Genomic DNA, 144,179 nt, shown 5'->3' on the forward strand with positions numbered 1-144,179 from the left:
GGGAACTAGAAATTTAAAGAGAGAATGAGAAAATTAATTCTGGCAGACAAAGAATCATGGGAACAATTTTGGGGTGGACACACTGTGGAAACCATTTTTTTAGTAACTGGAGAAAAATCCCAGAATTTGGTACAATATGTGTCTAATAGCACAAAGTATAGGGTTGAACATTTTATTCTTATACACAGGTGCATTACACACCAGTGAAACAGTAGATTCATTATATTCAACAGATGGTATGTAATTGTTCATGGGACATTTGAACAAGCATTCTGAAAGTGCTTTAAACTACATCAACCTTGGTCAGACATTTCTGAGGGCCTATAAAGAGCAGTTGGATGTTCACCAGATCTGGAATATCAGCTTGCTCTCTGGAAAATTCTACTGGAAAACAACCCTTTCTATTTAGACAAAAAATAAAAATAAACTTCTACAATGTGATATAGCTTGCACTCCAAAATGTACTAGTAGATTATGGAAATGCTGAATCACCAGTGCTTAAGGCCCAGTTTGAAGAATTTTTTTGGTGCATGGAAAGGTGGAGACCTGGCAAATAGATTCTGGAAGGACGTTCTAGCTTCAGGGGCAGAATGGAAGTAGGAAAAGTAGAGAGGGAAGGAGGAAATAGGAAAAAAGAAATAAAAAGACTGGGAGGAAAAATGCCAGATCTGAAGGTGGTACACGGACAAGAATAGAATAATATTCAGCAGGGATTGGTGACATTTGCAGTTCTTCCCAGAACATAGAAATGGTCCTCAACAATTAATGGTTCCAGACTCAAAGTTGCCTGCAGAAATGGAGAGGTCTGCTACTCAGAAAACATTCAGAAACAATAAAGCAACAATTTTGCCAAATTGTCTAGATCATCAGAAAGAGTCAACAATGATTGATTCTTTTTCAAGCCCAGTGTTCAAAACTCCCACAGGTAGAGTAATTACGCAAACTGAGCATTACAGGGACTATTTGGGCAGAATAATCTCCAGATAACTCTGGAGTAACTGATAGTCTATTCCTCAAGTCAGTTAATTTATTGTGATTTTGTAAATACTGCATTAAGTGAGTTGTATATTGAAAAGTATAGTTTAGAGGAAATAAAGTCTGGTCATTCATAAGTCAAACAACGGCAAAAATAACAAGTGGTAATGTTACAGGAAATGTTGGGGAACCTAAAATTCCTATGTGAGTTGTAGTGGGGAATGTTTTCAATCCACACACATGAGTGTTGGAAGATCGTGCTCTCTTGTAATGGGGCTAAATATGGGGTTAAGTATAGTAGAAAGAATTTCATTCAGATCTCCTACAGTACAGTACATAGAAATATTAGTTATAGCTTGAAATTCTTATTTTAAAAAATAACTTAAAAAAAGAACAGATTCTGACCTTTGCTCTCATTTAACGTAACCACTGCAGCTCTCTGCCAAACTATCCTCTGTCTTCTTTAATGGTGTTTCCTTCATGTACCATTGTCATGTAAACTGTCTTAATGTTGGAAGAAATGGCTTTTCTAGTATTTTTAAAAGAAACATACCATTTATTGTACATCTGGAAATAATGCATTATATAGCTTTCTTGCAGCATTTGTTTTCTACTATCTATTTTGGGAACCTAACAAATTTCAAAACCTTTTATTGAGATTAGTTAAGTATATATGCAAGTCTTGCTGACAAGTCATTTTTCAAAACCTTATCCTATGTCACTGGGTGGGTGGTCCCCTAGTCAGAAAGAGAATTTGGAGAGGGCTGGAGTTGAAGGGAAGAGGTACATAGAGTTGATAGATTTGTCCAATATCAGGTAGGTTACTACACAAATCCTATGGGGCTTTTTATTATGTTATTGTCATTTTGTGTGTGTGTGTGTGTGTGTGATATAAGTAATAATTCAGTTATAATTCATACTCTAGGAAATATTTAGCAGATCCCCTCACACACATGAATAACATCCAATAATTTTCACAAAAACTATAAAGGTCATTTTACATTATATAGGCTCTCCAACAACTTCTAATCTAAGTGAAATACTCTCTTGGGCTACTACTTCCACCAAGTATATACACACATAATACAGCAAAACTTCACTAATATGCACACTTTGCCATTTTTTGTGAAAATTCTAATCTCTCCCACTTCTCACTACATATTCCCCAGAGTGCTGCAGTGAGTTTTATTTAAGATTAGATTATTTTTACGTTATATTATATCATGTTTACTAATACATCATTAAATGTTCTCATAAGTAATTAAAACCAAGCTATAGGTTCTGATTCTGCAGACGTAAGCATGTGTGTAGCTATATGCACATGTGTAGTTCCAATGACTTCAGTGGGGCTAATCAAGAACCTGATTCAGTGCCTATCAAGGCAATCATATTCTTAGCATTGACTTCCAGGGGTGCGGTATCAAGCCTCATCTAAGCAAAGTATGCACAGGCTTAAATCTTTAGAGGATCAGGGCTCATTGCAGAATAAAATGAATAAAGTAACTTTTCTGATGCAGCATCCTTTCTTTTTTGTTTGTTCCTTGAGTAAGTCACAAAATTCAGTAATTCCCAGCGGAGCTCTCGTTTATTAGTGAGTGTGTAAGGTCCTACTTTAGGACATGTAGACAGCCGCATGCCTCTGACTTCTATTAAAAGTTGCTTGTAGGCTCAGCCTGCAATACATGATGTGGGCAAACAGCACACACACTCTCCCTCTGCTCCAGGAGACACTGTTGCCAATTGCCTAAACCACACTGAGGGCCTGACTAGCATAGCTGAAACCTGAAATATTCCTCAAATCTTACTTCACCTGGAAATAATGCAGTAAGCACTCCATGCTGTGGTGATAGATGTGGTGCAAGAACCTGAATAGAATCCAAATAACACCTTTGAAATAAATTATTAAACATGAAAAAACATGACATTGTATAGGAAAATTAACAACCCAGCATTAAAACATGAACTTCTCAAACAATCACACTAGACAATATTTTAACAGACCAAAAACTACATGCAACTTCATTTACAGCAGCAGAGAAATAAATAACAGCATGACTTTCAATTGTCACTGTTTAGAAAACAGGAGTAACACTTGTGGGAGAGATTCTTGGCTCCTGCAGAAAGACTGAGTAATGGAATTTGAGCTCAGGAACGAAGATGATTGTAGGGAAATGAAATTCTCCCCCGTCCAACCAGGAGTCAGGATATAGGGTAACAGTGCAGCTAGTCCACAAGTACCACTATAAGCTGCTGTAGAAGAAGCAGGCAGCTGTGCCTCTCCATCTATATGTAGAAATAATGGCTGGTAGATCTGTTCAGGTTGCTGACCCCAGTGGCCAGGCCCCCACCATTCTCCTCTAGGATCCACAAGTTCCCCTCCATCCTCCTTCAGAGTGGGCTGCCATGGAGCCTTGATTCAAGATGCACAAGAAGCTGAGTAGTCCTTCTAACTGGCCTCTGCTAAGTCTGGCCTCCAGTGCAGTTACAGAAGTTCTGCTGCATTTCGGACCTTTCACACCTCTTCTCCAGCAAGGTGGATTTCTCCCATGGTTCATAATTATGAAAATAAATCTGCTTCAATCTCTTTCTCAAAGGCAGCCTAAGTAAACTTTGTAGCCTCCACTTTCTTGGCTTCAGTAAGTTTCATAACATCCTCAGGAGAACTGATCACAAAAATATGTATGTCCCACAAAATTTACTTTCAACTTGGCCAGGTACCATACTGCTGTAGCGATGCCAAGGTACCAAAGCTCTTTTTGACATCATCAAAGGTGTCTTTGTCTGTATGTTGTCTGCAGATTTGAAAACCTTTAGAATACTGTTTCTTCAGGAAAGCGAGACACTGGGCCCAATGGGTTTTGTGAATGTATATATTCTAACAGTTTTGCACATACATGTGTTAGTCTGTTTAAAGTATGAGTGTTCAAGAGCATATACCAAAGATTCCCCCCAAAAGGGAAATTGACTTTGAATATTTACCCATAAGGTTTTTTACCCTCCTAACTGATATTGGTGACACATTTTCAGAAAGTCTTTATAGGCTTCGTAACTCTTACAGCCATTTTGCAAAACATTTAATATATAACTTGCTTGATTCCACTTCTTCTGGGGCCTCAACAATCTACCAATTTATTAATTCTCACTTTTAGTTTTCATTAACATGGTGTTCAGAGAATAGTATTTTAATCTAATCTAAGTATCCTGTACAGAAATTAGTATACATCTATTCTGTTATTAAAGGATCAAAACTATTCCTTACCCTCATTTTAGGCTGCTTTCTGAGTTGCAGCAGCCTCAGTAATTTGTTGTTATTACTTTTATAATTTTATATATAATATTTGTAACAGGGTTAGCACCCTCCTCTTGCGAGCGCCTACTCTGGTTGGGTGTATCTGCATTCTTTCAGTAAGTAGTCCCAGCCCTGGTATGGGGCCATATCCTCAGGGCTTTCTCCATGGAGACACTATATTCCTGCAGCCCTCCCCAGGCTCAGTCCCTACTCAGTCCCCACAGCCAGCCATGAGCTTCCTCAATGCTCTCCTGGTCCCTGCTACCAAACTGTCTTAGGCACAGTCCTAGCAGCAGCCTCTCACTCTCCCGGTCCCTGACAGCAGACTGTCTTTGGTACTACTGCTCTTCCAGCCAAGCACACAGTCCTTTCTTCTCCCGCTCCAAGCATCAACTAACTGCTGCACTATTCTGCAGCTCCTTTTATATAGTCCTCCTGGCCCCTGATTGGTCATTCCAGCAGTCCCTCTGATTGGTTGCTTCCTTGCAACCACTCTAGGCCACTTGGGGGACCTCTCCACTGCTCCTTTCCTGGGATGGGTGTGGCAGAACCCTGAGGCTTCTAGCCTTTGGGCCTAGTCCACCCCATCACAATATTGTTTATTTATATAGCACGAATGATGTCCTAAAATATCTTCAGGAGGAATGTGGCTGAACTGTTTCATGCCTTGAGCTGTATAAAGCTTTATAATGGAATTGTGCTCTGAAGATAGCTGAATTTTTGTACTATTGTAATTATTATTTTTTTACAGAAATCGTGGATTGGGGCTCCATTGTGGTAGGCACTGTACATACACGTCTTTAAAAGATAGTTCCTGCCCCAAAGAGTTTAAATCTAAATTACATCAGGACACAACAGGTGGACAAAGCAATGAGTGGGTGGGATGGAGGAGAGATAGAAGTGGAGAATGAGGTAACAGTTAAACAAGTGTATCTCAGCACAATGAGCATTAGTTCACCACCTGCCTAGCCATTGTTGACTCTCAATGTCTCGAAAACATATGATGGATGAGGTAATGCCTAGGTAGATTTTGTTGGAGAGTTTTTCCTATAGTTAAGAAGGCACATAGGTGAAAGAATGAAAGCATTTTGAAAAAGCTGAAATGCAGTGGAAGCTGAGAATGTTGGTGGAGTTTGGATAGTGATTGATGTCACAATGAGTTAATGGACAAGCTGGACAGCTTGGGGCTAAGTTATAAGATCACTTCATGTTGAATCACCAGCTGAAGTTTTGGTATGGTCTTCCTAGCCTGAAGGTGATCAAGCCTTGCAGTACTGTGACTTGGTCAGCATTTAAGATGAAAGAGTCATAGAGTTCAGCACCAGAAGGGACCACCAGATCATCTAGTCTGACTTCCTGTATCTCACAGGCCACCAATACCACCTAGCACCTGAACACTAAACCCAACAACTGAAAAGGCACAATCTCTTGGCTTTCCAAAAAGTGAAAGAAGACATCTCTCTGGCCTGTATCTTCAGACACAGACTTGGACAAATAAGACTTAACAAATGAAAAAAGTAAAAAATACAATAAAATACAATAAAATAAACCTATTAACAACAATAGCAAAAACACCTGTGTAACGTTACAGTGTGTATTAATGCTACATGCTATTTTCAGTCTCATCTTTCTGTAACCATATTCTTGTCCACTTGATTCAACAAGAAAAGTCACATGGCAAGATACACAGTGCCTGTAACACTTCAAGAATGGGTCCTCACCTGACACTCCTAAGACAATTTGCCCAGCACACGGAAGCAGTTATCGGCTGGCGGCTCCTTCATGGGGCTGTGAGCACAGGCGTGTACTTGGCGCGGTTTACCCGTCCGAGACACCTGCCCTTTCTGCGGTGTGAGGGAGACCTTGGCTCACATTTACTTGGAGTGCGCCAGGTTGCAGCCCCTATACCGGCTCCTCACCAATATTATGTTGCGTTTCTGGCTGCACTTTTCCCTTCACCTTCTTATTTACGCACTCCCTATCCGTGGCCCCACAAAGTCACTGGACCTCCTGGTCAACTTCCTCTTGGCCCTGGCTAAACTGGCCATTTATAAAACCAGGGAGAGGAGGTTGGCCGATGGAGGCTCCTGTGATTGTGGGGCCTGTTTCTGATTCTCTGTCCGTTCACGTATCCGGGCAGAGTTCCTCTGGGCAGCGTCCACTGGCTCCCTTGACACCTTTGAGGAGCAGTGGGCGCTGTCCGTGGTTCTCTGCTCGGTGTCCCCGTCAGGTTCCCTTCTTTTGACCCTTTGACCACACTCTTGTCCCTGTTATTACATTAGTTGTCCCCTGAACTTAGTTGTTTTTTTGGGTCTTGTAGATCCTCCCCTTAGGCTGGAGGAGGGTGGGCTTCCGTCCACTCACTTCCTGGATCTCAATAGGTACAAGGAAGCAGTTAAGTAGTGTTAATAGTCCAGGCTGTATGCTGAATTGTAAATGACTAGCAAATAAGCTATTAATTAAAATAGAAATTTAATCCATCTTATAGGATTCTCAAAAGGTCTTGTTGGAGTGCTCCTATAATATAGCTAGAGGCAGTATTTTAATTTTCAAATAATCCAACTCTATAATTAAAGTTACATTTTGCTGTTAATTTTAAAATATTAATAAAACTTGAATAAATCTGGCCAAAGTGTTGGTAGGCAAAAACAGAAGTATGCTAATGACCACCTTTTTCAAAGAGATATGTATGAAAGAGCCACATTCCAACTGACAAAGTTCACTGGTCTAGTTTAGTTGTGCTTTGTAATTCTAATTAAGTTTTCTTTATCAATCAGTTTTTAAAACAATTTTTTCCTTTCATGAGTCTGAATCAGACATTTAATTAAATTTATCTAGAAAATGTAATAACAAATCTTAGGCCATCTTTGTTTTAAATGCTTTGTTGTTTTTTGCCACCCAGGATGCAATATTAAGAAAAATTCATAGGTGATGTATAAAGTGGTGTACATTAATTGTTAATATGTGTGTGCTTGGAGAATTTCCAGAAGTCTAGCTAAAAACTGTCTTCAGGCTGAAACATGGGGTTTCACAAAGTTTCTAATTTTTAACTCATATTTTGTGTTCTATGGCTGATATCAAGTGTGCCTTTGATCTGCAGGCAATCACAGACCTTGAGAAAGCTGATGGGCATGCCAGCTATTTTGTAAAATATGGAGTAAAATAGCGGGAGAAAGTGGAAAACTTAGGCAAAGACACTAGGTCACATGCAAGGCCTGGCAGCTGTAAAGCCATGTGAGCTGAGGGGTTTCCGTGCGAATTGAATGCAGATGCAGGGGTTGGGGCATTGACTGGCTGGAAATGTGCATGAAGAGCTCTGTGTGACTTGAAAGCTTGTCTCTTTCACCAACAGAAGTTGGTCCAATAAAAGGTATTACCTCACCCACATTGTATGTGTCAGAGGCAGAAAACAACCAGAATGCCAACAAGAATGCCAGGAGAAAGTGAGCAGAAAGCCAGAGAAACAGTCGTCAGCATGGACCAGCCACAGGTTTTTAATTGCAATGTAGACATACTCTAAGAGGCTATTCTGAGAGAGAGAGTGAGATGTCATGTGCTTCACTGTGAGCGGTATGCTGAGAAACACCCAGCTGTATATCTCATTATCACAATGCCTAGAGAAAATCAGTTCCTGGAGCAGCTAGCATAAACTCCACCCAGGTAAGGTCTAAGTGATGCTTGTTGGTAGGATGGCCATATTTCCCTATGCTGAATACAGGACACCTGGTAAAATTACTCATATTCAAGTGAGTTCAATGGCAATCAATCGTACAAACGTTCAAATTAACATCAAGTTGACTGAGCCCCTGTTAAAAAGAAATACTGCGTAGTTGGATTCTTTTTATTTACCTTGTTATCTTATAGGCTCTAGGGTTCACATGGGGCGAGGTCACACACACACACACTCCGGTACACCTCTCTCACACAGAGGGGTGACCGATCGACTTGATCCTCCCTGCAGGTGCTCTCCGCCCTCCATGCCTGGCTGGGCCCCCCCATGGACCCGCCTGTCCTTGTACCTGGTGCTGCATCTTCGAAGGCAAAACATGGAGGGGCACACAGGGTCAATTGACCGCCCACCCCCGATTCCTGCCAGAGTTCATACCAGAATGTGGCCAGCAGCAGCCCTTCCTCATTGGGCAGGAGGGAAGAGACAGGAGCTGCTTCCTGTCGCAGGGGAGGAGGAGAGGGGAAGGGATGACCTGCCATGCACCTTTGCAGAGCTCATCTCTTCTCTCCCTCACACCACCTCCCCTGTGGCTGGAAGCTGCTTGTCCCTTCCTGCCCGCACAGTGTCGAAAGGCAGCTAACACCTCCAGACTACTGCTGGCCACCAACATAACCCAGCCACCTCCTGTACCCTGGCTATAGCATGGGCAGGAAGGGGTTAAGCCCTAAGGATGCATTGTGCAATAGGGCCCAGGGAACCTGACTGCAGGGCCTTCAGCTAACCTGGCCAGAGAGGTGGCTCACAGCAGGGGTGGGTGCCTAGGGGATGGAGCAGCCCTAACCCTGCACTCCCTGGGGGCAGGATCCAGGGCAGGGGAGGTGGGGAGGTGAAAAGGGTGCTAAGCCCCTGCCCAGGGGCATGAACAGGCTGAGGGGTGGAGAGGCTTCCCCGTGCCAATGCTGTGTGGGGCTTTGGCACATGCAGGGCTCGGCTCCTCATGGCCAGCGCCCCATGCAGGAGGCTCTTGGCCCAGCCAGAGGCAGTGGGGGAAGGAAGGAGCCTGCCGGCCAGGCTGTTAGTGACCTCAGCTCTCTGATCAGGAGCTGGATTTCTGCACAGCCCTGGGAGTGGAAAACGCCCTGCCGGGGGCAATATGGAGGAGCAGCCGGGCTGGGGGGGCAAAGGGGTAAAGCAGGGAGAGGACAGCGAGAAGGGGAGCATGTAAAGGGCCGATGGGTGGGCAGCAGAGGCAACATTCAACTGGCCGCCACCTGGCGCCTGTCCACACTCACCAACCAGCGAGCAGCCAGTGCTGGCCAGAAACTGGACGCAGGACAGGGCCCTGCTGGCTGAGAGCAGGCACTCAGTACATGGTGCGCTGACAGACCAGCAGGGGGAGTGGCCGGACCCAGTGTGCTGCAGCTATGCCCCGCCACCAGTCTTGCACACCCACACCCATTGTCAGCCACGGGACTCCCACACTCACTGCTGGTGGGCAGGCGGCTGGTGAGCAGGGATCAGGCCAGCAGCAGGATCCGCCAGTACTGATGGGAGGAGACAGAAAATACAGGGCAATTTGCCCGTTTTTAAGAAAAAGTCAGGACACCTGCAGGAAGGCTTAAATATGGGACTGTCCCTTTAAAGATGGGACATCTGGTCACCCTACTTGTTGGCAAAGGGAAATGGTTGGAAGAATTAGCCAGGCCTCTGCCCTCACTTGTCCTTAAACCATAGAGCCACCATTTCTCAAAGCTGTATGATGCCTCAGGGTCCAGTTTGACCCATCAATGAGCTTGGATAATCAGGTAGCATCAGCGACTTAAAATGTCATATGTCACCTCCAGCTCACTAAGAAACTTCACCTTTTCTTCCCAGATGAAGACCTGTCCACAGTGATCCATGCATGGGTTATCTCCAGACTGGAGTACTGTAATTCACTGCTCCTGAAACCAAATATGAAAACAATGCAAAGACTCCCAGCTGGTACAAGATGCAGTTTAGGTTTGTGTGAGCACATCAGTTCTGTGCTCCAGTCCTTCCACTGATTTCCTGTCTGCTGACAGTCTAATGCCTTGGTCCTAATTTTCAAAGCAATTACATTTTCAAAGCTGTAACATTTTCAAAGTTGCCTAAGTCCCATTTTCAAAAGGGCAGATTGCAAAGGTATTTTGGCACCTAAAGATAACTCCCATTGACTCCTAGGGGCCAAGACTGCCTAGGCACTTTTGTAAATCCTACTATATACCTAATTGCATCTTCAGACACCTAAATACCTTTGCAAATCTGGCCCTACAGAGCCTACATTCCATTAACTATCCTGGTGACATTTCAATCTATGAATCACCATTTCAATCATAATCACCACAGTTGTGTTCTGCTGGAGCAATGCAGATCACAAAGATCTGTAACCAAAGCATTCTCAGTTGAGGGGATCCAGCTGGCAAATGAACTTCCTGAGCGATTAGAGGAAGCCAGAGTCTGACCAATTTTAGCAAATACTTGGAATAGGAATTATCTTTTGGAGGATGGGAAAGAAGGATGGAAAGAGGAGACTTTCTTTACATTGACCATGCCCTCTTTCCTTCTTTCATCCCTCTTTCCCATCCCCCCCCAAAAGAGTCCCTACTCCACGCAGTTTGTCAAACCTAAACAGGGAGAAAAAACAGAGACTGCCTGAAGTCCTCAAGAGGTGTTGATACTATTTTACATGGGAGGTGCTCAGATACCACAATGATGAGTGGCTGTAGAATACAGACAGAAATAGATAAAATAAATGAAGATATTTTTACATCAACAGAAATCAGACCCCACTTTAGCTTATTTCTTTTGGTCTTTTAAGTAAAGTCACAAGCTTTTACTATTAACCATCCTCTCAATATGGGTATGTATATTTCCTAGATCCATTCTCTTTGCCTTTATCAATTTACATAAAAAGACAGCATGGGTCTTTCTTTTCATGTAAACTGATAAAGACAAAAATAATGGAGCAATTACATGTATATATACACACATATTGACAAGATAGGTCAAAACCACATTTGTCAAAGTTACAACATTTTTAGGCTGTCACAAATCATGGGCTGTCACAAACCAAAGGGTGTCGCTTAAACACAAAATGTAAGGAGTTTATTTGCTTGCTGATAAATTAACTTATTTTTATGCATTTTATTGAGAACAAAATCTGTCCTCCAATATCGTAACATAGCTTTCAACCTGCCAAGCTCCAAATATGTCTCAGTGACTTGTAAAATTTGTGACGAATACCCAAAATGAGGGGTGCAAGATGATGGTTGGTGTGTGTTTCACTTTACACTAAAAGGGGTGCATACTACTGAGGTAAAGAAGAGAGATATAGAGCCTCAGTGATTTACAGGAGTACCATGGCTACCTTTCCCTTTGAGAATTTTGAATTTGTCATGTGTGATAATATGCAGCCATAAACTACTACCAAACAAAAGTTCTCATTCATAGTTTCATAGATTTCAAGTCCAGAAGGGACCATGGCAATCATCTCATCTGAACTCTTGTATAACACAGGCCATAGAACTTCTCCAAAATAATTCCTAGAGCACATCTTTTAGAAAAAAAAAAAAACATCCAGTCTTGATGTAAAAATTGTCAGTGATGGGGAATCCACCAGAAATTGTTCCAGGGGTTAATCACTTCAAAAATGTATGCTTTATTTCCAGTCTAAATCTGACTATCTTCAGCTTCCAGCCATTTGATCTTATTATACCTTTCTCTGCTAGACTGAAAAGCCCCTTATCACATATTTGTTTCCAATGTAGGTACTTTCAAGTCATCCCTTAGCCTTCTCTTTGTTAAGCTAAATAGATGGAGCTCCTTGAGACTCTCACTATAAGACATGTTTTCTAATCCTTCAATCATTCACGTGGCTCTTCTTTGACCCCTCTCCAATTTACTAACATCCTTCTTGATTTGTGGACACTGGAGCTAGAGACAGTATTCCAGCAGCAGTTGCACCAGTGACTCTCTATTCCTACTTGAGATTCCCCTGTTTATGCATCAAAAGATTGCATTAGCTCTTTTGGCCACAACTTTGCACTGGGAGCTCGTGTTCAATTGATCTGCCCCTCAACCAAACCATTTTTTAGAGTCACTGCTTCCCAGGATAGAGTCCCCCATCCTGTAAATATGGTGTACGTTCTCTGTTCCTAGGTGTACACATTCCTGATGCTATTATATGATGGAAACACATATTTAGGCATGTACACAAGAAAAACGCCCATGTACAGAGAGAGGAACAGAAGCACACACAGCATGCAAACTGAGACAGAAGCATTACAAAAACCCAGATCTGGCATATGGATCCTGCCAGATCCAACCAATTTTTGGCCTCCACTGAAATTCCACAGCATCAACAGAGAATAAGTATAGCCACTCCCACTATACCCAAAAATTCCAGATTGTGATGAATTCTGGTGCATAACCCCTGCAATAACCTGACTCTAGCACCTGGATCCAGATGGATATTGGCAATTGTTTGCCTCAAACCCCAAACTGTACAATCTAAGTAGATAACAAGTTTAGCTGCTCCTGTTTCAGTGGAGAAATCTGTATGTACTCTGATGGATCCCAGATCAACAGCCCTGAAAAAAACTCACATAGCTGGTGGATCCTGCCAATTTTTAACCTCAATCCCTTAACTTGTGTTGTCTATATATAGTGTGTGTGTGTATATATATATATATATATAAAATTCCTAGGGCACCGAAAAACTCAGACCCTGCTGCAAACTGGGGCAGCAGTACCAATGGAAAAATGTATCCGGCACAAAGTCAGCTGGATCCTACCATTTTTTGGACCCAAGCACCTAATTCATCAAAATAGACAACACCTTACCATTCCCGATTTGGCTAGAAAAATCCAGGCTCTGACAAAGCTCTGTGTAAGAACAATGCAAAACCACCTATTTAACAGCTAAGTCTTGCTGCATTCAGCACCCTTTTGGGCGATAAACTTCTAAATTCTACTGCGGGGAGATCAAGTGCAGCCGCTCCTACTCTATCTGGTCCCTGATAACTGGATGGATCCAGCGGGTTCCATGTGTTGGATCTGAGTTTTTGCAGTGCTGCTGTGCCCTAGGCCGGTTTTTGTTGTTGGGTTTTGTTGTTGTTGCAGTTGGACCCGTCATCCCTTTAGCTGTTAGGTTAAACTGTAGGGACCGATGGGGCAACATTGGCTGGATCCAGGGGTTTGCCTTGGGTTTTTCCAGGACGCATGTGCTAGGATCTAGAATGTTTTGCTGCAGTTGGAGCCGCATTTGTCTTGACCTGATTTGGGGTTTTTAAGATTTGGAGCTTCACGGCCAAATCTTGGCTGGATGCAGCTGCAGATCTGGGGGTTTAACGCGCCCTTGCTGCGGCTCTGGATTTGCTTGGTCCAGTGAGGACCTTTGTTCTCTATTCTGATGGTACAATTTGGGGCTAAACAATCTGCAGGACGGAGGCAGGTAGCTGAAGCTCAGAGGGAGCCAGCTTGCCCCTCTGCAGGCAAGGTTTGAGCGGCGCTAACAGAGCCCCTTTCCGAGTCTCCTGGCGGTGCCGGGCGGGATGCTGGTGGGGCGGGGTGGCCAGGGCACGTCACTGGGGGCGCGCTCTAGGCCCGGGATAAATGGCTGGGAGCAAAGGGGAAGCAAGCGCTGAGCTCCTGGCACGGGCAGCTGAAGGGAGCAGGAGGGGGCCTTCGAGAGGCCGGAGCGAGCGCGGGAAGGGGACTCCCACGTCCAGAGCGGAGGGCAGGGAAAGTGTCTGCGCTGAGGGGCTGGGACTGGTGCACAAACTTCTCGCAGAGTTTGCAGGCGCAGCCTCCAGCGCGCCCCGGCTCCTGCTCAGCTGCCCGGGCAAATCCGGCGCGTCTCCCGGCTCTGCGAGGCTGGGAGGAGACGCGGGCGCGCGGCGGACCGAACTCGGCTGTGGCTGGGTGGCTGCAGCCTGGACCTTGGTGTCCGAAAGGCCGGGAGAGGTAAGGGCTTGGCTCCGCCTCGCTTGGGAACGGCTCCGCGCCGTTCAGCCCTGACTCCCGCAACAATCAGCGGCGCCCCAGCGGCGACCCTGCGCGCCCCCCCCCTCCGACCTGCGGCTCTTCCCACGCACGAGTCGGAGACTTCCCGGGGAGACCCAGCTCCCCGCCTGGCTTTTTGTCCAGTTCGCCTCGCCTTCCCAGCCGGGGCCGTGTAACAAAGGGCCTGAGGAGGGAGGGGCAGGGGGAGAGCTCCAGGTCTGACCTGCTGGAAGATTTAACTCTCCGCAGAGTTGTTGCTCCATCGCGCGCTCACAGGACGCGTGCTGCTGAGAAGCAACTTTGGGGCAGCAGCAGTTGATTTGTCCTTAGAAGCCGGGCGGGTGTGTGGTTGAAATGCAGCCCAGGGAAGGCAGATGGATGGAGATATATTCATAGGAACGGGAGCCAAAAAGCCAGCCTTTCTCATTTCAGCATCTTTATTTAATGTCTAACAGGTGTGGAAAGTGCAATTTGGCCCAGTAGTATAATACGATATATCTTCCATAGTGGAACATTGGGTATACTGTATCAGAGGGGTAGCCGTGTTAGTCTGAATCTGTAAACAGCAACAGAGGGTCCTGTGGCACCTTTGAGACTAACAGAAGTACTGGGAGCATAAGCTTTCGTGGGTCAGAACCTCACTTCTTCAGATGCAAGAGTATCTGGGTATACTGGGCACCTAGGCAGCTTCTCTGTTCATTTTCTTCAAGATGCCAAATGTTCCTTTCCCTGTCTACCCTCCACAGCTAGGTCCATAACTGGAGTGCTAGGGGATTGGTGTTACAGTGTTAATATATTTTGAATTGGGATGAGGGAGCTACTGTAGATAGAGAGCACTGCAGCTTTCCAAACGGTAAACCTTCAAGCAGTAGCAGGCATCAGAAGAACATTCTTGATGGGAGAACTGCATTTTAAAACCTTCTCTTAAAATAATTCATCATTTTTGTTCTGCAAGCATAATAAGTAAACCCTGTTTGACTAACAGGTTTTAATAATCTAAGTTTTGTTGTTAAGTTTGGAGACTCAAAATATTTTTAAATCCTAAAACAAAAGCTTCTGATCATCAGATTTGATAGTTCTGATTTTTTTTTAAAGCATACTTCACATTCTTTTTTGGGGTTGTTTTCATTTTGGGAGTCGCTGCAAGCCCCTTTAGCTTGAAAACCGCTATATTTATACATAGGGATATTATAAGAGGACCTAATTCATTTAATCATCTAATTTAGATTGCTTAAAGGCACTATCAGATGAAGGCAGTTTATGAAAAAATTCCTTTTATTTATGCAGACTCTTAAGTGTGCTTTACATAACTACCTGAATGATCTTCAATTCATGAGGTCAAAGCCACAGTGTAAAGGATGGGTGTCTATGTTCTCTGGCATCCCTAAAAACCACACTGGCACACTCCCCTCCCAACTACAGTTTGACTTTTGTTATTTAACAGATTAATTCAGGCCAACACTTTAACCTCAGAATCACTTTACTCTCTCTTATGCCTTTGCAGCCAACAGACCTGGAAGAAAGATTTTGTCCTGGAATTAACCCTGAGGAGTCTTGAGGTCATTCATCATGAAGTGTGTAGCACAGGAATGGCTCAGAGTAACTGCCTTGCTATTCATAGCTCAAACAGTTTCTGCAATGGTTCTTCCCAATGGTACACTATTAGAGGAACTTTTGGAAAAGTACATGGACGAGGATGGTGAGTGGTGGATCGCCAAGCAAAGAGGGAAAAGGGCTATCACAGACAGTGATATGCAAAGTATCTTGGATCTTCATAATAAATTACGGAGTCAGGTGTATCCACCAGCTTCCAATATGGAATATATGGTAAGGATAAATTGATAGTGGTGTCTAGAAAGAAATGTTAATGCAGTAGTTGCTGTCATTGTGTAAAATAGCATACTTTCAGTCATTGTTTCTTTGTGTCTGTTTTAAAACATTGTTATAAAAGGATGAAATGCAACACTATCTTCAGGAGTTAAAAGATAAGCAGGGTGCTAAACTAGAAACATTGCATTGCAAAATAACACAGGTTCTTCCTAGCTCCTAAACTGGTATATTTCTATGTTTAATATATTAGTATGTGATAATTTCCCTTAGTTTTTGGCCTATTTATTTATTTATTTAGCCTCAATGTATATTTGGTAGTTGTTGAACCTAAAGCTTTCACTTTTCTTAACTTGTGAGGTGTGTTTTTTTTTTTTTTTTTTTTTTTTTAATAGGATAATTTAGGTTTCATTATGACTAGGGCCCTACCAAATTCAGGGTCCATTTTGGTCAATTTCTAGCTCATAGGATTTTAAAAATAGTCAATTTCATGGTTTCAGATGTTTATATCTGAATTTCAGGGTGTTGTAATTGTGGGGGTCCTGACCCAAAGGGAGGCCATGGAGGGGTGGGGGTAGTCACAAGGCCATTGTAGGGGGGGTTGTAGGATTGCCACCCTTTATTTCTGCGCTGCTGCTGGTAGGGATGCTGCCATCAGAGCTGGGCAGCCGGAGAGCAGTGGCTGCTGGCCAGGTGCGCAGCTCTAAAGCGAGCATCACCGCCAGAAGCAGTGCAGAAGTGAGGGTCACAGGACATGGGGAGTTGGTTACCATATGTTCCAGTTTTCCTGGCAGCCTCCTGTCAGAGTCCAGGGCTGACAGCCACCCTCACTTCTGCGCTGCCTTTAGAGCTGGGCTCCCAGCCAGTAGCTGCGGAGCTTCCTGCAGCCTGGGGAGGTTCCCAGAGATGGGGCTTCATGAGTGGCCCCTGCATGGGAAGAGGAAGTCCCATCCTTAATCAGCTTGGGCCGGGATTAGCAGCTGGAGCCTGGTGCACGGTAGGAGTCCCCGGCTAGGGCACTCACAGCCCTGCCCCTGCCCGCCAATAGCCAGATTTTGTGGTCCATGACACATTTTTCACAGCCAGGAAATTGGTAGGGCCCTATTTATGATCCTACTAACTTATTGGAGCACATTGGGAATACTAAAATTCTATCCTTGGAACTCCTCAAAAGGCCAGTGGCCTGACAAGAATGGGGCAATTGTATTATTACTCTTACATCTGCAGAAAAATTAACTTTTGTCACAATGTTCATGTTTTATTTTTTTTGACTATACAAATATCAAGGAGATTGCATTATTATAGGCAGGGCTGATTGCACCCCTTTTACTAAGGTTGCCCAACAGTTCCCATCATAAGCTCCTGTTTCAGTTGCTTATAATTTAGCCAAACTTGAACTGCTCAGGCTGAAATTTTCCATGCCAGGTATCTGCCACAGGCTAGTGGGTTTTTTGTTAATTTCAGCCACAACAGTTCAGCCATATGCAAAAATGAGGCTAGGAAAAAATGTTTAGTTCTTGCTAGAAAATTCTGATGACCATTGAAAAGCATGCTTTCGAACAGGAAATTATGTTAAGGCAGTGCTTTTGTTATCCATGTGAAATCCACCCAAGTTTAAGACAAGTTAGAAGCCTTTGAAAAAATCTCAGTTTGCACATGCTCAGTAGAGACTTCTTAGAACTTTAGCAGCTAAAGTTTCTGACAATTCTATTTGTGCTGAACATTCTCCAGCGCGGGGCTGAGCAGGCCCTACTGTGGGCCAGGTTTGGGCATCTGAATTGAAAGCAGGAAGACAATTTCTTCTTTGCTGTCAATGACCCCAGTGCTGGGCTCAGGCCTGGAGGAAGAACCTTCCTTATTTGAATGCAGAGGGAACAATAGGCGGACCTGTGCAGGGTGGGGTGAGGTAGATGGGACAAGGAGCCGAGAGAGGGATTGAGACTGGGACTAGAGGCTAGTTGGTGGTGGGCAGGAGGAACTGGGACTTGACAGGAAGACTGACTCAGAGCTGAGGGGGGACTGACTCACCAGGCAAAGAAATTGGAAGGCGGGAAAGGAAACAGGTGAGGGAAGATACTGGATGAGGAACCTTGGCAGGAGACTGGAACTGGTTGGTCAAATAAACTGTGACAATGAAGTGGTGGGATAGATGTAGGTGGATGCTGTGGTTGGATCAAGAGCCCAAGGAAGGAGTTTGGAACAGGGAGGTATTTAAGATAGGGAATGTGGGTGGGAGGTAGCTGGAGGCCAGGGTGGGGGAAAGAAACAGATTGGATGAGGAGCCAGGAAATGGGGACCTGAAACTTACTCAGCAAGGAGACTTGGGACATGGTGCTAGGGGTGGGAGGGAACTAGGACTGGTTAGTCAAGAAGACTGAGACTAGGAAATTGGGGGACACTGGGACAGGGATAGAGAGTCAAGAGGGCTGAGACTAGGACTGGGTGGGCCAGGAGGCTGGGACTGGGATGGAAAAAAATTTGAAGAGTAGAGACTGGAACAAGGAGAATGGGACTGGGATGTGGTGCCAGGGATGGGGAAGATATAGGAATGGGTCAGCAGGGCTTTGGAGCTGTGCTCTGGCTCCACTCCAGCTCCAGGCAAAAACCTGCAGTTCCCCTGCTCTGGAGCTGCTCCGGGCTCTGCTCCAAAGCCCGGGTCAGGGACAGGTTGGGAAGGAAGTAATGGAAGAAGTTATGCTGGAGTGAAATGGACAGAGTCTGTTCCCACTAGAACACACTTCCCCCAAGAGCCTGGAATGGAACCCAGGTTTCCTGAGTCTCATCTATCCTTTCTCTGCTATCCACAAATATTTGTGAAACCCACTGGCAAAGCCTCTCATCCTCCTCTAGTGTTGGCCCACTTAGAGGGTAACAACTTACTACTGCTATCACTTACTCTGTTAGCTCAAGTGCCAGAGGTGCGTGTAGTGGATATAAAGGTTCCAATCCTGCTGATGACCCATGTGGGTGTCAATATAATGCTACATAGTGAGGTTTCTGATTTTTCAGTTTACTTTTTTTCATAACCTAGGAAATTACAAACAAAAAACAATGTTAAAAGAAAATAAGGTTGCAAAGTGAAGCAAACACTCAAAAGTTAGGAAATGCTATAATTAAGGTTAATTACCTTCTCCACTTGTAAAGTAACTCCCTTCTCTTCATGTGCCAATATATATTTATGCCTGTATCTGTTATTTTCACTCCATGCATCTGAAGTGGGGTTTTTACCTACGAAAGCTTATGCCCAAATAAATCTGTTAGTCTTTAAGGTGCCACCGGACTTCTCATTGTTTTTGTGGATACAGACTAACACAGCTACCCCTCTGATATAATTAAGGTTGCCTATGCAACCTTAATGCCACCCCTTGTGTGTATGTGTTACGATACAGTCTTTAATTATATGGTCAAATACTAATTTTTCTACAGGACCACTGCCTAATTCACTGGCCAGGATGGATTTGCTCTGGGGATTCATAGATCAGGCCAGAAGGGACCACTGTGATCATTTAGTTTGATCTCCTGTGTAATACTAATAGGTCTTCCCCAAATTAATTCCTATTTGAACTAGAGCATATTTTTCTAGAAAAAACATCTTAACCAGGGTTGTTTAGTGTGGGACATTGTTGTCTGTAGGCATCCCTGCTTTATGTGTTGTCCAAGTTGGAAAGCATATAATGAAAGAGACAGGAGATAGCAGGAAGAGAAAGGATAGTCTCGTGGTTAGGGCAGTTGAATACAGTATACCCAGGCGAACTGAATTCTGTCCCTGCCCTTTAGACAGGTTTCCTGTGTGATTCTGAGCAAGGCATTTAAACCAAACTCTTATAGCGGTCACTAATTGTGTTTTCCTCATTTTCTGGGTGCCTGACTTGACACCATGGGGTCTGATTCGTGGAAGTGTTGAGTACTCACAGTGCAATGGAAGTCCATGGGACCTGTGTTTTGAACAAACAATGTTATATAATGTTAAGTACTCTGAAAAATCAGAGCCTGTGTGTCTCAAATTGGGCACCCAAAATTAGTGAACACTAATGAAATTAATCTTTATATGCCTCAGTTCCCCATCTGTACAATAGAAAAAATACCACCTCTCAGCGGTGTTGTGACAATAAATGCTCAAAATGAGTTAGGCTCCTAACTTCTATTTAGGCTTCTCACTTCCACTGATTTCAGTAAAAGTTAGGCTCAAATTCCTTTTGAGCATTCAGCCCTTAGATAGTATAGTGATGAGCAGGACCGTCCCTAGGGTGGTGCGGGGCCCGGGATAACCCCCAATTCTGGCCCAGGCCCCACCCCCACTCCACCCCTTCTCCCAAGTCCCTGCCCCTGCCTCTTCCTGCTTTGCCCCTGCTCTGCCCCCACCCCTATCCTGCTTCTTTCCAGCCTCCGCCCCCTCCCCCGAGCGATGCCAGGAGCCAGCCAGTCGGAGCAGGCTGGGTTTGGGTTGTTTGTTGCTGCTGGCACCAGGCCCCCCCGCTAACCACCCAGGCTGCCCTGGACCTAGTGTCCCAAAGCATGGGGCCCCCCAAAGCGCAGGGCCCAGGGCAGTTGCCCTGGTCTGTCCTATGGACAGGATGGCTCTGGTGATGAGCAGCAGAGAAAAGCTTGTGAGGAAATTAATAATGCCATCTCCAGAGCAGAGTTGAATTAAGTGCATTACGTAAAGCACGGGACTACATACTGAAGAAAAATATGAATACAAAGACTTGGATAGCTGTTTATTATTTGAATTCCATCCATTCTGTGCACTGAATGACGCCAGGGCCCTGTGGAAAAAATCGTATGTGATCATGTAATGACTGTATTGTAAGGCATAAACATCTTGTGTTGCACAGGCAATCTTAATTCTGGTATTTCCTAACTTTCGAGTGCTTGACTTTGCAACTTTAACATTTTTGGGGGTGGGGGGGGAGTAGGTAATATGGTATATAAGAGAATTAAATGCTGAGACCATCAGTGCACATTTTCATGTTCCAAGACAACACACTTTAGTAATAGAAAAGAGCAATTTTTCTTAAAGAAATATTGCCTTTCAAAATAAGGAATAGCCACTTGCAGAATGTCTGGTTTTAGGAGTTGTATGGTCCTATGATTTCTGGATCTGGGTTTCAAAACTAAGATTAAAGTAGGCAAGATTTGTTGGCTGCTTTTAGATATTGTTAGCATTACAGTTGGGTGCTGGTTTATGACTGGGCTCCTAGATGTGCCTATAATACAAATAATAAATTGATGATGATAATAAAACTGAGCCTTGGCTGTTAATTTAAAAATAAAGGTGGGGGACCAAATTTTATACTCTGATTTGAAGCACAAGCAACAATAAAAAATGAATTGTAGAGACCCCATGCAGATTTTTATGCCCATTAAAAAAATTTCTGCTAGTATTTTACATTAGGAACATCAGGTCTTATTGAAAGTTGAGCTGCACCGTTCCTTAGTAGCCCTAAGCTGTGGAGGAAGAAAGGCTCTTTCTTTAACAGAGAAAGCTTTTATCCTAAAACTTTGTCAAATTTGACAGGAGTTGAGCAGGATTTAATAAAAACAAAAGGGTGAAAAAAAAATCAAAGTTTAAAAGGTTCTCCTATTCTCTTGTGTGCTCCTTGAGTGGAGTGGGGTAGGGAGAAGAGTCCTGTGCTTCCCTACCCCCCTTTGATATTCCCAAGGGGAGTGTATCCAGGTTGCTGGGACTACAAAGTATAGCTGGCTGTAGCAGGGTGGTAACCCCGGTCTCGTCCAGAGGGGGCTGTGGCTGGAGAAAGCAGCTTTTAGGCTGAGCTGATTGGGGGAAGTGGCTGCAGCTGGGGCCACGCCCCAAACAGACTCAGCTGGCCCTATAAAGGCCAGGGCAGCCAGAAGCTCAGCAGTCCTCACTCACTCACTCCCACACTCCCTTCCCCCCCCTCCCCTCCCCTCCCCAAGAGCCTGGCTGCAGGGAACTAGAGCAGAGTACCTGGGTGGAGCAGGGCTGGGGAAAGGCTGAGGAGCTGGGGAGCTCCAACCTGGAAAGCCCCAGATTGCGGCCTAGTGTTAGGCCAGGAGGTACTAGGGGTTGCAGAGGGCAGCCCGGAGATAGGCAAGGTTGGGTTTGGGCCTGCTACCTTGGCCTGTGATGACTAGGCTGATACTGCAGTCTGCCCCAGGGAGTGGGACTAGATAGTGACTGGCAGCAGCTGGATCCTGAGGTGAGGTAGGGTTAGTGGGTGGGGTTCCCCTGGGAGGGGAGACCTAGCAGTGTGGGTACTGCAAGGGCACAGCACCCTGGGCAAGGGGCACCGGGGTCCTGGGAGGGACACGGGGCCCACAAGTAGAGCAAGGCAGATCACCAGCCTGCAGGGGGCGCTCCAGAGGCTGGGTCAAGCTAATTCCCCGAGAGACCAGCAGGAGGTGCCACAGGAGGCGCTCGTGTTACACTGGCCCTTACTTGAGATGTGCATGGGAGAGACTTCTTACACCCTCTGTTCTTTGGCAGTAGCCAATATAAAGATTCAGGAGGCAGACAGAGTGAAAGAATATTAATAAAATAAATGAACAATCATGCATGATTTCCCAATGACATTACAATGACTGGATTTTGATTTTTGCCTCAGCCTGTGATGTTGATTTGCAATGACGCAATGTCAACTGTATATGATGATGTTACACTATAATACCCCTGTGAGAATTTTGTGCCACTGCGCAATACAGAATTCTGCAGTAATGTTGGGCTGGGCCTGCAGAATTTTCTCTTCCTCCCCTCCACACCCCCATTGGGCTGCAGAGATGTTGGCTGCCACTAGGAGTCACTGGACCCAGCAAAGCCCAGCTCGCAAATAGACAAGGCCAGTGAGGTGGGAGAGGGAGGAATCTTGAGGGTTCCCAGGACTCTCTGGAGGGTTCCCAGGACTCCCTGAAGGAAGGAGGCAGCAGTGTGCAGGAAACTCTGTGGAAACCTTGGGCTCTAAGAGGGTAGGGTCTATGAGTGTCTGGGCCAGGGGCCCTGCAGCTGGCCTCTGGGGATAGGGGATTTTAGTGTCTGGCCCCCTGGCTGGGCTCTGTTGGGGAAGGGGCAGAGAAGCAGGAACTGGGTTGTCATGGGGGTTTCTTTAACTTTCTACTCCAGGGGGAATTTGTGTGTGTCTATACTGTTGATGAAATTTGGAGGAGAAATAGTAATAGATGTACCCACCAAGATCTGCAACAAGATCTGGCAGACTAGTGAGTGGCCCTCCATCTGGACACAGTCACTAATCATCACTCTGCTAAAGAAAGGCAACCTGCAGTTGTCAAAATTACCAGACCATACGCTTAATTAGCCATCCCAGCAAAGTGATGTTGAAAGTCATATTGAACAGATTGACGCAGCAAGCGTAGAATATCATCACTGGAGAACACCGAAAGCCAGCCTGCTGGAAGAAGTACCACAGAACAGATTTTCAGCCTTTGTGTTCTATGTGAGAAGTACTTACAACACCAGCAGGACATCTACCACATCATTGTTGACTTTAAGAAGGCATTTGACAGAGTATGGCATGAAGCTCTCTGGGCAACCATGAAGAAGTACAATGTTGGTTGTGAGCTTATTCTTACCATTAAACAACTGTATGTTAAGGCCAGCAGTGCAGTTCTCGTCAATGGCACAACAGGAGTGGTTTTGCACCACTGTTGGAGTCCGGCAAGGCTGCCTTGTTTTGCGCACACTGTTCAACATCTACTTGGAGCACATAATGACTGATGCCCTAGAAGATCACACATGCACAGTCAGCACTGGGGGGGGGGGGGGGGTGAACAATCTCAAACCTTCGGTTCACTGATGACATTGATGGCCTAACAGGCAGCAAAGATGAACTTGGCAACCTTGTGAAACGATTGGATGAAACCTCCGCAAAATGGCATGCAAATCAGTGCAGAGAAAACCAAACTGATAACAAACATGATGGGATCAGCTCACATATCATGGTCAGTGGACAAGAGCTGGAGACAGTGGAACAGGATAAAGGATCCAAGGCAGAAATTCAGGCAAGAACTGCGCAAACAGCAGTACTGGCAAAGCTAAAGCCAATTTGGAGGAATAAGAACATCTCCCTAGAATCCAAACTGAAACTGCTGCATGCATTGGTCATCTCCATTTTTCTGTATGCATGCAGAACTTGAACAGAAAATACAGGTAGTAGAGATGAGATACTTTGGTTAAATCCTGGGCATCTCCTACTTCAACCATGTCACTAATGAAGAGGTCCACAACATCATCACCCAATGCGCTGGGTCATATGAAGACCTCCTGATGACCGTGAAGAAGCACAAGCTGAAGTGGTACGGCCATGTAACAAGATCATCTGGCCTATCCAAGATCATCCTCCAAGGGACAGTACAGGGAAAGAGGAGAAGAGGTAGACAGAAGAAGAGTGGACTTCGGGGAGACTTGAGCACTGACACACAATCATCAGGGGTGGAGACAATTGGTTGGTTGCTCATCAATGATGGTTCCCCAACGACCAATGCGGTTATGGGACTTGATGATATTGATACAGACATACTTGCTGATAGGTATTTTGAAATAAATTTCCAAAATAATTGAAACTGGCATGATTATATAGTGTTTTGACAAATAAAATTTGCAGAATTTTATAGACTTAAAATTTTTGGCACAGAATTCCCCCCAGGAGTAACTGTAATTATGATATGGCTCTTGGAGATTCCACTGCGTCTGTTGGTGTTTATGGCTGGCTACTAATTATTTAGACCCTGATATTTTATAAAATAAGCTTTCACTTTAAATCCTAGTTTTCTTTTTTGCTATGAACCTTACCTTTCCTGTCATGTACAGAAAAGTTTTAATCCAGAAATGTATCAAATCACAAGCTACCATAAGATCTGTATTAGCACTAGCTGTGTATAGTTACATTGCTTCTTTTTTTACAGGACACTCTCTTGAACAGTAAGGCAGTTTTTGAACCCACCCTCAAATAGTTATTCACATGAACCCCACCCACAATGTGACAGCAGTAGAATCAATACATCACTTTAGGTTATGAGAGAGTCATAACATGCATTATGAAAATGCTACATTCAAGGGAAATGTACATATGTTATGTAAATGTAGGCCCGTATTCTGCCTTCCATTGTACAAGTATGCTACTGCAAGAAGCATGAATAAGGAGCTTATCCTCTTCTTGTTCCCCACTGCCCCCTTGTGCACCTGTGCAGGAGGAGCAGGTCAGGTCTCACTAGCACTCAAGGGAGCACAACGAGGAAACAACTCTGCTTTCTGACTGTCTACACCCTCTGAGGAGCAGCATGTATTGTGTAATGTGCTCCATTCAGCCTCTAGCAGTTACTCTGGTGTGTAGCATATACTAATCTAAGGTGTTTGCTAATCTGTTTTAAATACATGCAGATTTTTAAAACTGTCATTTCCGATCCTGCACCCTTGATTATGGTGTTTGCATTCTAGACTCTGCATTACTTCAATGGACACCTGATTTACTCTATAGTGAATGTAGTTTTAAATATCTTGTTGAAGTTCATAGTGCAGGAGTACATGAGGCAATATGCTGTGTTTGTGGCTATATTCTTCATTTGGCATTTCACCAAAGCCCTTCGCACTGTACAGGAGTTGGCCGGGGCTTGACCCACTCCGGGGCAGCGGGGAGCCACACCGACTCACTACCTGCTGGGGCTTGAGTGCTTTGTCTGGCTGCGGGTCTTGCCCGGCAGCCCTTGCAGTCCTGAAAGATACAGGAAGCCTGACCCCGGCTCAGGGCGGGCACCAGCATTAGGTCAGGGCTTAGACCCTTAGTTAGGGTTGAGCAACAGTAAACAAAGTATTTAGCCCAGGCCCTAGGTCAGGGCAGGGCAACAAACGCTGAGGCAGAGTTCAGGCCCTCAGGCAGGGCTGAGCTACAGTAATAGGCGTGAGCCTCAACAGGCCTGAGAGAGGGGGAGACGCAGGCCCTCCCACTCCACTGCGTCCCAGCCCGGGGCCCTAGCAGCGGCAGAAGGTCCGCTGCTTCATCAGTGGGGATCCTGACCGCAACACACTGACATCGGCTCTGCCAGTGCTGCAGCTAGACTGGGGTCGGCTGCCCTCAGGCTACTTCCAGACTCCCCCTCTGGGCCTACCTGGGTGCTGGCGTCGGCCTCGGGGGGGGGAGGGGGGGATCCTGGACCATGGGTTCATTTGGCCAGGGATCATTTGGTAAGTCTGGGAGCGCCTCTGGATAGGAGGCACAGGGCAGGCCCGGCGGGTGCTCTGGGTAGTAGGCTCCGGTCAGGCCTGGTGGCTCCTTGGGGTAGCGGGCGCAGGGCAGGCCCAGTGGCTCCTGGCAGTCACTCCAGGTCACAGAGGTTTCCCAGCCCCAAGCTAGGCTAGAGATGTCTGGCCTCTCCAGCTGCTAGAGCCAGAGTGAGTTCTGGGGGCCCGGTTTTATACTTGCGGGTCGCCGCCTGACCCTCTGAGGGGCGGGCTCAAAACTCCCTAGCTCTGCCCACTCCAGCCTCTAGATGGGCTCTTCCCCTTCTGGGGCAGTGGGGAGCCATGCCAACTCACTACAGCACCAAGCCCAGAGCCCCCTCCCACACTCTGAACCCCTCAGCTCCATTCCAGAGCCCACTCCTGCTCCCCAAATCCCTCATCCCCAGCCTCATCCCAGAGCTTGCACCCCCAGCCAGAACTCTCTACCCTCCAGCTGCAGGCCAGTGAAAATGAGTGAGTGATGGTGGGGGAGAGCGAGCGAGGGTGAACGGTGGAGAGAGGTGGGGTGGGGCCTCAGAGAAGGAGCAGGGCAAGGGGTAGGGCAAGGCTGTTCGTTTTTCTGCTACCAGAAAGTTGCCAACCCTAATTCCTAAACAACTGTGTAAGACCACAAAAATGGTTTCCACAAATAAAACCTTCCAAAGGCATCTTTAACATGAGTTAGCCATGAATTCTGTTTTTAAACTTGCCTCCTCCCATGTATTCCTGCATTTGCCAGAAGTAGGTGTCTTTTCTGGAATAAAAAGAACTACGTGAATTAAGTATAGTTCACATAAGACCCTCATTCCAATATTGTACTGCTGCACAATTAAGTTCTCAACACTATTTAATTCTATTATAAGTAGTCCCTTTAATGCAATTTTGAATTTCTTGGCACTTTGCCATTTTTGAGAGTACTATGTTTTGTATTTACTGTAACAGTTGAAGGTAGGTTTTATTTATTTAGTCTTCCTGTGGCCTGATTCTCTATATAAATTACCATAAATCTATAACTTAAGAATTTTTAAAATATGTTTTATTTCACAAACCTGGGGAAGGAGATAAAACCAATGACACTTTTTTTTTTTACCTCAGACCCAGTTCTATTTTCAGATGTAGCCTGATGGTATTGGCAACTATACATGTGTATATGAATGCAGCATTTGATCCCGATTTTGTTTATTTGTCACAGAAAATGAAAAAATAAATAATTAACATCTACAGAACTATACTCTTTTCTGCCCACACAGGATATAAAAGAATTATGCACATTTATTATTAATTTGTATTGTAGTAGTGTCTATTTGGTCCTCTGTGGGTCACGTCATTCTGGTGGCTTTTCATAATGGTAAGTGATTACACTGACAATGCTGACACAATGCTGTCCCTTTCAAGACTGTGGCTGACCCATGGCTTTCACGGAGCCTCACGTTTCAGAGCCATGAAGCCTTACCACACCATCTCATAGTTACCACCTGAGGCCTGGCCCCTTAGAAGAAGAGAATTCAAAGATGGCCATTTGATATTTTGTGGTTCTTGAAAGTCCCACATTTGGGGCCAAATGCTTGCTCAAGTTTTCTGTTTTTACTTAATCCTTACTCAGGCAAATTCTCCTTGAAGTTAAGAATACAGCATAATACAAAACTTTGGGTGATGCTGACTCATTGCTACACAAAGCCGTTCTGTGAATGTGATGGTAAGCTGTTATTCAGCCCACCAACCTGTTGGCAGGCTGAGATCGTGGCTAAAGACCTTACTCGGACACCATAAGGTTCTTTTGGACCACGGGGTCTATATAAGTCTGGATCCAGTAGTCTCATCCTCCCTACCCATTCCTGTCAGCCCTATCTATGGTAAACTATTTATCAGCCCCATTTTACAGCACACTCCAGTTGCAGAGTCAGTATGGGTATGTCTATACTACCTGCCAGATTGGCGGGAGGTGATCAATCCAGCAGGGATCAATTTATTGTGTCTAGTCTAGATGCGATAAATCGATCCCCGAGCGTTCTCCTGTCGACTCCTGTACTCCAGCGCTGCAAGAGGCGCAGGCAGAGTCAATGGGGGAGCGGCAGCAGTTGACTCACCATGGTGAAGACATCACGGTAAGTCGATTTAAGTACGTCAACTTCAGCTACATTATTCACGTAGCTGAAGTTGCGTAACTTAGATTGATTTCTCCTCCCCTCCCTTCCCCCCCAGTGTAGAGCAGGGCTATGTGTGGTGGAGCCAGTCTCTGTCGGTGTATTGTGAAGAACTAAAAGGGGTCTTAGAAAGTGTACAAGGACTTTCACTGGCCTTCCACACTTTGGTGAATTTCTCCATTCTGTGTATCAATGCCCATATTTAAGTTCCTAGGCCTTTCTGAAACATCTCTGGCATGTCTGTTTTTTTTGTCATCTTGTCAGTTTTTCCAAAGCTTCACAGGGACACTTGAAAAAACACAATTCCCATTCCTTTAGTGCTGAGAACTATAGTCTGTGGAATCCTTTAAGTGGCTGGAGGGCACTTAAAAAAACAACCTAGCTCCCTTTTCAGAGCGAACTTGTCTGCTTCCTTTCCGGCTTTCCACTTTCCTGCTTCACTTCAAAGCCTGGTGGAAGTGCTTCAACTTCTTTGCCCAGTGCTAAGAGGCTACTGACGCTGCCTCAAAGAATACTGTGACGTTGACTTGTCCTCTTATTCTATCTGGCATTTTTCAGCAAAAGATTCTGCAGCTTGAAAGTGGCCCAGTGAACAAGTGGGTAAGTCCATGTTATGACTTTGATGTAATGCCAGTAGCAACTAAGTGGCTCCAGCAACAGAAGCTGGAAGTGGGAAAGCAGCAGATTGGTTTACTGTTTCAAAATTTAAAAGAGCTTTACCAAAATAAAAATTACAAAAGTAGGAGGGATGCAATTCATCTGTCATTTTTATTTTGCTGTCAGAGAAATTTCTTCACCACTGTTAGCAAAATCATTAATTTGCAGTAGCAGAACATAGAGCTTAAGCAGTAAAATCTATAGTGAAGACAGAAAGAATTGTTGATTTACACTGAGTAACTCTAACATGTCTTCTCCATATTATCCGACTGGGAATCTGATTTAATTTAAGATTTGTTTATTGAGAAACATTGACTGAAACTCTCCTGAATACTATGTAGATGACAGGCCAAATTCATCCAAAAAGAGGTGCCATCAACCCTTGATTTTACATGAAGCAAAGTAGCTTGTGAGGCCAAAAGTCACTCTTAAAAGAAAGCAGCTTTTGTTCGTAATGAGAACCCTTTTTTCATATTTTGTGAAAACAATACCATTTCGTAACATAAAATGAATTTACTTCAGTCATTATATCCAATGTTTGGGGTGCATTTACAAGAAAGACAAGTATTCGTTAAATAGCTCACCATATTTGCCCTGGGTCCCATGTTGGCCCTCAAAATCAAAATGGCAAGCAACTCTCACTTGAAGACAGTTGCTCAACTCTGTTTTTTATGGAAAATATTTAAGCAGATCTCTTACAGGGGTGCTAAATCATGTCTTATTACTCTGTCGTCCTTTCCAATATTCCATTTCTACTGCATTAAAATCAGATTCACAGGAGTCACCATTAAAAAGCTAATATTCATCAAACCATAGTATCTGAGACACTGCAATTACTTCCCGCAACACCTCTTGATATATTATATGGTAACAGTTGTTGAAAACTGGCTTGTAATGGTGGTAGGAGGTGATTAAAGGAATATTTAAGGCTCTGATCTTCACACAGGAGGATATATGTAAATATGAATAAGTTGTAATAGAAGTGGACTAAACAACTTTGTCGATAGAAGGTGTTGGGAAATTAAGATTATCACAGTTCTTTTGCTACTCCATAACACTATTGCTCTTAGAATATACAGTTAATAAGATGATTTTAAAATATTGTGGATTTTATCTAGTTTTAAAACAGCAACATTGACATTGCAGACAAGACACCTTAGAAATCTGAATATTTCAGCAAGATCTTAATATGTTTAGATTACACTAAAAATGAAATGTAATTCGTCATTTGTGCTGTTCTTATTTTTGTTTTTGACTCTTCTAAAACCAAAACTGCAAATGCATGAAACTGCAATAAAGGGTTACTTCAGAAATTGGTGTGGTTTACTCAGTGTTCAGGAACAATATTTTTGGCTTCAGACCACTCTGCTGTTTCCAGGGAAAAGCCACAGTTTTTCCTGCTTTCTCCTCTTTTCCAAAAGAGTAGCTGAAGCCTCTGGGTCTGTGTAGGGATCTTTTTAAAAAGTTTTATAAACATCAGTCTGTCACAACTGGAAGATGACAAAGTTCTTGCCACTTTCCTTCCAGTTAGTTTTCAGTGCTATAGTTGAAAATGGGTTCATACTTTCCTCAGTAAGGGAAAGTATAATAATGTCATCTATTCCCTCTTTTTTTACTATCCTAAATATGCTTGATTAATAATGGAACTGGTAGTCTTTAGGGTGGTATATTTGTTTTTGTATTTGGAAGAAGGGTTATGTAATGGTTGGAGCAGAAATGGAGCATTTGATCTCAACTTCTGTCACTATCTGTGTGGCCTTAAGTAAGACACTAAGTCCAAAGTTGTCATGGCTAAATTCAAGAGCTAGATCCATATTTAACTATTTAAATAAGTGACCTGATTTTCAGAGGTACTGAGCACCACCACTTTCCATTGATTTCTTTCAGGTGCCTAAATATAAATTTAGATGTCTAACTTCAGTCATCTGCATTGGAGAATTTGACCTTAACTACTCATTGTGTCAGTGTACTCCTCTGTATTAAACAATATAATAATTTTTACCTATATTGAAATGATATTGAGAGGATTAAGTGTCTGTAAAGTGCTTTGAGATCTTTGGATGGGATGTGCAATGAAATTCAACTTCTTATTATTACATGGAACATATAGTCATCATAAAGTGAGGCTCTGGGCACCTTGTCTTTCTTACTAGCATAATATGCTGGTGATTTTTATTTATTTTTGGCTTATTTGACCATGGTATTTTTCATCCAATATTTCATCCTTCCTTTTTTCCCTCTCTCAATGTAATTAGTCTTAAAGAATACAGTGGAAACTATTAAAACTTAAATACCATACTGTACCATGGTATTTTTGTTAAAACTCTACTCCCAATATTTAGAATGTATACTGCTGTGAGGTATTTATACCATGCCATGGTAAATGTTTACTTTCAGTGGTACTCACTGTACTTATTTCCATCTTTAGCAAGTTTAAATTTACTTCCATAGAATCACGGAAATGTAAGGCTGGAAGGACTTTGAGGTTATCATGTCCAGCCCCTGCGCTGAGGCAGGACTGAGTATTACATCTCTACCTCGATATAACGCTGTCCTCGGGAGCCAAAAAATCTTACTGTGTTATAGGTGAAACCGCATTATATCGAACTTGCTTTGATCCACCGTAGTGCGCAGCCCCGCCCCCCCGGAGCACTGCTTTACCGCGTTATATCCAAATTTGTGTTATATCGGGTCGTGTTATATGGGGGTAGAGGTGGATCTATACCATCCCTTATAGGTATTTGTCCAACCTGTTCTTAAAAACCTCCAGTGGCAGGGATTCAGCTCCTTTGGAAGCCTGCTCCAGTGCTTAACAATTCTTATACACGTCTACCCTGAGATAGATATAGATATAGAGAGAGATAGATATATCTATCTATATAAAACACTGTAAAGCAGCGCTCCGGTGGATCAAAACAAGTTCAATATAACGCGGTTTCACCTATAACGCGGTAAGATTTTTTTTTTTTTGGCTCCCAAGGAAAGCGTTATATCGGGGTAGAGGCGTAGTTAGAAAGCTTTTCCTAATATCTAATTTAAATCTCCCTTGCTGCAGATTTAAGTCCATTACTACTTGTTCTACCTTCAGTGGACGTGAAGAACAATTGATCACATTCCTCTTTTAACAGCCCTTAATACAGTTGAGCACTTCTCTTCTCAAGACTAAACATGCCCCCCCCCCCTTTTTTTTTTAACCTTTCCTCATAGGTCAGGTTTTCTAAACCTTTGATCATTTTTGTTGCTCTCCTCTGGTCACTCCCTAGTTTGTCCACATCTTTCTTAAAGTGTGGTGCCCAGAATTAGACACAGTAGTCCAGCTGAGGCCTCACGAGTGCTGAGTACAGTGGAAGAATTATCTCCTGTCTTTGACATATGATGCTCCTGTTAATGCATCCCAGAATGACATTAGCCTTTTTATTTCCTACTCTATCATGTTGTTGACTCAGATTCAATGTGTGATATGCTTTAGCCCCCAGATCCTTGTCAGTAGTACTGCCTACCTCATTATTCCCTATTTTGCAGTTGTGCATTTGATTGTTGATCCCTAAGTGTAGTACTTTGCATTTGTCTTTATTGAATTTCATCTGTAATTCCCTGGATCCCCTTTGTTTCCCTATTTAAAGATAGGTATTATGTTTGCCTTTCTCCAGTCCCCTGGGACTTTACCTGTCCTCCATGAGTTCTCAAAGACACTTGCTAATGGTTACTAGGTTGCTTCTGCTAGCTCCTCATTACCCTAGGGTGAATTTAATCAGGTCTTGCAGAGTTTAATACATCTAACTTACCTAAATATTCTTTAACCAATTTTTTCCTTATTTTGGCTTGTGTTCCTTTACCCTGGTTGTTAATATTAATAGAATTGAGTATCTGATCACCGTCTTTTTAGTGAAGACTGAAACAAAACAGGCATTAAACACCTCAGCCTTCAATATACTGCTTTATGCCTTTTTTCCCCTTACCCAGAGTATGTGAATTTCTATCTAGCTATGTAAAATGTTATTTCAGTATTCTATCTCCCGCTAGAAAGTGCTTTGGGATTCTGTTTGAAGGTGTTACAAGGTAGAGAGATGCTGCACAGTTCTAGTGCATGAAAGATTAACTCAGATCCCTGCTTGTCACATGGGTGATCAAGGATGAGGGCATAACTGCAGAGGGAAAGTAGCTGTGTAAATGGTTCCTTAGGAAGAAGGGTACGTTTTTCTTCTTCTTCTTCTCTCAGCTGACTAAAAAGCTGGAAGGGTCTCTGGCAATTAGGATCCATTGTTCTGAGTGTCTTTGTTTGTTTGTTTTTTGGAACTCCTTTTTTTATAAATCAATAAAAGCAAGCCTTAAGGAAAAGGATTGAAACTCTGCCACTGGTCAATATTATTCATCTTCTTTGGCTGGGGATTCTGCCCATTGGCCTACAAAAAGGATGCCCTCAGTGCTTAATGTGTAATGAAAGAGGTGCCGGAGCTCAAGCAATTAGATGCTGGGCCTCAAGCAATTTTTTACATTCATAACTGATGCAGCGAGCTCAGATGTGCTGGGGGTCTGAACTGCTGAACCTAGAGGTGCTGGGGTCAGCCCTGACAAGCCCTGACACAAATTAAGCACTGGCTGCCCTATACAGATATATGAGCACATGGTAGCAACAGGAAGAAATGAAAACAAGTGGCTGCACACACAGCTGCCAGACTTTAGAATAGTTGCTGTGAAGAGAGTCATTATTACAGTTCATTGTTGAATATTGAGCCAGGGCGATGTTAGGGGTGTTAGAGCTCGAATGCTTGGTCTCCTAGGCTTTAGACAGAAGGTAACAGATTGACTGGGATTGCTGAATGACTCTGTCCCAACTTCTGGAAATTAATTTTTAAAGTCCAATCCCCTTTTAACGCCTGTCCTCTCAGTTACATCAGTCGGGTTTAAAATTCATATCTTGGGTTCTGAATAGTAGTAATGAAAAGGTGCTCCTCTTTTCCACCTGATGCTATTGAAATCAATGGCAAAATTCCCATAGACTTCAACAGAATCTGGATTTGGCTTCATGTTAGCAAAGACAAAAGCAAAATTTGGCAAGTTATCCGTTTGCTATTAACAAGCTTTGAAGGTCCAGCTCAAGAGTCTGATTACATTGATATTCTTAATACCTTAATTTTGAATAGAGAAGTTGCTTCACACAATTGATTTCCATAGAAGCATGCCACTCTGAAGATGAGCTCTCATGCATTGCAGTCATATACATTTTTGAGATTTGTATTCTCTTTGCAGACCTATTACTAAAGTAGACTTTGCATCAATAGCCACCAGCAACTTTGCAAGCTATGTTTTTCTGATTAACCCCCAAACAAATATATATATTTATCCACTTAAAAAGAGCCTTGTCCAGACAGATGTAAGAACAAGATCCTGTGTGGTCTTTTCAGCGTGTGGATTTTTCACATCCCTGAGAGACATAGCTGTACCGATGTAATTCCTAGTGTAGACCTGGCCTGAGTCAGTATAATGATTGTCTTCTTCCTGAATGCCATGAGTTCTGACATGAACCAGAAAAAAAAAAAAACTGAAGGCTTGTCTACAGGGGGATACCCAAGAAAATTTAATCTGAATTAACTAAAAGTGTGAATTTGAAGTGGATTAGTTAAACTGCATTAAAGCCCTGTGTGGAAACCCTCATTCAAAAGTAAAGCGGCCTTAATTCAGTTTAGTTTAATTCAATTCCAGAGTGAATTAAGCTAAACCAAATTTAGACCACCTTAATTTTCAATAACATCTTCACAGGGACCTAATCTACTTCACATTCACACCTTTAGTTAATTTGGATTCATTTTCCTGGTTGTAACTCTTTATTCCACCACCTCCCTATATGCCAGAAATATGAGAGAAAGATTGACAATAGATACTGTTATTAAGAAGCTTAGTTCTGTTGTGTTTTCTGGATAATTTTATTTCACTGAATGTGTAATAATAAGTCCATGTAAAATATAATTTTATATGAAATTGTTGTATAGTGCCCAGAGCAAGAATAAATGAAATAAAAAACACCTTCCTATTAATCCTTTTTGTTTTGATGGTAGAGGTAATTTTTCACTGCACTGTAGATGGATAGCTCTACTTGATGTCAAGAACACAGTTTCAGCTAGGAAGGGGCCATGGTCTTAATGTATTGTCCACCCATTTCGCCACAATTTCCCCCCTCTCTCCTTTTCAAAAGAATCCATTAACCGAATGAAACCATCTGATAGACAAGAAAATCACCATACTTTTCTGTCAATATGCTATGGTAGCTAAGTGCACTGTCCTCTTCTACTGGTTGGTCCATACAGAGAATAAGATTCATAGATTCTAGGACTGGAAGGGATCTCAAGAGGTCATCGAGTCCAGTCCCCTGCCCTCATGGCAGGACCAAATACTGTCGAGACCATCCCTGAGAGACATTTATCTAACCTACTCTTAAATATCTCCAGAGATGGAGATTCCACAACCTCCCTAGGCAATTTATTCCAGTGTTTAACCACCCTGACAGGAACTTTTTCCTAATGTCCAACCTAAACCTCCCTTGCTGCAGTTTAAGCCCATTGCTTCTTGTTCTATCCTTAGAGGCTAAGGTGAACAAGTTTTCTCCCTCCTCCTTATGACACCCTTTTAGATACCTGAAAACTGCTATCATGTCCCCTCTCAGTCTTCTCTTTTCCAAACTAAACAAACCCAATTCTTTCAGCCTTCCTTCATAGGTCATGTTCTCAAGACTTTTAATCATTCTTGTTGCTCTTCTCTGGACGCTCTCCAATTTCTCCACATCTTTCTTGAAATGTGGTGCCCAGAACTGGACACAATACTCCAGTTGAGGCCTAACCAGCGCAGAGTAGAGCGGAAGAATGACTTCTCGTGTCTTGCTCACAACACAGCTGTTAATACATCCCGGAATCATGTTTGCTTTTTTTGCAACAGCATCACACTGTTGACTCATATTTAGCTTGTGGTCCACTATAACCCCTAGATCCCTTTCTGCCGTACTCCTTCCTAGACAGTCTCTTCCCATTCTGTATGTGTGTCAGTTTTCAACTCAGATGGTAGAATCAGATGCTTTTGGTACTTAGGTTCAGTCCCCACAGACCACTTATCATGTGGGGGATATATTATAATACTTATTTTAGATGGGAGCACAATGGAAGCAGATGGCTGAGGCCTTCTTCCATAAAAACCACAGAGGAGAATTACTTGAACTCCTGAATGCTCTGGAGTAACTTCATGAGTGGTGTGTGTGTTTGGAGGGGAAGAAGGTAAGGAATTTGGCATTATTTGCTGCAGAAGCAAAGTTTATATGCATAGTCTCTCTGCTTTCTGGTTGGCTCCAGATCTTTCCTCAGCTCAGTGCCACTTACATTTTCTTTATGACCAGGTTTCACTTCAAAAATGATTATCTGCCAAACAATTGCCTATTTTTTTTAATACACATTTTAGTCATGACTTTTCATCAGGACAGCTCATTTCCTCTTTTATTGTGTCAATGAATTAATTAAAATAATATTAAATTAATATCAAACATTGATATTGTATCATATGCCAGATATAGCAGTAAAATGGGCAACTTGATAGAATTTAATTTTATAATTAAAATGTGTATAAAAGGGAAATCAACTCTAAGTGATATAGCTTTGAACAAAATATTGTAAACTTTAATGACCTTACAGGCAAACCGGTGAAGAAAGAAAGAGATTGCATTTATATTGTGTTTTTTGTTTCGCTTTTTTAGTTTAAGAGATAAAGTGAAGAAGTAAGGCTAATGTTTGCAATCAAGCATGTTTTTGCTATTAAGTTAGTGAAATACACTTGTGCTGAAAGAGGGAATAAATAAAAGAACTGAAACTAAATAGTGTGTGTATAAAGACACTTGACCACAGAGTGTAATAATCAGAAATTTAACTGTTTTATTAATAATATATGGACTCAGCTCATCCATACATACTAAGATTCTACCATTGATGTTAAAACAAGGAGATCATAGGTGGAAGATTTATCCAGCTGTTCTGGCTTGCTGGAGAACAACAGTTCTTGAAGTGACTTTGCATTATATAATGGACTGTTAAAACAAGTTTAAAGAGCATCAAAGAAAGCATGGAGAAATTTGTATACATTATATGAATGTTAAGCTGGACAGTTCATCAGCTATCATAGTGTTGATGGAGAAACTGCAAGTTGAGCAAGAATAACTGCAAAATTGGACAAGGTATGTGCCACAAACAGGCCCACAGAAAGCAACTTGTGGAGGTAAATTGCTGACCCAAGCAAGCCAGCCGTTGTTCAAGGTATGTCCAAGATGGTTGTACCAACAGTTAGAGCCTAACTGATTATCTTACACAAGCTGGTGTGACAAGATGTTACTCAGAGAGACCGGAAAATTCCAGTTGCAGTTTCAAGAACTCAAAAGCTGATGTCCCATTTCGTAATTGGATGGTGAGAGAGGATGACTTTCATTTTCGCTGGACATTTCAAATCTTAGCAAGAAGTATGGGACACTATCTGATTGGTCCATGCCAGCATTTCCAAGAAGAGAAACCAAGTTGGGTAAGAACCAAGAAATAGGATAAAGTGGCTTGTCTCCTTTAGCACATTGCTTCCTGAAAGCAGAAGACACCTGTTAAGACAGAAGACTGAGGTCATGGGCTAGTCACTGGTGGAGTCCTCCTAATGAAATCAAGTACCTGTCTTGGATAAGCACCTTTAACTGTCTCTCTTTCTATTTTCCAGCAATTCATTTTGCCCCCTACCACATCACTAAAAGCTTATGATAGTCGTATCATCCTTCTTTGCACCTGTTTGCATTGTCGATGCCTGCTGTGAACAATAACTGAGCTTAAGGTTGGCAGCTGAATAAAGATCTGATGATAAGTAACGTAGACTTTCTCTTGGGTGGTGACCCAAATCAGTCAGTTGACCACTTCCTGAAATGGAGTACCTGATTAGTAAGGAAGTAAACATGCTTTTGCATGTGCTCTAAAGATAGTCAGAGATATTGGAACAGGTTCTAATTAAGATGGTTGTAAACTAGCTTTAAAACTGAACAAGTTACTGTTAAGTAAGATTGTAAAACTGTACATTTTGTGTACCATTGGTTATGGTTTTGTACTGCCTTTCAAGTTCTAGGTGTACACAGACATAAAATGAGACCAAATGAGCAAGCTTCTTGTCCTGTACTCATTCTGTATAGTCTGTTATAAATGTAGGAGTTTATTTGAGGTAGTTAAGAATTTTAGTCAGATCCTGGGGCTAATCTTACTCCTTAGGAAATAGGTTAAAAGGGTTGATTACTATAGATTGGGAAGAACAACTTGGTGAATTGGCATGTAAGTAATTGATCAAAATGTGTTGTGATCTAGCTTTGGATTGCTTTTCCTTTGTGTCAGCAACACTGGAGTTGATCATCAGTTGGCACAAGTGAGATCCTATTCTGAGTGACTCTTAATAAAAAATCTAAACAAAGTCACCTTCCCAAGATAGTAATTGAGTATTTGTTATTTTCTATTGTGATTGTGTAATTTGATTCTGAAACCTGACTGGTTATATCAACCAATTTTCTGGTTAGTGTTAGCCAAAGCATAGTCAAATACCATTTTTCCTTTTTATATCCTATGCTATTAGTTGCTATTGTTACAGATATTTAATAAACTCTATGAAATTAGTTTCAGCTATTGCGTCCTTTTTCTTTCGTTATGCAATTGAAATTAAAGGAACCCTAAGAAAGGTGGCCCAGGTAATCAGTTAAGCAGTTGATTAACAAAGGTTTGTTTTATACCCTATTTGTTTTATAAAACTTATTCAAAACTAAATGCGTGTAGTAATTTCTGGAATTTTCATTACACATTTTTCATAGATCTTTTCAATGTGGATATGGATGATCTGATTTTTGAGATAGTTGCTATGAGCTATTAGGAAACTCAAATGTTTTGCAAATGCATTGTAATGAAACCGACTGAACTTTAGGCATCAAATTCTTTCTACAAAGTTTTACAAGTAACCGAAGTTATCAGAGCTATTATAAAACATTATTTGATAATTGGATTATATAATTTATCAAACAGATTAAAGAGGTTTATTTTATTGTGCCAAATGCTGATGTCCTGACTCCAATTAACTTGCTTGAGAAAAGAATAAAGAATAAAAAATTAAATGTAATTTGTTTCCTCTTACTTAGAGCTGGTTGGATTTTTTTTTCCTGTAGAAGATTTTTACTTTTTATCAAAAGAACTGAAAGTTGAAATTTTTTAGCTAAAAACTGCTTAAAAACAATTTATTTCTAGCATTTGTTGTTACGAAAAATTGTATCTCTTTGAGAGAAGACGCTTTCCATTAAATTTTTCATTTAGATGAACATCCATGTTTTTGTCAAAAAAATTAGTGACCAACAATTTTTGACCAGCTCAACTCTGGTTGTCACCTTTCCTCAGCTGCTAGTATGTACTGTATCAGGGACTGAAGAATCTTTGAGCTTCTCTTGTGTGACAGTCCTTTTTTGTAAGTAGAGAAGGAATGGCCAAAGAGGGGTGATGATATCATTTCCTGGCATCCATCTTAAAGAGATAATCCTCCAGACTGGGCGATGCAGAGGGAAACCCAAGAGAGAAGCCATACTGTCGCAGCCCCTACACAACTGGGCCTTGCTCACCTTTACTGCTAATGCTGCCACACCCCTAAAGGAGAAACCCTGTGTAAAAATCCCACCTGGGTTGCAGACACTCACACAAAGCAACCTAAGCAGCAAAGACACTGGGCACCAAAGTGGAGTGATTCTTTGAGTTTTTTCTATTTGTAAATGGAGTATGGGGCCACACTAAACTCACTAACATTGGCTGTAGATTGTTCTAAGTGACTTCTTGTTTATCGGTTTCATTTGCTGAATATTTTTTTAACTTCCCGATCTAAGTTCCTCATCCTCTCCACCTGTATCTAATAAATGTGCTACTTTGTGGCATATACCATTTGATAACTTCAAAATCCCAATCTGACTACAGAATTGTGGTGTTCCCCTTATATTGTGCAGTTTGTTTTTTGTTTTCCTGGAGATTTCCAGTTGGAAGCACCATCTGCTAATATAAAAAACATAATCCAGGGATTACCCCAAGGCCACAGTTTTAACCTCTGCAACATTAAAACCTAGAGTAGTTATGTATCAATAGTCCTCGGAATGTGTCCCATTATGAAACTTTGAGGCCCCAATCCTATGACACACTTTGGCTGTTCTCAGCTGCTCTGCCACAACAGATCAGCCCTAACCCTGTAGACCCAGGCCCTAGAGGATCTCACATGCATAGAGGGATCTTCAGTTGGAATAGAGCTCCTACACTGGCTCATAAACCACTACTCTCCTGCTGCTGCAGTATGGGCTGTGGCTGGGAGGCATGCCTAAGGCATCCCTGAACCTCAGTAATCCACTGCTACTTGAATGTTTCCTTGAATCCATTGGCAGCTGGTGCAAGTTAGAGCAACCTAATCCAGGAGCCTGGAGCAGGAGAGAGCTGTTCTAAGATAGGGATTCTGCACAGGCCGCCTTTGCACCCGCTCTACTCAGCCATTCAGGGTGTTTCTCAACTGCAGCTGAAGATGTAGCCTAAGAGCAGGAAGAATTGTACATTCCTATTTTTGGTGGAATAGAGAGGATATTTTTTAATGTGGACAAAGAAGAGATGAGAACACTACACTATACCTTCTGGCCAGAAAGCATTTTGAAAAATGGAAACATTTCAGAAACTTTTTGAAGACTATACAGTCTCAACAGTGCCCTGGAGTACAGTTGTTCATCTGTCATCAGCAGTGACAATTAATAAAATGTTTTCATCAGAGACTGTTCTTGCAGCTCTCTTGATGGATACATTTCATCATTCTCTGCAGAAAATGTATTAAAAGTCACTTAAGCATCAGCTTTAGGTCTTCCTTGCCAGCAGACACAAATAGACTAACTAGATTAGCTCTAGCAGTAAATCAGAATTTGATTTTGGATTAACTGTATAAAGTATTTGAAACTTCTGAAAAGGAAGATGGTAAAATTCTTTTCTGTGTGACTAACTGCTTTTAAGGAAGAAGACATAATGAGGTCTTCGGAATAGAATGTTAATATAGTTTGGGTGGTTCTTTAAAGAATAAAATTAAGCTTAGTTTGCCTTGGAGACAGAATATTCTAGAGATTTGCAGGAAAGAAGATTACAGTTTGTTTTTGTATTAATGCAAAACACATCTCTCAGATCTACTTAATAAGACCATCCATATGGGTAATTGTTTAGAGTGCAGTTTGGATTTAAATTTGGACAGGGCACAGAGTTCAGAAAATATACGAAACATCTTGAACCAGCCATGTTCACGTTCACTGAACTAAATCTAAATATAGCAAAATCTGAGCAGACTTGAATGGAGTAGCATTGTCACAATGCACATAGCAAAAGCACAGTGTAGTGACTTTTAAGATGCAGCATTACCAAGTCATGGTGCCATCTCAGAATGCTACATAAACTGTACTGCCATTGATTTATAAGGCATGATTAAAAGAGCTAACTCTCTGTGGTCTTCTACTCTCACCTCAGCCAAGGCAAATGTGCCAGAGGAGCAGAAAAAATGCTACAGGGACCTCCTCAAGGCTAATATGAGGAAATGCAACACTGATATCAACTCGTGGGAACGTATAATCCAGGATTGACAATAATGGAGAAACTCAGTTCTTTGAGAATCAGAAGTGATTACATGTACCGGAAAAATGGAAGTGACAGAGCATGCTCTGGCCCAAACCAGTACCCCACGTTCACCCTCCCTGCTCAGAAACATATGTCTGCAATGTGGCAGAGTCTGCGACTCCAGAATAGGCCTTGTCAGTCATCAGCAGACCTATTGATAATTTGAAATCGACAATCCATGAAAGACAATCATACTCAACTTTGAAAGATTCCCGATGATGATGATGGTTAAAGATAAGATAGAAGCCACTGTGTTAGACTTCTTGAAAGAAGTTTTTGTACTCTGAGAGACAGTTTTCGGAGACTGGAAAGGGAAGATAAAAGTTAAAGTCTCTAAACTTCTTGGTAAAATGTTTGCATAAGCAAAGGCACACTGAACTTACAATAAGTGTCTGGTTACTAAGGTTGCAAACAACCAGATGTGCAACATTGTAGGAAGATATGATGACAATGAAACATTGATTGAAGATATATTATGACTCAAGAAATTTGGCTGAATTTCATGGGACATGTCATCTTCCTATGATGTTGCACATCTGGCTGTAACCATAGTAACCAGACTCTTCTATATTCTTCAGCTCTAGCTTAGAGTTTTCAAGTTTTAGCTCTGCTATAGATTTTAGATAGCAACTCCAGCTTTTGCATGGGAAGTGGGGTGGAAGCACTGAACATTTTTTTTTTGTAATAACACAAACTCATTTTTAAAAAACTGCTTAGGGTTACCATACGTCCGGATTTTCCCGGACATGTCCGGCTTTTTGGGACTCAAATCCCCGTCCAGGGGGAAATCCCAAAAAGCCGAACATGTCCAGGAAAATCCGGTGCCGCTGGGCTGGGGGCTGGCCCGGGGCCGGCAGTGCTGGGCGGCCAGGGGGTGTGCTGGGCCAGCGGTGCTGGGCCGCCGGGGGGTGCGCCGGGCAGCCGGGGGCCGGCGGTGCCGGGCGGCCGGAGGGTGCGGCGGTGCCGGGCGGCCGGGGGGTGTGCCGGGGGCCGGCGGTGCCGGGCGGCCGGGGGGTGCGCCGGGCCGCCGGGGACCGGCAGTGCTGGGTGGTGCGCCGGGCGGCCGGGGGCCGGCGGTGCTGGGCGGGCCGGGGACCGGGGGTGCTGGGCGGGCCGGGGGTGCTCGGCCGGGAGCCCGGGGGCCGGCACCCCAGGGCCCGAGCCGACCCAGGCTGGAGCCGCTGGGGGGGCCAGCCTGGGCCGCGCCTCCTCCCCCCACACCTCCCTTACCTGCTTCAGGCTTCCCGCGAATCAAATGTTCGCGGGAAGCAGGGGAGGGGGCGGAGACTTTGGGGAAGGGGCGGAGTTGGGGCGGGGCGGGGGCGGGGCCCCGTGGAGTGTCCTCCATTTGGAGGCACAAAATATGGTAACCCTAAAACTGCTAAACCGAACATACAAAGGAATAACTTTGTTTTCCATCAACAAACCTATTTACTTCCTAGAAATATTCCAATTTGCTGACCTGAGTAATTTCAGCTCCAGTGAATCCAAGATAACTTTTCAAATATTTGGAAGCAGTTTCTGTAACTACCAATTAAGAGATAGAAGTCAGGCAGCATTAATATGGTGCTTGAACTAAAAAAGGAGATACCTGCTCGGCTTTGACAAAAGCCTCTTCTAAAATTAATATTGCATGGTTAGTGCAGTACAGACAGCACAAACATAGGTAAGATGTGGTCTCTACTGGTGATGTGCATCAGAGAAAAGGTGTCAAGTATCAGGGGGTAGCCGTGTTAGTCTGTATCTACAAAAACAACAAGGAGTCTGGTGGCACCTTAAAGACTAACAGATAGTCTGTTAGTCTTTAAGGTGCCACCAGACTCCTTAGAGAAAAGGTGGGTTTTCACATATGGTTGGAAGGAGAGGGAAACTTCCAAGTTACTGTTTCCCTCTCAGCAATAAGCTTATTCCGACAATTGCTTCTAAAGGACATTGTGATAAACAGACCATAATTCATATATCAGTTTATTTTACTTTTCTAAAACATTTTGGAATGGACAGAAATATTTTTCACTTAGTGGCATAGTGAATTGCTTCACATGCTGAACATAACCTATTTTACCAGCTTAACCATACAGCCAAGACAGTCATTTTGTTTATATTCTGGAAGCTTGCACTATTCTTCAAGTAGATGTTTGCATTGTATGTTATTTCTACAAAAGCTGATTATGAAAAAGGAGGAGAAAACCCCTTCATTTCAGATAAACTATTGGATGCGGGGGGGAACCCCTTATGCTGAAAGTGTGAAGGATAATACTCTTTTGGCTAAGAATTGTGCCTTGTACTATACAAGAAATCTCACAAAACAGAAAATATAATTCAGCTCAGAAAGTTGAACTGAGCTTGTCACTTTCATAATTTCTCTTTCCTGCACTGAACAATGCTGCTGAAATTGTTTAAATTGGAGGGGGGGAGGGGGAAGACATTTTTTAATATTGTGAAAATATTTCTATTACATCCTGGTTTTATAAAGAAGTTTTTTCTTACATAACCCAAATGGGGGATAAGCTATATAAAGCTGCCTTTTTAATTGAAAAACAAGAAACTTAAAAGAAAAAGAAAAAGCAGTTTTGGTGAAATTTTTTTCAAATACATGAAATAGGCACGACCTGAGATATATTTTGTGGCTATCTTTTTTTTTCTCTTGAACTGTAGGTGTGGGATGTAGAGCTGGAGAGATCTGCAGAATCCTGGGCTGAAACTTGTCTGTGGGAACATGGACCTGCAAGCCTTCTTCCATCAATTGGGCAGAATTTGGGGGCACATTGGGGAAGGTAGTTTAAAATACCATTTTATCTCAAACAATTTTGAATCATAAGGAAATCTATTTCTTATTTAAAATCAGAGTGATGAAAGATACTTTTTTTTAGGGTTGTTCTATAGTGGTTATAATTTTATTAAACATTGTCATTTTTTTTGTAGATACAGACCTCCAACATTTCATGTCCAAGCATGGTATGATGAAGTGAGAGACTTTACCTACCCTTATCCTCAGGAATGCAATCCCTATTGTCCTTACAGATGTTCTGGTCCTGTTTGCACTCATTATACACAGGTATGTGTGTTTGGTTTACCACAAAGTTATTCCTGTTTTTCAAAGTTGTAATCCCATGAGGCCTCAGGAGGACAGCATTAGGGAAATACCTGAAAGAAAATGTGGAAGCACCATGTTCCTATGATTCTTGGGAGCCAAAGTCTATAGTCCTTACTACCTTTTCACTCAGTTTCTACTCTTATCCATTCACATTGGGAAAGGACCTTAGAATTTAACTTATTGTTAAGTTTAAGGTTAGCCAAATATGTTCCACTGAAGGATGTTTGGGTCTACTGAATTCATCGCTGGCTGTAAATCCACACAATAGGTGGTATGGAGTGGGGTTGTGCTGCATATCTATTGACTTCCTGCAGCTTGGGGACGTACGAGTGAGAGAGTGAGAATTCCACCTTCTCAACCTATGCGGGGATTCCTTACAAAGCCCAGTTCTCAAGGATAATGGGGGTGCGGTTGTGTGAATTTCATCCACTACTTGCAAAATCCTCTTCTCAAGTCCACTTTGCAGATTGCAGATTCTTCACTTAGCTAGTTGACAGCAAAGGAAGTTTCATGTGCAGATACGCAGTAGAGATTTATAGTGCAGAAAAGAAAGAAGAGATTTGTCCTATGAATAATCAGGAACAAACATCATATAGGAAATAAACCACCTTTTATATAATAATAAAGAATTATAGCAATGGACTTATGTTACTGCTATTGTAGCAATATTTTGAAGTGGCATAGGATCTTCTGTTTTCTGTATGGGTCCTGTCAGCACCTTGACTATCATGTGGGCTGGGTGGGGTGAACTCTTTCTGAGAAGTTCCCACCATATTGCCTTGGCATTGACAGACAACTTCAGGCACAAACCACTGCAGCCATGTATCAGTAAAAGTAGTATTTAACTTGAAGCCTAAGCATAGTGGTGTTAAAAATGGATAAATAAAAAGATTTGAAAAGTACCAGATTGCACAGAAATAACCAAACAGGATAACAAAAAATTGTTAAAATTATACTTAGTCACTACACTGTCCCAAATAACTCCTCCTATCTAGAACATGTTTTTCAGTTCGCAAAGTCTCCTTTGCCTGAATGTTTCTCCAATGCTGTGTATTGTATGCTTCTAAGTCGGGGGTGGGCAAACTTTTTGGCCTGAGGGCATCGGGTTTCATAAATTGTATGGAGGGCTGGTTAGGAGAGGGGGTTGTGGCCCGGACCCCACCTCCTATCTGCCCCCCTGGGACTCCTGCCCCATCCAACACCCCCATCCCCTGACTGCCCCCAGACTTCTGCCTCCCCATCCAACCCCTCCTCTCATTCCTGATGGCCCTCCTGGGACCCCTGCCCCATCCAACCACCCCTTCTCCCTGTTCCCTGACTGCCCCTGGAACCCCTGCCCCTCACTGCCCCCCACCCCTCCATCCAACCCCCCTCTCCTTCCTGACTGCCCCCCGAGACCTCTGCCCCCATTCAACCCCCTGTTCCCCCCGACCGCCCCACCCCCTATTCACACTCCTGCCCCCTGACCACCACCCCGAACTCCCCTGCCACCTATCCAACCCCCCTCCCCTGTTCTCTGCCCCCTTACCGTGTTGCATGGAGCACTGGTGGCTGGTGGCGTGGCCGGCTCGAGCCAGGCCACGCTGCCGCCGCCACTGCCACCATGCAGCACAGAGACCAGGCCAGGCCGGGCTCTGCAGCTGTGCTGCTCCAGGAGCTCACAGCACCGCTGCCCAGAGCATTGCGCCAGCAGTGGAGCAAGCGAGCTGAAGCTGTGGGGGGACAGCAGGGGAGGGGCCAGGGTGAGTCTCCTGGGAGCTCGGGGGCTGGGCAGGACGGTCCCACGGGCCACAGTTTTCCCCACCCTTGTTCTAAGTCCTGACCTAGGAATTTCTCTGTTATTTGGCAATGAAAACAAAAAAGTATTGCTAACTTCTACCAAAGTCTAATATGTCCAATTCTGATTTTTTCCCCTTAAGTACAATCAAATCATATTTCCAGCTAGAGCAAAATACATGATCCTCACATTGGACCAATGTGCACACACAATTTTAGACTGATTTCTAGAAGCCTTGAAAATTATTTCTTACCTGAAGTTATGCCCACACGGTAAAGGACATTTGTACAGAAGGCTTACTGTCAATTTTTTTGCTAGTAGTAATTTGCATAAGTCCATTTTACCTAATATTAAGACATGTTTCCTACTAAAGTTCTTTTAGAAACTTCCATAGATTACCCTTCTCCATTACAGGCAGGATCCCCACCACATGGGTATTCTTAGGCTGTATCTACACAGTGAGCCCCTGATGGTAGGGTGTAGAGTGTATGTGTAGCTACACACCACAATGAAAAATGGGCTGTGTCCACCCTAGTGTGTAGCTACACATGTCAGAGAGAGGCTCAGGTGTGGGAGGCATAGAGGAAAGATTCTGGCAGTTCCCTGCTGCTGAAACCTTTTATTGCAGCAAAGATAAGAGCCTATCCTGGCAGTGGGAAGCCTCCAGAGCTTTCCCTGCTGCTGGACTCTTTCTCTGCGTTGGGAAAAGGCTCTGGCACTTTCTGCAGTGGAGAAAGGCTCCAGGGAGCTGCTGGGGTCTTTCATAGAATCATAGAATAGGGTTGGAAGGGACCTCAGGAGGTCATCTAGTTCACCCCCCTGCTCAAAGCAGGACCAATCCCCAGACAGATTTTCACCCCAGATCCCTAAATGGCCCCCTCAAGGATTGAACAGTAAACCTTGGGTTTACTAGGCCAATGCTCAAACCACTGAGCTATCTGGTCTCCCCTCCCCTCCTCCCTTTTTTTTTTTTTTAATTAAACTGAAGAACTGCTGCAGTGAACCTAGGTGCTGTAATTATATGAAGATATACCTAGCTCATAGAACTGGAAGGGACCTTGAAGGTCATCGAGACCAGTCCCCTGCCTTCACAGCATGTCTAGGATCTTGCCAGGATCTGTCCCTGTGGTGGGGAAAGACTTCCACATCAGGGTGGCAGCGGGACACCATCCTGCTAAAAATAGCAATGTAGATGGGAGAGGTGCTGCTTGGGCATGTAGAAAGCCATGTAAGTTATACACTCACAGCATTCAGGCATGTCTTTAGTCACTTTAGCAATGCCTCACTGTCTACACTGCTATTTATACTTGTCTGTGTGTGTGTGTGTGTGTGTGGGGGGGGGGGAAATGTAGTGTATGTACTCTATACTCCAGTGAAAGGAGTGTGCAGTGTAGACATACCTTTAATGTGCTGGTGGTTCTGCACAGAATCAATCTGAGCCTTTAGGCTGGGATGGTGCAAGAGCCTAAGGGAATGAGATTTGCACTGCACCTAACTCCCTTCAGCACTTTTGAAAATCCCAGCCTTAGTCTTTCAGAATCTTTTAAAAATTCTGTAATGAGAGTTGTTTCAACAGCTGAATGAAGGAAATACAACTTTCCTTTCAACTGCAATGACATGAATTCCCTAATTGTTTAAAATCTGTGGTCTGTAGTAGACATGAGTATTTTCAGTGAATGAAGCCTTTTGTTAATAGTTTAATTACTTGTGTTAATTGCTAGCAATTATTGGGTATTGTCTGTCTACCTACCTAATTCTGAATTTCTTCTGTGTTCTTAAATTGTGTTCATAACTGTGATATGTAAGAGCCCAACTTCTCACAAGTATCAGAGGGGTAGCCGTGTTAGTCTGGATCTGTAAAAAGCAACAATCACAGTTTAGGGGTTTTTTTGTAAAACCTTTATGCATCAGCATAAAATTGTTCCTTATAACAAGGGATATAACTGAATGGCCATATCATCAGCTGGTGAAAATCAGCATTACTCAGTTGATGTCATTGGAACAACACAGATTCATACTAGCCAAAGTTCTGACCAGCAGCAACCAATATACATGACCCTTGGTATTGAATGTTCAAAAATTAAATAATAGTTGAATTCCATGCATGAGTGTTTTCCCTATCCAAAAGTATGTGTGTGAGAGTATGAGAGAGACCGAAACATTGCTGCTTTTTTGTGATTTGATTTTTATAATTCAGTGTTTCATAGATGTTTGTTTTGTGTTAATCACTCATTTAATTTTCACATGTATTCTTGTTTCCTGTCATCTAGGTGGTATGGGCCACAAGTAGCAGGATAGGTTGTGCTATTAACTTGTGTCATAATATGAACATCTGGGGACAGATCTGGCCAAAAGCAGTCTATTTAGTGTGCAATTATTCTCCCAAGTAAGTATATACAGTAGGCTAACACTTTCTGTAAAATTTATCTTGAAAGGGGAAAATACTTCATAATCCAGGAGATAATCCCACAGAAAATCAAGCTAAATTTTCTATTTCTGTACAGCCACAAAAAGATACTTTGTTTCTAATGAAGCCGTAACGGAATGAAGCAAAAACAGGCTGTTTGTTTTCTGGCCTTTCTTTTAGTGCTCTGGGGTTAGAGACCTTTATTTTCCAGACAAAATGATACATCAGACCACAATAAAGCTATCTCCCCATTGTTATTTTAGCAGATTTATAACATTAGCAAAATAAACAATAGATTCCTCATTTAGAGAGCCTACCATGCCTAGGGTAAAATTGTGCCTTCAGGTGACTGAAGTCCAGGACAGCAGGAGTCCCATTCAGTTCTTGTGGAGGAATTTAGCTTAGGTGGCATACTAGTAACAGGGTCTCACCTGATCCAACACTGGATCATGCTACTGCCTCAATTTCCCCTTCATGAGTGTCTCAGTGACTGAACCCAGACTCTTGTAAGTCAAACACCCCTTTTGGGGGCCTGGTTTATTATAACAACATCACAGTTCAAATGTCAACATAAATAGAAACCGGTTTTTCCTCATTTTGTTTGACCACATATTTAAATGATGTTAATATTAACGATGAATGCATTTATGCATATTTTTTTAATTAGCATTTTTATTTTTAAGGGGCAACTGGTGGGGTCATGCTCCTTACAAACATGGCCGCCCTTGTTCTGCATGTCCACCTAGTTTTGGAGGAGGCTGCAGAGAAAATCTTTGCTACAGGGGTATGTACCATTTCAACAAATGCAGCTGCAATTGGATTTTGTGGTTGGATACCGTAAATGTAACATTTTTGTTTACTCTCTTTATTATGCTCTAAGACAGTGGAGTATACTATAGTATAATTTTGCTCAGGCAACTATTAAAGGCCTGATGTTGTGACAGTCTGGACCCTTTTTATGAAGAGTTATGTGTGCTGAGTTCCCACTGACTTCAGTGGTGGTTGAAGGTGTAGAATGCAGCTGCATACTGTTTACATCACTTACTGATGAGTAAGGCTAAGATTTTTTTTCATGGTTATTTTTAGTAAAAGTCATGAACAGGTCATTACTTTACTACAAATTAGTTGCTATCTGGTCACCCTAAGAAAAACCAGGACAGGGAGTGGGGGGTAAGAGGCACCTATATAAGAAAAAGTCACCAAAACCGGGACTGTCCCTATAAAAACAGGACATCTGGTCACCCTACTACAAATAACCAGGGGCAGGGCTAGGAAGGCAGGGAGGAATGGAGTCCCATGGGGCGAGGAGGGGACGACTGACAGGCTGAGCCCCCCACCAGGGCAGGGGGCACAGCCCTGACTCCAGTGGCCGCAGCGGGGGTACAGCCAGGCACACAGCCCCTGCTCTACAACTGGCCCAGGTGCGGGACAGGGGTGCACAGCCCTCAGTGCAGTTCCTGCCAAGCCCTGTCTCTAGTGGGTGGGGGGGGGGCACAGGGAAGCTGCAAGAGGGGTGCACGGCCCCCAGCTGCAGGTCCTGGGAAGCCACGGGGCTGGGGCGCACAGCCCTGGCTGCAGTCCCGCCAAGCCCGGGACAGCACAGGCCTGGGGTGCACGGCCCCAGCTGCAGCCCCCCAGAGGAAGCAGCGCGGCTGGGGCTGCAGGGTCCTGGCTCCAGCCAGCCCCAGTTACAGGGCAGGGGCTCACAGTCCTGCTTCCTCCTCCTGAAGACCTAGAAGTCATGGAGGTCCAGAAAGTCACGGAATCTGTGACTGCTGTGACCTCAGTGATTAAATCGTAGCCTTACTGATGAGTCACTGAAAAGTCTATGTAATAATTTATTTAACTGGAAATTCCTGCTATCTCAGCAAAATACCAAAGGGGATTCTATAAAGGAAAAAAAACAGTGTCAGCAAAAAGAACATATTCATTCCAGTAAAATGCCAGCTTGCATCATTATTATCTTCTGTATTTTTCAAAATTGTATTAATTACATTTTGTAACATTAGAATGAAGCATATTTTGGGGCTTATATTTCTTTTTTTTTTTAAAAGTGACTTTGAAAATTACTTACATTAATACTTTTGAAAAGTAAGATTACTGAATACAGTTCTTCAGCTGTTCAACTGGGTCACAGTTGAGTGCCTAAATCTAGGTACCTAAATAAGGGACTTACGCTCAGATGTGAACACCTCTGAAAATTAGGATCCTTATTAACTTACCTAGAAAAGGGCCTAATTTCAGGTGGACATAGATTTAGAAGCCCAATTTCTTTAATTATAGCAAGCTGCACTTAAAAGGTTGGTTAGGTAGCATCATGTGAAGAAATACCACTATTGGTCTATGGATTCCCTCATGACAGAGGGAAGTTACCGCAATAGAAATATTGCCAGCACGTTCACACTTAAAACTATGCTGTCAGTGCTACAAAGTGAGCAAGACATCCATGTAAGACACCAGTAAAGTATATGGTGTATGTTACCAAACATCAGCTATTCATCTAGCTGATGAATCCCATGAGTCAATGGAAGGATCAAATTTTTCATTTTATTCATCTCTTTTTAAACCGTTCCATGAAAACAAAATATTAAAAGCATGAATATTCACAAAAAGTTGCCACATTTATGTCAGTGCCGTTTACAAAAACGGACTAAAAGCTGTTCTGAGAAATTATTTGTCTCATTCATTCACTAAAACAGAGGGTTCAGACAGGCATTACTCCCCTCATGAGCCAGAGGAGGAAACCAACGAGATTGAACGGCAGCAATCCAAAGCACAGGATAGAACATCACAGAGTCGATCCAGGACCCATTCACCTGCAGGCTCTACAAGGAGCGATGATAGTGAGAGAAATGAAGTAATAAGCACACAACAAATGTGTAAGGAGTTTGCATTTTTTTTCATATGCCAACTAATTTGAACCAAGTGGTACAAAAAGCATTCTAAAACATTTTAATGAAACTGGCTTTTTGTTATTTAGCTCAGATTGTTTCTTGTGAAGTAAGGCTAAGAGACCAGTGCAAAGGGACAACTTGCAATAGGTATGATACATTCTACAGTTTGCCTGTCTGAGATTATTCTAAACAGTTGTGTGTATGTTAACTAAAATATTTTCCCTGTTGCAATCATAGGATCTGAAACCAATTTGTATTTTAAATCTCTAGGTATGAATGTCCTGCTGGCTGCTTGGATAGTAAGGGCAAAGTGATTGGAAGTGTTCATTATGAAATGGTAAATATATATATATATTTTTTTTAAATGGAGTTTAGTATAGATATAATTAATGAAATTCTGTCTTTTTAATTTGGAATATTAGCTAAAATGTGTTATCAGCAAGAATGCATTCTGAAGAAGTCTATGCTCAGAAAAGTAAAAAGCCTACTGCAAATTAAGGTAGCCTCAGCCTGGTCTAGATTTGTTCCTGCCCTTCTGAACATGTAATTTTTGGGTATATAATACCTCACATTTTTCCACATAAGCAGGATTTGCGTGTGCAGATCATTTAGACAGCTATAAATCTGTACAAATGCTGTTTACGATTTTGTGGGTGTATATTTATAGGCTGCTTTTGGGAATATGGGTCTAGATGTATAAATTTAATCCTTCGTTTTAAATATCTGGTCCTTCAGCTTTATTCTGTTGCATATCATTGTGGGGCATTAAAACAAAAGGGAGGAAACAATAGACAGTATGAAAACATACGCTTTCATTCTGAGTTATAGGAAAATGACATTTTCTTCATGTGGGGTGGTGGCTGTCCCAACTACATTAAGCTCAATAGGAATGTCTGTGGAGGCTTCAGCCCCAGCCGGTAATGCTACCTATGCTAAGTTTGGTAAGGGCTGGATTCAGCACCATGCTCCTACCGCTTTGCCTCGCTTTGAGGGCACAAGCAGCCAAAAAGTGGTTTCACTGGCTACCTCTGTGTAGGGGAATCCCCAAGTGGTGAAGGCCTCATGTAGTGACTCACCACTCACCCTCCCAGTCCCCAGAGGGTGTGGGCAGGAAAAAAATGGTAGATTTGCTACTATATGTGACTGATCCCTGGCTTTTGGAATAGCTTGATGGGCATGAGGACTGCAAGGCATAAGATTGAGTAGCTTTAACAAATGCAAATATTGGATATTGGACACAGTTGTAATGAAGAACTGCCTTTTCACATTTAAAATATAATGGAAAATAATTGTTTCACCTGATGTGGAAATGATTTTCTTGCTCTATTTTTTAGCAATCCAGCATTTGTAGAGCTGCCATACATTATGGTATTCTAGACAACGATGGTGGTTGGGTTGATATCACTAGGCAAGGAAGGAAAAACTATTTCATCAAATCTTATAGAAATGGCATTCAGTCAATTGGGTAAGTCCAAGATTACTTTGAGTGCTTACAACTAAAATGTGTGATGTTTCCAATATATTGCATTTTTTTTTCACCTGAAATAAGTCACAATAATAGTTTTCCCATATACTTTTTTTCATCCTGAAGGATCTGAAAGCATCGTAAAAATGACACATTCTGGAATGCAGGTATCATTCTGAAAGTGTAGCCATTCTTAAGAGCATACTGCAAAATGACAAAACAGCTATGGGCTAGGAAGTGACAAAAATGCTATATCAAATAGAAGAGGCAAGGAAAATATATAATGGTTGCCCTTGGCAATTATGTCAGATAGTCAGACCTGAAGAAGAGCTCTGTGTAAACTAAAGCTTGTCTCTCTTACCAACAGAAGTTGGCCCAATAAAAGATATTAACTCACCCCCTCCCTCTTGTCTCTCAAATAGCTAAATTAATATTTATGATTAAATTACCTCAATATTTGCAGCATTCATCTATTTCTGATACAAATGTAAAGATGTACCTACAAAGGAACAGTGCATACTGAAACTGAGTTAAGGCAGGTCTATGCTACAGCTGGGATTGACGTTCTGAGATTGATCCATCGGCGGTCGATTTAGCAGGTCTAGTAAAGACCGACCAAATCGACTGCAGATCGCTCTCCAGTCAACCCCTGTACTCTACCCCTGAAGAGAAGAGTAAGGTAAATCAACGGGAGATGCAGACCCCGCAGTAACTTGACCTAGGTAGGTTGACTCCAGCTACGTTATTCACGTAGCTGGAGTTGCGTAGCATAGGTTGACTTATCGCAGTAGTGTAGACATAGCCTGAGTTAAAATGATCTGCTCATCCTGTGTAACACTGGTACTGTAATGCTTTTTTAAGGACTAACCATGGCAGTGCTGCCTAATTTTAGGAGATTAATAATATTGTTTATACAATATGGGTTACAGGCTCACCAAATAATCTGATCAGAAGATAATAAGGTTCTTGTCCCTGAATCAGGCTACACAGAGTTTGCAAGGACCCTCGGGATGTATGACAAGGACACTCATACTGAGAACAAAATACAGCCTTAAAGACTTTTATTGAGATAAAAGTAATCAAATAGAAATCAAATGGAAAAGCATCAGAATTACAAAGGCAATAATATTGTTTTAGAGGTACATGTGATATATACTGGAAAGGTTTCTAGATTAGCATACTCACACCTTTCCTTGATAACCTGGTGGAAAGAGACAAAGGACCAGCCTTGCCTCTTGCATGCTAAGAGAGTCCAATGGTTCAGGTTCCTCAGTTCTCAAATGGGTGGTGAATAACTTAGGAGAAGCTAGAGCTAAAAAGCTATAGAAAGACTATAGAAGCTAACTTAGAGTTTGACTCCACTGAGTAACTTGAGAACTAAGAATTAAGAACTAACAATTAGGAATTAAGAAACAACTACAAACTAATGAACTAACTGAACAATGATGAACTGCCCTTTAATATAGTGGGTTACCCTTCATATAGAACCTGAGCACTATGTGTCCTCCTTCCATGTCCAAACTGAATTTCCTCACCCACAAAGTATCAGGGTACATGTACTCTATAGGCTGGCATGTTTGAACATATTAATGACATATTCATACCTATTAATGACCATTCACTCATTCTCACATCTGTTATTTCTGGCTGAACCGGTTATTTCCATGTTCTTTGGGTTGTACCTGCAAAGTTTAAAGAGGGTATGAACTTAGGTAGCTCCTACCTATACCAACTTGATTGAGCAACTTCACTTATCTATGTTAAAGGTCACAAATATATATATCTCCTTTCTGCTTTAGCTCATCATCACCTATCTAGGCTAAAGGTCTCGAACATATGGATGCTAACTTGCCTTAACTCAACATACAGGATGTGGCCTGTAGTTTCTTTGAGTTATGGCCAAAAATACTCTAGTACAAATCTGTAAACCTATTATAATAAAACAAATAATCAAACCCATAAGAAAAGCTATATAAGCAAGCAAACAGGCTAGCCCTGTAGGGCTACAGTAGGCAGAATATTCTATAATAATTAGCTAAACTGGAATTTTCCCAGGATACTGGAGCACATCCCTCTCTGCTGTTCTGAAGAGTGCTATGGGATCTTTAATAACCATAAGAAATTGTATTTAGAAGTGAATCACTCCTACTACGTGCTCACATAAAACACGAAAGTACAGCTATTTAAGTAAATGTTTAACAGTTTCCTTACAAGGCTAAGTATCTGTATGTGAAACTTCAGACAAATTTATAATTCTGTACTTGGCACAACCTTTTACATTTGCTAGTGATGGGATAACTTAAAACACTCTGGAGGTCTGATTCAGAAATGTGTGGCAAAGTTTGGATCCTTATCTGGAGACTTGTTGGAGTGATTGTACAGGAAAGCAGGTCCAACTACTTCTCAACTTGTAAAAGAAAACAAAAAATGTGGTGGGTGGGAATGGAGGATATAGTCTGCCAGGGTTCAACTATGGCGCAGCATCAGTACTAACTCTTTAGAATACTAAGAGGTTAATGTTACTTCAGTGTTAATATTAACAAAGTAGGGTTCACCCTAGCATATTATGATGAATTGTCAGTTGCTGTTTTTGTTCATGTCTGTCTTATATAAACCGGGATGTGGAGTGGATGGAGCCTGGCTTCTGACCCCACAACAGGCCAGTGAGGTGCACACAGGCTGGTACAGCTGAACTAGCACAGAGGAGAAATCCCAGTTTACTTTCCACTTAATACAAGGAGAAGCAGGGGCAAGACTGGGTCTGAGTTCTCGTCCTGCTCTAATGTGCTGCTCCCTACTCAGGCTGGATTGCCACATGCAAATCTAGTTGTTTGTTTCTCTATGATGCAAACCTGAAAGAAGATGAAACAGCATGTGATTAGCCAGAAGACATTACTTGCAGTGTGAATATTTGTAATACTGACCTCGCTCCCAATACTGGTATTTTTAACCATAGAAGATATCGAAAAGAAAATCCTGCAAACCATGACTGACTTTATATAGCATGTGGGAATGTAATCTAATACTACTTTTACTACCTTGGTAAGGGAAAATGCAATAATGTCCAGCTATTCACATGCTTCTGTGTGTATAGAATAGTGTGCAGTATTGAAAAGTCCAGAGCAGGGTTACAGTGCTAAACTAGGGATTGGACAGAATGTCATGTGAGGAAAGGTTTCCTGAGGTAAGGCCCGTTTGTCTGGCTCACTCTGTAGTTTGCATCAGCCATGCAGCATAAAGAGGACAGAAACTGGCTTCGTCTTCACAGGTGGAGATTATCCCAGTATGGAGGAACCTCCAGCAAGCATACAGCCAACATAGCTGACTGTTACCCAATTTTCCTTCAGCCCTTGATGTGCAGGGTGGGAGCATGGTTAGAATGCACTTTGCCCAGTCAGTCTCCAACTGGCAGAAGTCCCCTTGCATGCCCTAGCCAGATGGTATAGATTAGAGCAGACTCCAGGTCTATCTAATCTATGTCGGGGCAGGGGCCATGGTAGAGACAGCCATAGGAGCTATGAACAGCCCCTTGTTGCTCTCTCTGCTGTGCCCAGTGGTGATCAAGCTAGCATGCCAAAAATAGAAGTGTAGCTGTGGCAGCAGGAGGGGCTAGCTGCCCCAAGTCTGTACTTAGGGTCTTGGACAGGACCATACTTAGGGCAGGCAGCCCCTTCTGCCACTTCCACCACTACAGCTACACTTCTATTTTTAGTGCTCTAACTCAATCAAAGCACCAGTATGTCTACTCAAGCTGAAAATTATACCTTCCAGCTTGAATGTCGACACATCCTGAGTGTGTTAGATGGTCAAGATGAAGCTAGACTTGAAATCAGACTAAATTTTTCCATTTTTTCCCTCTATTGGGGTTCACCTTGACGAGCTAGCACATGTTAAAATACAACTTGCCCTGTCTATGCCACCACCTTTATCCTAGTCTAGGTGTACCCTAAGGGAGCAAGGATCCAAACTATTTATATAATAGGTTAAAACCAACATCTTGTATTGCAACTGGAGGCAAATTGGAAGACGGTGGTGACTTTAGAGCACATGTGCAATTACCATCCAATAGGAATAAATAAATTAAATAAGCAGGCAAACCATTCCAAGTACAGGCTGTAGCCCAACAAAAACACATCACAGTAATCCATTCTGGAGATGACTAAGGATTCATCTCCTCCTTTAGTAATTAAACTTACCAAAGTCAAACAAGGTCATTTACTTCTTGGTTAAGGGTGTTGTAAAAAACCCAAAGATTTTAGGACTAGTAGCAGATCCCTTGAGATGAAGAAGTAATGAAGGAAAGTACTGACCAGTTATTAGATAAAAGTTCAGAGACAGGAAAAGGAATTTACATTTCTGATGACCATGTAATTATTAATAAAAAGAAAATTGGTATCCTTTTTGCTGCCCTGATGATACCAGTAACAAACTGAATGTAAAAGCAGAAATGAATCTGAAAAACCATGTTCCAGATTCTGACATTGGTTTTGACTGAACGGCATCCTGTGCCTGCATGATGCTAATGCTGTGGTTAGGTCCTTAATGAGGAAACAGTCAATGGATGCTTCTGCTGATTGGCACTTCTGACTAAAACAGAATCACGGAACCCGATTACATTAGCTGTTATTGTACTGTCAAATGAAGTCATTGACAATGTAGGAAATTCAGAGCTTAACACATCTTTGTGCTAATCATTGATTTCATACTGAATTTCACTGTGAATGTAAACTAAATGTAGTAATTGTAGTGAACATGCAGGGATTCCATACTTGGGGTCTAAACTAGTGGATTCCAATGAAGCATAATCATTGTTGGGCCTATGTCTGGAAATCAATTAAATACATTGTTTGATTGTTGACTTTTTCTTTTATTTCTTCTTTCTGTTAGCAAATATCAGTCTGCTAATTCCTTCACAGTCTCCAAAGTAACAGGTTAGCATTTATTTATATATTATCTTCATCATACATTGGACTGTATTTTGACTGCATATATCTATTAGTTTGTGTTTTATTTCTTCAGTTCAAGCGATCACCTGTGAAACAACAGTGGAACAGCTATGCCCATTTCAAAAACCAGCCTCACATTGCCCCAGGTAAAAGTCTTGAATCTTTCTGTCATATCAAAGCACAAAGAAATAGTCTTTTTTGTCAAAGGTGTTGAGCACCCACTATCGTTACCGATGTTAGTGGGAGCTATTGGTACTCAGCACCTTTGAAAATCTGGCCACAAATGTTTTGCTTGTCTTTCAGTCTCTGGTTTAAGAACATTGTCAGCTAGTAAATACATTCTGAGGAGAGGAGGATCTGTATACTTTTATTTATTTTAAATAAAGGGTCTTTTACACTTTCTATAGCACATGAGTCTTTTTGCACTTTTGAGAAGTGTGGCCTAGTGGTATTCCATTCTATATTACGGACTTGCAGTGTGCCTTGGGCAATGGACTTCTGAGCCTCAGTTTACTCCTCTGTAAATAGATATCATGAAAGGGTCTGACACAGCCCTGTGTCTTAGGTGTTGTTTGTTTGGTTGGGTTTTTTTGGAGAATAGTAGGTCAGGAAAATATTTATGTTTACAAAGAAATATTAATAGATTGGTAAAGTAGCCCATGGTGAGAATCCTTTTTATAAGACAATTTATAGCTTTCAGCAAAATGTGTGAGCTGTATATTTGAACTGTGTATTTGAAATCAACATTTTCACTCTTTGAAAGAAGACTGTGCCTCAGTAGTTTGAGAAAGGAAACCTGTAACAGTTCTTAAAACTGTAGATGAGTCAGAGGTAAATACAGTGTAGCATGATTTACCTGAGATTGGAGATAGCCACAAGAGTAGTTTTATAGCTGTCCTACAGTCAATAGAGGAAGCAAACACAAAGCCAGAACTGCTAAGAAAACATCCCCTAATGTAGCATTTGGGACCTTGGACTCATGTGGTGTTTGGCTATAGCTGCATAGTCTTGCTGGATAAGGTGTAGAAATAAGTAAATGAATGAAATGCAGGAATGGATGGCGCAAATCCCATCCTTATACCCATCTTTCTTCTCTCTTGTTACTACACAATATAATACATTCTGAAATGAAAAAATAGAAGCCATTTTTAGGAAAACATTTAAAAATAAAATCCTGAAGTCATAGAGTGACAAAGAGATCAGTTTTAAAAACTCCAAAGCAAAGTCCGATCCAACACTGTCTGGGTGCCCTGGACACACATCTAAAAAACACAACCCAGCAAGTTACAAGCAGCAATAAATTGTGGCAACAACACTTCTCCTCCACGGTCTCCCAACCACGCTTCCTATACTAATCACAGGTGACACAGGCATTAATCACAATGGCAAGGTCTGCCTTCAAGAGGAGAGGCTGTAGCAGAATGGCCAGGCACAGATTGGAGAAAGGTAGTCTTGGTCAGTGTTCCTAGTTGATCATCCAGAAGCAGCTGGGAGTCTATCCACAACCCCAAATCACAACCTTTGGTCACAGATGTTGGAGGAACTGATATAACTTCCAGCTTTTGTGCTTCCTTCCTCCAACCCCCACATCACCTCCATATTCTCATGACAAAGTTTCATCCAGCTCACTCTTACCCATGCCCCAGAGGTGCCTAGACACTGGGAAAGGCATTTGTTTGTTCTGTCTGGATTGGATGCAGTAGAGATGGCTGTCATCAGCACAGTGAAAATAATTTAGCCGGTGTTTTTTTTAACCCACTTTCCTAATGGTCTTGCACGCGCATTGAATAATAAGAGGGAACCAAGCAGATCCTTGTGGCACTCCAAATAGATATCATAAAGGGGTCTGACACAACTCTGTGTTGTTTCACTGGGGAGGTCTGGGGTTGGAGGATAGTAGGTCAGGGAAATATTTGTTTACAAAGAAATATTAATAGATTGGTAAAGTAGGGCATGGTGAGTATCTTGTTTATAAGTCAATTTATAGCTTTCAGCAAAATGTGTAAGCTGTTTCTTTGAAGCCAACATTTTCACTCATCAAAAGAAGCTTATGTCTCAATATTTTGAGGAAGGAAACCTGTAACGGTTCCTCAGGGCAGAGGCAGTAGTTGCCCAGCATTGCCCTTTGGGTGTTCTTTGTCAGAAAAGCCCAGAGCTACTGAAGTCCTCCACCACCCACTCTTGCCAGGGACCAGAAGTGCATCAATAACGCCTATTAGTCCATAGCATCAATGCTAGCTGATAGATCGAATATCATCAGTATGGATACCTTATCTTTATCCATCACTGAATTCATTGATTGTCAAATCTTGAAGCCCAGTTTAATGAAATAACATGTGGTATTGTAATATTGTAGTTACATTCTTAAAATGTATGTTTGTGTTCAATTTTCAGAGTGTATTGTCCTCGCAACTGTATGCAGGCAAACCCACACTATGCTCGTGTAATTGGAACTCAAATTTATTCTGATGTAAGTAGCATGATTTATTCAAGCATATTCATAAATGTGGATGATGAAACAATGGAATATACAATGAGAGGATATTGTATAGTGGACAGTTCAGGCCTGATCCTATGTACCTCATGCACTCAAAGACCGAAGTTTTCAAACTTGGATGCCTAATGTTAGGCATGTTTACTGGCCTGATTTGAGCACACACAGCTCCCACAGAATTCAGTGGTACTCAGCTCCTCTAAAAATCAGTGCCTTGCATGGTGTCAAGTATCAGGGGGTAGCCGTGTTAGTCTGTATTTACAAAAACAACAAGGGTCTGGTGGCACCTTAAAGACTAACAGATTTATTTGGGCATAAGCTTTCGTGAGTAAAAACCTCACTTCTTCGGATGCATCCAGGTGCCACCAGACTCCTTTAAGGTGCTTTAAGGTGCCACCAGACTCCTTGTTGTTTTTCTAAAAATCAGGACAGTTACTTGGTGCCTAAGTATAGATTTACATGCCTTACTATAGGCACCCAAACTTGAAAATTTTGGTCAAAATTGCCACTGACTTGTATGACATGAGCAATGAATGAAGGGTTAGACCCTTAATGACCCTTTCCAGATACAAACATATTTTCTAGACTCCAGTGAAACAAAATACCATGTTATTCTAAAAATAAATATACATAATCCAATTATTTTGGACATATCTCAGTTATGTACAGTCACATATTTGTAGCAGTCTTCAAAATTATAAATAAGACTTTCTGATGGAAAGCAAAAGAATACCATAAAGCTATTTTTGGAAATCTGAAACTGAAATCTATTTCTCTGTCATCTCTTTTTCTCCAGTGGGAGTACAGTACCCATTGGAGAATGGCCCCTGAATACTGAGATGCTGACAGTTATTCATGTTTAATTCTTTTTAAAGAATGTTTGAAGCATGTTTTCAAACATACAGCATGAAAGTCATCCCCTAGCTCCCCCCCACTCTCTCTCTCTCTCTCACATACATATATGCTTGGCGTGGGTGGAGTTCATCCATCAGAAGCAGAGCACAGCTCCATTTCCCCTTTTTGAATACTATTTAGCCCTTGTCACTATAGGGTTCCTGGTCACAAAATCTGTATATGGTGACTGCTCTTCCAATCCCCCCAAAAGCTCTCCTGATGGCAGAGCTGGAACTGGCACAGATCCCACTCCTCTCTGTTCACAATGTGCTTATATGGCTGTACCCCCTGCACTCGTATACGTTCCCCTTGGGGGTTCATATTGTTTCTCACTGGGCTCATGAGAGGGCTGAGGTGAGGATCTCTCCTACTTTGTGTGGAAAGGGGGATTGGATTTCTCTATGATACTTTTCCTCCTGGACCTAGTGATGGGATCTCTGAATGGGCTAAGGCCCACACAGTGAATGGACTAGGGGTTGAATCAGAGGATGGGGACACACATGATCCTCCCTCTGGTCCTGCAGAAAATAGTCAAAAAAGTTAGTTCAGACACGAGACTGTGTTTTCTCCTGATTCTTCGCAGTGTCACTTGGTGCCACCTTGGCACAGAGGGTTCTCTGGTAATGCAACTCTGTTTGAGCCATGATTATTCAATCTTTATATTATGGGAGAGCCCAAGGTCCCCAGGTAGAGCCCAAGGTCCCTAAGCAGGACCACATTGTGCTGGGTGCTGTACAAACATGGAAAAGAAACAGTTTTTGCCCTGAAGTGCTTACAGTCTAAGATACAGACAATGGATAGGGCCAGAGCATACAACATGCAAACAAATGGACCTGGTGAAGACTGGCCTGGCTTTATTATACACATGTATAGTATTTTTTTTAATTGAGATTAGAGGTACTGAAAAATGGTGTAGGGAAGGGAAGACCCATGATGACAAGCAGTCAGCAGAGCTGCAAGGAACCAGTATGGGTGCAGGCCCATCCACAAGATCAACTGTGTTTTGGAGTAGTATTACTATGGAGGCAAATACCACTGATTGGACAATGGAAGGGGATCTCCTCAAGGAAATCTTCATGGGAAATCTAAAAGTCCCCTTCCATGGATTTGAATACGAGGGAAAATCTGGGCCGAGGATATTGGATAGAGAACTTTTGTGGCATGAATGTCACTTAAAAAGAATTGCATGAATCTTCTCCAAAAAGCGGAAATGAGGTCAAATTACAAAGGATGAATATTAAAAAAAAAAATCTACAGAAGCATGTAGGGACAAAACTAGAAAGACCAGGGCACAAAATGATATTAAACTAGCTAGAGACAATCTATAAATACATTAGAAGCAAGAGGAAAACCAAGGATGGGTAGGCCCATTATTCAACTAAGAAGGAAAGACAATAACAGAAAATGTGGAAATGGAAGAGGTGCTAAATGACTTTTTTTCTTTCTTTTTTCACCAAAAAGGTTACTAGTGATCAGATGTCTAACATAGTGAATGCCAGTGAAAATGAGATAGGATCTGAGGCTAAAATAGGGAAAGAACAAGTTAAAAATTACTTAGACAACTTAGATATCTTCAAGTTGGCAGGGCCTAGAATACTCACAGAGCTGGCTGAAGAGTTATTTGAGCCATGGAAAACTCGTGGAAGGCTGGAGAGATTCCAGCAGACTGGAAGAGGGCAAATATAATGCCAATCTGTAAAAGGGGGAATAAGGACAACTCCGGGAATTACAGACCAGTCAGCTTAACTTCAGTACCCAGAAAGCTAATGGAGCAAATAATCAAGCAATCAATTTGCAAACACCTAGAAGATAACAAGGTAATAAGTAACAGTCAACGTGGATTTGTCAAGAACAAATCGTGTCAAACCAACCTAATAGCTTTCTTTGACAGGGTAAAAAGCCTCATGGATGGGGGGGAAGCAGTAGATGTGGTATATCTTGACTTTAGTAAGGCTTTTGATACTGTCTCACATGACCGTCTCATAAATAAACTAGGGAAATATAGCCTAGATGGAACCACTATAAGGTGGGTGCATAACTAGTTGGAAAACCATTCCAAGAGAAACAAGATAGACCAAGTTTTAGACCAATTGACTTTAACAAAGTTCCTCTTTATCTATCGAGTCCAATTTTGTGCAGTTAATCATTTGGATTCTACTCATTAGGCATTAAAATTGTGTACATTTTTACCAATTATGATACCTGGCAACACTTTCCTAGTTTTACCTTCAGTTTAATTGTTAATTGTTTAAAAATAGGTGGGAACTCTTGTTCACCATAGTCTATGATCCTTTAAACTGAACTGCTTTTTGACTTTCTAACAAACCAAATCCATTTCCAAAACATCCATTTTTCAGTAAGAAAACCAATGGATTTTCCTTTATCTATCTATTTTGAGGAGAAAGTTGTTGCAGCAGAGCAGAGGTGCTACTCGGAGTTGCGTTGTTTTGCTATATTATGCAGGGGACTTTAGATACAGACTGCACACTGTTTCTAACCTGTGTAGGATTTTTACATAGGAGGAGATATGCTTAGTCTTGGAGCAGGCAGCAGGGGGGAAGTAGGGAGCATACTGTGTTCCTCTGTCATCTGTCCAGAGAGCAGCAATGGGTTAGCTGCAGAGGAAGCAGTTCACCGTTTTCCCAGTAAGAGGCATTAGCCTGCATATTTAATCAGACCTCAGTAGTGTGATGACAAATAGCTGGCCAAGGTGATGATACTCAAACACTTTAAAGCACTTGGAAATCTATGGATGAAAAGCACTATATAAGTACTAATCATTATTATGAGAAAGAAGTAATACTTAGTAAATAACTTGGGCTCCCACCTTGCAAACACTGATGTACATGAGTAACTTTACATATGGGAGTAGTCCCTTCAGTTCAGTACATCTCACTGAGTTATTCATGTGCATGTTTGTTAGTATGTATGTCAACAGGGGAAATGGAAAAGTGTGTGCCTTTTGAGGAAGGAATTACTTTCAGCTCCTCAGTAGCAGTCTGAAATCAATGCCCTGGGGTCAAGATGAGTTACAGGAGATTATCCTGTTAGAGGATAAACACTAATTTCTACTTCCCTTGTTCAAGCAAGAAGTCCCATTGATCTCAAAAGGCCAAATCCTGTGCGCTTTGCTCAGAAGTAGTCCCAAATAACCTCTAATTAGTCTCCTAAGAGTTCTGCTTTTAAACAATTTGCTTTCTCAACATTCATCCATGTTGTACAGAAATATTTGCAGCCATGTTGCTGGGAAAAAATGCATCCATTGTGCAAAAGAAATAAAAGGTTTTGCAAACCTGTTTTTGCAGCATTCGTGAAGCTCTAATTAAGACTTTTTTTTTTTAATACTAGCTAGGGTAGAAGGTTGAAAATACTGCTACACAGCAGGCTGAGCAAAGTGTTTTATTCTTAAATTGATTTAGAAAATTTTGGTTCTGCTCCCATTCTCCCTGGATCTAAGCAGGGACGAATCTGAATCTTCCATGGTGCCCCACAAAATTTTTGCTATTTTCTTCTCTTACCATTTCCATCAAGCTCTGAGGTTACAGTGACTGCCCCTAATCTTGATGAGATTGCTAGTCATTGCATTACCCTCTGCTCTGCCAGCAGTACCAGTCTATTTGTCAGCTTTTCCCACAAATTAAAACAAAACCGTGTACTTGTGCACAGTTGTCAGTAACCACATGCGTGTTTCTGTCACTGTTACTCATCCTCCCTTCCCCTGTACCCTCCATTGGTTTGTGCAGCCTCTTGTTTTGTCTTATTTTAAAATAGATTATGAGTGCTTTGAGGCAGGGAGTGACTCTTACTCTGTGTACGTACAGTGCTAGGACAATGAGGTTCAATGCTAAATAGGGCCTCTGGGCACTATCATAATGTAGATAATAAATAACTATAGTATATGCCACTCTCACAACAGCTTCCTGCTTTCCACTCATGGGAGCAGGAAGTCCATGCTTTCAGCTTCCCCTATTCCAATTATCCAAGGCTCAAAGCCTTATTTCTGGCATTTTGATATTATGCCTTATGCCACAGAACTTTTTAACAGTATTTGCACTTCAACAAACAGTTCAATGTTAACTTTGGTGTTTGCAAAAGGTGTAAGATTTGCAGAAAACTGAGTCAGATGAGGACTGAGGTGAACTGTCAAAGCTTTCTGGAGATGCTTTTGAAGCACCTACTTGTACAGTGACTGGCTTTTGCCACTGCTGTTAGTCCCTGATTCCGAGCACCAAATACACCTACAGAATAAAGAGAGACTTTTGAAGTTGCCAAGTTATCACTTGTTTCACACTTAGAATTTGTTTTGATAAAAGATTTGATGGGCCCAGTTCATGCCTGGTATGACTCCATTGACAATGATGACTCAGTGTGTTCTTAGCTACATCCCACGTATCTTCTCTCAAAATAAACTCTTAGCAAATTCCTGTTTCATCATCTTATTTTCATTCCAGGCATCACTGCCCTGAGAACAATCTCTTGTGATAGAGAATCCTGTGGTAATATTTTTGAGTCAATCACAAATGTTAAAAAGTGGGTCAGATCCTCAGCTGATGTAAATCAGCCCAGCTCCATTGACTACAGAAATTAAAGGAGCTATGCCGATTTACACTAGCTCAGGGTCTGGCTCATATTTATAAATGCTTTTGCTTCAGTTAACTACATGGAAATACTTTTCCTAATATCTTCGAATAATTGTCCATAGCATTCTGCCGAGAGAAAAACAGAACTGTTAGCAATACTATCTGTTATAAATGACATTGGGAACAATTGCCATTTGTGAAAGGGAGGCTTGTGGGTAAAGTGCCTTTGCAGAGTAATGCTATGCTGTGGTATTTTGCTGAGTAGCAAAAGAGGGAAAATGATTAAACAGCTTGGTATTCAGATTCTATGACCTGTTAAATACTGACAAATATCAGAGAGTTCACTGCACACCGATGAAGTAAGGTCATGTAATGCTGTATGAAATGTTTGTTATCTTAAAAATGCATGATGTTGCCTTATATATGTTTTGGGCTGAGATAATATCTGAATTAAAGCAACAGCTCAAAGCTACTGATGGAGACTTCCAGGGAGAAGTATGCCTTTAAAGCTGCTAATAAAATGACTTGCTAAGTAATATTTAGAAACAGAAAATAAACCTGTGGGGGTGAAATCGTGGCCCCACTGAAATCAATGGGAATATTGCCATTGACTTCAATATGGCCAGGAATTCACCCAAAATGTTTACCCAAGAATGGCTGGACAAGATGTTAGATGGTCTGACCCTTCAAAATAGGAAACATCCCCCTATTTAAAATAAATTTATTTCAATACAAAAATTAGTTAAGAACTAAGACTGAAGGTCCAGTTAACACCCAGAATTAAATGACACCTCCTTTAGAAAACTTTATAAATTTGTCCCATATCCTCACCTCTTGCATCAGTCCACAGAGCAGGCCAGGACATCAGGGTAATCAAGCTCCTCATTCAAGCCCTCATCCCATGTCTTCACTACTGTAACCTCCTATTTTCTGGCCTTAACTACTGCATATTTGCATCGCTCAAGTCTATTCAGCTTTAGCTGCTGCTAAAACCATCTTCTTGACTCATTATTCTGACCACATAAACCCCACCTTTGAGTCTCCCACTGGCTTTCTCTTCCCACTCTATAAGCTTCTTGTCCATATTTTTAACACCCCAAATATCATATCCCCATTCCACCTTACTGATCTAGTAACCTATTGTGATGTCCGCTCTGCCATCCACCCTTCAGCTTCTCCCTTAAACACTTCCAAGCTTTCTCCCACACTCTCCCTTTTGCTTAGGGAAAAACACACTGATAAAATCCAAGGAGCCATTATCTTCCTTCAGATCCTTCTGGAGCAGTCACCTCTGCCATGATACCTACAAAATCCAGCCTGCTTGTCATGCTTAGACAGGTGACAAGCTGTGGCCTTTCCTCTTCTTCTACTTTCCTTTTCCTACTCCCTTCCTCACTTCCTCTAATGCCAATTAAAATCAAACAAGCAAATGAACCCCTTAAAATACATGTAACTACCTGGGCCAATTCTTCACCGTACTCATTTGCACCATACTCATTGTGGTACATTGCATTCACATCCCCTACCCTTCATTTGTATCTTTAGATTGTAAATCCTTCAGTACAAGGATTGTCTCTCTTCTGTTTTTGTATGACACCGAGCACAATGGGACCCCAATCCTAACTGGGGTCTTTGGGAACTACCATAATATTAATATTTAAGAGCAGCAATAGCCCTAAATAATTTAAATTAGTCTCTTGATTACTGGCTGCCAGGTTGGGAATACAGCAAAATTCTAAGGCTGTTAAGGAGGAAGGAAAGAAAGGTACTGAATAATATAAACTGTATCCCCTCTGGCTTGTTTAAGAGCTGCAGTCAATCATTCTGAGGAGGAAAGCTTAAAGGGGCCTTTGGATAAACTTTGTCAAAGTTATATTCTCAGAAATTTTGTGACATTAATGGACTGACTATATAACAGTGAAACTGGCAACTTCAATGGTTGGAATAGGAGTTGGAAAATAATTGCTATTTTCAATTCCTGTATTTTATATAGCATTTAGATTATAAAATAACTACAGTTACAGATATATGTTGTTCCAATTATAGCTGGAAGGTAATGCAAGCCTTGTTTAAACTGGTCTTTCAATGTTGATATTTATACTGGTTACGTTTTTAATGTTGATTCTGTGGAATCCTCTTACAGTGAAGACATTTTTTTTCTTCTTTACAAAACAGCTTGGTTATAAATGGAGATTCCCTGTACCTGGAGTTGCAAATTGCACAGTGCTGTGCATTGAAACAAATAAAGACTCATCTTCCACAGTATAAATGGAGTTTCACTAGATCTGCAGTTCGCTGAAAATAGCATTAAGTTATTAAAAGTTTTAAGTAATTAAAAAGAGAGATTACCAATTCTCTGAGTAATTGACTACTCTTTTTTAGCATTATCCTGTTTCATATCACTTTGGGACATTAAACGAAGTGAAGGACTGGTGAAGGGAAACCGATGTGGTGGTGGCTTCAGCTTCCTCCTGCAAAACACCACATTGGTTTCCCTTCATCAGTCCTTCACTAATCATATGCATCCGAAGAAGTGGGCTGTAGTCCACGAAAGCTTATGCTCTAATAAATTTGTTAGTCTCTAAGGTGCCACAAGTCCTCCTGTTCTTCTTTTTGCGGATACAGACTAACACGGCTGCTACTCTGAAACCTTTCACTAATCTATGTACATCCTGGTGTTGGCAAAGCACCAGGATGTATATGCAGATGGGTATAGATTATTCTATACCATTGATCTTGAAGTGCTGTTAACTCACCTGCCAATCTCATGGTAGTAGATGAAGCTGGTCTTCAGTGGCATTGTTCTTTTTCTCTCAGGGCGTTCTCTACAGGTAGTTGTAGGCAATTGCTCCTCTTCCCAAAGAGTTCTCAAATGCAGAGTACCATTCTGTCTCCCCTCCATTCCTGTAAAAATGGGGCTGGTAGGAACATTAGTGATGAGGCCTCTGGTTCAGAGTTTTCAATATGCGGATGGCACCTAACTCTGTCTCTATATCATCTGATTGAGATGAAGTAGTTCAGCTCCTCAATCAATGTCTAGTGGAGATTTGGGCATGCATGAGAGCACTCTGAAGCTCAACCCAGACAAGACTGAGGTGATAATGGCGGTTTGGGGAAAGAGCAAGAGGAGCTGGCAGAAGGAACATCATCCACTTTGATGGAAGGAGTATGTCTGTCATTAGTGTTTGCAATTTAGGAGTGATTTCAGATGCAGACCTTACCACTGTTATCCAGGCTTTTGTTACCTCTCAAGGTTTGACTATTGCAACATGCTCTACATAGGGCTACCCCTTAAAAACATTTGGAGACTGAAGCTGGAACTTATTGAATGGGGCATCTTTCTGGGAGACTTGCTGTCCATTGGTCTTTGGCTGGAGTTTATGGTATAGGTTATAAACTTTAAAGCCCTGGAACTGGCCTACCCAAGGGACCACCTCTCTTGCTGTTTTTTATGGCATAACCATTAATTCTTATTGAGGACAGACTATCTGAGTGCGATGTTGCCACAGCAGCAGTCAGCAGGGGCACTTGAGCTGGATCCCCTCATTATAAAAGTGAGGGGGGGGGGGCTGACAGGACATCCCTGTGAGGGCTACAGGACTCTGGAACTTTTTCTCCCCTCCTTTCACACCTTGGTCCTAAATATCCTGAATCTGGTGACTTTCCAGACATGTGGCAAAAAAGATACCTTGTTCTCTGGACAAAGCTAATGGGGCTTGCTTCCAGTTGATGGAGGGGACTGGTGGCCTGCTGGCCAGCCAGCTGAGTTCCTGTGGAATGTATTTCAGTGCTGCTGAGGATAAATTTAATTGCATTTATTATATGACTAATTATGATAAGGTATCTAGAGCCATGGATATGCTTATTTATTATTATTTGTAAATCTAAAAGTTAATGAAAAATATAATAGAACTAATGCAAACAAAAACTCTTCTGCTCTTTTCTCAGGTGTCTAGTATCTGCCGGGCAGCAGTACATGCTGGAGTAGTTCGCAACCAAGGAGGCTATGTTGATGTTATGCCAGTAGATAAAAGGAAGGTGTACATCGCCTCCTTTCAAAATGGAATATTTTCAGAAAGGTAAAAAGCTCAGTTTAAAAGACTGTTGTTTTCCCTTCTCCTAGTAATGCATGCCATCATTTTCAGATTCTTGCACTAAGTCTCTGTGTGTGGTGAGGTTAAGGGGTGTGTGTGTATGTGCTTGAAAGCTAAATAAATAGGCTAACATGGGTGATTTACAGGGTTGTGTAAGAGTCACAATGACTGGAGAAGCTGCGGTACCAGAACTGCCTGTCTCCTCTAAGCTCATAAATCATAACCCTAAAAAGCCGCTTATAAATCAAAACGACTCTCTTGTTTATTGATCCTGTGGCAAATAATGCAATGTTTGCTAAGAAAATTACCTTTGCCTCCTTTTTCGTTTTTTAGATAAGTGATTCATTCATTTTAGGTGAGTGGGATTTGGAATGGTCCAGTACTTGCTGTTTATATGGCACCCTCTTATTGAGGGTGGATTATATGAATGGCCATTAACTTTTTGCATATCTTTGTATCAATAAGCATAGTCTACAAATGATACAGACAACAGATTAACGTATAGCATGATTTCCTAAGACATACAGATGTGTATCTGAGTCTTTTAAAATCACTTACCATTATATAGTACCTTCTGTGATGACATGTGCCAGCATATTTCCAGTTAATTTGAAGCTCTGAAATATTTTTCCGGGTTCTATCAGAACAAAATTTTGACTTTACAGTATTCTTGGTACATCCCATTCACAATCATGAAGCTAATTGTGAACTGTGGAGTTGCAAACACTGTGCCAGATCATCCCTTATACAAGAATTACATGCATGTGGAAAAGAAGAAAAAGCGAGAATGACTGTATAGCCTAGTGGTAAGGGTGCTCAAGTGGGAGGCCCAAATTCATGTCCCTGCTTCAAGCACTATTTATTTATACATAGTGGAACAGCTCCGCAAGGTGAGATTAAGACAGCCTCCCCTGCAAGAAACTTCCATAGCCCAGGGACTACAGCTCTTAGCTATACCACTCACTTGGGATGTGGGAGACCCAAGTTCAAGTCCCTTCTTCACATGGGGAGGGTGTTTGAATTCAGGTCTCCCACAGCCCAGCTAAGTGCCCTAAACATTGGGTTATAAGGTGGGTACTGCCTCCCTTCTAATTTTATGACTGGCACCTAAGTCCCCCCCAAAAATAAATTTGCCCAAAACTATTCTGTGAATTTGTCAAATTAGTGACAATTTTTGGGTCAACCAAAACTTCATTTTATGGTAAATAAACAATATGTCTGAAAAATTTTGCCCCAGTCTAACTGTGATTCATATTTGCTTAATTGCCTGGATTTTATGTGTGCAGAAAAAAATGCTAATGGGCACTATTAACCCATTGCAGCCTTTTAACAGTTTATTAAAGTAAATAGATATCAGTTGTGTGGTCCATGTAAATGATGCGTCAGGTATTTAATAACACAGAAGAACCTGCATTGCTAATCCATATCCCCAGGCGAGAGGCATTTATAAAGTAAAAACTAATGTTTCAAAGCACGTATAGCAGTTGTGCAACCAGTTTCAAATGGAAAGAAGCCAAGATAATGGCTCCAGTGTGCCATCTGACTCGGGACTGTTGTCTTACAGAACCTGCAGTTTGTCCTACAGAACCATGACACTGTTCAGCTATGAGGTTGAAAGAACAGCAAAACTAAGCAGTTCTGCTATCACTAATGTTTACAAAACAGCATTAATTCCATAAATTGTACCCTCCAGTTCTGTAATAATTGACTAGAAATAATTGACACATTCAAAGCTTTCCCCTAAATATTAGTATTCACTTTATTTGTTTTGTTAATAAGCATTTCTTTTGAAATAAAGAGCATCAGTGGTAGAGCTGTTAGTATAGATTATTTTATTTCTGGCAGAAAGTTCTATCGTTCTGATAAATTAACCCAATCCTGCTCCCATTGGAATGAATAGCAGAGTTATATAGCAACTTTGCCATTGACTTCAAGAAGAACAGAAGTAGGCCCTTACTCAGAATTCTCTAAAACCTACTTGCAATATGTCATATAGCGAAATGTGGCCTGAATCAACATTCCTCCTGCACAAAATAATTTGCAGGATCAGAGCCTAAGAGCCCAGTCAATGAGAGTTCTGGACTCAGAGGGCTTGCATCAGTTCCTAAGAGTGAATTGGAGTGTTGTGGTCTTATAAATAACCTCTGGGATGGTTTTATTTTTCAGTTTACAGAATCCTCCAGGAGGCAAGGCTTTCAGAATATTTGCCGTTGTCTGAGTCCAGTTACTAAAGAGAAAAAGAAAACAAAATAAACTGCAACCAGAGCACTTGGAAGAGGATAATAAAGATCACTTAGTATACTTCCTAAAGTTTGTGTAAAGCTGTAACATTATTGTACAGAAGATATCAACTATTTTCCGCCAAAAGACTTTCAGCTGCATGTAAATCTTAATGGAGAAAAAATCTGTAAAATTAAACATGGGAGAAAATGCATTTGAAAAACTACAATGATATATAACAATTTTTTGAATCCTGTGTTAAATATTGCTATATTTTCTTAGCAGTTATCCTATACAGTTAATTCAAATCTCATAAATGTTCTACATTTTTTTATCTGAATACATTATTATATGGTGCTTTATGTATGCCACTAACAATAACTTAAAAACTACACCATGGATAGACCAGTGATTTTATATCCAATTTACATTAAAAAATAGCCATCCCAATAAATTGACACAATAAATCATGCCTGTAAGTCAGAAGTATAACACTTTTTATGATTTACTCTAGCAATAACCAACCTAAAAGAAGAGCTGGAGTGTTTTATAGTTTACACTAATTATTAGACAAATATCAAGATTTTTTTTAAAATTGGAAATGGATACGACCATTAAAATGTGTTCCTTTAAAGAAACATTTTTTGTTAAGAACGATCAATTTACATTTTTTTTATTTTCTAAATTAAATTTGATAATAAACACACTGCTATTGGATGTTGATAACTCAGTCAGTTCAAATAACCAGACACTGAAAGATCATTTTCACACTGAGAGGAAGAATAAACTGAAATGATTAAGTTCCCGACTCTGCAAACTCACACAAGCTTTACTTTAAGCCTGTGACTAGTTTCATTGAGTTCAGTGGCCTTCCTCACGGGAATAAAGTTAACCACATGCATAAGTAATTGAAATTTTCAGGCCTTAAACTGTACATGGTATCTGTGTACTACACATAGATTTGAGGGTGAACAGTCAACACAATCTCTACACTGTTAAGAAAATGGTAACAAGGCCAATCCCCCTTACTTCTCACAACCTGGCGGATACTCCTGCAGGCCAGGACGTATAGCGGTATGGAGCCTAATGAAGATTTACTCATTTATTGCCTCACCATTTCCTTTTAATTCATTTATGGTGAATAGCCTTGTGCATTAATTTTACCATATTATGGTATATGAAGAAAATATAATGGTGATACTATGTTTCTTTCTATGAAAAGTGTATTGTGCTTTAAGACTGAAAAGCTGTTGAACTTTATTTTTGGTGTTTTTGTTTCTGCTGATGGATTTATTATTTCTTTCTAACTTGTAAACTTATTGGTATTCTTCATATTTCAGAGTATTATTTTCTGTCCTTTGTTTTGCTACATGTACTACCTCATGTAGTTAGGCAAGCCTTGTTAGTTTTTTAATCAGTTTTGAATAAAATTAATTTACATAGTAACTGTAAAATTGGCAATCTTTATTTTTTTCCCCACAGAAAATGTATGTTTGTCCTAGCTCAAGAAAAAAAATACCAGCTAAATAAAGTTTACTTTTGTTGCTGACCAAAAAATTGCAAGTGGTTTGTATGACATGGCTATAGAAAGAAGTTGAGGTTTTAAAAGCTGGCTAGGCCATTTAGCTGCATAGCTCCCATCAATTATACTGGAAGTTGTAAGGATAAGTCCTCTAGTTGGTTTGGAAAGTCACAATCAGGATATATGGGATTAGGCTTCTTTATAGTACAGTCTGTATCAGGAAACTGACTTTGTAAAAAATGCCACCACTTTACTCAATCCATCTACTTCCTTTATATGTGGTTAAATGGAATTTCACTAGTGCAAAGAGGCCCAAACAAGAAAATTCCTGGTAATATCTGTTTATAGTTCTTACAAATTTAAGGTTTTAATACTTTTTTTTTAATTCTCATAAATCCTACAGAACCCATACAGCTATGGAAGAATGAAATGGAGTCTTTTCTGTCTTGCATTTCGTCAGCAAATTGTTCACTAAGTTCTGATTACACAACATTTACTGATGATAATCGCGATCTCTAGGCCACAAAGAACTCAGCTTGGCTTTCAGACTCAAGGTTCTGGTTTAAAGAGCTGACAGTTAGCAAAAGTCGTTATTTGTAATAATTTTGGTGGGATTTTTGTTAGAGCCCCTCTTTGGGATGGATTGTGAGGTGAATTCCTCCAACCCCCACAGTTGCTGTCACCCCTCCTTTTTTCTATCTGTTCTTTCTGTCGCTTTCCTTCTGGTCAACTTTTTGCTCTTCTGTGTGATTTTGCTGACTCTTCTCTCCCCTCTGTTTTCTCTAATCCCCCTCCCCATTCAGCAGAAGGCTACATGAGGCAGGGCACTACTGAGTGCACCCAAGCCTGAGCTGAATACCAAGGAAGCAGAGAAGAGAAGCTTGGGCTACAGGGGGAGGGTCTGCCACCCTGTATATGGGAGTGGCTCCTGTAACCAGCCTTAGGAGTAGCTCTATAACAGGGCAGTTGCCTCCCACCCCTTGCAGCCTCAGGTGGCTCCGCAGCACTCTTCCTCTTTTTCTCTTCTCTCCTGGGGGCTCCTCAATAATTCACCATCACAATCCAATGACCTTTAAAACACTCCCCTTCCGGGATCCAATTTATTTAGTCTTTACACACATTAATACTCCACACCAGCTTTGCCCAGCTGGCCACTGATTCCACAGTTCTCTCCTTGAAACTGAAGCCCCGAGCCCTCCTTCCTGGAGTTGGGTTCAGTTCAAACTTCTCCTGTTATTCCCTGTAGCACTCACCCACAGCTGCTTTATTCCAGCCAGCTGTAGATCTCCAGCCTTCTGTCATATTTAGCACTCCCTACTCTCTTAGCTGGCATGTTACCAGCTCCCATTCAAGCTCCCCCTCTCAGGGACTACTCCAGGAGTCTGTCCCATCCTCCCTTATATCCCCACACCTGGCCTGAATTAAGCCTATGATGATTTTATTACCTTGTTCATTATTACCCATCTGAAGAGGTGAGGTGATCTTGTCAACATTTCCTCTTAAAGGGCCAGCCACCCTGTGACTGGAAGGAGAGCAGGGAAGGAGGATGAGTGGGTGACTTATCTTTATGACACAACTCTCATTATAGCTGCCTGCACCTTTTCCAGTAGATGAGGCTGCATGTTTGCAGCACATACCCTGGTGGATCTGGGCTGCTTCAGCTTTCTCCAGCCATCGTCTGAGTCAGGTTGGTCAGCCCCTTCATGTTGCAAAATTCTGCTATAAATGAACTGTAAATTAAGCCGGAGAGGCTAACAAGGAAGGTGTTTCCAGGCAGTTACAAACCTTGGGCCAGTTCATCAATAGTTGAAGTCAACAGCACTACACCAATTTACACCAGCTAAGGCCCTGTGCTCAGAATTTGATGACAGGGTGTGGCGGGTATTACCCCAGACAATCATTAGTAATCAGGAAAAGCCCATTTTTGCTATTATAAAATGTGAAAATATACAAAAAGAAACCCCTCTGTTTGCTCCACTAGCTAGCACACACCACTATCCCACAGGGAATGCTGCCAAGGAAAACGGTAAGCCGGGGAGCCTGGTGGAGTTTCCAGTCCTTTAGGTGGGTACTTTCTGCAGAGGAGACAATTTGGCCTGTCAATTCTATGTACAGTATATGGGGTAGCTAAGCCAGGGAGGCGATCCATATATCCTCAGGTAAGAATAACTTTTGTGTAGAAGTTTGTCATTTCTTGAACTGGCAAAGTGCTAAATTTCAGGTTAGGTAAACATCATAGACATTTGGGTGGAGAACATCAGCTGATTTTGAAGCATGAAAAAACCTAGTTTGTTTGGCTGTATTGATACATATGCAGAAAAATTTGAATGCCGTGTAGCTTGAGATGTACTCATGTCCTTACACACAGTGTCTTCTGGGATGCTATCGCTTTTGAAGTATGCTTTGGATTTGGCGAAGATATAAGATAACCCAGATTCATGTGAACACACTAGAGGATATTTACTTCCTGCATTTTCTCTATTCATAAAAAGGAACAGATTTAGAAATATAAATATTTAGAAATTATAAAGATTATGCATATAGTACAATACTGCTTTTGCAAGATTATGTAATAGCTTAGATTGAAATATTGTGCTGTCATATTCCTATAGTTTCTAACTATCTTAGGGCTTTCTATAGCACTTAAAAAACCTATAGGGAACTATACAGAGAATGAAGAGCCTGAAGAGCTTTGTCTCATTGCCTGTGTACTGTGCAAGATGCACCTTGTACAATTTTTCTAAAATACTGTGATATTATATTCTATTAACTGGGAAAAAGCATGTGATTATGTAATTCAGGACCATCTTACAATGTATATATTATGCATATGAAGGTATTTAAAACCTTGACCAAAGTCAGGCCATGTGCTGGCATGATTATTTTAATTTTTCAAATGAATATAATGGGAATATAATATAAAGCCATACATTCAACCGTAGCATATTCCTGCTACTAGGCACCAGTGATGATAAACACCTTTAGATCATTGGTTTAAATCTGACCCAGGTTGATAGTGAAAGCATCTGAAAGTTGTCACCAACTATTCAATAGTCCATGTTAAATGATTTGGTTGGGTTAGTCTGGGTGCTAAAAGTCTGGTGTCTATGTCACAAAATACCACCATTGTTGATTGCACAAAAACTTTATATTTATTCATAGATTATAAGGCCAGAAGAACCACTCTGATCACCCAGTCTAATCTCTTGCATGACATTGACCACTGGACTTCCCTGAATTAATTCCTGTTTGAACTTCAGCATATCTTTTAGAAAAATATCTAATCTTGATCTAAATGTTTCCAGTGATGGAGAATCCATCATACCCAGTGGTAAGTTGTTCAGTGTTGAAAATGTGCACCCTATTTACAGTCTGAAGGTGTCCAGCTTCAGCTTCCAGCCATTTAGTATATATTATTTAATGTTTGTATTGTAGCAGTGCCCAAAGGCCCCAATAAGACATGGGACCCAGTTAGGCTAGACAGTGTACAAACCTATAGGAAGAGAGAGTATCAAGATATGATCAGACACAAAAAATATGACGGGTCGGGGTGGAAGGAAAAATAGGCCTTATTACTTCCAATATTTTTCTTTGATAATAAAATTAATGACTTATGTCACAGTCCCACTTTAGTTCCCAGATTCCATATCTAGCCAACACTTACTCTATTACTCTTGTTCATGACTTTACTCTTTATCAGCCAAGAGGCCAAATATTGAAGGATGTTTAGAAGTGTTGTGAATGGTCAGAGTTGAGGTGCACTGGCAAAAGCAACATGGGGAAATTTGCATTGCTGTCGTACTTGTTTAAAGGATGTACAAAGGACTTCAGTTTTCTCAATAACTCCACAGAGGTCTTTTCAAACCCATTATATTCAATTGAAAAATTAAAATAATCATGCCAGCACACGGCCTGACTTTGGTCAGGGTTTTAAGTACCCCTGACATATAAGTTTTATTGTTGTTATGACTAGAAATACCAGAAATGCTTTGATAAGAGATAATGAATAGTTTGCTGCAAGGAGCTGACACATGAACTTCCATGGAAGGCCCCGGAAGGCTGGTTGTTGATTACTCGAACCCAATTCAGACTTTGGGTAAATATAAATGTTTGGAATGCTCTAAACCTACTGCTACAGCATACATGTGTGTATCCTTAAGACCTAATAAAAATAATTTTAGGTAAAAGCACTCTGGTTTGTATCAATAATTTATCAGACAGAGGGGCTGTGTCCCCTTTGATTTATTCTTGAGAGTGATTGGAGAGAAACAGTTAAATTACCACTGCTTTAGGTTCAGAAAACCCTGGATTTTCTCCAAGCCAGCCAGGAGTGGTGAAAAGGAGTGGACAATTGGTATAAAACAGTTTGTCTGTTTGTTTGCTGGCCAATAGAGGGGGATGGTGGGAAGGGTAGAAACATGTAATTTTATGTGACGTAGGCCCTTGGGTCAATTTATGGATACATTCTGTTACTGGGACTCAAGGCTCAGGCTTGTAGTTGGTCAAGTGAGGAAACAGAACACCTGGAAAGAAAGAAAGAAAGAAAGAGTTGGAAATGGTTTTGGGAAACAGCCTGACCAATTTTGTACAGGAGCATTGTAATGGTCTTTGGAAGCCTGGAGCCTTCACTGGCCCCAGAGCATTCCTGCAGCTCTGTAATCAAATAGTAGTAGATAAACAGATAGATCAGTTAAAGGCAAAAGTGGAGGACTCAGAGAAGGATGGGGTCAAGAAAGAAAAGGAAATAAAGGAGTTAAAGAAAGATAAAATTGAGAAAGACCAAGAGACATCCAACCTGAAGGCAGAGTCAGACACGCTCTAGGTGACAAACCTGATTCAAACAGAGAGAGTGAAGCCATCATAGTGGCTATGATTCGAGGGAGTTGTAGTCTGGGAAGGGGAGATGGGTTAAAGGACCCCAGCTTGTATCCTTCTTCTCATGATTATGAGAGGGATGATCCCCATGAGCTTTCCTTTTATCTTGGGCCCTTCAGGGCAGTCCCCATATGGTCCCTTGCTTGAAACACTAGAAGAATTGCAGAAGCCCCCACCCATAACTTCCATAGTAAACACCCAGTAGAGGAGATTGGTCCCCAAGGGGCTAACCAAGGTGAGGAAAAATGAGTAGATGTCAGGCCCTTCTCTCCTGATCAGGTCAGAGTTGCAGGGAAATCGGTTGACCCGTTAAATTGGAGCACAGCCTTGGGGTGGCTGGTGAGGATCCCCAGGTCTCACTTCAGCAGATGTGTTGGCATCCCCCACTCTCCTCTCAGAGCCAGGTTAGGGGCCAGGAGTATGGGTTCCCAGATGCTTTGGCCAAGGGAACTCCACTTCTAGATTTATTGCTGTCTGTAGTTTTTCTTGGCTTAGGTTTCCCTTGCTTCCTAAGTTGTTCTTCACACCCCTCTCCCCCTCCCCCCTCCTCTTCCGCTTCTTCTTTCTTCACATGCCCCCTTATATTTCCTCCCCACACACACACTTTTTCTTTTCTTTTGTGTTTTATTTTTTTGTTTTAAAAGTTAAGGGTTAATGCCACAGCTGGAAGTATTTTACTGTCCTTGAAGATATGGTTGCCAAGCAATAGGAATAATAACTCTGCTACTGATCCTAATTACTGCCTTGAAAACAGTTTTGAGAAAAGTGATAAATTAACAAAAGAAGGATCGAGCCCAAAGATTGCCTTTTATTTTTATGGACATAAGGGGATCTGTGTCTCCACATGAAGCAACCCCGTTTAAAGCAATAGCCTTCCCAGATAAGACTCTAAAGGAAGATGAGAACTAAAGGGGAGAAAGGAAAAAGACGGGACACAGGCTCTGCAAAAGTCAGGGGAGAGATCCTGATCCCTGGTGGGTGGAAATTTGGAGACAGCTCCTAAGATATGAGCTGAAGGAAAAGATGGATGGCTTGTCCACTGTGGAATGTTTGTTAAAGCTAGCTGAACACATAGGGAAGACCCTGAGTGCACCTCCTGCCACCTCTCCTTAGGGAGGCCGGATGCCCCTAGCTCTCCCATAGTGGCACGTTTGGACACTGATGCCCACAGGAGGTTCACGGTTTATGAGGAATTTCAAGGAGGGGTGTTCAGATTCAGAATTTGTTGTTAGATACAATTGCCACTTATTCCTTGATGAGTACCCAGAATAAGAACCTGGTTTGAATCTCTGGCTGGAGTTAAGACCTTACAGGGATTTAATGAAGCAGGGGGAATTGTTCCCTTTTGCAGAAGGATTTTGTATTGGGTGGGCAAAGGAAAATAAAAGGGCAATTTGGCTTAAGGGATTTGGGAGGAGAAGGGATCCTGGGAATTGATGTTTTAAGGGAATTGAGAATGCTGGTGCATTTTGCTAACAAGGTCCTCGGGAAAATGCTTCCTGGCACACCCTGGGAGCCAGTGGAGATTTCAGTGAGTTACCAGCTAGCAGCCCTTAAAGCATCTTAGGAACTGGAGTGACAAGTGACCTCCAGAAGTTCTAGCAATTGCAGAGAAAACACCAAGAGGTGTGGACCAAGAATAAAATAGAATGTGGTAAAATTGATGCAGAAATCCCAATTACAAGCCCCGATCCCCCACCCCAGAATCAGTATAGGTATTCAAAAGAGGCAGGAGCAGCCTGAAAGAAACAATTGATGGGCGCTTAAGCCAAGGGCTTTTAGTGGAACAGTCAATTCCCAATAATGCTGCCCTATGGCCGGTCCTTAAAGGTGATGACAGGACTTTGAGACTGGTAATTGATTTCCACTCCCTTAATCGGGTGAGCCTGCTGATGGCCTCCATTGTAGGAGGGGCCCAGTGTTTTTTAATTTGAGATTTGACCAATGTTTTTTGGTATCCCTTTGCATTGGCACAGTTACTATAAGTGTGCATTCATCTTTAAAAGAAGCATTTGTGTTTTGCCAGGGTCTCCATGGGCTGGATCAATGCCTCTATTAATTGTCATTCCCATGTAGTCAAGATATGGGATGGGATGCCAGAAAGAGACAGTGTGATTTCTTATGTGGATGATATCCTTAGACCAGGAAGAGGAATCTGGAGGTGTTGGACAGGGTGTTACAAAAGATTCAGGAAACTGGATTTAAAGTAAGCCCAAAGAAAACCCAGTTGTGCTCCCAACAAGTAAATTATCTTGGAGTGCCTCTGGGATAGGAGGGGTGTTCCCCCGACCAACAGGCTGTGTAGCTGATCCTTAAACTCAAGCTCCCACAGATGAAACTGCTCTTAGATCCTTTCTGGGAATGATTAATTTCTCCCAAGATCTTATTGAGGGATTTTCAGAGGAGGCAGCCCCACTGCATGAATTGTTGAAGGAGGGAGCAGAGTCAGACTGGGACTCTCAATAGCAGCAAGCCATGGTCCAGTTAAAACAGGAGATGATCCACTTCTGTGTGCTGCTTTTGCTGGAATTTTGATTGCAGACCTGCTCCTTTGGTGGTGTGAATCCGGAACCTGTTGTGTTCGAGGCATGGGGAAACTTCCCATGGATAACAGTGTAATGTAAAGTGAACAATACCCTCAACATCACTACCTATCCCAACATCCCAGAAGAACAAATCACTCTTTTAGGTCCCCTGGAGGGATATGATCTCACTTCAGTAAAATTGAAAGGCTTGGACTTGATAAATATTAGTGTGGGAATGTGTGTGAGAACTGGCAATGTATACTTATTTGGGTTGCAAATGGTCTATGCTGGCGGCTATGGAATACCTGTCACTTTGGTGGCAATATCACCATTCTCATGTATACACAAGGGGCTAGAGGGGGGAGCAGACTTGTTAGTGGAGTGGATTGAAAGCTACCCAGGTCGGAATGGTTTTTGCTAGGTGTCACTGTGCCTCAGTGGATCACAACTGAGATGATCAGATTCAGGACAAACTGCTAAGAAATAGGGCAGACATACTCCAAAACTGGTGGTTATTCTTCCATAAGATATACCATACCAGTAACAAAAATAATCTTCAGTCTCACCACATTGGCTAAAGATACTAGACAATGATGAGTGGTCATTTAAAACCAATTCCATCAACTAAAGGGTTCTTCTGATCCCAAAGGACCAGCCACATACCCAGGTCAATATATAACCCAGATCTTACCCAATAATCACGCTGTTGCTAATCCTTTAGTATCTAATATCTAAAAGTTTATTTGTAAGAGAAAAGAAAGAGGAGAGTTAAAATGGTCAGAGGAAACAAACACATACAATAATTGCAAAGTTCTTGTATTAGGCTTGAAGAAGTGATTAAATAAACTGCTGGCTTAAGTCAAGTCTCTGGTTGCTTCCAAAAGGTTGGAAGGTCCTCAGTTCCTTGATTAGAATGCTCCCATTTGTATAAGCAAGGCCGTCCCTAGGAGGGTGCGGGGCCCGGGACAACCCCTTCCCTCCACCCCATGGAGTAAAAGGTATAGAAGCGTGGATTTTGGAACCATCTGTAATTAATTTGGTTGAGGCATATGTAGTTCAAACCAATGTAAAGAAGCAACTGGTAATTAATTTAACCCACACCCTGAAAAAGGTTATTGTAGATTTTACTTTAGCAAACATCTTGGCAATAAAAACCCACTTTGAAAAGTTATATGAGGGTTGGAAAAATTGAATCAATCTTCATGATGCTCCCAGATCCCGCAAGGACTGAGCAAAAAAGGACATATTGGGAACATTTGGCACAGGGGTAGGGGTTTTTAATAGTATCAATGAGGAGGTGGTTGAGAATAAAATGAATGCAGTGTAGCAACACCTAAAGGTATCATTAGATCAGCTAAGCTCCATTCAGGATGGGGTGGAATAGGAGCAAACCCAAGAAAAGGACCACCTCCACCTCTTGAAGGTTATTGGTGCTCTCAAGGGTAATGTTTCCTTGGCTCTGGCATGCATGCAGATGCAGATGTGAATTACTGATGTGGTAAAGGACATGATTCGAGATAGTATGAGTGAGATACTCCCATTGGAAATTAGGAGCATTATTTGGAAAAATTCCACCCAGACAGAAAGAGATTTGCAATCCTGTTGGAAAACTGGTAAATTTTATCAGAGTCTGGAAAAATCACTGTGTTTGTCTTACTAACGTCAGAAGCAGAAATAAAGTGGGTTCCCCCCATTGTAGCATTGGGCCTTTATGTTAATCAAATAGTGATGGAGCCCATAGGCCACAGGGTATAGGTAACAAAAGAGGTCCGGGGTAGAAGAGAGTAGAATTGGGAGCCTGCTTAGAAGAACCTGGGATTGGATATGAATGCACCAAAAATACCTTGCAGCCACAGGATGAGTGTTTAGAAATAACAGGGAAAATGTCATTATGCCATTAATCCATTTGAAAATAAATTTGTGATTGTATATGTGGGTGATAATCGCATATGTCTTAAAAGCTGGTGCCCAGTGCTCACAATTAAGTATATCATGTACCTCATAATCCCCATGAACACAACATGTTTTTGCCATATTGTAGCTAATGAAGGATGCAAGTTTAAATTTCAAGTGCCTGAGCTGAAATATAGCCAATTAAAAGTGAAATTCACATTGTATTCAAATATCATCCCTGTACCCATTGTAATAAATGTAATTGTTTTACAGATATTGCTTCAGCATTCTGTTTTAAGGAATTATTTACATGCTGCTAAAAAGAAAGCATTTAAAATCTTGATCACTGTCCATCACTCTATGAATAAAATTAAACAGGTAATTGAGAGGGTTAGCAAAGATTTGGAACACAAATGGGCCCCCACAGATTTTTAATCTGGCTTTACATCCAATTGTGGTAGTTTTGGTCTTTCAGATATTGGTGGTTGTTTTGTTCCTGGCACTGACATGCTGGATCTGGAGGAAGATCAATCAGTTGCAGGAGGAATTTATCAGTTACAAGGGAATTTACATGAGGTCTGGTCTCTAACAAGGCAAAATGAAAACTGAGAGTGCCAGTGAGAAGATTATTTCTCAGTCTCGGTCGAGAACCTTAAGCCCATGCTGGGCTTCACTAGCAACCCACTAAACTGGTTGTGTACATGTGTATAGATCTTAATATTAAAAATATGTGAGCTGCAAGGAAGGGAGTGTAACCCCACAATTTAATGTTACTGCATGTAACCCCAGGTCTTGATATGTAATATTACTGCATGTAACCCCAGGTCAGCCGTTTTTGTGTGTATAGCCACTGCTAGCTGGAAACAAAATACCCCATAGCTAGGAATAATCTTAGGACCTGAGAGGCAAGGCTGTGCGGCTGCATGTTTGCAGTTCTGCTAATCAGAATGGGAGGCTGGGACAGAGAGTTAACGTACCATGATAATGGAAGGAATATTTGGACAGTCAACCTGACGTATAAGTATCATTGTTGTTATGACTAGAAATACTAGAAATGCTTTGATGATAAGAAATAATGAATAGTTTGCTGAAACTAGGAGAATTGATGGCCTACTAGGGGTTATAATGGTGACCCAATAGGAGTCATTATGAATTATGTGCTTTGTTTAAAGCAACAGAGGGTCCTGTGGCACCTTTAAGACTAACAGAAGTATTGGGAGCATAAGCTTTCGTGGGTAAGAACCTCACTTCTTCAGATGCAAGAACACGGCTACCCCTCTGGTGCTTTGTTTAAGTTAGCTATAAAAGATTAAGGAAAAGGATACACTTTGGAGCAATTCAAGGAAGTTTTTCTTTGGGGAAGGAGCTGACACCTGTACTCCCCAGCAGCTGGATGAAAGGAGGGCCCCGGAAGGCTGGTTGCTGATCACTCAAAACCATTTTAGACTTTGGGTAAATATAAATGTTTGGAACGCTCTAAACCTACTGCTACAGCATATATGCGTGTGTGCTTAAGACCTAATAAAAAGTAGTTTTAGGTAAGGCATTCTGGTTTGTATCAATCATTTATCAGACGGAGAAGCTGTGTCCTCATTGATTTAATCCTGTCACCACCTGGAGAGAAACAGTTATGCTACTACTTCTTTGGGTTCAGAAAACCCTGGATAATAATTACATGTGGATTGGTTTTTAGACAATATCTAACAAAGCTGTATTCATGAAACACTACAAATGACGTTGTAATGGGGGTTTGGAGGACCAGGCAGCCTAATGGTTGTAGTTTGGGCATGGCCTGTATAGTTCAAGTTCCTGTGGTGGCTTGTCTGCATTCTACTACAGTCCCAGGTTCCTCTAGGCAAGGCAGCCATAAGTTTGGCAGTGTTGGAACCTCACAAGTTCTCCGAGCTTCAGTCACCCGGGTTCCTCCTAGGCTGAGTGTTCCTAGGCATCTTTCTCAGTCTCCTTTGGCCAGGAAGATGCTGCTTGGTTCCTGGTTGCTGACCTGGTGATCTTTCCTCTCAGGTAGGGAGGCAGCTAGCTCCTGCCTCTTTGCCAGTCAGCCCTGAACTGAGCCAGGCTCCCTCCTTTTCTCTCCCCTCCAGGCCTGGCATTGGCTGCAGGTATAACAGGGAGGGGCTAGCTGGACCCAAAGGCTCACTTTAACTCCTTCCGTGCCGGTGAGCGGCTTATCTACTTCACCACAGATGTCACGAGGATTTGTACATACTGTACTACAGACTTTGTTTATGAAACAATGTCCTCAATAAGGATCTAGACTTAAATGGATTTCAGGGAAAATATCTTAAATACTCATTCAAATTATATTAAATTAACTTGCGTCTATATATTATATAGCATTTGCAAGGATTGAAAGATTCTGCAAGGTTTTTTAGCAATATTAGGGCTGGTCTACCTGGTGCAATAGTGCATATCAGTGGGGTGTGAATTTTAGTTCTCACCAATGTGTTGCACACTAACTGGCCCATGTAGACCTTGCTGATGTGAAGAAAAAGTTCCCTAGTGCACTTTACCATAGTACCATTTCAAGCAGAACTATGTAATATGCACTAGGGAACTTCTCATGCATGCCAGCAGGGTCTACATGGGCTAGTTGGTGTTTGACACATTGGTGTGTATTAGAATCCATACCCCACTTGACATGCAGTACTGCATTGTATAGACAACCCTTACTTTATTTTAAGTTTTGGTGTTATATTTTGCAAACATTAGCAAAGAAACAAAAACTGCTGCAGAGACTTCTAGCCTTTCAAATTTAACCTAGAGTTTGAAAAGCTAGTACTTCAGTTGTTTAATTATTTACCTAAGGTTACTTCCCCCTCACAACACTGTAAATAGCAAGTTGTTTCTGATTTGTCATGAATTGCTGCTACTGTACGGCATCTCAAAGATAAATCAGAAGCATTCACTAAATAAATCTCTCTTTAGTCCCCAGTCTTCATTCCTTGTTTATCTGTTAAAATCCATCTGTTTCTGGGGTTTTGAGTTTTTGTTTTCTTTTGAAAGATCATGTCTTCTGAAAAAACATTTCTATTATTGTGTCAGAACAGCTCCAAAACCTTTTTGGGCAGCAGGCTGCTCTAAGCACAGAAACAGAGCAATCGTTTTATGCAAAAGGACTTAATCTCAGAGTTTTGGATTTAGCCCAATTCAGTGCACAAAGATTGGTATTGTATGAGTTGATTTAGTGCTTGCTGCACTGGAGGTGATATTCCTACCCTGGCACAGCTATAATTGATCCAACAGCTAAAGAAATGGCTTAGTGAAATACTCTGATCCCCTCTCATTCATCTAGTAAGAATTATGGGCTAAATTAGATCACTCTGCATTTTTTATAAAGCAATCACTTGACAGTGGGGTTAGGATAAAGCCTTGCCCTGTCATCAGGGGTTCAAGTATGGTATGTAAAATATATTCTATGGTCTATGGATTATCTGTCAATGATTTTAATAAATTTGACATTATGGCTAAACACTGATGTAAGATCAATTGGCACTAGTCATTGGAAGCTTCAGACGCAGCTATGTAAGACACCCGGGACAACGTCAACATGGTTTAGGGGAAATTTTCCATTAGTTTCAAGTCAGTTGTTTCAGCAATGTGGAAAGACCTGTGCTAGGAATGATGAAATCATACCTAGAGTATGACGAGCATAAGATCTGAGGATATGCTATTTGGCACCTAGTAAACAATAAGGATGGGTAAGGAATGGTGTCCCTAGACTCTGTTTGTCAGAGGGTGGTGATGGATGGCAGGAGAGAGATCACTTGATCATTACCTGTTAGGTTCGCTCCCTCTGGAGCACCTGGCATTGGCCACTGTCGGTAGACAGGATACAGGGTTGGATGGACCTTTGATCTGATCCAGTACGGCCGTTCTTATGTTCTTATGACTATTAAAATTTCCAGCTTAATTTAGCACTAGCAAAACTTCCATTTCAATTTGTAGTTTTCATGAGGATCCTAATCACCCTCCTCCCCCAAATATGCTGTCATGATCTAACGAAGGAAAAACATAATCTCCACTCTTGGAAGGCATTCAGCTGCAGTTTTGTGTTAGACTATGGCGAAGCTGCAACTGAGAACCAGTTCTATAAACTGAGATCTATGATGCCCAGAAAGTCTGTTTTACCCCGACTGCTAATTTGACTCATGTAAGAAAATAAGGCATGTTCCAGTGAAGTACTGAGCACCTCCTGCAGTGTACTAATCATCCTTAATTCCTAGCGCTTGTCATGGGATCAGGCCTTTAATTAGAAGGGCAAGAACATATGCTGAAGGCTAATTTAACTGGGGGCTCCAAGAATAAGAAAAATGCCTCTTATCTACTGAGAAGGATGCTATGATGTATTTGAAAACAGATGTTCTGTGTTTGTACAGCACCTAGTACAATGGGGCCTTGATCCATGACTGAGGCCCCTAGGTGTTACTGTAATTCAAATAATAAGTAATAAAAAAGATGAATCTTACTATGCTAAAAGTTTCTGGCTACTAGTCCAAATCTAATGACCTTCAGGGCATGCTGGAATATACAGGTTTTCTTCTAGATATTTGAAAACAGGAGAATCAAGTGGAAATTGAATGTTGTAGTAGAAGGGTGGTTTTCAACTGTAATTTTCCGGGTTGCCAGATATGAGTTTATTGAAAGATATTGTTGGACTTTAGTTATGTTGGAATGTTATGCTGAGGTGATTTTAACTTTCAATTAGAGGCACCAATACTCCATATGCAAATTTTGTCCAGGAGAATTCTCATTTGTGCAGGCAAATCACTTAACTGGATGTCTATTCAATTCTTGTGTGTAAATGTAACCTTTCTATGCACAGTGTCAGGAGGCTGGGTCAAGGCTGATTTGAAAACATGGCTCATAACATTGATTGGGGATAATCATAGCCTGCAATAACACATACACTTTTGTAAATAATAAGTTGGGACCTTTATGGTTGGATTGTGTCTCTAAGGGTATGTACACAGCAAAGAAAAACCTGCAGCTGGCCCGTACCAGCCAACTCGGGCCCAAGGGTATGTCTACACTACGGGATTAATCCGAATTTATATAATTCGAATTTGGGAAACAGATTGTATAAAGTCGAAATGTATGCGGCCACACTAAGCACATTAATTCGGCGGTGTGCGTCCAAGTACCGGGGCTAGTGTCGATTTCTGCAGCGTTGCACTCTGGGTAGCTATCCCATAGCTATCCCATAGTTCCCGCAGTCTCCCGCGCCCATTGGAATTCTGGGTTGAGATCCCAGTGCCTGATGGGACAAAAAACGTCGTCGCAGGTGGTTCTGGGTACAGCCTCACCTCCTCCCTCCCTGCATGAAAGCAACGGACGGCAGACAACCATTTTGCGCCTTTTTTCCTGGGTGAACACTGCAGACTCCATACCACGGCAAGCATGGAGCCCGCTCAGCTCAAGAGAGCAGTCATGAACATTGTAAACACCTCGCGCGTTCTCGTGGAGTTTATGCTGAGCCAGGACCAGAAAAACGAGGCGAGGAGGCAGCGGCGGCGGCAGCGCAGTGACAAGCACGATGAGGACATGGACATGGACACGGACACAGAATTCTGTGAAACCACGGGCCCCGGTGCTTTGGAGATCATGTTGTTAATGGGGCAGGTTCTATCCATGGAACGCCGATTCTGGGCAAGGGAAACAAGCACAGACTGGTGGGACCGCATAGTGTTGCAGGTCTGGGACGATTCCCAGTGGCTGCGGAACTTTCGCATGCGTAAGGGCACTTTCATGGAACTTTGTGACTTGCTGTCCCCTGCCCTGAAACGCCAGAATACCAAGATGAGAGCAGCCCTCACAGTTGAGAAGCGAGTGGCGATAGCCCTGTGGAAGCTTGCAACGCCAGACAGCTACCGGTCAGTCGGGAATCAATTTGGAGTGGGCAAATCTACGGTGGGGGCTGCTGTGATGCAAGTAGCCAAAGCAATCACTCAGGTGCTGCTACGAAAGTTAGTGACTCTGGGAAATGTGCAGGCCATAGTGGATGGCTTTGCTGCAATGGGATTCCCTAACTGTGGTGGGGCGATAGATGGAACCCATATCCCTATCTTGGCACCGGAGCACCAAGCCACCGAGTACATAAACCGCAAGGGGTACTTTTCAATGGTGCTGCAAGCACTTGTGGATCACAAGGGACGTTTCACCAACATCAACGCGGGCTGGGCGGGAAGGGTTCATGACGCTCGCGTCTTCAGGAACACTACTCTGTTTAAAGGGCTGCAGCAAGGGACTTACTTTCCGGACCAGAAAATAACCGTTGGGGATGTTGAAATGCCAATAGTTATTCTTGGGGACCCAGCCTACCCCTTAATGCCATGGCTCATGAAGCCATACACAGGCAGCCTGGACAGGAGTCAGGAGCTGTTCAACTACAGGCTGAGCAAGTGCAGAATGGTTGTAGAATGTGCATTTGGCCGTTTAAAAGGTCGCTGGCGATCATTATTGACTCGCTCTGACCTCAGCCAAAGAAATCTCCCCATTGTTATTTCTGCTTGCTGCATGCTCCACAATCTCTGTGAAAGTAAGGGGGAGACCTTTATGGCGGGGTGGGAGGCTGAGGCAAATCACCTGGCTGCTGATTACGCGCAGCCAGACACCAGGGCGATTAGAAGAGCACACCAGGAAGCGCTGTGCATCAGAGAAGCTTTGAAAACCAGTTTCATGACTGGCAAGGCTACAGTGTGAAATATCTGTTTGTTTCTCCTTCATGAAAACCTGCCCCCTTTATTGACTCATTTTTTTCTGTAAGGAACCCACCCTCCCCCTTCCCCCAGCTTGCTTTCAAACCAAATAAAGTCACTATCATTTAAAAATCATTTATTCTTTATTAATAGATTAGAAAAAGAGGGAGGGAACCCGGGTGGGATTTGGGAGGAGGATCGGTGGGAAGGAAAAGGCCACTAAAAAAAGGTTAAAAAAATGACAGCCTTTTGCTTGGGCTGTCCACTGGGGTGGAATGGGAAGGTGTACGGAGCCTCCCCCCCCGCGTTCTTACACGTCTGGGTGAGGAGGATACGGAACATGGGGAGGGGGGAGGGGGGTACAGGGGCTGTAGCGGCAGTCTGTTTTCCTGCAGCCATTCCTGAAGCTCCACCAGACGCCGGAGCATGTCTGTTTGTTCACGCAGCAGCCCCAGCGTTGCATCCTGCCTCCTCTGATCTTCCTGCCGCCACCTCTCATCTCGAGCGTCTCTCCTCTCCTCACGTTGGTCCCTCCTGTCCTCACGTTCACTGGCTTCTTTCCTATACTTTGAAACCGTTTCCTTCCACTCATTCAGATGAGCTCTGTCATTGCGGCTGGATTCCATAATTTCTGCAAACATCTCGTCTCGCGTCTTCTTCTTACGACGCCTTATCTGTGATAGCCTTCGGGATGGAGGAGGGAGGCTTGAGGAATTTGCAGCTGCTGTAGGGAGGGGAAAAAAGAGAGAATTGTTTAAAAAGATACATTTTGCAGAACAATGCTTATACTCTTTCATGGTGACCAACACTATTCACATTACATAGCACATGTGATTTCTGTGCAAGGTCGCATTTTGCCTCTTAATACTGAGTGCCTGTGGCTTTGCTGCTAGAGATCACAGGTCCGGGTAACAGAATTCGGCTTGCATGCAGCCATGGTAAGCCATTGTCTTACGGCTTCTGCGCCCTCCTTTCCCACATACTAAGCAAAGCCCGTAGAGTGCTGCGTTTTTTCTGTTAACATTCAGCAGCAGCAGAAAACAAACTAACCACCCCCCCCCTCCCGCCATGAATTCTCTGGGATGATCGCTGTACCCCTCCCCCCACCGCGTGGCTGGTATCAGGGAAGATCCCTGCAGGAACCAAACTAACCCCCCCCCCCCCCCCCCCGCCACCCCGCTCCCGCCATAAATTCTCTGGGATGATCACGGTACCCCTCCCCCCACCGCGTGGCTGGTAACAGGGAAGATCCCTGCTAGCCAAACGCGAAAAGCTTAGGGCCAATTTCCCATCTGTGCTTGGCTAACTGCAGGGAAGGAATTATTTTCAGCCACAGGCAAACAGCCCAGTAGGAACGGCCACCTCTGTCCCCTTAATTAAGTTCCCGTATTTCAACCAGGTTACCATGAGTGATATCACTCTCCTGAGGATTACACAACAAGATAAAGAACGGATGTTGCTTGAATGCCAGCAAACACCGGGACCATACGCTGTCAGGCTTTGTCAGGCAATGATACCAGATTACTTGCTGCAAGCATGGCGTGGTCAAGTGTCCTACCATGGAGGACGGAATAAGGATGCACTGCCCAGAAACCTTGTGGCAAGGCTTTTGGAGTACCTCCAGGAGAGCTTCATGGAGATGTCCCTGGAGGATTTCCGCTCCATCCCCAGACACGTTAACAGACTTTTCCAGTAGCTGAACTGACCGCGAATGCATCCCCAGTCCTCAGGGAAAAGTAATCATTAAAAACCGTTTGCTTTTAAAACAAGTTTTATATTTTAAAAGGTAAACTTACCTGAGGTCCCTTCCATGGGGTCAGGGTCTTGGATACTGGCTTGGGAGGGTTGGGAGGGTACTTCAGTCAGGCTGAGAAAAAGATCCTGGCTGTTGGGGAGAGCAGAGTGCTGTGTGCTCTCTGCAAGCTCCTCCTCCTCCTCCTCCTCCTCCTCCTCCTCTCCCCCATCGGCAGAATCCTCAGGTGTAGCTGATGAGACTATCCCCGACCCGGAATCCACGATCACAGGTGGGGTAGTGGTGGCGGCCCCCCCTAGAATTGCATGCAGCTCGGCGTAGAAGCGGCATGTCCACGGCTCTGACCCAGAGCGACCGTTTGCTTCCTTTGTTTTTTGATAGGCTTGTCTGAGCTCCTTGACTTTCACGCGGCACTGATCTGAGTCCCTATTGTGGCCTCTCTCCATCATGCCCTTGGAGATTTTTTCAAAAGTTTTGGCATTTCGTGTTTTAGAACGAAGTTCTGCTAGCACTGAATCCTCTCCCCATATAGCGATCAGATCCAGAACCTCCCTCACGGTCCATGCTGGTGCTCTTTTTCGATTATCGGCCTGCATGGTTACCTGTGCTGATGAGCTATCTGTGGTCACCTGTGCTCTCCACGCTGGGCAAACAGGAAATGAAATTCAAATGTTCGCGGGGCTTTTCCTCTCTACCTGGCCAGTGCATCCGAGTTTAAATTGCTGTCCAGAGCGGTCACAATGATGCACTGTGGGATAGCTCCCGGAGGCCAATACCATCAAATTGCGGCCACACTATTCCTAATTCAAAATGTTAAAATCGATTTTGGCGCTACTCCGCTCGTCGGGGTGGAGTAAAGAAATCGATTTAAAGGGCCCTTTATTTCAAAATAAATGGCGTCGTTGTGTGGACGGTTGCAGGGTAAATTCGAATTAACGCTGATAAAACCGAATTAAAGTCGTAGTGTAGACCAGCCCCAAGCTCTGGAATCCAGAGTCCTAGAGCTTGGGCTCTGGCCCAAGTCTGGAAATCTACACAACAATGAAACAGCCCCAGATCCTGAGCCCCTCCGGCCTGAGTCGGCTGGCACAGGCCAGCCATGGGTGTCTAGTTGCTGTGTAGACATACCCATAGGAGCAGCTCTATGTTTGGGAGCTGCCACTGATCTAGAACTACACTACCAGCTCATGCAACCAAAGCCACTGTGGAAGTGGCCAGCTGCATTCTGCAACAGCTGGACTTCTTTCAGCTCCAGGGACAGTGTTACAGTACCCCAGTCTGGAGATGATGAATGTGTGGATCAATGTGCACAAATGCTCACACAGAGGAAGGCGCAAAATTCCCTAATAAACTGAAGGTGGGTTTTTTTTGCCACAGTTGTTACCAGGGTTGTTTAGACTGTTATAAATATATTTCTTGAATTATTTTGTGAGGTTTTCTATACAGGGCCGTCACCTGGGTCTGTTTCGGCCTGGAGGACATAAATAGTTCTCCACATAAGTTTGATAACTATAAAGGTGCCAAGGTAATTTTTATTTTATTCAATTCTCAAGAATTAAAAATGAATTAATTGCCCACTAGTCCACTAAACTCAGCACTGTACCCTTTGTTTGTCCTTTACAAGCCGTGTTCATGAAAAAAGCCGTGCTTACAAGCCACAGATCACTATTTTTTCTACCAGTTCATTAGTTAGCAAAAACCCATGATATGCCCCACATGTATAAACTCCCAGCTGTGACGGTTTCAGTAGTGTAAATCAGATTGCTTGCTAGCAACAAGAGTTGAGAGATTTTACAGATTGTAAGTTTTTGTGAATTTTACATTCACCTCACAACTGGGAAGATAATCTATTGATGGGAAATCAAGTTTGTGCTCCCAGCAAACTCAGGAAGAGGAAATAATTTAATTTCTCTAAATCTACTGGCTACATGGCATCATTCAGCTGACAACAGCACCAAAGTGGTGAAGCAGTATATCTTGTGGGTTTGACCTTGGAGCTACTCAATAATACGGCTACCACTCTGAAACCTATACAGTTGAAGCTGCTATCCTACTGTCACTCTCATACCTCATGTGGCCTCATAGATATGACTCTGAAATAGCAGTAGTGTCCCTCCTCCCACCTAGCCCATCTGCTTTGAGTCTCAGCAAGAGCATAAATGCCTATCTTCCTCTTAGTCAGAGGTGGGAGTTATAAAGTGAAAGAAAATCTTGAGAGTTACTACTCAGCTCAGCAGGGCTAGAGGGATGGCAGACTCCTTGCAGGGCTCAGTCATATTCATATGACATCAAAAAGAGGGGGGGAAACTCTTCAGTTCCGTGATCAGGTATGAAAAAGTGTGATAAAAAGGGGAACCTACTGCAGAGTAGAACAACTAAAGAAAATGGAAATGTTCATGCACAATGAAGTTTAACAAATCATGTATTATACTGTATTGTAGCTCTGAGGGAGTGAATTGTCCATTCATCTCAATAGGTATTAATTTAGGTGCCCAAATATGTCAATATCGTTAACCATTTCACTGTTTTCAAAGCACGTAAGAAAGGACTGGGAGGATCACAGATATGCACTATCTACCATGAGTCGCATCTCATCTTGCTGCCACAAATGGATGGTATTTGGGAGAAGACCAACATTTTTCCCCCATGGACTCAAAAGGCCTGAGGGGAGGAATGAAGCCCAGAGGACCTCTGAACTCTTTGAAGGAGGATCCAATCCCATATTGCCCAGAGGGGCATCCACATCTTATAAGGATATTCTAATCCTGTACAACCCAGTTGGAATCTTAGTGTCATCCCCCTACATTAGATTAATCTGCCATAGTGGTCAGTGTGGGGCCTGAGAGTTTCATCCCTGGAAGTAGTGGTTGCTGCTCTTCCTTCTGCTGGAGGCTGGCTGCAGACTCAGAATGCCTATTTCTTCATCAGTAGATCTCAAAGCTCTTCACAATCTTTAATGGATTTATCCCCTATGAGGGAGGGAAGCATCATCATCCCCATTTTAGAGATGGCACAGAGAGGGTAGGCGTGGGAGCCACAAAGGGACTTAGGCTTTGCAATGTACCACAAAGGGACTTAAGCATGTGCCGGTCATGCCTATGCCTTACACGGGTATTCACAGCTGGATTATCAGAACCCTGTTGAAGGAGAACCCAGTGAAGACCAGCATGTAGTGTGGAAATCTTCACTATCTGCTGTAAGTGACATCTCATTTTGACGTTTCAAGTGGCCAGAACCTCGGAGACTTCCACTACTATTTTCTCCAATTAAAACCCTGCATAGCTTTATTTATGCTAATTTACATCAGTTGCAGATTTGGCCCAATGGCTTTAGGGAGTAAAAGACAGAGTAAAAGTGAGGAGTCTTTGGAGGACCAAGATAGGAGGTGAAAATCCACAGAGAGTGAACCCTTTCTAAACAACCATTTTAGATACAATGAAAGCGTCAGGAATATGATGAATGAACTGATGTAACAAAATTCCCTTTACTTTGCTTTATTTATTGGATAGCACTTGATGGAGCAAATTATACTAGACAGACACTGTGGTGGAATGATTGGGGAATTGTATCCTTGGCATGGATCAAAGACACATGAAAAAGACCAGGAAATTTTTCTAGGAACACAGTATGGAATTGGTCTCTGAAGTATTTAAAAATACCATTCTAATGCGGCACATTTGCTTCCATATTGTCTGTATGTTAATAAGGGAGCCTGGCTTTCGTTTAAATTTAAAAACACTGATTAATTTCTCAAGAACTGATGCCAGATTTTCAGATGGTGTAAACAGGCATGGAGATTGGCTTGTTTAGACCAGCTGAGGGTCTGGCCCTTGGTTTTTAAAAATACAACATTCCAAAAGAGAACAAATAATGACAAGATCTCTTTAAAGGAACTGTAACAGGATGGCTTGCCCTTGGGGTGGAGAGACTGGGCCTAAGCCAAACGTGATTACAGGACAAGCCATTCCCGTGAGGAATCAGGTGACTCCTGTATAAAGGAAGCTAGATTTAAGTGCTGCAAGTGTCCAGCTAGGGAAAAAGTTGCAGGGCGCTGAGTCAGTAGGGGGGAATGGGAACAGGAACGGGAGGCAAGCACGCAAGCAAGCAAAGAGCTAGGAGGCAAGTTCTCCAGGCAGGCACCCTGACCATGTAAGGAGACAGTGATGAGGCAGGGAGGCCTGGTAGAGACTCTGACTACCTGGAGAAGAGTTTGGGAGACCTGGAGGGAAAGTAAAATGGCAAGGTAGGAAGTGGCCCAGGGAAAATTGAAATATGGTTAAAGGATCTGACCTAGCTGTGTAGTGAAAGACCCTGGGCTGAACCCAGACTTGAGGATGGGACTGGGATCCCTTACTGGCTCCATACAAGGGTAGTTGAGCCCAGCAGACTGAACTGAGGATTAGGCTGAGGAAGAGCCCAGAGAGACAATCTTTTTGTTTCTGTTAAAGGCAGTTTTGGACTTCAGTTTGGACATTTAGGACCTCGGAAGGGGTGGCCTAAAGGTTGGAGGACTAAGTTACCTGAAAGAGAAACCAACGTGGCAACTGTCAACAGGAGGTACTATTCTGTCCCTGGTCATGAGGGGGCACCAAGTGATGAGTGGACTCAGTTATAGGAACTTTCATTGGGCTTCATAAATTGTCATCTACAAATTACGGATTATGTGATTTCTTGTGCCCAGTATCCATGGTTCACTTACTGGTCATGCATAGTGGTTGCAAGGTAAGCAGGTCTTATTGTCTTGTCCCATTCAGTGTGGGGATATAGGATGCAAACAGTGAATGAGATTTTCTTTAAATAGATTGTGTAAGTGTGATGCTGGCAAACCAGTTCAGGTTAAAACTAACAGGCCAGGTCACCTGAATATGACCCTTACAGGCATATGGAGAGGCACTGCAATTCCAATCAGGATAATTTACTGTGTGTGGATATTAAAGAGATGTTCATTGGGCTGACAATTAACACACATTGTGTTGATAAGAAATCAAGGGAAATGTTGTTTGTATGTTGACTTCTGTCTGTATCCTGTACTCAATTAATCTTAATATCAAAGATGAGTATACACTGCATGAAACTAAATAATCTTTCCTGTATTGTCCACACCAGTTTTAATGAAGGACTGGCAATTGCCTAATGTAAATCAGTATAAATGAATTATTTGTGTATGCATGGGAAGTAGGTAGTTAGCTTCAAAGCAAGGGTCCTTTGTCTAACAATGGAAGATCACACACTGTCTGGATTACCTATTCTTCCCCAGAGGAAAACCCATGTTGTGCCAGCAACACTCACCAAGCCTGTTTCAACTATAAAAGGGGCTTTGGGAAGGATTCTTTTTTTAATCTCTAATCTGCTGAACTCTAAACAGGGAGAGTTTCAAGCCATTGGAGTGAGATCCCCAAAAGTTTACTTTGGGAAATCCCCTGAAGGATTTATGAAAAGACTCTACATCTGAGTGATCACCTGGACTACAACCTCTAATGTACCTCTAATATATGTTGTTTGCTTCAATCTCTTAACTTTCATTTTCTTAATAAATCTTTAGCTTTTTAGATACTATGGATTGGCTAACAGTGTTATTTTTGGTGAGATCCTGAAATATCCAGTGACCTGGAGTGAGTGACTGATCTTTTGGGACTGGAAGAACCTAATGTGTGGTGTTTTTGGTTTTAATAACCTTATGTCACAGAAGTCCAGTTTGTCTGGATGGTAAGCAGGGGCTGGAATGTCCAGGGGACTGTCTGTACTCTGTGGTAAATTAGTATAGTGATCTAAGAGTACCCTTTTATTACTGGCATGGTGAAATCTAATGATAGAATATGTCACCAGTTTGGGGTGTCTGCTCTATTTTCTGGCAGTCTGTCCCAAGCTTGGGCATTCTCAGCTGTAAACCACTCTTGGCACCGTGACAGTAAGTATTTTTCAAATTTTGTTGTTGGTGAAACAAATGATTTCTGCATAAATGTATGGGGACACAGAGTGCCATGGAGGACAGCTCTTTGAGAGTTCCATCTGTGGAGATGTTTGGGAATGAAGTGGCGGAGAATTGGATTTTCAGCATATGGGACAGGAATTGTAGGCACTACTGCAGTATCAGGGCTGCACAATGCAGCAATTCTGCTGTCTTTTCTCTGCCTGTGGCGAAGAATTCCTTTTGCTGGTCCCTGCAGTGCCCCTGGCATAGAGCCTGGTTCTTTTGCTCTGATCACTAGGCCAAGATTTAACCTACAAAGCATAAAAATCATGGATGACGTAGAAGGCCAATTGTTTAGAGCAGTATGTAACAAGCTAATTGGAACTGTTTTTATTATTTCACAGACAAAAGGGATTGATGTTTGAGTTTCTGATTGTATTTTGCTTGGCCCAATAGCATCCCAGATGCTAGGAGAGTGCTCTGAAGTGAATATTTATGAGGAACACAACAGGAAACTATAGATCAAACTGAGAGATTTGCTATTGATATCAGAGTGAGTAGAATAAACCCACCATTACTTGTTTCTTGATCCCGTTTTAAAAGAGAGATGCCTGTTCTCAATCCTCACACATCTTTCCTCAATCTAGTGAACTTTTAAATAGTAATGAATTCATGGAATTCCTTATACACTTCCTTTTAAAAATGCAGATGGATATTATCTGGACATGTTTTGCTAATCTGACTGATACCCATTTAAGCCTTTCACAAATCTAACATATTTTGAGAGAGATTAATAAATTTATGAGTTGCATGATGGGGTTGCTTGTGATGGTGGTGGGCAGAGCTCGGCAGCCCTGAGAGTCCCTTCTGGTTCATGTCTAAAATTCCTCAAATTTCATGCTTCAGCCAGTCACGTTGCAGGGGTCAGGAAGGAATTGCCTCCTGCCCCCAATGTCTTCTGGGTTTTTTTGTGTTTTTTTTTTCCTCAGAGATGGGACACTGGATAGGGTGGGCTGGCGCTCAGGAGCGGTACTGAGCATTTCCTCTCTCTCAGGTGCTTGGCTGGCTGGTTCTTGCTCACATGTTCAGATCTAACTGATCCCCATATGTGGGTTCAGGAAGGAATTTCCCTGGATCAGATGGGTGTGACCTTGAGAGGGTGGGGTTTGCCTTCCTCTGCTGGGTGGAGTGCCGGCTTCTTGCCGGGATTATCTGGGTATATCTCTCATCATCAATTCCCTGCCATTGCAAGGGGGTTAGAGCATTGGTACACCTCGATTCCTCCTATTCTATGCCTGTCACACATGAACAGTTTAGAGCAGTGGTGGGCAACCTGCGGCAGGCTGCAGGTGGCCATGCCTGCGGACGGTCAATGTGAACTTTCTCATGGCCCAGCAGCGGATTACCCTGACGGGCAACGTGCAGCCCATTGGCCACAGGTTGCCCACCACTGATTTAGAGCAAAGTATTACAGCCCACAGCAGACTAACTTCAGCTGTTGGGCTTAAGTGTGTGGGTACTAGGTGGTGGCCTGTGATACATAGGAAATCAAACTAGATGATCTGGTGGTCCTTCCTGGCCTTGAACTGTATGACTGTTATTTATATCAAGGTTCTCTATTGAGTCCCAAGGAGAGACAGGAAAGTAGAAGCTGACTGCAATGTGTGCAGGGTTGATCTCAATTTTCCTCTTTTGAGTTGAACTTGTTTTGAAATGATAGAGGTTTGGGGAACAAAGTAGTGACGTTATCTTGGAGCTAGGAGAAGCTGCAGTGTCTGCTGCTGGAGATGAGATTCTATTTTGAGTCAAGTGAAGGGGGCTGGCTGGGGTGGGGCTAAGAGACTACAGCACCTGCTACTCTAGTCTGGTGGCGCTCATTTCAGTTTGGGAGTTCAGCTGAGACAGAAGCCGGCTCCAGCCCTAAGAGACTCTCTTCAATTTGAGAGTTCAGTACATCTTGGAAGCTTTTTATAATCAGAAGATTGCCCCAGGTTAGAAATCAGGAGCTTGCTCTAATTTCAGGAGGTAATTCCAATGCTGACAGTTTGTAGTTTAAGTGTTGCCAGTTCTAGCAATCTGACTGCAAATCTTCTGGTATTTGGTATTCTCCTTAAGCCCCAGCTTCTCAAGTCAAGTGACTGTGTGAATCTCAGCTTTCTTTTTAGGAAAACAAAAGGGGTGAGGAGGAGTTCTAGCTGTTTAGAAAAATATGACCTGAGTGGGCTCTCAAGGCTCAAAGAATAATTTAAAAACATATAATCCAGGCTGACTTCTTAGCTTGCTATGTGATACACCAGTAACATTAATTGCTATGTAGGAAACCACCCCCACTCCCCTTTTTCCTTGCACTCTGTTTCTTGAGGTCTTGCTCTCATTTACATTGGTTTTACAGTGAAGTGATTCCATTGACTTCACTGATCTTCACTGGTATGAAAGAAACTTAGGTCCTATACTTCCTGTTACAGACTCCTGCTTGGTAACAGTGCTTTAGGAATGGTACACTCTCTCTCTCTCTCTCTCCTTCCTCATCTGAAAGATCCATCTGCTTACCACTTCCCTTGGAGTCATTTGAGTGCATCTTTGACTGTTAGCACACTGAATAGCTTGGGGCTTTTTAAAGGGTTAGTCTGAATTATTTGCAATTATTTCTGTCCCTGTAGGTGAGACTTCCATATTTTATTTAGATATGAAGCAATCTAATTTAATTTAGATTTTGTTTTTGGCAGGCTCAATGAAAGTATAATCAAAACTACAAACTGTGTGTACACAGCAAAAATAGCCTTCTTAATGTGAATGGTAAAAGTAAATAAGTATATTCCAATGTAAGCAAAATCATTTGCCAATATGGCAAGATAAATCTCTAAAAAGGTTTCAGGAAACCAAAAATATGGTTGTTTTATTACAAACTGTATAAAAGCTGAAATCTTTCATAGAACAAAAAATAAATCTGTTATAGTTAAAACAGCATTGGTGGTTATTCAATTTAAAATTCTATGTCCAAAGAAAAGAACTTTAAGACTCAATTTAAAAATAGAGTAGTAAAATGTTAGCGCACTAGTATTGCTAGTTGAAACTTACATAATGCTTTACATTCTAAAAGTGCTGTATGATTAACTAATTAGCTGAAACATGACAAAGTAGTAGAATACCAGAGACTATAACAGTATTCAGATGGCACTCTAAGCACCAAGTGACGTTACAATACTTGAATGGCTCCACCACACCATTCACTCTCCCAAATATCAATCCTCATCCATGTGCCCTCTTCTTATTGTCACCAAGTTTCTGGATTCTCCATCTTTCCTGTTTCTCCAAACTCCTCCTCCAAGTTATTGGTGGTTCTGCCTCTCTTCTCACCCGCCTTTTTGAGTAGTTGTTCTCTGGCATAGCGGTTCTCAGGAGATTTTTCCAGTTATACTGGCATAGTTAAACAGCTATAGTTACATTGGTATAACGTGTGAGGACACTTTAAAAAAAAATCTGAAAAAAGTGACATTTTCAGCTTACCTTAAACTACTTTAAAACAACAAACTAAACCAGAAGGTGACTTATACCAGTAAATATAGTGACTTTAAATTCACACCCTACCTTATATTTGTGTAACTTTCCTGTGTAGATGAACCTTACCACTATATGGGCATCTGGCAAAGAGACTGCTACTGCCATCTTCTATTCCCTTGCAACATATTCCCTGTTGCCATATTTTGCTCCCCAGCATGTTATACAAGGGATTATGATGGAAGCTGGAGTGCACAGAATAGTAGGCACACTGATGGGCAGCCCAAGTGGCTGCAAAGTAAACACCAAATACCTCCAACAGCTGGTAGAAATTTTTTTAATTGACTGAAAAATGGTTTTTTGTCAAAATGAAAATGTTTACAGGAAAACAACAATTTATTTTTAACAATTTTTTCTGGCTTTTCAATGAATAACCAATTTTTGGGGGTAACTTTCAATCTTCAAAAACAAAAATGTTAACCAAAAATTTTTCAAAAAGAAAAATGTTTGGTGTTTCAGTTCTGAATTGAAAAACTGAAACACTTTTTTTTTTTTTTTTGCAGAAAAATAAAATTATTTTCTGAGTGTTCATGTGGGAAGAATAATTGGCATTTTCCAACTAGCTCTAAATGAACATAGGATTAAAGGGACCTCCTGGGTCACTGAGCCCAATCCCCTGCTATTGCAGGCAACCCCACCCCTTAGTGTAAAAACGTCCTTGTTTTGAGGACAGGTTTGGCAGCTTTTGTCTTTCCTGTTGGACTTTTTCTTTCCAGTGCCCTCTGGTGCTGCTTTCCCACACTCTCCCTGGAAATCAATCTGAAGCAAAGGAAGGGGCTGCCTTTGAAAACTGATTCTTCCTATTCTATCTTAGGCTAGGTCTACACTACCCTCCTGAATTGGCGGGTAGAAATCGATCTCTCGGGGATCGAATTATCATGTCTCGTAAGGACGCGACAGTCGATCCCCGAATCAATGCTCTTACTCCACCAGCAGAGGTGGGAGTAAGCGCCATCAACGGGGAGCCACGGAGGTCGATTTTGCCGCTGTCCTCACAGCGGGGTAAGTCGGATCCGATAGGTCGAATTCAGCTACGCTATTCGCGTAGCTGAATTTGCGTATATTAAATCGACCCCCCCTGTAGTGAAGACCTGCCCTTAGTGAAGAGTCATTTCACAATGGTAAAGAACCATAGGAGTCTCATTCTTCTGACACTTTATTAGAAAATAGAAAGTATTATTCCCTAAAGTGTCTCTATGCTTCATTGCAGAGCATCTATCTAGAACGTTCTTTGTTTTGTAGAGAGCTTCATTTAGTAGCTGTATCATTACTTTGCAAACTTCAGGTGAAAGTAACAAAATTTAATGGAAGCTACATAAACTTTGAAGCCATTGATATAAAGCTGCAGGGGGACGGTAAATTTAACAGAAATTATGGTTTCCAAATTAAGTTCTATGGCATCTATATCTTTAAATTGTGTTATAGTGTGGCAGAGAAGCCCTTTGGTGATTTACTACTGTCAGCAACTCCTGTGAGGCCTGATATATTCACTATATCTGACAGTTATAATCTTTATATAAAAAGTGTTATGTAAGATCCCTGGAAAACTAAGTCACTGATCATTAGTATCTTTGTGTGACTTTGTATACAGCATGTTTACAAAGTTATAAATATGTGCTAGCATTATGATCTTAATGTGTTTGGCAAGCAATACATATGCACAGTCTGCCTTTAGACACTGGAATGTATTTGTCTGAGTAGCCTGCTGGTTTTTGGGCAGACACAGCGAAGGTATATTTACATAAAAGGTAAACAAACCCATCAACTGAGTGAGTGGCGGGGGAAGCCTCTTGTGGGGGTCTGAACCTCAAGTGATAAGTGACTGAATCAGCTGATTGTATACAATATTACTATATTATAAATGTATCGAGTAAGGTATTTTATGAAAGCTAATGACACACTAGTGACTAATAGTACGAATGTACACATTTTACAGTGAGATATATTTGAGAAATAATGGATATTTAATAATATATGCTTTAAAGTCTTTGACCAAACACAGATAAACAGTTTTTTTTCCCCCAAACAGGGGGGAAGGGAGCTATCTATAATGAAATTAAGCAAGGCAAGGTGTGACCAAAAATAATGGAAGTCTTATTTACGTACAAATCATCAGGGGGATAGGAAGCCCCCAGAAACGGAAGAACAGCATGAGGCCATCCTGAATCTGGGGACAAAATATTGAATTTGGGAAGATATAAGAAGAGGCAATCTTGGCATCCATCATGGGATAGATACAAGGGAACAGAGTTCTTGCAGCCTGAGAAAGAGGGACCCTTCAACCAATGGGTTTGGAATCTCTGGGAACTGAAAATATATATGAGAAACCTGCTTAGGCAAAAACTTTTCACTTAGGATGAGGAGGCAAACCAGCACCTTGTGCTTCTCTAGAAGGTCCTAACTAAGTCAGGGGAAAAAAAGAGATTGGTAAGAAATTCACCTTGAACCAAGGCTGTAGCTTGTTAGTCTTAGCCACTAGAATGTGTATTTTACTTTTATTTGCTTGTAACCACTTTTGTCTTTATCTCTTGTATTCACTTAACCTCTCTGATTAAATCAACAAGTTTTGCTTTTAATCTAAACCCACCCAGTGCTATGTTTGAATTGATGCAATGCTCCAGTTAAAGTAATAAGTTGTGCTTTTTGTCTCTCTAAAGGAGCAACAAACCTTATTAATTCTCTGTTCCAGGAAAGGGCTGGACATGTCAGGGCAGATCATTTTGGGGGAAATTGTGACTGCAGGTATGTTGATCATTCTGCAAGTAGTAACTGAGGCTGATGGAGACCAGGGTGCGGTTATGTTGTAGGCAGGTTGCTGGGGTCAGAGTGCTGAACCATGGCTGCATAGCACATGTGCTGTGGGAACTTCATACTTATCTGCTGGCTGTTGGTATCTGAGCTGTGAGCCCCAGCAGCAGAACATTTAAGGCACCCAGGGGTACAGGACAGGCAGTGACACAACCTCTCATTCATCTGACTTGTACTCCAAAATGTTACATATGGTTAAAGATATGATTCTGTCATGGAGGTCTTGGATTCTGTGACTTTCAGGGACCTCCAGGACTACTTCTGGGGCAAGACTGGAGTAGCTGTCAGCCATGGGGCCACCGAAGCAGCGACCCCATGGTTGGAGCAGCAGTTGGAGTGAGGTCAGCTTCTGACACCGGAGCGGCGGAGGGGCTGGAGCAGCTGAAAGCACCTGGCAGAGCTCTGACTATTTGTCCCCCATCCCAGGGTATTTTTAGTAAAAGTCAGGGACAGGTCACTGGCTTCTGTGAATTTTTATTTATTGCTTGTGACCTGTCCCTGATAGAATCTTAACCTTACATAGGGTTAATGCAGATCTGAAAATAAAGATGTTTTTTCTAGAAGACATGTGGATACCATTATTAGAAATGACTGATTTTGAACACAACTCAGTGGTGCTAGTATAATTAGGTTGAGTTAAGGTGTTTCTTGTTCTTAAATGTAGTAATACAAAGAACCAGATTCTGCCACTGTTACTCATGGCCCCAGACAGACAGCAAACATAAAATGTGTATCACTTGTACCACCTATTTTGCGGATGTAAGTGAGAATTATGCATACGCTTCATGCTGACCCTCTGCACAGGGGTGAATTTCACCCCCATATGAGCAACAGTGACAGAATTTGTCCCATAGCAATTGGATAGCATTTTACAATGGGAAGAGCAATTGTAAAACTCTGATTACAAAGGAGGAATGTAAAGGTGGGGAAAGGCCACTTTGGAGTACTTATGAAGGAAGGTAAAATGTTTTACTTTCTTCTTGACCCCTTATATACTGAAGGTAATGCTAAAACACATAATACAACTATATTTGATTCCCTGTCGTGCAGTCCCAATGGTACAAAATCAGTTGCCAGTGATCTTTTTTGTATTACTTTGATTAAGGAAACAAATTTTAGTGGGGAAAAGCAAAAATGTTAGGAGTAATATATTAAACCTATTTATTCAAGCACCTTTAATCTGAAACTCTTTATGACTCTGGTTATGTCTTCCAGTATAAATCCTTACCAATAACTCCTCCATCCCTGAAACCCCATTTATCTGCATGCTTTTGATGTTCGCAAAACACTTGTATTATCTGGGAGGAGGAAAAAACAAAAACCCACTTCCGTCTTTCAGCTCCTGTCATCATTTCATTTGCTTGTTTCTGATATTATTTTCTTTCATATCTAAACCAGCATGTTCCTGGAGTGGATGCCTGTGCCTCAAGTTGGATTGCTAGTAAATACTGATATTAAATTAAGTTCTTTAACTGAAGAAGCTGTTTGATTTTGGGGAGTCTCTTGGTGAATATTTCCAGGCTAGGTTCAATGTTTTCACTGGGGAAAACTACTTCATTTTCAGCTCAGTACTCAGTGGGTGAAATTCACCCCTGCCTACAAGGGTACAAGAGTTATGGAGCACTAAAGCTGGGTTGTTGTTCTTGTTGTTGTTTGAGAACTTAAGTGGGATTTAAATGGTGCAAGAGCTTTGCCCTGGCCCCTCTCTGTACCCGGATGAATTTTACCCATTGGTAAAATTAGACTCTGTAGCTTGTTTTTATAAGGCAATTTCATACTTTCTTTTAAACAAGCAAATAGTAGTATGATCTATCCCAAACAAATTGCTCTAGACAAACAGATGATGCCAACTTAATTTCAGTTAATAAATAATTGTCTGATAGGGCAAACTACTTAGATTTCTGGCTAAGAAGCATGGCATGCATTAAAAACAAAATTTCAACAGGAGTTCTTTTTAAAATCTCGTGGCATGTTATGGCACTCTGATTTAAATTGATCTAAACCAGGGATGGGCAAACTTTTTAGCTTGAGGGCCATATCGGGGTTGCGAAACTGTATGGAGGGCTGGGTAGGGAAGGCTGTGCCCCCCCAAACAGCCTAGCCCCTGCCCCCTATCTGCCCCCTCCCACTTCCTGCCCCCTGACTGCCTCCCTCAGAACCCCCAGCCCATCCAACCCCCCCTTCTCCTTGTCCCCTGACTGCCCCCTCCCGGGACCCCGCGCCCCTAACCGCCCCCCCCGGACCCAACCCCCAATCCAACCCCCCCAATCCCTGTTCCCTGACTGCCCTGACCCCTAGCCACACCCCCGCCCCCTGACAGGCCCCCCGGGACTCCCACGCTTATCCAACCCCCCCATTCCCCATCCCCTGACCCCCCTCCCAGAACCTCCACCCCATTCAACTGCCCCCTGCTCCCTGTCCCCTGACCTCCCCTTCCCAGAACCTCCACCCTATCCAACTGCCCCCTGCTTCCTGTCCCCTGACTGCCCCTCAGGACCCCCCCCCCCCCGTTCCCTGCCCCCTTGGCGTGGCTGTGGGGGAGGGGGACAGCAGGGGAGGAGTCGGGGACTAGCATCCCTGGCCGGGAGCTCAAGGGCCAGGCAGGATGGTCCCGCAGGCCAGATGTGGCCCGCGGGCTGTAGTTTACCCACCTCTGATCTAAACTTTAAAAAACTGGCTGCGTGGACAGACAGAACTAATTCACAGAACTGCAATTCATTTTAAGTATTAGTTCAAAAGTGCAGTCTCTTTCTTGAGAGGCATTCTGAAATTATTCTCTGAATTGAGTGGTCCACAGAGCAAAAAAGTCATGGCCTCTGTTCTATATTGTGTCAGGAAGCTACATCTTTCAACATAAATAAGACTTACACGTTTCCTATTTCTTAGGAATTTTGCAAGCAGTTGCTCAAATGGTGAAGTCCTTAGTCTCTGTCTGGGCTAAGGACTGATACTAATGTAAGTAGGCAGTTGATAACTGCATAATTTCACCAATGTACTCTTTTTTTCCAAATACATAAGTCATTTATTTTGTATATACAATTTTATATTCTATAGTGGTGTCTCTAGTGGAATAATCAAGAAACGAACACAGGTCTCCTGAGTTCAAGTTCAGTGCCCCAATCTAGTAGAGGGATGCTGGTTCCCCATTCTGTAACACACTTGTTTTATGGCTCAGGCTGCTGTAAGTTGACTGGAGGCTGTACTTACCACCTCCCTTTGCATTCCCAGAGATCAGAGTGATGGAGAGGTCACGAAAGGCCACCTTTTAGTCCCCCCAGTTGCCCTGGAGCAGTGCTCAGGGCAACTGAGAATCTGTACTTCAATATTAAAGGGATACATATATTACAGGAATTTAAAATATTAATTATTAATAATCTGCTGCATGTATGTATATTTATTATATTTATTGTTAAATGCTCAAATGCATTATGTCAACTTTTCCCGCTTCAATATCCCTTTTTCATTTAAATATTTAGTTGTCCCCTTTCACTTTTATTAACCAACTCAGATGCAGCTCAATCACTTGCATGTTATTGTTAGCACAGTTCTGAGGCAATTTATCTGAATCTTTTAAGTTGGATAGTCTAAGGGTATGTCTACACTACCCACTGGATCGGGGGGTGGTGATCGATCTATCGGGGATCGATTTATCATGTCTAGTGTAGACGTGATAAAATCGATCCACGATTGCTCTGCCATCGACTCCAGAACTCCACCACGGCGAGAGGTGGAAGCGGAGTCGATGGGGGAGTGGCAGTGGTCGACTCGCTGCCGTCCTCACGGCCAGGTAAATCGACCTAAGATATGTCGACTTCAGCTACACTATTCGTGTAGCTGAAGTTGCGTATCTTAGGTCAACCCCCCTCCCGCCACAATGTGTAGACGTAGCCTAAGCAAATCTATCTGCCCTGGTAAAGGGCTGGGGAGCTTGATGAGACTATATGATTCAGAGGCATGATTCCTTCCTTGCAACTCATTTGCTCCAGTGGGGTAATAGTCTATTGCTGGCCCTTGACCGTAAGAGAATACTGCATTCCACCGACTTGCCAAGACTTTGCCTATTCCTCATCCAGTAGCTGAATGGAGAGTAGTGGGTGTGCAGATCTGGCCTGGACTCAGAGAGAGCTGGCAGCTGTTTGTGATCATGGAGAAAGCTGCCTCGCATGAACTGACCTATAGCTAATGTTAATCCACAAGTAATTATGACCTTCATGCATTGTTTTGAAGTCCAACTATTGGTCCATGCTAACTTACTGTTCTCATTAGTGTGTTCTGTATAAAGGATTTGGCATCTCTTTAAGAAGCTAACACCATTTCTATTTTCATAGAATAGATGCCCCACACTTTCAGGGGTTTCTTATGAGATCAAATGTGCACTGTTTTCACTCTGGTACACAACTGTCCAGTAGACACAGTCTTTCCCCCACTCGTTCTAGCCATGAAAAAGCAAGACTTAAGGTCAGATTCTCTTTTACAGAACACAGGAAAGCTGAAATGGCATTTCCCTGTATCACCTGGGAGGCTGACACTTTTATGTCTCCTAGTCTTCTTCAGCATTTCTCCCTAAGGGAGGAAGCTTTAATTTCTGCATAAAAGCCCAACTGGTGGAGGCTAGAATGGCGATGAACTGAACGAACACATCCACAGTTACCTTAGCCATGCCCCCACTCCACTCAGTGCTTTCCACTTGTATTCCTTACTGCCATTATTTTGATTTCATCTGCTTATGTCCATACCTTCATGTTTTTTGTTTTTTCCCTCTAGGAATAGATGACACTTTAGTTGTTTCTAAGACTTTCAGATTTATGAAAGGGATACAGAATGAGGATCTCAAATGAAGTGAGATTTCTGACGGCAAACTAAACATTGTTTTTCGGTGTTTTGTTTGGGAGGGTAATATTGGGGGGTGGTCTCTTGTTTGCTTTTTATATTTCAGTGGTCTGATTGCGAATGAGGCATTTGGTAAGCTAGACGCATATGTGGCTTAGTCCTATTTTGAGTTGGAATACACTTAGTGGGAGCATGCATTTCACTGGCATTTTTTAACATTGTTTTTCTGCACTGGTGATCTGCCAAAGTCATCCCCCTCTTTAGAGGAATGTGTATAAAAATGCTTATCTTACTGTATGTAAATAGCTCACTTTAAAAAAACCAGGGTTTTGGAATGCATTACATTCTACTTGGTGTTTTAAACAACAGGGGCTCCTTACCATGCAGGCATCCCACAGAACCAGATGGAGAATCAAACTGAAATTTTCATACTACTACAACCTCAGTAATGCTAATAGCAGTTTTACTCTCACAAAGGCTACTTTTGTTCTTTTCTTGTAAGTCTGTTAAGGGTCTGGATAATGACTTTGGGTCAAATCCTAAAAGTTATCCTCAGTGGGAGTTGTGGATGCTCAGTATATCTCAAGGTTTGACCCTATAAATATACAGAACAGTTTTCTCCATTTTTTATTTATATATGGAAGCGAACTGGGGCATTTTGTTAGATTTCTTTCTTTCAACTGTGTGTTTTAAAAGTTTTAAAAAAACAAAAGGGAGAAAATTCAGAAGTGAATCAAACAGCGTTCTGGTACAATGAAGCATGTAAAATCTGCCCTTTGACCTACCTTTCCTGTAGGCATGTCACTTGATAAAAGGAGAACTGGTCTGGCTGGCACAAGTTACATTTTAAATATTTAGTTTCAGAAACTCTTTACTCACAGCTGATCAAGTCTGGGGCTTAGCTTACTATAAATCAACCAAAAACAATGCTTTTTTTAAATTATTATTTCTATAAATGCAGTGAGAATAAACTACTGCAGCATTTCAAAATGCTGTTTTGTCTTTATCTGGCAAATTCCCTTTTAAATTGAGCTGATATGTTGGTTTCTCTCTCTATTGTCTGTTTCCAATTCAGGATCTCCTAACTTCTGATGCCATTTAACAATCAGTTAGCCTCTATTATGAACAATAATATTGTGTCCCTTCAGCTGTTACAGAAATCTTTTGCAAGTCACGCACAGTTGTCACTACACTAATAGGTGCCTTCCTGTGCAGAAAATAATCACCAATAGTAATAATTTGCAATTTTATAGCCCTGTAGATATATAAAATGGATGTTTTGAGAAACTTTGCACATGGATTACTTTATTTAGCTGCATTGGAGTGAAATGTGAAATTGTTTAAAAGCACACAAGTGCAATGCTGCACAAAAGTTTAGGATTGAAAGTGAACCAATGCTCTATCAAATTTAAGTAGACATTTGGGTTTTGGCTGGCACACTGTTTAATACCTCAGGTATGAACATACTGGGTCAAATCCTCAGCTCGTATAAATCAGTGTCATGCCTTTGAAGACACTGGAGTTATGCCAATTTGCATCAGCTGAAAGATCACTAACTAGCAAGACTCATGCAGTTTCTTAGCATCCCTGAGTTTGAAGTTTGACTAACTGGGGCTTCAAAAGTTGTAGGATGCTGCTGGAGTTAAGCTGCAACCACTGTTTCAGTGATCTTTGCCCAGAAAGGAGAGGTTAGGGACTGGGTGATTGGTGAAAAAAGTGTTTTGCATGTTGTCTTGAACAAGAGCTTCTTCACCAAAATGTGTGTCATGGTTGCAGATTGCCTATTTGCTCCAGCATTTCCTACTGGCTCTGACCAACTGTAGGGGTTAGGCCTTCAACTTATAGAAGGCTGCACAAAGTTTTCTTAGAGCATTCATTACCTTGATAAGAAAGTGGATGGCATTCACTCAAGGAGGACATTGTTATTTTTTTTTTCATACTGTTTGATGTTATATCTTGGCTCTAGATGGATTGCCTCACATCTGATCTCTCTTAGCTGCAAGGTATGTTGACTACTTCTCATTTCAGTTAGTCTTTGTCAACTCTACGAATGCCTTTTCAGTAGAGTTATACTGGTATAACTATACAACCAGAGCCCTCTACTACAGACACAGCTTATATCAGCAGAAAAATTTTGTTGGCGCCACCAACACCACTATTCTGTTGGCATAGCTATGTCTACATTGGGGATATTGCCTGCAGAGCTATGGAGGGTGTAGTTTTTTTCACACCCTGACCAAAAAAGCTATGCTGACACTACTTAACTGTGTAGAGCTGGCATAAGAAAATATTTCATCTGGGATCTGGAGGAGGCTAACTCAGTTTTGCTTCTCAGGCCTTCACAAATGCTGTGGCAGAGGAGAAGGGGGATCTCTTAATCATTGCTGTGGCATAGAAAATCAGAACACTTTGTCTCAGTCAGCTGGATTCAGCACCAGGCTTTTACCACTGAATTGTACCCCTAACCCTCCTCTTGTTCTGGCTGTTTCATGTGGTCAGTAAAGCAAATTGACCTGGGAGGACAAAATGGAGGGAAGGGACAGCTGAGTGAGAGATTAAGAGTATGTCTACACCATGAAATTAGGTCGATTTTATAGAAGTCGATTTTTAGAAATTGATTTTATACAGTCAATTGTGTATGTCCCCACTAAGCGCATTAAGTCGGCGGAGTGTGTCCTCACTACCGTGGCTAGCATCGACTCATGGAGCGGTGCACTGTGGGAAGCTATCCCACAGTTCCCGCAGTCTCCACTGCCCATTGGAATTCTGGGTTAAACTCTTAATCCCTGATGGAGCAAAAACATTGTCGCGGGTGGTTTTGAGTACATGTCGTCAGTCTCCCCTCCCTCCCTCCATGAAAGCAACTGCAGACAATCATTTAGCGCCTTTTTACCTGGTTTACCCATAGCACGGCAAGCATGGAGCCTGCTCAGCTCACCACTGCTGCTGCGCGCATTGTAAACACCTCATGCATTTTACTGCAGTATGTGCAGAACCTGGCTAAGAGACTGCAGCCCGAGGACGATTGTGAGGAGGACATGGACACAGACATTCCTGAAAGCACAGGATGTGGCTATTGGGACATCATGGTGGAAGTGGGGCTGGTTGATACAGTGGAACATTGATTCTGGGCCCAGCAAACAAGCACAGACTGGTGGGACCGCATAGTGTTGCAGGTATGGGATGATTTCCAGTGGCTGAAAAACTTTTGCATGAATAAGGCCACTTTCCTAGAACTCTGTGAGTTGCTTTCCCCTGCCTTGAAGCGCAGGAATACCAAGATGAGAGCTGCTGTGACAGTTGAGAAGCGAGTGGCGAGAGCAATGGAAGCTTGCAACGCCTGACTGCTACCGGTCAGTCAGGAATCAATTTGGAGTGGGCAAATCTACTGTGGGGACTGCTGTGATTCAAGTAGCCAATGCAATCACTGACATTCTATTATCAAGAGTAGTGACTCTGGGAAATGTTCAGGTCATAGTGGATGGCTTTGCTGCAATGGAGTTCCCTAACTGTGGTGGGGTGATAGACGGAACGCATATCCCTATCTACTAGTACATAAACCGCAAGGGGTACTTCTCAATGGTGCTGCAAGCACTGGTGGATCACAAGGGATGTTTCACTGACATCAACGTGAGATGGCCATGAAAGGTGCATGACGCTCGCATCTTTAGGAACTCTGGGCTGTTTGAGTAGCTGCAAGAAGGGGCTTACTTCCCAGACCAGAAGATTACTGTTGGGGGTGTTGAAATGCCAATAGTTACCCTTGGAGACCCAGCCTATTTCTTGCTCCCATGGCTTCAGGAAGATGATGATAGAGGGACCATAGAAACATTTGCATGTGCAGGCGGATAAAAAGGGAGAGTAAAATCTAAGATGATACATTTCTGAGAACAAAAGGGAGACTCTTTCACGGTGAATCAAGCAAGTCACAGCAGACAGCACATGTGCTTTAGGTACAGGTCGTATTGTGCCTTTTATATTGAGCACCTGCTGGTATGGTGATACATCACACATGGCTGGGCAACAGAATTCGGTTTCCAGGCAGCCATGGTAAGCCAAAGGGTATGCGGGTTTGGTTCCTGACACCTTCATAACATGTGGGAATGTTTTCAAACTGCAGCGCCCTCCGTTCACGTAGCAAGCAATGCCACATGGGGGTAAATGTGCTCTCTTGCTGTCATGAGATGCTGTTGAAAGTTTTGAATATTAAACAGCTGTTTCAAACATGCTGTATGGGCCTCAGCAAAAGTAATCTCTCCTACAGCTTGTCATCATTCCCTCAATGAAGTCAATGGGAAGTTTGCCAGTGACTTATGAGGTACTCTGTACCTCAAAGCAGGACCCTGGAACCTCCCTATTCACCCCATATATCATGGCATAATTATGAGATGTTTTGTACAAAGTATGCCTTGTGAGGTATCATTTTAAAAGTCTTGATCTGTTGAACATTAATATCCTGTTGGATTGTATGTGCTTTCGTTATATATGAAGTTATGAAGTTTTGCTATGTGTGTGTAGCGGGGTGGTCACCCCGCTCCTGCCCGGAGGGGTTAAAGCACCCTTGGAGAGGGCTGTGGCTGGGGAAAGGCTGATTGGGGAAGCAGCCACAGATGAGGCCACGCCCCAATCAGGCCACAGATGGCCCTATAAAAGGGCTGTGAGCCAGGAGCTCAAGAGGAGACTCTCTAGTTGCATGAGAGAGAAGGACCTGGCTGCCTGGGAAGCTGAGGAGGGTACCTAGGGTGGAGCAGTGCTGGGGAAGGGCAGAGGGAGCTAGGGATCTCCAGCCTAAGGGCCCACAAAAGGGTACTAGGCCTTCAGAGGGGCAGCCCAGAGCTAGGCAGAGGCAGCTGATCCAACCCCCCTTGCCAATGATGAGTGGTTTACAGACTGCAGTCTGCCCCAGTGAGTGGGGGCTAGATGGTGACTGGCAGTATCCACTGAGGCAAGGTGGGGATAGAGGCTTGGGGGTTCCCCTAGGAGGAGAGACCCAGAGATGGAGGGGTTACTGCTAGGGGCAGAACCCTGGTATACAAGGGTACCGGGGTCTGGGAGGGACATGGGGGGGCTAGCGGCAGGTGAGACACCGGCCTGCAGAGGGCACTCTGGGCTGGGAGAGCTAATTCCTGAGACAACCAGCAGGAGGCGCCGTGCCGGTGAGTCGTTCCCCTGCCACAGTGTGTTACTGAAATATGTTGTGAAGTTGGGAACATCACAACCAGCCTTTCAGACACAACAGTGAAGTTGCCAGACATGCTGATGGCCCATTAAAGAGAATCCACTATCCCAGGAACTGTATACAAAGGAGACTTCTCAGAGAGCGCATAGACAATGACGACTGCTTGACCAATGGGGTCGGACTCCCACGTCACAAGCAAAAGATCTTTCCAGCAAGCTGGAAGAAATTATAAAGAGGGGAAGTGACATATCTTGGCCTCACTCCCCCCACAACTCAATACCTTTGAACCAAAGTAGAGGAGAGCCCCAGCCTGTATATTGAACTAAATCATCTGTCAGGATGAGACACTGTTTTATTCAAATCCAGTTTAGTTAATAGAACTTAGACTGCAAATTTATTTTATTTTTTTAGGTAATCAACTTTGATCTCTATGCTTGCTACTTATAATCACCTAAAATCTAGTTTTCTGTACTTAGTAAACCTGTTTTATATTTTACCTAAAACTGTGTTTTGGTTGAAGTGCTTGAGAAATCTCAGCTCAGTTTACAAAGGCTAGTGTGTGTCCTCTCCACATCAAGGGAGTGGCAGACTGGGTAATGAACTTACATTGGCCAGGCTTCTGACCAGGGCAAGACAGTACAGTTCTGGGGTGCAAGGCTGGGGGGAATTGGCTGCAGCCTCTCTGTTGTTGGTTCATGAGTGGCTGGGAGAATCATTCATGTACCTCGGTTAAGTGTGTCCCTGCCTGTGGAGGTCTGTGTAAGTGCAGTGCCTGTCAGAGATTTGTAGCTTGCCAACGGCATCACAGTGTGAAAGGGAGTCCAGGTTGGCGGGACAAAGGGCTCAGCGATCCCACAGTCAGGTTGCACCCTGGGAAAACCCATCATAGGCTCCGAAAAACTAAAAGTAATCTCTCCTACAGCTTGTCATCCTGCCCTCAATGAAGTCAATGGGAAGTATGCCAGTGACTTCAATGGATTTAGGATTGGAGCCTTACAGAACATGCTGCTAATCAGAATGAACCAATGTCTAAGTAGTCTTACAATACAATAAGTGGTCAACTACAACTTTTAAAGTTTTCATTAAATTCAAGTGCACCTACAAAGAGAAGATCAGTTTTAAAAATATATAGTATCTAATTTTTAAGTTCTCTGTCAGCTGTTACTGCCTCTATCTTATCTGTTAATGAGTGCGCCCATTCTGGAAGCTGTCCACGTTGTTTTCTAACTTGTGATATGGTGCCAGGTCTCTGCTCTGTACAGCAGTGAGATCATGATGCAGGCATGCCCATGTGTTTACATGCCTATGAGAGAGGATAATCGCAGACTCAGACAGCTCTAACTCGGAGTACATTTTAACAAGGATTTATTCTATACTAACTCTGGTCACTGACCTCAGCGATGGGAAGTATGTGCATAATTCAATGCCTGCTCTTGATTTAGCTGCCTTTTTTTTTTAAGGAAAAAGAAGATTAAAAGCTCCTAAAACAATCTGATATAAACACACTTGGCTGTGGATTGTAAGTAAAATATAAAATACAGCAGATATGAGACTAATACAAATTCCTTAATGTTTTCAGGCCAGATTCTGCTCTCACATCATTTGTCTCAATAAGGAAATACAGTACAAATAGTAAGGCATTAATACTTTTAATGTACTGAGCACTTTTTATCTAAAAGGTCTCCAAGCTCTTTGCAAACATAAATTTGACTTCATAACACGTAGGAAAATTGAGGCACGAAGCGGTTTGGGTGATTGGAGTGGGAGGGGGGGAGCAAGATCACCTGCAAGTCAGTTGCAAATCTAGGAACTAGTCCTGGGTCCCAGATTGTGGATTAATCACTAGATAATTACAGGCCAAAAATTTAAAAATAGTTGCACTCTCATAAAACTGACTTGCATTCTTTGTGTACACACAAGTGATAGAATATAACTTTGGGAGGAACTTTCATTTTCATATCCTGCCTGAAAATTTAACTTTTATTCCACGCGAGGAACAGCCATGCAGTAACTCAAGGCACTATTATGCACAGTAGCTACAAACATTGTGTTGCATTTTCCCATAAAAATATTGTCCAAATGATTTTTCTAGTTGTACATTAGCTGTAAGTTGCCAGGGCATGAGATATTTGTTTTTAATGAAGGCACTGAGTAATATTTATTCAGTGCTATGTTTTGAAGCATGTGAGAATCTAAAAGTAAATTAGAAAAATAATTGCTTTAAGAGGACCTTATCTGAATTGCATGAGGAGGGAGGATTGAAGCAGGAATCTTCTCTGAGCTGCAAAGATGAGTTCTGAGCAGTGCTCACTGAATTCTGCCCAACAAAGCTCTTCCATCATGCTATTAAGTGGCAAATCACTTAATCAAATGTGCTAGAAGCATTACATCATCTGAACACCTTGTCACTGGGTGCCTAGCAAGCAATTCTGAGGAGAGGATACCATTGCATTAAAAGTGTTGCTCTTCCTCAGGGGCCCAGTCTTGCTCCCATTAAAGCCTTTGGAAAGACTCACATGAAAGGCAGTGGGAGTTGTATAAGGACCCTGCACTCTGAAACACAAACTTCATTTAAAAAAAGAACAGCCATAAAAACACCGATTCAGCAAAGCTCTGAAGTATGTGCTGAATTTTAAGCATGTGCATACACCCAGCCTGATTCAGAAAATCACTTCAAGCACCCTAGGTATATGGTGATATGCTTTGCTGACGGGTACAAAATGAACAATTAAATACGTTTTTCTTTTACAGCCCCTAACTAAAAGCTTCCTATTACAGAGAGATCCAGTTATCACACAGGATCACATTAATCCCTGCTATAACTCCACTCCATTAGAGAGTTGGGTCAAATTCATGCCTTATATATTGTAGATAAGAGGATCTTGGTGTATATATCCTTTCTTTTCTCCCCCAACCTCCTTCCCCCGCATCCCCCCAAGTATAACAACATTTGTGCTATCATTGGAAAAGCTTGGATCGTCTCATCTAGACATTTCCTTATGGAAAGGTCCTGTAGAATTTAATAGGGATGAAATCACTAGGTTCCTATAGAAAGTGTTACTCTAAAAAAGCTAATGTAATAGCAAATGATGTCTATAGACTTCTATACAGGAATATAACTTCTCATAAAATCTATAAGGTGGTTCTAACCCCCATGCCATGGGCCTGGATCAACCTCTGCTGCAGAGAAACCAATGAAAAAATCGTAAGGGGAAGAAGTTTCTGCCAGAATCATCTTGCCAAGATTGCACCTCCAGTATCATCCCATTGAGGGTAGGAGTTTACTCTCCATGAAATAAGCTGCAAAGTCCACACCCAACTTCGTAGACCTCCAGGAATTTGTATGGATTCTAACCCACGCAAGCAGGGGTCTGGCACCTCCACAAGCCCTGGCTCCCTAGTCACTTCTCAAACTTTGGTACTGTGGGCTCTGAACAAAATACAGTAAAGTCCAGGAATCCCCGTGAGGCTGAAAATTATATAGTCCTCTCACCTTCTGCTTCTTCCCTGGAGCTGCTAGAGTTCACCCATTCTTCCTGCATGGGCCTCGATCCATGGGACAGGGTGAAGACTCTTTTATTTTTATTTTGACCCTAAAGGTTGTGGGAGGAATGCTGTTGCAGACATGACTTCATTCTGCACTGAAAGGGGAAACTTTATCACAAGTCTTGTGATATTTAAGGATTTTCTTAAAGTTAAACTCCTGGAGTTAGGTGATTACATGAGAATTTAGACTTTTTTTTTTTGAGAAGTTTTTTACCCTTGGTGGTTGCAGAGAAGTTGAAAAATGACCCAAAGGCAGCCCCCTAAATGTTCAAAAATCAAAAGGCAAAACCCCCAAATGTAATTACTTTTTAAAAATCATATGAATTTTAAGCCAATCTCATGATTTCTTTGGGTGCTGACTCGTGATTTTTGAATGCTTTGGGCTGGCCATACTGGGGAGCTCTCTATCCTGACAGGAGGATCTGTGCCACAGAAAGTTTATCAGTTCCAGTTGTATCTGAGAGCACTTTCCCAGCTGGCTGGCAACTTGAGACTCCGCAGACCCCGCAGGCTATTCCAAATCACTTGCTAGCATCTGTTCCATATGAATTTTTCACTTCTTTCATTCATTTCCCCTAGCAATGTTATTGGACTAAAGCTTTTATTAACGTGTCCTGGTAATCCTGTTCTTCTATTTCCCTGTCCCCTGAACTGTCAGGAATGCAGCAGTGATATGGCAAGATGGAGCCTTAGTAAGAGCAGTTCTATAGTTATGGTTTAGGTGGTACCTTCATTCTAAACTGCTATTTTCAGACTTGTAACTTTCCGGAAAAGGCTACCCTTAGGATTGAAATTTATTATGTTTAGTTTAATGTGTGATCATTTCAATAAACACCATTGCAGTATAGTAGATATATGCACACTGCCACACTTGACTCTCACGTTGCACATTGAAATAAATGACTGCATGCATTTATATCCATTTGCAATCAAGCAAGCTTTTTCCTTTTAGCTGGATTTACTCTTTTTTCTTTTTTTTTTTTAATCATTTGACTGTTGCATGCACACAAATCAGACCCAGGATGTTTGTACATTTTATGTGCAATTGCTCACACTTTTTTAAAGGCAAGGGAATTCAATGCAAAGAAATGTTAATACAACATTAGGGATGAGAATTTAAAGAATCCAAGTCAGAACCTTCTCAACCAAATTATAGTTCCCACAGCAACATTAACTCAGTACATTAAATATATATCCATGAAGAATAAATCAAACAAGATACAGTTTATAGTTGCATAAAACACTACATATGTATAAGGGGATGATTCCTGAAGAAACTGTAACTCATTCTGGATTTGTTACAGCTGCTGAGGGAACCATAACTTTGAAATTTCAGATTATTGCATGCTTACATTCTCAACCATAGTGTTCCAGTTTTTTCAATGACTATATATTTCAAGTTTATCTGAAACTATTTGTGGTGACACACAAAGACAATCCACAATGTGTATTGGAACACCTCCTGCTGAATACTTGAGGTCACTGTGTAGCAATTAAAAATTCAATGGGACCAGAGGTGCGGGAACAATTTTCATACTGGGGGTGCTGAGAGTCATTGAACCAAACTATAAACCCAGAATATAATGGAAACCACTTCTAGCCACGGGGTGCGGCAGCATCCCCAGGACCTCTGGTTCTAGCATCTATGAATGGGACACAGATAAAAGAGACAAAATCCTCAAAGGTTCCTCAAATGTCACTGCACATGCAAAATAAAGCAGCCTGTAATACCTCTTTAAAGAGAGTTGAAGTAGGGGTGGTTAAGATCTCTAATATAACCCATTACGTATTGTTGGGGTTTCTGCTGCAAAGGCATGTTTGCTCACTGACTCAAAGTAAGGTGATAACAGCAACTGTTGATTTGAGGAGTGCAGGAAGGAAAAGAAACTGGCCATAGATATTTCAAATACGTGGATTGTAGTGTATTTAGAGCTTTACATGTCAACAAGTGAAGCTTGTCATTCACCCTTAGGCCTTGTCTATGCTGGAGTTGGTGGGTAGGGTATGTGTCGCTACATGCCACAATGAAAAGCAGACTGTGTACACACTGTGGTGTGTAGTTACATGTAGCAGGGAAAGGCTTTGGCAGCAGGGAGGCAGTGGGACACTGTACTGCATAAAATAGCAGTGTAGATGTGAGAGGCAAAACTTGGGCATGTAGTGAGCCTGTAGGGTATATACCCTATGGTTCTGGTGTGTGTGTCTACTCTACTCACCTAAGCAGTGCCTCAGGCTTCATTGCTATTGATATCTATGCTAGTGGGGTATGCCACGGTATGTTCTCTAGCTGCTGTAAGTGTAGACATAGCTTTATCTAGCTTGTTAGGTCTTCTGGGCAGGAAGCAGGGAGACAGAGCTTTCTAGGCACAGAGCTCACTGGACTGGCACACTTGGAGATTTCTGAGCAAGGACACTTCCTGCTGCTGTTTGCCTCTACTGTGTTCAGGGAAACAGGATTTCATGTGCATATTTGTAAATAAACAAGATTACACCAATAATGTATCTGCCTTTTATCACTTATTTCTCAGCCTAGTGGAAACAACACTTCAAGGTCCCAAATTTTGTTTAGCTGTGTGGGCCAATGGTACATTTATTTTTAAAGGAAGTTCCCTCTGTAATAAAGCTTCCTTTTGGAGAATACGTCCATGGCACTAAATGAGGTTAAACAAAACAACCATGAATCAGACTTCCATATAGGAAAGTGAGGTGGACTGTAACAGTTGAAGCTATTATGAAGCATCAAATGAAGATGAAAACTTGAAGTTAGAATTGTATATGGTGAGAATTTATATTAGAGTAACCATCTGTAAGAAGATGTGTCACAAATTCAGTGGACTATAATAAAGTTGATTTAGGACAGAAGTGAGATGATTCCACTTCTTGGAGTGTGCTTCTGATCTTGACCCCTAAAATGTAGACAGTAGGAATGCAGAGACTACATAATAGAATTGCAATAGCTAAAAAGGAAACTGTTAAATCATGAACAAGGATTTCAGAGGAGCTGAAATCATGTGTTAGTAATGTACAGAAGGTGGTGATAAGCAGATTCAAGTTAGAGAAATATGTGTGTGGGGGGAAAAAACTTATCTGTAAACCCAGATTTATTTGAGAGTTCCTGAGGAGCAAAGTAAAGAGAGGAGTTGCAAAGTGATAGCAGAGTCACGAACATCAGAGATGGATGAGAAATCACCTTTGTTTCAAGTAATTCAGTAACAGCAAATGTAGCGGGGTGTAATTTATGTGTCTACATACATACTGTCAATTCATTGTTTCCAAGATGTATTGATAACATGTAGTAATACAGTTTTTCTTCTTGGATTTTGTTCAGTGTTAGCATGTTGGACATTATGCTTTTCTTTTTCATACTCAAGTTATAAAGCTGCTCAATAACTCGAGTTATATTTTGTCAGCTTGGTCATCAATTTTTAAAGTAACTACTATCAATTGCAATATAGTAGAGCTAGGATGAAGATGTAGTTCTGATCTCAATCTGGATTTGAGTTAGACTAGGGTTAGGGTTTGGATTCAGCAATACCAAAATCTCACTGCTGCAATGTTCTGGTCCATAAGAGTGCAAATCTTGTGAGTTTTCTGCTGTTTTGAATGGTGAAGATCTCCAGATACCATTTTGTGCAAGACTTGTGCCATTGTAGCTCAAATCTCTTCAGAATTGGTGATGAAGTGAAATTCAGGCATGTTTGCACTGGAACTTGAAAATAGATTACTGCTGGTTTTCAAATCCAACCCAACATTAAAGATGTAGAGGCAGGTTCAGACCTATAGGCTTGAATTTAAGTATATTTAGACTTAAGATTCTGGTTTTAGCCCACTTCTTGAATACACTATGGTAAATTTCCTTTCCCCATCAAAATAACTAATAAACTGAGTACATAATATTCTGAATATATTTACTTGTTCCCATAATATAAGAACTAGGAGCCACCAAATGAAATTAATGGACACCAGGTTTAAAACAAATAAAAGGAAGTTCTTCTTCACACAGTGCACGGTCAACCTGTGGAACTCCTTGCCTGAGGAGGTTGTGAAGGCTAGGACTATAATAGGGTTTAAAAGAGGACTAGATAAATTCATGGAGGTTAAGTCCATTAATGGCTATTAGCCAGGAAGGGTAAGGAATGGTGTCCCTAACCTCTGTTTGTCAGAGGGTGAAGATGGATGGCAGGAGAGAGATCACTTGATCACTACCTGTTAGGTTCACTCCCTCTGGGGCACCTGGCATTGGCCACTGTCAGTAGACAGGATACTGGGCTGGATAGACCTTTGGTCTGACCCAGTATGGCCATTCTTATGTTCTTATGAATTATGCCTAACGCTGTCTTGAGAGAATTTGTTTCATTATTTAATAGTCTACTATTGTTTTGATTATGGTTGTGTTTCTGTTTACTGTGCAATATTTGTTAGTCCTTAAGAAAATAATTCTGGTTTGTCTTCTAAATAACAATATTTTAAAATAGACTAATTCTGATAAGGGGTAGATATTTTTCTTTAAAACACAATTGGTTTAAAGTTCAGTGATTGTTCATATAGGCCACTGCAAATTCAGCTGGTTTCATTTAACGTAACCGGCAGAGAAGAAGTAAATGCAGACATATATTTAAACAAAGCCTTTCAGGATTATTTGGTTTAAAACGGAAATACCCAGATCCCAGGTGCTTGAAAAAAATGCCAGGTCCTAAAATCCTGAAGTGAACACTTAATTTTCAAAAACGAGTATTAGTATTGGGGGAAATTAGCAATGTCCCTCTGCCATGTACATTGGCCAAACCGGACAGTCTCTACTCAAAAGAATAAATGGACACAAATCTCACATCAGGAATCATAACATTCAAAAACCAGTAGGAGAACACTTCAGTTTCCCTGGTCACTCAATAACAAACCTAAAAGTGGTAATTCTTCTACAAAAAAACTTCAAAAACAGAGTCCAACGTGAAACTGCAGAACTGGAATTAATTTGCAAACTGGACACCATCAGATTAGGCCTGAATAAAGACTGGAAGTGGTTGGGTCATTACAAAACCTCAACCTAATTTTCCCAATACTAATTTCCCCCTACTGTTACTCACACCTTCTTGTCAACTGTTTGAAATGGGCCACTCTCATTACCACTACATAAGGTTTTTTTTTTCCTCCCTTGGTATTCTGCTGTTAATTGAATTGTCTCATTAGACTGACCTCACACTTGGTAAGGCAACTCCCATCTTTTCATGTATATATACCTGCTCCTGTATTTTCCACTCCATGCAACTGATGAAGTGGGTTCTAGCCCAAGAAAGCTTATGCCCAAATAAATTTGTTAGTCTCTAAGGTGCCACAAGGACTCCTCGTAGTTTTTGCTGATACAGACTAACACGGCTACCATTCTGAAACTTAATTTTCAGGTTTCTGTGGTAACAATGCAGATCTTTCTATGGCTGGGTGGGAATTGATCTTTTCTATACCAATTTCCTAATCACAAGAGCCAACCTAATACCTGTTTAAAATTTGAAAAATCGAGTATTTAAAAGGCAGCTTGTGGAGTTAGGAAATGAGGAAGTAGAAGACTCACTTTAGAGATTTTCCAAACTCTTTGTGACAAAGTAGAGTAACTCCAAGTATAGAATTACTTGCTGATTTACTGGTAAATTATAAAACTAAAGACTTAGTCAAGTTTGAGTTAAGGTTGAAAATAATCCCCACATCAGTAACTCTAGGGGAAATGCTAAAATAGCACTGTATAATTTAAAAAACAAGCTTATGCTTAAAAAAAACTTGTGAAAATATAGAAATACAAATTTAGGGTCACCCAAACCAACTATTATCTGCTCCCATCACTCATTACCCTTGTATAGTCACTTACACCAGTGCAAGGTTGATGTAAAATACCACTAGAAGAGAATGGTAGCATTTTAAACTCACTTTTTAGTCACTTACACCAGTACACAAAGCAACAGAAAAAGAGACCTGAGGTGTGGGATCAAGACACTTGAAGGAGGTCTTACAATCTTGCATATTTGCTCTGGCACACTTAGTATGTCAACCAGAAACATTTTGACAAGGATTTTACCCTTGGCAAATTTAATTTCTTAAATTATGTATCTTTTCAAAATTCACTTATGAACTCTATAAGGGCTGGATTATGTTCATAGTAAAGACAAGTCTATACGTAATAAAATAGTTGCCAGTGCTTAACCTCACAATGTGTCAGTAACTTGGCATATTACACTTTATATGCCAAGGCTTTTTTTCTCCTGACTATGATCTTTTCACCTAAGGACTTTAAGTTTTCTAACAACTGTATCTAACAGGATGCTAATTTATGTACACAGTGAAGAGTGGACCATGTAGCTGCAGCTATCGAAAGTTCATTGCATTCCACTTCAGCTACCACAGCAAGGTGTATCCAGCATATTCAGGAGGCTATACATGATTTAAGAGGACTGCATCTACAGATCCTTGGACAGCTTCAGGCATAAAAAGTTATAAAGATTTAAATTTTCAATTTATGGCCACCCTCCTCAGCTGGTAAAGTGAGAACCCTTTCCTGTTTCTTTAGATTTGTATGAATTGCACTGTAGTGTGCATTTTATTTGTGATTTGTTCTTTCAAGTAGAAGAGGAATGGATGAAAGATCTTGTATGGTGTTCAGGTGTAGGGTTATTTGTTAATTTTGGCTGGGGTGGGGGCAGAGTTAAATTTGTTTGGCTGAGCTTAACTGTTCATTTCTATATTTTCAAACAATTGTTTTTTTGGTAAGTGTAATCGTAATTTTGAATGTGCTGGTTCCTAGCCCTAAACTAGTAACACAGCAAATTCTCGTAAACCTTCTAACGGCACTAGTCTTTTCGGAAGCTGACAGGATACAAAATACGGTGACTTTTTAGGCCAATATCATTTTTGAGGCAAAAAATTAGGAAAATTTCCAAGAAATCACAAATTTATCATTTTTTAAAACTGCAGTATCTTCAATAGAATACCAATAAGCAAATAATTCCAGCCTCAGATCACATATGGAAAACCTCAAGCAGACTGCTGTACTCTCAGCAAAGTTAGATAGGTATGAGTATCCAAATCAGACATATAATGGAAAGCTAGCTTCAATAACTATAGAGAGACAAATGCCCAGCTATAACTAGGTGTTTTCCACTTGCTGTACTATCATTAAAGAAATGAAGTACCTAGTACAGGGCTGCATTCTGAACTCCTAACCAGGCAAAACAACCCTTTTCAAAAAAATGAATGTCCATTCCTTTCTTGTTGCATGCGAACAAACCTAGCTATCTCATCCAGTTCCATCTATATAGAGAGATGAATGTACCTCTAAGAATTCCCTATTGTGTTTAAATATGATGTCTTGCTCTTGTAACATGGCCTACATCCCATAAACAGATGGGACATGTCACCACATGATGCGTCACTGCGGGACATAGGAACAGATGTGCTGTTCAAAAACCTGTGGTCAAAACATCTAATGTGTGATTTAAAGAAATATTTATTTTTCAAAAGTAAAAGATTTCCTACCCACAGAAAATGTTGGTCCAGTAAAGCTCATGATTTTCAGTTGTAAGAGAGTTCATGCTTTTAATAATTACATGTGAATATTGTACTGTATGGCCCTGATCTGTTTACCTGTAGTGAATTAAAAAAAAAAACCAAAACTAAGAACCAATATATTTGTTTTGTGTCAATATGAGAGCCCAATAATATAATCCTTACAAAGAAAAAACTCCATTCAGACAACAACAGCTTTGCCTGAGCAGAATTTGCAGGACAGGGAATTTACTTGAGATATTAAGTTTGTATAATAAAATCCATGCCATTACTCCAGCCTATAACCCTTTTTCGACAATTAGTTCACTGTATTTTAAGTGACATGGCTATAAAATGTGTTTCTTCTTTTACAATACAATTCTACAGAGACTTCTAGGACTCTTTAGTGAGATATTATAGGCTTCAGGCAGGGCTGCAAGCATCCTACAAAAGCACTCTTCCACTATTTTTCTTAATACTGCTAAGTAAGTCATTGTATTTCTTTCACAAACTTTGAAATTTTAAAAATATATTGTTGAATAGATGCCAAGATAGTAAAATGTATGTGCTGGACTCTTTGCTTCTCAATTGAAAATAAAATTATGTGTATAGTTTTTAACGTTGGAATAGATTGCTCCTGATCCAATTATGGTTTCTTTTGGAAATAGATGAAAAGACACAAAATTAGAGGGGGTGTGGGGAAGCTGAGAAATAAGAGTTTGTTATGAGGCAGAATGTTCCACAGCCTAAGGACCACTTTATTGATGGTCTGGTGGGGCATCATAATCTTTTCCCAAGGCTATTAATACAGTCGCTCCTACCTTTTGCACCATTGGTTGACCAAGGCATGTGCAGATGGCTTGTTACAAATGAAGGCAGCATAGAGTTGGCCAGAGTACTGATGACCAAAATTATGCTCTAAGTTTCTCCAGTCATGATAGAAAGCATTTATAAAGATTTATGATTTGAAGTACTACCCCATAACTGGGTTGGAGGCAAAGAACGTTTTCTTGTCCTTCCCCATAGTTTCTACAAAGTCTTTAAACCATGGGACTCTTCTGGTTGGTAGACCAGATGGTGAATCTTAGCTGTCCTCACTCAAGAATGGAGTTGTTTCTTGCCGTGAGAAGTCTTCCTTCTCCAATCACCAGACTGTATTAATTCAGACAGATTAGTTGTCTCTATAGTAGCAGTTCCATGTCAGGGGATGACAAATGTAAAGTAATCTCTGGTAAAGTTTTAGCCAGTTTTGCACAACAAATTTCTGAAAGTGCTGCTTGAATTTCAAGATGAAATGTATGTCCTTCGTGGCTGGCAAAATCTAGGCTGGCCTGGTGACTGCTAAAAAATGTGCCTCCTTTTAGGAGGATGAGGGTCAGTATCTCTTAAAGCTTAATAAGCTCATACTCTGAGAATATTGCTTAATGATAAACTTACCATTTATTGCCCTGTCTATAACCTCCGCTTATGGGGGAAAGAGGTTTAAGAAGTTTATGGTAAATCCGCATCTGGAGTCCTCAGATTTCCTTGATTTATTTCAGAATGACTGTGAACTTGAGTTGTCTTGGCTGGTGAGCTTCTTCTGATGATGGACAATTGTCAGATGAGCATATTGACCTTTTTTCTATATACCACTAGTCTTTGGTACTGTTTGCATTTGCAGGCCCTGATGGGGTAGAAGGAAGAGTAGTCCCCATTCTTCCTCTGAAGAATATCCCAGAAGGAGGTGTTGGACCTCTCTGCCCCAAGGATTTTCTCATGTGTGATACCACAGCATTTGTTTGTCACCTCTCCATTCTCAATGTATGTGAGGCCACTAGCGAGATAGTGAGCTGTTTTAGGGTGAAATTTCATCAGGAATTAGATTATTTTTTAGTATGGCCCAGGAGGTGTCCTTGGTTTTCCCAGTGTTTGCCCTGTTTGGATAAGAGCTAGATGGCTGAAACTCAGTTCAGATAATGTTAGCTTAAGTGGTGAAAGAGCTAGGAGAGATGGTGGAGGTGATATCCTTTAGTGGCTTTTGTTAACAGGATTCAGAATCAAGGAGTCCAAAGGAATCCTAATTCTTGCTTTTCCAGATACTAGCCCTAGTCAAGAGTGTATCACCTGTTTGCAAATGAGCATGACCATTCCTTCTAGAAAAGAGTACTGTCACTTGTCTCTTGGGTGGGATCACTACAGTGCATTCTACTTAGACTTCAGCTAGTGCAGAATGCAATGGCCTATCTGCTTCAGGATGTTTCTGGCATGGAGCATATTAATCCCTGGGCTACAAGGGATTTCATTTAATTTCCAGGATGTTAATTTTGATTTATAAATCCATAATGGATTCATTCTCGCATATCTTTATAATTGCTCCAAACTGGCATTGAAAATTACTTCAGACATTCTTGCTAACAGACCTGAGATTCTACATGTGGAGACCGAGGCAGGGTGTTCTCCAGAAAGGACCTTTGAAGTGGGAATTTGCTGAATGGTCTGAGCCCAAAATTATTGTCCTTACATGCACATTCAATATAGGTAGGACTTGCAGTCAATTTTTTAATAGACTTTTCAGTGACTTTGTGCCAATTTAATTTGGGCTAATGTATGCGTTTTTATTGCTAATTATGCATTTAAAGATGATAGATGCATTTTATAAATTGTAAAATAAGTAACAAATACACAGGTACAAGTCTTGTTGGCAAGTGTTCCTTATTGGCATATAGGTCATGCCATTCAAAGACTTTTTAAAGGATGGCATTTGAAAAGATGTTTGGCTGTTCTTCTGATGAAGGAACATCATGCCTTTCCATAGAGAAGGGAGGGGAAGGTGCAGCTCTATATGGAAATACTTGTTTTGTACAAAAATGAGACCACAACATTAGCCTTGTACTTTATGGAGATAAGAGAATAAGAGGCCAGAAACACTTAGTAGTTTAATATTTTATTTGTAGATTTTTTTTATAGCTGTAGAACATGCTCCTTTCATAGGACAAGAAAAAGCAAGTGCAGAGCAAACCTGAGGATGGCAGGGAAATCTGGGATTTTGGAAAGCAGAAAACAATAAGAGTTCCAGAAAAAAGTATGCGGTGGGAGAATAAGACACACACAGTTAGAGCTGGAGACTGAGAGTCTGACTATTGTGTTCAGTTCTGCCCCCAAATCTGAAATGACTGGAGGCAAATCATTTAACATCTCTGTGCTACAGTTTACCTAGCTTTAACAGAGCGTATTTATTAGAGCTGGTGAGAAAATGGAGAGGGAAAACTTCACAAAAATGTTGTTGAATTTTTTTCCCTTTTTTAAAGCAATTCTAAACTTTAGCAAACATTTTCCTTGAAATTAAAAAAATAATAATCTGATGAGGTCTAATAATGTACTGACAGGGCTGTTGTGAAGCATAGGGCAGGTTTACACGACAGCCTAAGTCACTATAACTTGCGTCATCGAGGGGTGTGAAAAGCCTCCACCCCACCCCAAGCGACACAAGTTTCACGCTGTCCACATCAGCTCTATATGAACCACTTAGAGTTCCTTGGATAAAAGATGGCCTTCCCAGGCAGAAACATAGGATCCCGTCACCACCTTCCTTCAGGAAAACCCTCAGGAGAGAGCTCTGCAGGGGGGAAAAACTTCATGAAGATCAGACCGCCTCAAGGAGTTTGAATGAACTATTCTGTAGCGTAATGAAGTTTTCTGACTCCCATAAATGACCATTGGGTCTGCTCCCCTACCCAGTGTATTCCAGAAGATCCTCAGGAGAACTAGGCCATCCATTCGGATACCCTCTGTCCCTTCATCAGCCTGGCGGGGTCTTTCATACCCACCCCGTTCTGTCTACTGGAGCCATGCTACAAGATCTCACCCTGGCTGGAAATGCCACCAGACCCTCTTTAAACATGGGATCTCAGGCTGAATTTATTTTGCTTCCCCCCAGCAATGATGTGTGTGTATCCCAGTCCTACCTCTCTTGTCTTCTTCCTATATATGATTCCCCAAACCCAGAGAGGGTTCTCTACAGGCTGTGGGGAAAAAGAGGATGGTGCCACAGATGTGTTTTGAGATATCTTCTTTGCTCAGGTCAGGGAAGACCCATGTAAGAAGCCTTTTCTATGCTAATAATTTTGTGGGTAAGAGGGAGTGGGAGTGGAGCAGCAGTTAAGATGGAGTTAAGGATGAGCACTACCAAAGAAGTTTAGACTATATGGGGGCAGAGGTGCCAAAGCCTACATTTTGAATGGTCATGCTGGGAACTTGAATAGGAGAAAATAGGAAGTGTTTTCTCAAGTATTTAGCCCAAATCTACTGTATTGCTAATATAATATAGAAGTGCCTGAGGATAGGTAGTTCAAATGTGTGGTCTCCCTTGCACATTTTTCTATCATTACAGTTTGGGTTTCTGAAAGGTTAATGAGAGGTACAGCTTGTGACTTCAGCTGCCAAAAAAAAAATCCAACAATTTTGGTTACTCTCCCAGTATTCTGAACATCCTGTCTCTTTAGAGAAAGAAATAACCGGTCTCAAAAGAAACTGATGATCCAAGATGTGCTCTAAGTAGATTTTTACTGTGTGCCTGCATTTCAATGACACATATTCAATTAAATTCAACATATATTAAAAGAATGTTACAGTTGCAAAATTAAACACTCAAAAGACAGGAAATGAGAAAGTTGCTTTCATAACCTTAACTCTGCTTCCTTGTGCATATGCATTAAGATAATGTTAATGATCTTATACCATTATTTCCTCAGGACTCCTGCCCCCTTCAAGAGGAAGTTTGTCAATATGCAAAGGACCAGTAAAAGGTGGAGCATAAGTAATGCATGTACTGATGCGCTATTTTGAGTCTGCATGGACATTGAACTAACACTTTACCCATGGGTGAAATTTTCCTCTCTGTGTGCAGGATGGAAACAGCCCTGTTCCATTTCATATGGATCTTTAATATATTGTTCTCCGGGGCAGCAACTGTAAGTATATATTACTGCTACCTAAACTACTATCTCCTCCTGGGACACTCAAACCCCACTGACCTCTTCAAGCCCTTGTCCTGATTATAATGACTATATTCAGTGAGAGAAAATACCATGTGACAAATATGAATAATCATAATGAACCAACATAGCTTTACTTTAGACGAGGGGTGGCCAACCTGAGCCTGAGAAGGAGCCAGAATTTACCAATGTACATTTCCAAAGAGCCACAGTAATATGTCAGCAACCTCCCATCAGCTCCCCCACCCTGCTCACAGTGCCTCCTGCCCACTGGCAGCCCTGCCGATCAGTGCCTCCCCCTCCCTCCCCGCACCTCCTGTTCAGCTGTTTCGTGGTGTGCAGGAAGCTCGGGGGGAATGAGGGGAGGAGCGAGGGCATGGCAGGCTCAGGGGAGGGGGCAGGAAGGGGTGGAGTGGGGGCAGGACCTGTGGCAGAGCCAGGGATTGAGCAGTGAGCACCCTCTGGCACATTGGAAAGTTGGTGCCTGTAGCTCCAGCCCCTGAGTCGGTGCCTATACAAGGAGCCGCATATTAACTTCTGAAGAGCCGCATGTGGCTCCGGAACCACAGGTTGGCCACCCCTGCTTTAGACTATCAGGAACTGAATATGCATTGAACTACTCATCATCAATCCATAAGGGGCAATAGTCAGCAAATCATTATGAACTATATTGAATAGTGACAAAGCCAAGGAAATATCAATCAACTTGCTCAGGGAACCTAACTTCTGAGGAGATTATCTGATATAGCCCACAACTGAGTACGTCTTTATTAGAAGGCCCCACTTTATTAGCAGGTTATATCTATTAAACAAACTATTTTACTCCATCTCTTGCTCCAAACAGGTTTCAGTGCATTATATACATGGTAGGATTGTGTCCTATAATGGTTTTATTAGTATGAGTGTTGGATGGCCGCAATCCATTTGTCCTATTTATTTACAGAAAGGCAATCAAAATAATACACATTACAAGAGTGTGGTTGCCTGAGAAGTAAAGCCCATTTCCCATTCAATAGTTATCCAAGCTGCTATCAGGAAATGAAGAGCATCTGTTGTTTTTTAAAGTAATTATTCTTAAATGTGATTTAGAGTAAGTAAAACTACTATACTAGCATCCAAAAGTACTGCTTGCTGCTGGTGACTCAGAGGACAACACATACTGCACTGTGTGCCTCTTTAGTGCTGAATCATCCTTTATCAACCAGGTTTTCTTAAAAAAAGAGATGGGGCCAGGAGTTACTTTCGACAGACGTCATTTGGGGTCTCTAGTTTAATAGGGTGCAAATATACCCTAAAATTAAAACCCAATGCTCTGTTTATTTCGGCTGTTTGGGAAGCAGTCAATAAACTCACAACAACATAGTCTCTCTAGTAAGGTTCCAATGTCAGCTGCTCCTGTGGCCAACTTTAGCTACTGTGAATGGACTTCATTCAGTTTCCCCATCCTCTGCATACAGTAGGCTGACTATCCAGGAACCATATTTTATTTTCAGCTTCTGTTACTTTTCCACTGCAAATAAAAACAAAAACTTATTCATGCCTCCGGGGTTACTCTGTTACCACTTTTCATGCTTTAGAAGAATATAATATTTTATACTTATATAATGTAACCCAACGTTCTTTGCCAAATCTGTATTCCGGTACCACTTCACCCATCACTAGGGAGCAGCTGCCAGCCGGGTGAAACCCAAGAGCTGTTTAACTGGGCACAGTAGCACTACACAACAGTTCCAGTCAGTACTTACATCCAACAGTGATGGAGCTAGAGGAAGTCCTAAGACAGCTAGAAACTGTGGAAAAGTACTGTATCCTAATTGTAAATGTTATATTTTTCATATACAAACATCCAGGTGATACAGTGGTGGTGTGTACAGTGCACCCCAAGCAGGAGCATATTCTTTGTTGACTTCCTGGTCCCTATTTACTCTCCTGCAGTGCAGAGTTATAGATTTTTTTAACTCAGCATTTCTTTCTGGAGTTGGCCCTTTTAAATTTGGCAGAGCCAAACACATGCAGACCCCAGAGCCACTTGGCAAGTGTCTGCTGCCTGGAGCTGGTAAGTACTACTGTGTTTAATTCCAGTTTCCCTTTTCTTATGCCCGAGGAGATGGTCTTTACCATAAGCAATCCTATAGCTTCAGTCTGATTTATGTTAGATTATGAGAAACTAAACCACAAAGACAAAAGTTAAGTCTCCACAGAGCAGTCGGGGGAGGAGGCACAGTGTAAGTTGCCTCTATAACCTGCTGGATCAGCTCTACCTCTCAAATGACATCTTACTTCTACACAGAGCAGATAAACAGGCAAAGTGCTTTATATACAGCAAACAAAATGTGTAATATACACACACCACAGCTGCAATTTTTCTTAAACTCTGTGTGTGATCTTTTATGCACATTTTATAATGAACTATTTTGTACAGTTGTGGTTCATATGACCATAAACTTCAGCTTATGGCCAATGAACCCTGGCCTAAGCCATGGCAGTTGTATCTGCGGTAGGTGGGAGGAGTTCATGGGGCTGCTAGGGTATGCCATGTTCAGCCATCGCTCTGAGCCTGCGGTGCTTGAAAGATCCTCTTCAATGATCAGTTTCAATTGCCTCTGCATAACAGAACATGGGCTTCTGTTGTGCCTGGCCCAGATCTGAAGCTAAACCACTTTGGGTATGTCTATAGTGCAAAGTACAAGTGTGACTGTAGCATGGGTAACAATAGTAGTGTAGACGTGGCAGCAGGGGCTAGCAACTTGAGTATGTACTCAGGTTCCCAGGCTAACTGCCTGAGTACAAGTCTGTGGGGTCATGCCATTATTACCCAAACTAGTGAGATTAAAGCTACACCCATGCATGCACCTTAGAGGATCACAAGAGGAAATGACCTCAGCTATATGTCTCAGCTGAAAGCCAGCACTTCCAATACGAGGACACTGCTCTCTGAGTCAATAAGGAAGTTGACTGCAGTGTAGGCATACCCTAGGTGGCAAATAAAAACCTGTGGTTGGCCCATGCCAGCTGACTTGGGCTGTGAGGCTGTTTCATTGCAGTGTAGACTTCCAGGCTTAGGCTGCAGCTTGAGCTCTGGGAACCTCCACCTCGCAGGGTCCTAAAACCCAGGCTCCAGGTCTAGCCCAGAAATCTACATTGCAGTTAAACAGCCCTTTAGCCCAAGCCCTGTGAGCCTGAAGGCCAGCCGCAGGTGTCTGCAGTATGTACATACCCCCAGAGTCACTAAAACCATTTTCTGCAATTCCTTGGGTTTTCATTGGCATTCTCAGCTCCAGGTACAGAGCAGGCCTAATCTTTCATAGCTTTTAAAACTACTGAGATTCTATCTGGAGGTGGTATGTCATCTATTTCCCTGTGACTCTTAAATCATCTCTGTTTTCAGAAGGAAATGCTACACTATATTTGAACTCACCTTCACCCTTGTGTGACAAACCCTGGTCCTCTACTACCTTTGAATGTATATTAAGAAGCAGAAAATCTTTCTTTCTAGGACCTTTCTTATCTACCTCTGAAATTATCTCTGATTCTGTTGTCCACTAATACAGCTCTTCTACCCAAGTACTGAATTCAGATGTTCAGTCAGCATCCTTGCTACTAAAATGTTTTGGTCAGAAAAGTATATTAACTTGAGAGTGATGTCATGTGGCAATTCCATGCCAGAAATAATACCTCTTTTGCCAGAGAACACAGTGCTGGGTAGATGGGTGGCTCAGAATCCCTGGAAAACTTAATTGAATACAATTTTCCTATACATTCCTCGTGGTACATTAACATTCTCTGATAAAGATGATGTAGCCATTTCCCTAATGAAACTGGCCTTGGTTATATTGACTTACAAGAGACAAGTACAACAGGCATCTGTTGGCCTGTATAAAATGTATCTAGCTGAAGGTACAATGCTACTTATTTTTTTTCATACTGCAAGCTTGTATTATTTATTAATATTATGGTCAACGAGTAGGGCCACATTGTGGAAGGCACTGTGCGGGCAGGTAATAAAAACCAGTCCTTGCCTCACAGATCTGACAATGAATGTAAATGCCAGACAGCATACACTAGGTTGAAGAAACAAATGGGATGGAAGGATGAGTGAACAATAAAAGAGTTGAGCACAAAAACAGGAGTCATTCACTCTTTTAAAAATACTTGTATTGCATTGTTAAGTCATGTCTCGTTTTGCAGCAACTTAGAACTCAACCTCTTTTGGGTTTCTTCTACTATTGTCTAGTGCAGGGGTGGGCAAACTACTGCCCGCGGACTTTGGACCCAGCCCGCGGGATTGCCCACTGTGGTGCCGCGGGCCCTGCACCGCTCTGCAGAAGCGGCCGGCACCACGTCCCTGTGGCCCCCAGGCGGGGGGGGGGGCAAGGGCTCCGTGAATTACCCTTGCCTCCAGGCACTACCTCCCACAGCTCCCATTGGCCGGGAACGGGGAACCACAGTCAATGGGAGCTTCGGGAGAGGTACCTGGAGGCGCAGCAAGGGCAGCACACGCGGAGCCCTCTGCTCCCCCCTCCCCCAGGGGCCACAGTGCTTCCTGGAGCAGCGCAGGGACAGGGACAGGGCAGGCAGGCAGGGAGCCTGCCCTGGCCCTGGTGTGCACTGCTGCCACCCTGAACCCCTCCTGAATCCCACCCCCAACTCCCTGACCTAAGCCCCCTGCCTGCACCTCGCACCCCTCATGCACCCCAACCCCATGCCCTGAGCTCCCTGCTGCACCCTGCACCCCTGTGAACCCCAACCCCCTGCCCTGAGCCCTCTCTCCCAGTCCGCACCCCTCCTGCACCCCAACCCCCTTCCCTGAGCCCCCTCATACACTCCTCCTCTGCCCCAATCCCTTGCCCCGAGCCCCTTCCTGCACACTGCACTCCCTCATGCACCCCAACCCCCTGCTGCGGCCCTGCATACAATTTCCCCACCCAGAAGTGACCCTCAGCCCAAAAAGACATTGGGAAATGACTACATTAAGGGTATGTGTGATGGGGCAGCTGCCCCACACAGGCAGGAGAAGCGTTAAGGCAGCCTTGGAGAGGCTGCACAGAATCCAGCCAATCAGGAAAGGGTTTATTGGGAGAGCCAGTCAGGAGAAGGCTTGCTGGAGCAACCCATATATAAAGGGCTGCTCAGGAGAGTAAGGGGCAGTCCCTCCCTGGAGGGGAAGGACTGGCTGCCAAGGAGCACTGGAGATACTGCAGTGCTGGGCATGGTAGTGAGCAATAAGGGAGCTCTTGGCTGACCATGGCCAGATTGAGGCCCTGAAGCAAGAGTGGGGAAGGTGGTATGGCTACAGGGGAAGTGGCCCAGGGAAAGTAGGCAGCAGGAATGGAGGCAGGGCAGTAAGTGGTGCCAGTTGTAGGGTCTTGGGCTGGGACCCAGAGTAGAGGGAGGGCCTTGGTTCCCCCTCCCCCTTTTACCTCTACTTGCCCATGAGGAGAGTGGCCTAAATCCAGACTGTAGTTTGCCCCTGAAGCCAGGGGTAAGACTCAAGACTGTAGTTGGCTGCTGAGGAAAGTGGAGGGACTGAGAACTGCCTGTCCCCTGAAAGGGGGGAGACGTTGGGCTGGGGCACAGCCAGCGGGCCATGTCCTGAAGAGGACGTCTTGGTCTGGGAGATGGTGGAGGAAGTGGAAGTAACAGCAAGTGAGACACTGACACCACTAGTAAAAGGCACCCTGGAGGTCCAACAGAGCTAATTCCCAGCACAACCAGAAGGAGGTGCCATGGTGGTGAGTCAGCCCTGTTACAGTATGTCTTCCCTAGAAATGTTACAGGTGTTATTGTAGTATAGGCATTTACTACAGCGACAGAAGGGGTAAGAACTTTCCTTTCTTGCTGTGTTGCTGCAGTAAATTCAGCTCTCCTGAGAGGCATTAGCTAGGTCTAGCAGTGTCTACAACTTAACTACATCTCTTAGGGGAGCTTAATTACATCTCTCATACCCCTGAGCTATGTAGCTATGTTGACCTAAGTTTTTGGTGTAAGCTAGGCCTGAGTAATGTGGGCCTTTGCCTCCCCTCTGCTGCACAGTGTGTCAGGAGGCTATGCTGACTAATTTTGTAACATGAGACAAGAAAGTGAAATACATTGTTTGTCATGCCCTCTCTTGCACAGATAGACAATGCCATTCCTATGCAAACTATGTTAAATTGAGGTTCTGTAGAAATTCAAGGGGTAGGACAGAGATGGGATGTCACTGGTGAACAGATACTTTGTGTATTGCCTCACTCTTAGGTGGGTTATCAGCAGTTACTCCTGGGGGAATTCTATGCCCCAAAATTAAAAATTTTGCGCACAGTATTTTAAAACTCTGCAAATTTTATTTGTCAAAATAACACTATATAATCATGCCAGTTTCAATTATTTTGGTAATTTATTTCAAAATACCTGTCAGCAAGTTTGTCTGTAACAATTCACACACACACACAATTCCCCCAGAAGTAGAAAATTAAAGAAACCCCTACGACAACCAAGTTCCTGCTTCTCTGCCTCCTCTGACAACCCTGAACCCAGCTATCGGCCGCGCCCCTAGCCCACCCCAGAGCCCAGCTGTAGAGCCTCCCCGGTCCAGACATGCACAACCTCTACCCCCCAGAGTTCAGCTGCAGGCCCCCCCTGGCCCAGACACTCTCAGACCCTACCCTCCTAGAGCCCAGGGATCCAGAGAGAGAAACAACCTGATGCTGGGTCGCCCGGGCTTGCATGGAGTTTCCTGCACATTGCTGTCTCCTTCCTTCAGGGCATGCTGGGAACTGCAGCTGCTGAGAACCCTCCAGTTCCCTCCCTCCTCCCCCCAGCCTTGTCTTCTATTTGCAAGCTGGGCTCCATTGGGTGGTGGCCAACATATCTGCAGCCCATTTCTGTGGGGGGGAAAAGGAAATTCTGCACACCCAACATTAATTTCTGCAAAATTCTGCATTGCACAATGGCGCAGAACTCCCCCAGGAGTACAACAGTGGGGATTGAATCTTGAACCTTTAGATCTCAATGCATGAACCTTGACTGCTTGAGCTGGAAGAACCAGCCACACCTCAAAAGACTCATCAACTTCTAGATATGAAGTGTTCACAAGACCGAGTGGGTTGCAGATGCAGCATGCTTTATCATTGGTTCCCCCCCCACCCCACTGTAAAATAGAATGACAATAAACCACTGCATTTTACAGTTAAAAAGAATGGCAAGTTAACGGCTCCTCCCAAACCCTTTGAATGGGTAAGTATCTATAGGCATGGCATGGGGACAAACAATGGTTACTGAGTCTTTTTCGCTGCCAGTGTCGGGGGTGGAGAGGCCAAGGAATATGCAATATGTCAAATGCTCTGGGAGGATGACATTGGCACTGGGGTCAAGATTTCTTTCAGATCCTTGGGTTCCTTTTATGCTGCTCCTAATCAAAAGGGTTTTCAAGTGTAGAAACGTGCTAAACTTTGCTGCTAAAGTTGTCTCTTCTTCCCCCTGGACAGAAGAGATGTTGGCTTATATATCTTTGTACAGGTAATTTGCTTCGTAATTTGTAATGTCAATTTAATTCCTTAGCCTATAAAGGAACATTAAACTAGATTTCATTACTTTTACCCTGAAGAAAAGACACAATAGAAAAGTGATCTAGTAAAATAAATGTCACCACTTTGATTCAAACTAAAATAAAAATATATAATTCTTCATTCTTCTTCTAATTCCCACACTTTCCTTTCTGAATGGTGCAGGGCTGGCCATAGGGAATATGGCACCCTGGGCAACCTTGTATTTTGGTGCCCCTGTCACTAGCTGCCTCCCAGGCTTCCCACTCCACCTCTATTGTCCCAGCCCCTGCTGCCTCTCCCCTCATTGCCCCGACACCCCTTCTGTGACCTTGCACTCCAGGCCCACCCTACTTCTTGCCTCTTAATCATGGCACTCCATGTCACCCACGCGTAGGGCCGGCTCTGCCCTGCAGTGACTCACATCTGAATGCCATGGTGATGGGCATCATAGTCACTTTGACTCCCCCAGCCAGTGCTGCAGGGATGCCTCATCTGGTTATTGAGCAGGACAGCTAAGACAATGTAGTAGGTGGTCTTCTGCACTTTGACAGGGTGAGCAGGCACTGGGGCACAGTCCTACCTCTCCTGCACCTCCCAAACTCTCCCACTCAACACAGCATCCAGCTTCTCTGCCATAGCCCCAGAGGGTCAGCAGCCCAAGGCATAGTGACAGGAGGGCACCAGAGGGTTATGATGGCAGAGCAGCATAGTGACCTGAGAGCCCCAAAAAGGGGGGAGGGAACCTAAGGAGTATAGAGAGCCCCACTGGTGTGGGGATGCAGGGTGGGCGGGAGGTGACATGGGGGCTCCAGAAAGGCAGATCTCTCCCCACCCCAAGACTGAGTATCCCCAATATTCAAGTGTTACAGTCCCAGGGAAGGTGGGTTATTAGGGGAGGTTAAAATGTAAATGCTCCAGTGAACTGAAGGTATCTAGGCTGGGTGGTGACGGTGGAAGGTTCATTCCCGAAATATCCCCAACTCCCTGCACTGACACCTCCCTTTGGGATAAGCAACAGAAAGGGAGCCCCTGAGAGCTGGGGAGCATGGGGAACTGGAGATCAGAGTGTGGTATGTGGGTGGGGGACCTTGAAGATGTGGAGGACACCCTGATAACTGAGGAGAATGGGGGGCTTTGGACCTGGGAACCTGGGAGCGGGGGTGTAGTGAGGCGGCCTGGCTCCCAGCTGCCCCTGTGAGGGACGAGCCAGAACAGCTGCCAGAGTGGGCGGAGTCACTGCCTGTCCCCGCCCCCCGGAAGTCAAGGGGTGCGACAGGAAGTATAAAGGACCCAGCACCCCAGCACTCCCGACCGCGAGAGAGGGCAGACGCTGGTGCCCGAGCTCCTCCTGCACCGCGCCTGCCCTGAGCCCGGTATCCTGAGGAGGACTGGCCGCGCCTGCCCCGAGCCCGGTATCCTGAGAAGCAGACTGAACTTCCCCTCACCGAGGGTCCGGAGGAGCCGCCCGACCTACCCGGCGCTCGCTGCCCTGAGGATCCCATGATCTGGGACATGGCGGACGAAGCTCAGGACGTACAGGTACCCATGGAGGAGGAGATGGGAAGTGGCCCGGGGATAGTCGACCCCGAACCCATGTCAGTGTGTTGCGGTCAGGATCCCCACTGACCCAGCAGCAGACGGACTGCTGCTGATAGGGCCCCGGGCTGGAACACAGTGGAGTGGGTGGGCCTGTGTTCCCCCCTGCCATCCCACGCCGGGTGGCAGTCTCTCCTCCTCCCTGCTGGAGGGCCTGAGCCTCTGAACTTACTGCTTGTTTGCTCAGCCCCTGCCTGAGGGCCTGAGCCCCTGAACTTACTGCTTGTTTGCTCAGTCCTTGCCGGAGGGCCTGAGCCCCTGAACTTACTGCTTGTTTGCTCAGCCCCTGCCGGAGGGCCTGAGCCCTGAACTACGGTTGGCTCCCCGCCCGACCTAGGCCTGGGCACGCAAGACTGAGCTGCTCCCTGCCTCGTGTAGTGAGGCGGCCTGGCTCCCAGCCTCCCCTGTGAGGGACCAGCCCCTCCCCGGGACGTCTACACATGGTGCCTTCTCTGAGGAGTTCCGCCCAGGATGTGGGCGCGAACCCTAGACCCCGGGGAGAGAGGGGCCAGGGAAGAAAGATCCCCCTCCGGAACATCACAGCCCGCGCCATAGCCGATGAACTGGTGAAGGTTTTTGCCCGAGTTGGCTTGCCCCGCGAGATCCTCACGGATCAAGGGACCAACTTTACTTCGCGGCTGCTTCAGCAGGTGTATGAACTTCTGGGGGTCAAGCAACTGCGCACGTCAGTCTATCACCCCCAGACTGATGGGCTGGTCGAAAGGTTCAACCGGACCCTAAAAGATATGCTCCGGAAGTTCCCCCAGGAGGACCTTCGTCGATGGGACCAGCTGCTCCCACCCTTGCTCCTGGCGGTCCGAGAAGTTCCCCAGTCGTCGACCAAGTTCTCACCATTCGAGCTACTATATGGCCGTCGACCTCGGGGCCTATTGGACCTAATGAGGGAGACTTGGGAACAACACTGTCACTGGCCCAGGGCCTCTTAAAGTACGTGGTCCAGCTTCAGGAGTGTCTTAAGCAGGCTGGGGCCCAGGCACGAGAGAATTTGAAAGCCGCCCAAGAGGCGCAAGCCCAGACTTATAACCAGGATGCCCAAACACGGGACTTTCAACCTGGAGACCGGGTGTTACTGATACTCCCTTCCAGCGAGTCAAAAATCCTGGCCCGATGGCAAGGGCCATATGAAGTCATCCGGAAGGTGGGCCCAGTTACATATGAGATTAACCAGGCCGACCGGAAGAAAAAGATACAGCGGTATCATGTCAACCTCCTCAAGCCCTGGCGGGAACGAGAAGGGCTGCTGATGAACCCCTACCCGCTGGAACCAGAGCTAGGGCCCCAGATAGCCCACACCGAGGGCCCTGAGGAACCCCAACTTGGGGAGACATTAACGGAGGACCAGCTCAAGCAGACCCGGTGCCTCCTGCTAGCCTTCTCGCACACCTTCACGGCCCAACCAGGGTCCACCACCCTGGTATACCATAAGATTCAGACTGAGCCGGGGATGGTAATTCGGGGCACGACCAGGCCCTTGCCATATCACCGGAAACGGATTGTGGATGAGGAGGTACGGGCAATGCTGGACTTGGGGGTGATTGAACCATCGCACAGCGAGTGGCGAAGCCCCGTCGTGCTGGTACTGAAGCCCGACGGTTCCCAATGGTTTTGCATTGACTTCAGGCACGTAAATGCCATCTCCAAGTTCGATGCATATCCCATGCCCCGGATAGATGAGCTGTTGGCCCGGCTAGGAGAGGCCGGCTATATCACCACCCTCGACCTTAGCAAGGGGTACTGGCAGATCCCCCTGGAACCTGCTTCCAGAGAGAAGACCGCGTTCGCCACCCCTATGGGCCTCTACCAGTTTATCCGAATGCCTTTCGGCCTCCACGGGGCTCCAGCCACGTTCCAGCGCCTGATGGACCGCCTCCTCCAACCCCATCAAGATTACGCGGCGGCTTATTTGGATGACGTAGTCATTTACAGTCCTCAGTGGGAGAACCATCTAGAACGGGTCGCAACCGTCCTGAGGTCTCTGTGGGCGGCCGGGTTAACAGCCAACCCGAAGAAGTGCCGCATCGGCCGGCAAGAAACCACGTACCTGGGATATACTATCGGACATGGACAGGTAAAGCCACTGGTGGATAAGGTACAGGCCATTACAACCTGCCCTCCGCCCGCCACAAAACGCCAGGTACGCCAGTTTCTGGGGTTGGCAGGATATTATCGACGGTTCATCCCCCAATTCGCAGCGATTGCTGCCCCCTTAATGGGGCTCTTGACCAAGGACAGTCCGCGGCAAGTGATTTGGACCCGCGAGTGTGATGAGGCCTTCCAAACCCTCAAAACAAGCCTCTGCCAGAAGCCGGTCCTATATAGCCCCGATTTTAACCGGACCTTTGTCCTCCAAACGGATGCCTCCGAGGTGGGACTCGGGGCGGTCCTCTCCCAAGAGGTAGACGACGAAGAGCATTCGGGCCTCTACATTAGTCGGAAGCTGTTCCCCCGCGAGAAAAACTATGCGGTGGTGGAGAAGGAAGCCCTCGCCGTGAAGTGGGCTTGTGACGCCCTGCGGTATTACCTCTTGGGCACCCCGTTCACCTTGGTCACCGACCACTCTGCCCTCCAGTGGTTGGCCCGCATGAAGGACCATAATATGCGGCTGCAGTGGTGGTATTTGGCGCTGCAGCCCTATGCCTTCACCGTTGCCATCGGGCCGGAAAGGAATACGCGAATGCCGACTTTCTTTCCCGCCTGGGGGGTATGGAAGGGTCTGGCCCGGGAGCCAGCCTTGAGCGGGGGGCCGTGTAGTGAGGCGGCCTGGCTCCCAGCCGCCCCTGTGAGGGACGAGCCAGAACAGCCGCCAGAGTGGGCGGAGTCACCGCCTGTCCCCGCCCCCGGAAGTCAAGGGGCAGGACAGGAAGTATAAAGGCCTGGCCCCAGCACTCAGTTGCGGCCCGACTGCGGGAGAGGGCAGACGCTGGTGCCCAACCTCCTCCTGCACCGCGCCTGCCCCGAGCCCGGTATCCTGAGGAGGACTGGCCGCGCCTGCCCCGAGCCCGGTATCCTGAGAAGCAGACTGAACTTCCCCTCACCGAGGGTCCAGAGGAGCTGCCCGACCTACCCGGCGCTCGCTGCCCTGAGGAGCCCATGATCTGGGACACGGCGGACGAAGCTCAGGATGTACAGGTACCCATGGAGGAGGAGATGGGAAGTGGCCCGGGGATAGTCGACCCCGAACCCATGTCAGTGTGTTGCGGTCAGGATCCCCACTGACCCAGCAGCAGATGGACTGCTGCTGATAGAGCCCCGGGCTGGAACACAGTGGAGTGGGTGAGCCTGTGTTCCCCCCTACCATCCCACGCTGGGTGTGGCAGTCTCTCCTCTTCCCTGCCGGAGGGCCTGAGCCCCTGAACTTACTGCTTGTTTGCTCAGTCCCTGCCTGAGGGCCTGAGCCCCTGAACTTACTGTTTGTTTGCTCAGCCTCTGCCGGAGGGCCTGAGCCCTGTACTACGGTTGGCTCCCCGCCCGACCTAGGCCTGGGCATGCAAGACTGAGCTGCTCCCTGCCTCGTGTAGTGATGCGGCCTGGCTCCCAGCTGCCCCTGTGAGGGACCAGCTCCTCCCCGGGACGTCTACAGGGGGGCACAGGGAGACCCCCCCCAGGAGCTAAGACACGGGGTCAGGCCCCCCCGCCCCCCAGACTTACTGGTCTCTTTCTCCTTCTGTTTTAGTTTCTTTCCCGTCCCAACCCAGAAGAGGCTGGCAACTGCCAGCTCCCGTTGGCCAACCGAGATCCCACACTTGTCTTCCATTGGGCAGCATCGCTTTTTATTGAGGCTGCACATGGAAGGAGGAATGACCAGGCTGGGACTGTCCCGGGGAGCGGGTGGGGGAAGAGCCTACCGACTCACATTGTGCAGAGACGGGACTTGGAGCCGGGCTGGGAAACCTTGTGGAGTGGCAAGCAGGGGGCCTCCTCTCCCAACAGGGAAGCGGATGCTCCTGCTGCTCCAGGCTACACACTGCAGGCAGCAAGGGGGAGCTTGAGCCTCTTGCCTCTGCTGCACCACGGCGCCCCCTGACTATGGTGCCCCTGGGCAGACACCCAGATCACCTTGCCCTAAGGCCAGCACTGGGTGAATGCTTTCATAAAACATACACAAAAAATAATTTAACTTGGTGATGTGTGTAGCCTATAGGAGGGTTATTTAGTTGTTATGTAGAATTATGTTCAAGTGTAAGTAGAAACTGGACATTATCCTCAGTTATGCAAGTGCAGAGGAGTAGGGGAAATTGAATGAGTTAGTGTGAGCAAAAGTTAAAGATAAGTTGGAGGCAGTAAGGGAAAATTGAATTTAGCTTGGTCATGACCCAGGCTATGTTTTGATTATAACTGATTTTTAGCAGAATTTTAAATTAATATATTGGAATATTTTGGTAAAATGCTCTTTTTGATAGCATAGGAAGTCCACTGGTATGTGTATAAATTTATATAAGGTGTAATGTAAAGAAGGTGGCGGAAATGTGACTATAATAATAGGTAGGTTTAATGTTAATGAGTATTATAAGAGGCTATAAAAGGAGTAGCCTTGATAAATTGCAGGTGAGCTTGAATTACCAACAAAAGGGTATTGTTAGGTTACAGGATAACAAAACTAGACTTCATTCTGTTGGCAGTGGACTGATCACGCATTGAAACCCCATTCCATCTATGCATGTGACTATCATTGTAGTACTGGTGTCGATGGTAATTGTATGCTTGTTTGTTTAATTCATCAATTTTCTCTTAAAATTTGGTTCTATCATTCAAAGTGTCATCCAGCATCATCTAGTAAAATAAATTGTCTGTAACCAGACTAGAGGCTTGAACCTGAAAACTACGTTTGGTTTAAGCTAAGAATGCAGTAAACCAATTAACATTAATTGGGAATATTTAAAATTCAAGCTTACATGTGTTTTACTCTACATCTTAACTTCATATAAAAACATACTTGTATGTCTCAGATAAAAAGAACTCTTATAGACCATGATGGAAATCTGTTAGTCTGTAATGCATTTCATTGTAATTCTTGAAATACACACTTCTTGGTTGGAAGTATCAGAGGGATAGCCG

The 144,179-nt window shown here is 42.9% G+C and overlaps 2 protein-coding genes across 2 annotated transcripts; one reads left to right on the forward strand and one right to left on the reverse strand.

The window, feature by feature from the left end:
• The first annotated feature begins 13,628 nt into the window (after positions 1 to 13,628).
• CRISPLD1 (cysteine rich secretory protein LCCL domain containing 1) lies at positions 13,629 to 72,456 on the forward strand. The gene is given in 16 exon segments (XM_005306766.4): positions 13,629 to 13,919; positions 15,463 to 15,785; positions 44,153 to 44,271; positions 44,420 to 44,552; positions 48,639 to 48,754; positions 49,459 to 49,559; positions 51,475 to 51,654; positions 51,756 to 51,816; positions 51,940 to 52,006; positions 53,004 to 53,134; positions 58,022 to 58,065; positions 58,154 to 58,226; positions 60,475 to 60,550; positions 69,997 to 70,127; positions 72,309 to 72,325; positions 72,328 to 72,456. Coding segments are annotated over 15 exon segments (1,575 nt in total). The 5' UTR covers positions 13,629 to 13,919; positions 15,463 to 15,527; the 3' UTR covers positions 72,396 to 72,456.
• Positions 72,457 to 89,985: 17,529 nt separating this feature from the next.
• LOC135981164 (uncharacterized) lies at positions 89,986 to 92,377 on the reverse strand. The gene is made up of 2 exons (XM_065582428.1): positions 91,690 to 92,377; positions 89,986 to 90,617 (listed from the first exon to the last, which is right to left on the reverse strand). Exons 1-2 carry the CDS (start codon positions 92,240 to 92,242, stop codon positions 90,124 to 90,126), a joined length of 1,047 nt encoding a protein of 348 aa, XP_065438500.1. The 5' UTR covers positions 92,243 to 92,377; the 3' UTR covers positions 89,986 to 90,123.
• Positions 92,378 to 144,179: the final 51,802 nt, after the last annotated feature.

The sequence above is a fragment of the Chrysemys picta genome, chromosome 2 (assembly GCF_011386835.1).
Source record: "Chrysemys picta bellii isolate R12L10 chromosome 2, ASM1138683v2, whole genome shotgun sequence".
Classification (NCBI taxonomy): domain Eukaryota; kingdom Metazoa; phylum Chordata; order Testudines; family Emydidae; genus Chrysemys; species Chrysemys picta.

Coding starts and splice junctions, on each gene's coding strand:
- LOC135981164 (XM_065582428.1), bottom strand. CDS start 92,242: ATGCAGGCCGATAATCGAAAAAGAGCACCAGCATGGACCGTGAGGGAG. Junction 90,618..91,689: donor CCCCATGGAAGGGACCTCAG/GTAAGTTTACCT, acceptor CCCTCCCTACAG/CAGCTGCAAATTCCTCAAGC.